Consider the following 144,179-nt stretch of genomic DNA (forward strand, 5'->3'; position numbering starts at 1 on the left):
ACACACCTTCTCTGGGGCAGCACCTCAGCAGCTTGCTGCCGCATGGGCGAGCACTGCGTGGTTGATACAAGTGGCTGTGTGATCTTCCGCTGCCCTCGCTGCACTTCCCACTAGCTCCATCTTATTTTTATTCGATGAGAGACAAAGTTGGCTGCCAGCCCAGATTTGCAGCTGGTGTCTCTAGAAGAAAGCTTACAGAGGGGAAAAAACCACAAACCAATAAACAAAATAACCCAAATTTGATGCTGAATCCGCAGACTATGCAGTTGGCATCATTCAGCCATGTAAGACATTGGAGACAGAGAAGGAGGTTAAGGCTATAACTGCTTTCTCCTGTGGTGGGGAGAGTAGTCACTCTCTCTCCTCTAGTGGTGCCCAGTAAACTGAGAATCCCAAGTGGGAGCAATGCTTTTAGTTACATGGCTCTGCTGTGCAGTCCAGGAGTTACAGCCTGAAAAAGGAGGAATTAAAAAGGCATTTGCTGATGATGGCTTACAGAGAATACACCATGCCACTGCCAGAAAATAGCCCCACCACCAAAAATAAATAGCACTCTCTTTCAAAAAAAAAAGTCAAAAAAAGCAGCTTGTTTTCCGACCTGGATTGTATACAGAACAGCAGAGCACAGACAGTATGGAAAGGGTGATTCTGCAAGGAGAACAATACACCATTCAGCACTGCACTTAGGTAATATAAGTGGACTTGCAAATGGTAAGCATTGCAACAGTTAAAGGCAGTGAGGGGCCAGCAAATTGTTTCAGGCAAGCGCCCTCCACTGAGGCTGAGCAGCTCTGAGCAGGGTGCCTTTGAGGAACTTCGGGTGGAATGTCCTATGCAGCCAGCGAGCAGAAAAGTGCCCTCCAGCCACCTACCCCAGTACTTCTGCCTGGTGGATGGGGTTACTTGGAGAATTCAGCTGTGTGGCATTACGCTGGAGAGACCCTGCCTTGAGTCTCTGGAAGGGTCTGGGTCTCCATTCTTCCATATAGCTGAGCTTGCAAAACTGTTAAATGTTAATTTTAAAAATTGTTTAACCAGTCTTTCTGAGGAACATGGCGCTTTTCTAGTTATCACTCTTCCATGAGGTAAGATGTCATGGCTGCCAGCTGCATCAGAATATTGCTCTGCACTGCTAGGACTTGAACAGATGGGAAACTTAAGGATGCAATTTTAAGGCATTAATCCTGCAATTGGATACCCATGTGCAAGAACCCCATTCATTCACAGACCTTTGCCCAACGATAGCATCTTGCTTAACCATCAGGCTGCAGGGCTGGGGCCTATGAAAAACCATCCTCATCCATTCAGCAGCTTTCCTGCTTAGTGACACATGACAAAATTTCTCACCTATCACACACCAACCAGACTGTTCAGTATGGGAAGAGGTTGTACGTAAGTGCTTTTTCCTCTATTTTACTGTCGCACGATATGATTTGTAAGTTAGTTCATCACAGAGTTGATGAACAAACAATAGAGCAAAGTAATTTGATAAATCTTAAAAATATGGAAGTGTCAAGGAGGAAGACATGTAATTAGGGAGATTTGGTGCAGAAAAGCGTGGTCTAGACACAACTTGATTTAACTCACAAGATGTTTCATTAATTTACAAATAAAAGAGTATGAAGAGATTGTGATCCTACCCCGCTCTGTAATAAAGTTTAAAAAGAACTATTCTGAGGAATACCAATAGAAATTACAGAGAACAACCAGTCCCTTTGCATTTATGTTACATTCATTTCAATGGTCCCAGTTCCTGTTTTGTCATTTTCAATTGTCTTGGGGTAGAAGATAAGTCTTCATGCTTAACTGTAAGGCACTAACCATGCATCTCATGAAAAATAAATAAAAAATGAATCATGATAGGCATTTCAGGTTATTAAGTAAATCAGCACAGGCCTACTGCATCAATAATCATTCTTACTGAATATCCTTGGGTGACTGAGGCACCAGCAGGGAAGAGGAAAAAGAAATAACACATTTTCAGAACTGGGAGGAAGCATCAACCAGATAATCACATAAGCACGTGTACAGCTTAAAAACCTGGTATCTTACCAGCTGAAAATAATCCCTTAATAGCTGCAGTAAAAACAAGTTATGGTAATTCTGGACACAGGCCCTGCATAATATTGCAGGTTTGCTCAGGTCTTCTGAAGACAAGATCATGATGGGATGCAGCACACATTCAAAACCATAATTCCTGGGAGCAGTATATGGCATTTACACCATTGTTAAGGCATTATCTATGAAATTACATCTGTGTTTTCTAAGGTGTTGAGCTCCTGAGCACCAGCTAGGAACTATTCAATAAGCTGGGAGCCCCAGCCCACAGAATGTCCATCAGCAGATACCCCAGACAACCACATGGGGAGGATGAATTTAAAGCACCTAAAGATCTCACTGCTCTTCGGGTACTTGGAGACTGGAGAAAACCACTCAAATCACTTTCAAAGCCATGGAGAAGCTTTTCTCCTGCTCTTGACATTTTTTCCCCCTCCCTTCCCCTCCATGACAGCTTCACTGTGTGTAGACTTACAGAGGGACACAGAAGCCTTCTGTAGATTTTCAGAAACACTGATGTACAGCTCATTTATTGGAAGCTCATATGTGTAAAAGTTCTTCTCATTTCTGCACCCCACAGAGCAGCACCACTGCTTGCCTCCTACTGAGATGCCTATCACAGGCTGGCTCAGGCAATTGCTGTTTACCACAGTGTGAGAATGAGACAGACTCACAAGGAGTATTAAAACATAGCTCTTGTCAGACAAACTTGATTATTCCTTTCAGTAAGCGCTACAGAATTAGTGGATGAAGGGAATGGGCCAGTATATTAATTTCTGTTTTCAATTTCAAGAAACTTTGCATGTAAAATTAATTCAAATTGACTTGGAGTGGAAGTGGGAAGCTGCAGTTAAAGATGATTGACAGGTTCTATTGAGATGAGCAGAAGGGCATAGGGATCACTGCAGAGATAACATGAGCTTTTCAGAAACAGGAAAAAACAAAGAGTTATGTGCCCAAGTGTGGTGGGTTGACCCTGGCTGGACACCAGGTGCCCACCAAAGCCACTCTCTCACTTCCCTCCTCAGCTGGACAGGGGACAGAAAATAGAATGAAAGGCTCATGGGTCAAGATAAGGACAGGGGGAGATGATTCACCAATTACCTTTGTGGACAAAACCAGACTCAACTTGGGGAAAGCAGTTTAATTTACTACCAATCAAACCGGAGTAGGGTAATGAGAAATAAAATCCAAATCTTATAAAAACACCTTCCCTCCACCCCTCCCTTCTTCCCAGACTTAACTTCCCTCTCAATTTCTCCACCTCCTTCCCTCCAGTGGTGCAGGGGGAGGGGGAATGGGGGCTGTGGCCAATTCATCACGCATTGTTTCTGCCACTCCTTCCTCATCAGGGGGAGGGCTCCTCACACTCTTCCTCTGCTCCATCCAGCATGGGGTCCTTCCCATGGGAGACAGTTCTCCATCAAATTCTCCAACGTGAGTCCTTCTCATGGGTTGCAGTTCTTCAAGAACCGCTCCACCGTGGGTCATTTCCACAGGGTGCAATTCTACAGGAACAGCCTGCTCCAGCGTGGGTCCCCCAGGGGGTCACAAGTGCTGCCAGCAAACCTGCTCCAGCGTGGGCTTCTCTCTCCGTGCGCCCACAGGTCCTGCCAGGAGCCTGCCCCAGCGTGGCCTTCCCATGGGGTCACAGCCTCCTTCAGGCACAGCCACCTGCTCCAGTGTGGGGCCCTCCATGGGCTGCAGGTGGACATCTGCTCCACCGTTAACCTCCACAGGCTGCAGGGGCACAGCCTGCCTCACCATGGTCTTCACCACGGGCTGCAGGGGAATCTCTGCTCCGGCACCTGGAGCACCTCCTGACGCTCCTTCTTCACTGACCTGGGCGTCTGCAGGGCTGTCTCTCTCTCAAATAATCTCACTCCTCTCTCTGGCTGCAGTTGCTATTGCACAGTAACTTTCCCCCTTCTTAAATATGTTATCCCAGAGGCGCTACCACCATCGCTGATGGGCTCGGCCTCGGCCAGCGGTGGGTCCACTTTGGAGACAGCTCTCACTGGCTCTGTCAGACACAGGGGAAGCTTCTAGCAGCTTCTCACAGAAGCCAGCCACTCCTGTAGACCACTGCTACCAACACTTTGCCACACAAACCCATTACACCAATTCTCAAGTGAATGTCACAGGGAACTGGGGATCTCTCACCTGTGGGCCTTTGAAAATCTCTCTCATAGATTTCATTTGCCACCTTCTCTAACTATCTAGGGTAAAGGAAGTGGGATGTTAATTAAATTCAGTTTATTAAAAAAGCAACTCAGAAATATAAAGAAAGGTAAAATGTGACTTAACTTTCGAAGAAAGCAGTCTGGCTAGAAATAATTGAAAATCTGTGCTGTGTATTTCCAGAGGGATGAAGTAACCACGAGAAAGAGATGTTAAAAAAAAAAAAAAACAAGTCAAGAAAAGAGATTTCGACCAGACGTAAGTTTGCAATAGAAGGAGGCAGTAAAAAAAGGTCATACAATAATCAATCGTGTATATGGAAACATCCCATCACAGTGCAGGAAGGCAATAACTTTTTTTTGCTACCTCTGTCACTCCATTACTGACCAAAACTAGAATATGTGCACTTACGGGTATGTCTTGCCCAAAAGAGTATTGAACAGTTGGAAGAAGTTCAAGGACAGTAACAGGACATGTTTGAAAAGACAGACCTGCACCCTGTATCAGTGGAAACATCTGTCAGAGAAATGCCAGGTATTCATTCACATCAATTTAGTGATTGCAGTCACAAAAATAGAAGCCAAGCCTACTTTCTCTTCAGGGACCAAGAGGCGCTGCTTAATTTTTCCATGAGGACATTCTGGACTAGCATCATAAAACCTGTGAAAGAGCAACTGTTTTTTTCCCAAAGACTAGGCTTGGTGAAACCAAGCTTCCCCTTGGGGAAGGGTATGCAAGGGCTTCCCGTCCCTCCCTGTGCGGAGATGGGCGCACCACATGCCATGTTCTGAAGGGGCTGGGGCTTCTAACTCTTTGGGATGCCTCCAAATCCACTGTGGCATAGAGGACTATTTTTAACCCTATCCTCTTTAAGCTCATTTCTCGACTGTATGGCAGGTGTTCAATAACTCAGCAGTCATCTCAACCGCTGATGTCAGAAGCTTACTAATGTAATTTAAATCAAGGGTAGGTATAAATCAGAACAATTCAGGGCCAAAGTGTCAGTGACTGTTTTGTGCTGCATTGAATCTAATGCTATCTTCAACAGAAAAATGACACTCCATGAAACAAACAATTCACCTAAATAGGAAGAGAAACAGAAAAACACCTTTTTAGGGTCATTGATTGATGGTTTCCACACTTCATCCTAGGACAAACTAACAATCTAGTAGGGGTGAGAAATATTCCATCAGGTTTGCCCGCTGTCAAAATTTATATTTACTGTGTACAGTATACCTTTATGAAGAACAATCTTTCAGAAAATTATCATGAGGAATCTAAGCTTCGGGCACATTATGAATTGATCAATATTAAATTAATTAATTGTATGCTTGTTAAGCAGAGAGTAGATAGAGTGCTAGTATTTCAGCATTAAACGTTGCTTTGGAATCTGGAAAGATTATTTATTGCCTGTTTGTGATGTCCCCTCCTTTTATGTTAATTTAATTTACTTCTTGTTAGTGGTACTCATCTGTTCTGGGGTGACTTCTTGCTAAAAATTACATTGCATTGTAATTGAAACACTTAACGTGCTCAACACTAGAACTTAATCTGTGTATGAAAGATTATATGATCTAGGATCTCTGAACTAATCCCATAAAACTATTTCTACGTTCCCTTTTTCTGTATATAAAGAAAGATAAAGTAACACTGTGAAGAAATATAGGAATTTTAAAAGGCAGTGCAACACAAGAGACACAGAAATTCCCACTACTTCCATCTGGTCTATTATTGTTTTTCACAATTCCTTTCCTTTCTTATTATCTGAGAAGAGATGGCCCAGCAAGAAGAGGAGGAGTCCTTAGGGGAGGAGAAAATTCCCAAATATTTATTCTCTTATAGTCATCACTAACTGCTCTGACTCCATTTATGCTTTTCCCCAATGTGTCTTACACAATCAGATGCCTGCAGCTGAGGAGTGCCAGGGTGCCGTGCTCCAAACAGATGGGAGCACAGTCAGTGCTGAGTTTCTCTTCTGGGCACCGCTTGTACTCTGTTCTCTCAGCACCCCATTTCACACTGTCACGAGCCCAGTTTCAAAGAAGGAACATTGTGCTAAAACAGCGGAGATCACCATCTTCTGCTGTGGATCTAGATGTAAGGATATCAGGATTTGGTCCTACAGGACAGCTGTTTTCTGTGCAAACAGTGATGATCCAGCAGAATAAAGCAACGATCCCAGTTCAGATACGCTGGTGCAGGGCGTACCTCTGTGAAGGCACGTTTCCACTACAGCAGCCTGCAGAGAGTAGTGTTTCTCCATGAAAGTACATACTGAGTGAGTAGTAGCTCTTACAGCTCTTACCTGCACCAGCCTCACACAGCCCAGCATCACCATATCTGAACTGGGATGACCAGTTTAGCTGCAGTACCAACACAGAGGAGGTGTGGATGGCAAAGTGGATGCTGACACCATCAGTGGCTCATTTGTCGGTGAATAATGTCTTTGTGGCTTGCTCCGTTGGATGACTGGACAGTGCTAAAGAGACAGTCTGAGGAGAGCACAAGCTGTAGGGCGACAACACTTTGCCTTCCACCTTGTGCTTTATGGTGACTTCTTGCCAGCACTGCTGAAGGTTATTCAAACCAGCAATATTCCCAGTGTGCCCAGCTTCCCCCATCATTTTCCAATGTGAAGACTACAGTAGTCCCTTTGGAATTTGGATATGTGTCTTCAAGCAAGGAACAGATAAGCTCTGAAATAAAAGTGATTTTATGAATGCCCGTAGTAACAATGGAAAAGAGAGGGGTAGAGCAGAAAATATGAAACAGGTTGAAAATTACTTCTAGATAACAGATCCTGGAGAAGAAGAAGCTACATGACGGCCTACCATACATAAGCTGAAGTAATGTGTGAATGCTATTTTTATGGTGAGCTATACCAGTGGTGTGATCCTGCAAAAAGCTAAAGGTTTCCTGAGAATTTCTGAGCATCCCAAAGAGCTTGGTTCAGGGCATGAGTCACTCATAGAGGGATCCCAGTGTTGCCCTCTCGTTACCAAGTACGCTAAATTGGGTTTTCCACCTCCAGTAGGAAGTCTATTTTTGAATATCATTACTTGAACAAAGACAGCTTTAGCAAGTCAAATGATTTTGCATAAGTACTTTTTTTTAAAAAAAAAAAAAGGCCACAAAATTATGCTTTTTATACAATTTAGCATTTTTTAATTTGTTCAAAGTGGATCAAACTAAACTCTAAAATTCTATTTCTGAATTAATTTAAACTATTCTAGACTTGTAAATTTTTGTTAGTGGAAGCAGGGCTCACAAATATTCCTTCAGCAATAGACTAATTAGTCCACCATGTAATTCTGATCTTTGTTCACACATTTTAAAGGTGTAAACATCATTGTATGGCAAAACTGTGTCCCTATTCCCCATCTGTTCAGTTAGAACAATAAAGTATATACAAATCGGTGCACATAACATCCATTATGAAGTCTCAAAATTCACTTTTATAGTGAATAAACATGGGCAATGATAACATGATTTTTTTCAGCAGATTCTGATACATTACTCTTGTGAAATATTAGCTTAACTGGGAGATTACTTGTGAAGGAAGATTTGTTTTATTATTATCAGCTCCACATCTTTAAACATAATCTAGAACTTAGCATTCTGTATTGCTGAATATGTTAAAAATTAAGAATTAAACTCGGCTGAAAAATGTAAAGGGATATGTATTCCATGCCGAATTCCCAGTAGAATCATGATTGAACAGATTGCGTTGATTTAGAAAAAAGTTCTGAAAAAGAAACAATTCAGTTTTTTATAAGAATTACTTTCCTTCCAGAAATATGCTTCACTTACATGTTATATAACTTCTATGTATTTTATCTTAATTTTTAAAATTTTTAACATATTTTGTCAAAGCAATTATCAATTATGATTTGTAATAGCAACTGCTGACTAAAAACTACTTGGTCTTTAATGACACTAAACTATGTCATAATTATAACTGTAAAACATAATCCTATAAAGCTTGAAATAATAGAAAAATTATTTAAATAGTAAAAGAAAAATACAAACTTTATTTACATTCCTTTTTTAATTTAAAATTGACAAATGACAGTATTTTGATCTTTCTTTCCTGTCCAGAGAAGTCTTATGCTTTAAAATCATAAACTTCATATGGAATGGAATTTTAATGTACTGACCTCTTCCACTGAAGTCCAATATAAGCCACAGATTCCCATGGTAGGCTATTCCTGTGTGTAACAAAATAAACAGCTGGAAAAAGGAGAAAAAGAAGACTGAAATGGAAAAAGAAAAAGCAGCTATCATAGAAAAGTAAGAAAAATGGAAGACAAAGGGAAGCAATCAAACCCTACAGGTGCTTCTAATGCACAATTCTCTTGTAACACCTGAGAATTTCCTACCAGCCTGGGCCATCTAACTGCTCACAAGCTCCTCTGTTCCACCAAATGTCTCAGCTTGCTTTCTCCCTAAGTACAGGCAGGAATCTGAAAACTGTCGATTAATAACCTTATAGATAGAGTTGGAGCTGTAAATGGATGAACTGGATGAAAAGTGTGATGGGAATTTGAGAATATGACTGAAGGTTTCTCAGGAGCCATTGTTTTCTCCCACACTCTGACTATAACACTTCCCAGTTTTTCATTCTGGAAGAAGGAGGACGGTGTACACTGTGCAATTCCAAACCCAAAACACGTCATCTTGAGATGCCGGTGTGGTTGCTAAGTAACAGCAATGTAGTTTATCTGCCACATCACTCACAGGCCTCATGAACACATGGAAAGCGGCTAAGGTTATCATAAATCTAATGCTGCCTATCTATTAGGATAATACTTTGTTCTCCTCAAGAATGAATTAAAAATGGTCTGAGAAATTTTAGGTAGTATGTTAAAAGAAAAAAATTTAAAAGCTCATAAAAATATCTATATACGGACTAATAAAAACTGGTGGACAAGTCAAACAAACACCTCAGCTTACTACAGGGAGGTGCTGCCTGGAGTACTGAGAATAACTCAGAAGGCAGAACAAATCTCCAAAGTCAATGGCATTATTTAATGGGAAGGTTCAAGACACTCTCTGAACCTAAAAGGTATCATCCCATATAGAAACTCAGCTTAAACAAAGGTAACAGAAAACAGCGTAAGGAGTGAGAAGTGCAATGAAGATAGATTCAAAAGGCCAGAAGAAAACTCAGCATGAGATTTTTAAAAGCTCTCAAAAATAGTCTAACTTTAGACTGAATAAAACCAGAATTGTATCCACTGGAGGACAGTAAGTCATGGTTAAATAGTTAGAAATGTCATCAGGTAAAGGCTAGGCAGCTAAAGATTAAAAAAGAGAGAGAAAGCAAATGCTAAACATGTCTAAGAAGCAAGAAACCTTCAAAAGGAATGGGTCTTTTGGACCTTAGAGAAAGAAGCAAGCAAGGAACATAAGGGCAGAGCTGAGAAGCCAGATTATTTCACACTGAACTCCATCAGTTCAGTCTAGACTTGTCCCAGATATACTCTTTCAAGTTATAAAAATGTTGTCAAAAGATGAAATGTTGGAGCCAACTGATTAACTGAGTAGGAGAGTAACTAACCCTAGATAGGTTAAAAAGAAGTGAACAAAGTCACTGAGCTGCTATCAAAAGTATGCAATCTTTTTTAAAGTGGCCTGTTAGAAATACAGGCATTAGGAATAACCCTGGAAATTACAACACAAGAAGTCCTCTTTATTTTAGCTGAGCAGTTAAAATTACCATCAGATGTAAAACATCTCTTCTGACACATTTGTACAGTTCCTGCTATAGAATACATATGGGGAGGAACCCTTCTAAATGTGTATGTGTACGTTGGTGTGTGTGCACACAGTAATAATTTCAAGCCTGTAGGAACTCAGCAGCTCTGTTGTAAACACCAGCGGTCCTTACCCATTCCAGCTATGGCCGTCTGAACCACAGTCATCTTCTTGGTGTTTAATGAGAAAGGTGTTGATTCTTCTGTATGTGGGCTGAGTAAATAGGTTTGTCATATAGAGTTGACTATTCATAGAGTACTTCTCCTTTGTAGATCTAGTGCACTCTGCTGTGATATTTTAAATCTTCTATTTCTAAGCTGATTTTTGTGAACTTGTCAAATTGGAACTGCTTTCAGCTCAGTTAGCAAAACCACTCAGTTTTTTAGTTTATTCCCTGATGCTTCTTAGCATAACTCTCTTCCTCTTGGAGAGTCTGTATGATGGCTCCAGTTAGTGGCACCACCCTAAATATTTTCACCCACTCTTGAAACATGTTTTTTGTTTTGGGTTTTTTTTCCAGCAGAGTAGTTACAAAAACATTAAACAAAAAGTAACAATTTGCTTGACTCTATTTTTAAAAAAGAGGAGATAACGATAGCCAAGAAAATCTACCAGATGGTTCTTTTAATAAATACATTAAAGTCTTTTTTATTTTTCTCCAATTTTAGCAACTAACATAACAGAAACTTTCAGACCATCAAACCAGTTTTCACAATCTGCCATAAGTTTGCATTTCACAGAAATAATCCTGACAAGCACTAATAGATGAACTTTGTTGGTGCAATAATAAAACAGTATAAGGCATATTTACACCATCCTTACATACAAACACTGTACACACAAAAAAATCACAGATCCAGAACAAAGTAAATTCAATCCCTTAGACGTTTTACGTTTATAGGCTTGGTATCAGACAAATAATTCTCCAAGCAACAGACAACCTCTTGTTCTTGTGTGATTTATTTGTAACATTGTGCTCATGCAAAATAGGTATTTGCTTTATTGCGTTAACATTGAAAGAATGTTCGGAATTAGTTCTGAAACCAGTTCGATCGAATTTTAAACCCTGTTTCTCTTCTTCCATAGAAAGTCTGAGTCATTTTTATTGGTGACGTAAAACGAGGTGTTAACTGATGAGTGAGATTTTTATTTGGTAAGTTCCAAAGCGATAATGAAGCTCAACTGACTACAGTTCGAAAACCATCTTTCTTGACCATGCATATTTTTCTTTGCTACTATGAGGTGGTTTTGATGAGATGCCTTTTGTATTTTTTAAGTTTCTATCTTTTTATATATATTTTTAAAGAAACCATGTACTATCCAACATCCACTGTTCACAGAAAGAAATAAGCAGCAGGAATAGCTCTGGTGGCAGAGTTGGCCAGAAGGAGGACATCAGTAAGTTAGTGGCAACTTAATAAACATCAAATGGCCCAGAGATATGTAATGAAAGAGTTGATTACTATAACCCATACTTCTGTAAGAGTTCAGACTGCCAGGGACGTTTGCGCTCTGGAAAGTAATCTGGAATGTGGATTTTTTTAAAATCTTGGATACATTTTCTCATTTCTTCCTCAACACTCAGCTTCTCACATACCTTCTTTTTGGAAAGATTTGTTTCTCTGGACTTGCTAATGAGAGTTTGAAATAGTTCACTGTTCCTGCGTTTGTCTGGTGGTGGCATCCACTGCACTGGGGCCTTCTTAGATGGACGATCCAAAGTCAGAGTATTTGGCTGGTGGGCTGTGGATGGCTGAGTGCTGGTGGCATTTTCTTGAGGGGTGCTGGCTTCCGAGTGGCTGTCACAGCTCGAGGTGGACAACTCGTTACAGGAAGTCCCACTTTCACTGCCCTTGTCCAAGACTTTGTCATGCTTCCTTTCTTCGTGGTCTTGTTTGGGGGAAACGGTTCGCTGGGGGGATCCTAACACAAGGCAGGAAAGAAAAAGTATTAAGCAAGCACTGGTTTACACAGAAAACTGATCAGCTACCATTTAGAAAAACATGACTCAGAGCCTTGGCTGGGATAAACTGTGGCGTTTCCTTTCAGTCAGAAGAACTACACCAGACTGGTACGCAGTTTGAAGGTCTGGTTCTACAAGAGTGTTCGGTTGTCAAAATTTGCACTCCTGAAAATGTTTATGGCAAGAATAACTTCACTGCCTGCCTAAAAAGTCAGGTAATGAAACGTGCATAATGCCCACAGATTATCTGCACTAGAAAACCCTGCAGGCATGTTTAAATGAGCTAGTTTGCTATTATACCCCAAGAAGTTTATGATGAGAAATTAGATTTTGTAGTATTATGAAAATACTACCATACAATTTGCAAACCCTTTGCTTAAATAAAAATATTCCAAGGGCTTAGATTTTTTTTTGGAAGCTCTTAACTCACCTTCCCAGAACAGTCTACTGATACTATGCTCTGCAGATGTCAACTCTGCAGAATCCCTGGACAGAAAAAGGAGTATTAATCCTAGAATAACAGAGAGATTGCTCACTACTGACAGTGTCTTTAGCCTTTTATTTTTTTATTCCTATAGTGATTTCACTGTGCTTCTTACTGTCAGTTATTATCCCAGACTTGCCTCAGTGCATTCAGAATTCACTTGTACACCTCTTACTGCACAAGCTGGCAGGGGAAAGGAGGTTATGAAGTTGTTGATAAAGAGGCACTCTGCAACGGCTGGGAGAACCACCTGATGGCCTATCAGCAGGCACGGCTCAGTGCTTCACACGCCTGAAAATCGGATCTAGGCTGTTATTCTTTCCAGATACCACTTTTGCTTTGAAGTCTTAAGCAGAATATGAATGTGAAAATTAGGTGGTAGCTGCTAAATCTGTACAAGTGTTTTCATTTCTGAAGCCTTATTTCAAAACTCCAGCTGTGAAGTGAAATGATGCTATGCTGGCATCATCTAAACGTCATGATCTTAATTTAGGACACTATCTAAAGCTCACAGAAATATCTACAGAGTTCAAGAGGCATTGATTGGATCAAATCAAAGGGAAAAATTTTAAAGATGATTAAATGCCTAAATGACAATGAAGATTGGGTCTTCAGTGGCAGTTGTGTGTCTGCTACCAAACCTGAAAGAGTCAAAACAGTTTAGGTATCTACATGTTGTAGAGAAACTATATTATCCTTATAATTTACTGAAAACACCACCAGCATCAGTTAACCACCTTTGCCAGGGTATGACAGCTCAATCTTGAGTTAGTGGAACAGAGTTGCAAGGAGATTCTTGAATCACTTAGTATTCTGTTTTCCAGAATTACAAATTAGAAATGTAATTACAATTATAAAGAATGCAGGAGCAATATGAACACTCCAGTGTCTTTCTGACAGTGCAGTTCTATGATTCAAAGGAATTTAAGAGACTGCAATATTTTATATGAGACAGGGGAAAACAAAACAAAACAAAAAACAAAAGCAAATAAATAACAGTCTAACAACAGCAGCATTAAACAACCTGCTTTTCTTTCGTTTTAGCCAGCATCCCAGGATGAAGTGTCACATATTGGTAGTCCACCTAGAGAAACCCATGAATAATCAAGATCCAAAGAAGAGAGACAACAATCCATCAGGGCTGGTACTTGCATTATTCAGAGTGAAAAACACAAATGATTTTCTGCTTCATTACATTCATTCCAAATATTTAGCACATGCAGCGATTTCCTTCCTCTTTCTCCTCCAGAAATATGTTCACCTTCTTAAATAGATTTACATGCCTTCCTTCTATTGTTGTATCTGGCATTTCATTTCATACCTCAAACCACTATATGAATATGCTAAATCGAGAATCACCTGGCATTATGGAACTATTTCGGCTTTGCAGCATCTGATTGTAAAACTGGGTAGTTAACCAGATAGTGATTTCAGCATTGTTACTCTGATTTTCAATAACATGATTAACATCAATATCTAACCTAGTTTATAAACTTAGCTTCTTCAAATGTAACAACACTATAACTAAAAAACCAAAGTTTTCTGTCAGCAACACCCTGTAGTCTTCAACTCTGTCTTTCCTGCCCAGTTTTTTGCTGTAACTTCATAAATCAAGATATTTTTTCAGTTGGCCTGTTTATACTTACTTCTTTGCTGGTACTCCTTTGCTTCTCAAGGCCTCAAAGCTGCAATGTACTAAGAATCTATTTCAGAAAAGCACTGAAATACACCCTTGAGAATATAAAATATTCCATTTCCTGCTACAGGATTGTTCAGGAGCCCGACAATAGGCAGGTATTTAAATGCTTTTTTGGATCAGAGCCCTGAGGTTCAGTACCTTACAGCACTGAGCTCTGTATGCTTCACTGAATTGCCTAAATTCATGACAACTTTAATCCAAACACAGGTTTCTCCCACACCTCTCCTTTTAAAAATTAACAAACCCTCCCTCACAAAGAATTCTTTATGTGCTCCTGCACTTCTTTCTCAATAGTGTGTTATTAACAGAAGCAAGAGTTCTGCTAGAGGGGAGGTTTTTCTCACAATATTTTCTACCTGCTGAAACCCAAAAGAAATTATAAATACATATGAAAGGATTCTCAAAAGATATTGGTTTAATTTTCAACATTGGGATTATCAGATAAATTTAACTACATCTCTAATTCAGAAAACATCTCCTTATTGCTCTCTATGCTGGCACACTCATTTGCGGCTAGGATTGTGTGATCAGATGTTGTCTCCACTGCACCTTCTCAGCCCTTCCAGAATAACACCAAAGACCTTCAAATAGCTCAGTCTACCTGAAACTACTTATTTTCCAGGAGTGAAGAATAGTTCTTAAAAACTCAGAGAAAGTATACTTGCTCCAACATGCACATAACACTAAAAACTTCGCTGACTTACAATCTGTCCCTCCGGCTCCTGCCCTTTCTAGGATCTCCCACCTGCTGCTGGTTCTCCAACTTCTCCAGGCAGTTGCAGTAGACACTGAACTTCCCACTTCTTTTTTCCTTTATTGTTCTTATACGGCTTCCTTTCTTTCAAAAAGTGAGATCGCCCTTTTCCTGCACTTACTCACCACCTCTACCACGATGGCTACTAGACTCCCAAGTCTATTAGACTCAACAGAATATCTCAAACAGATTTCTCTGATCAGGAAGGCAGATTTTATTTACTTTGACTGTATTTATTCCTCATCTATGTTGCTCTCTGCACACGTTTTAGCCAACATTTACTGGCAGAACTGACTGATATTTACTTGCAAGCAGTTACTACAAAATATTGATGGAAAATGGACTAGAAACTTATGAACCTAATTCTCTGCAGTGAAAATCTGCTTCTGTCAGTTATGACAGTCAAAACAGGAACCAGAAGAAGTTCTCTCTGGCTTCCCTGTGGAACAATAATGGCAACAGAGCTCCAGTCAGGAGCAGAACATGACAAATACAACAGCCAACCATCCAACTACTGGTTGAAAATTGTAACCAAGTACTTCTGGAAGTCAAATAATGCTTAGATAGGTCTAAATTGCTTGTGGATATCCATAAAGTGCAATCTGAATAACTATTTGAAGATTTCTTTAGCTCTATCTCCTGCAACAGAGAAAAATACCACACTGGAAACATTAAAAGCATAATATAATGATATTCTGCTTATCTATATTTCAGTCTTTGTGTACGCTTATTTTCTTAAATATTAATGCAACAGGCTTAAAATAAAGGAAATCATATTACCTAATCTAATTAACCTGACTGCTCCATTCTTCTCTCTCTCTGTAAGTCAAATGTCCAGTTTATTACATGTGTAGAGGCAGATTCACAAATAAATCTCTTCCTCACTCAGCTACTTTATTCCTACTGTCTCAAGTATAATTTGTTTATAAATCAGCTTATTTTTACTGCAGAATGTAAAAGAAGATGTGAACATACTCATAGAATGCTGAGGTTAGCTATTTTAATAACAACTATACTGATATGAAGAACGGAAAATCTTAGCTCTGGAGTACAACAGCTATAGCTGGATGTAAGACATGTACATCATAGTTGAAGTTGACATAAAAAATAATCATTTGGAAACAACACATAGCCAACATCTTAAATGGCTTCAACTTGCAGTACCTCAATCAGGAAGAATGGAATCTGTTAAAGAGATGCTACTGTTTGTCCAGAAAATATACACGAAAAAAGTGAAATGATTTGAGTTTTATCAATCCCTTTGACAGCACTATAAAATTGAGCCTGTTTGTTGATTTAAAAAAAGAGCTTAAAACAATTTTAAAAACCCAGCCAAACTAACCCAAAATCTTGAGTTTTTCTGTCATGTAATTTTAGTGAAAACGAAGTTCTTGGGGGTATTTTATATTCATAATTTTCTGTTTCTTCAAAAGTACTTTTTTATGAAAAAAACCACAACAGTTCTGCTACACATAGTCTATTGAATTAATCAAATAATCCAATTAAGGGTTCCTTTGAACTGATACAGCTATAAACAGAACTAACTCTTGCATAAGCCAAAAAATTTTTAGCAAATACTTTATATTTATTGAGAACATATCTTAAAATAATTTCATTTAAATTGTTAATAAAATTGTGATGCAAATTAATTCCATGTATTTAACTGATTTCATAAAAAATGAAAACAGGACAGGAACAGGGTTTTAAACTGACTGATTATATTGGAAGGCTCAGAAACCAAACAGCAAAGAGAACAAAAGTTATTCATATTTGTAGCTGTAAAAGAAATGATATCTAATCCAACAATACTATTTGCATTTTGATTCATAATTTTTGCATGCTTCAGGATATTGGCAGTATGTGATTTGCACATGATTTTGCATGAAATGCAATTTTTTTCAGATTGTTTTGCTTAGGGAATAAATCCTTATGCTTTTAGGCTACACAGGACCTTCAGTCTGGTACACAGCTATGTTAAACCCCTGAATAAACTTTTCTTCCACCTACTATCTCAAAATTACATTATATTCAGAGCGAATGTAAGATGAATCCTATTGTGTTTTATGATTTAATCTTAAGAATCTAAGTAAAATTAATTAATATACAATCATCAAAAAATACTCATCAAATCTGACGTTACGATGAACTTATCCATCTTACATGTGTAGGTTTTTTATTACCTTTCACCAACATTCAAAGTACTGCACTACACTGAATGCTTAGAGAGAAGTCACCTGTGAAATCTGATGTCAGGTTATGGCTACTGTGGGAACATTTTTGTCACCAGATTTTTGAGTACTTAATATCACACTTCAATGGTAAATGATTATCTTTTATGTCTAATTTCACTTTGATTTTATTTTTTTAAAAGATTATTTTTAAGAGCTATAAAAGGATAGCTCTAAACCCCTGACATTTTCTGTGGTATATTAATGATATTTCCAGTTTTAGAAAAAAATCCCATTCTTAGAGCCCAGCTCAACAGATGAATTAATTCCCTGAGACCTGCAAGGGATTCAGCTTGCCTCTTACCACTAGAGCTGTAGGTTAAAACTAGATTTATAGCAGGCAAATTTACAAGGAACTTTGTGACCACTGCACACTGTCCTCTTTAATGCACTACAGAATCAAGCTAAATCCACTGCTTGGATTTAGCAGTGAGAGTTTATGTCGTTTTTTTAACTCCATACAGCTTGTCAAGGAAACTTTTCCACTTATTTTGGGTATTGCAATTTACATCTAAGTTAGTCCTGTTGGGAAGGGGGAGAGAGGGGAGGCCATGCCCCACTTAATTTCTATTTTAAGGCTAATATGCAGGCCTGCACTGGATTTAAGTGGCATGCAGACCTTAGCTGCCCCTCTGCTGTGGATGAATTTTATCCATTATGAACATCCCAAGCAAACAATACTAATAACTAAGTATATAATGTGAGAAATATCTAAGTGCTCTTGACAAGCTCCGCTCTTTACAGCTTGCACTTACGGGAAAAATCTAAGAGTTCAGTGTACAGATTTTAGTGAAACAAAACTTTGTGTGGGAGTCTTTATGCTATGTGGTTTCAAATTACTTCAAGTTAAAAAAAAAATAAAATATATATATAGTCAGTTTCCAGTTTGGGTCTCATCTAGTAAAATATTTCAAACCACTTTTTGGATCAAAGGCTTAATCCAAAGAATGCTTGGTATATAATAGTGAAGTATTTTTCCAAAAGGAGGATTGAAACTCAGCATTTCCTATTTTTTTAAATCCTTTCAGAAGAGTGATGAATTGCTATGGATACCCAAATGCTCACACTTTCCTGTTTTTTGACCCAGCTGAGGTTTGGATTTAGTCAATGCAAAGTAGAATAGCTTCAATAAAATGAAGAGAACATTCTCTTCACCTCTGATTACTTCAGGGTAACATACCCATTTGGAAGAAGTGAGTTAACTTCCCTCAGGCACAAGAGAGAATTAGTATCTGGGAGGGTCTGATTTATGAATGTGCTGAGCGCTGAACTCTTCGGTAAAAGGCCAGCACTGTTGACGTACCAACTTAAGTACTTTGAGCAGAACCTAAATTTTATGTGATTTAAGAAAGCCAAGCAAGTCAGCCACAGAGCAGTCTGGTGAATCTCAGCCAGGCTTCCCTGACATGAAGAACACCACTTAGGTTACTCACATTTTATCAAAACAGTTTTGTAAATACCAGCAGCACAGAGTAGATACCGCAAAAAGAAGAGATGAGTGCTCGTAGTGGGTGACTCTGTTAAAAGGCACTGAGGCGCCCATCTGCCGACCTGACAGGGAGTCATGAGAGGTTTGCTGTCTTCTGGGAGCTAAGATCCAAGACATCACTGAGAGGGTGCCACAACTTGTCAAAAGCACCGATTACTATCCTCTGCTACTCTTCCATGTGGGCACAAAGGACGCTGCAAGCCAGAGTCTGGGCAGAACCAAGCAAGACTATAAAGCTCTGGGAAAGCATGTGAAAAATATTGGTGCTCAGGTTATCTTCTCCTCCATATTACCTGTTGGAGAAAAATGGGCAACTAGAAATAAGTGAATAATGCAAATCAACTCCTGGTTACGTGGCTGGTGTCAACATGAGGGTTTTGGCTTTTATGACAATGGGACATCCTTCAACAACCATAGGCTGCTAGGGAGGGATGGACTCCATCTGTCTGGAAGGGGCAAGGGAATCTTTGGCAGCAGGCTGGCAAACGTGGTGAGGAGGGCTTTAAACTGAGGAACTTGGGGGTACAAACTGGCAATGCTAATGCCATCATACACAATGGGGGAGTAAGACAGGACAACCTGAGCAGTGATAAAGGTGCCGTGGCGGCCTCATGCGATGGCAACCAGGAGACCAACCACCTCAAGGGTTTGCATGGCTGTAGTGGGTCCTCGTACACCCCCCTGGGGAAACCTGTGTGCTCAAGCACCTTTCTGAAATGCCTGTACACCAATGCAAGGAGCGTGGGGAATAAACAGGAGGAACTAGAGGTCTGTGTGCGGTCACAGGACCATGATCTCATTGCAATCACAGAGACATGGTGGGATAGCTCGCATGACTGGAATGTGGTCATGGATGCCTACAGGCTTTTCAGGAAAGACAGACGAGCAAGGCGAGGTGGGGGAGCTGATTTTATGTGAGGGAGCAACTGGAATGCATCGAGCTCTGCCTTGGACTGGAAGGAGAACAAGTTGAGAGCTTGTGGGTAAAAATTAAGGGGCAGCCAAATATGGGTGACACTGTTGTGGGTGTTTGCTACAGGCCACCTGATCAAGAATAGGAAGTTGATGAAGCCTTCTACAGACAGCTGGAAGTAGCCTCACAGTTGCAGGCCCTGGTCCTCATGGGGGACCTCAGACACCCTGATGTTTGCTGGAAAAGCAACACAGTGAGCCATGCATGATCCAGAAGGTTCCTGCAGAGCACTGAGGACAACTTTTTGATGCAAGTGGTGGAGGAGTCAATGAGGTGAGATGTGCTGCTCGACCTTACCCTAACAAACAGGGAAGGGCTGGTTGAGGATGTGAGAGTTGGGGGTAGCCTTGGCTGCAGTGAACATGAGATGGTCACAGGATACTGTGAGGTAGAAGCAGGGCAACAAGTAGGATTACAACCTTGCACTTCAAGATGGCCAACTTTGGTCTCTTCAAAGACCTGCTAGGAGGAATCCCATGGGCTAGGGATCTGGAATGCAAGGGGTCCAAGAGAGCTGCACAGTATTCAAGGACCACTTCCTCCGAGCTCAAGATCAGTGCATCCCCAGGAGAATGAAGTCAGGCAGAGGAGCCAGGAGATTGTCATGGATGAGAAAAGAGCTTCTAGAGAAACTCAAATGGAAGAGGGAGGTTCACAGCATGTGGAAAAAGGGACTGGCCAGTTGGGAGGAATATAGGAATGTTTCAGAGCACGCAGAGATGCAACGAGGAAGGCCAAGGCCCACTTGGTGTTAAATCTGGCAAGGGATGTCAAAGGTAACAAGAACGGCTTCTTAAAATACATCAGCAGTAAAAGGAAGACTGGGGATACAGTGGGCCCACTGCTGAACAAGGAAGGGGCCCTGGCAACACAGGATGCAGAGAAGGCAGAGTTACTGAATGCCGCCTTTGCCTCAGTCTTTACTGCTCAGGCTGGCCCTGAGGCATCTCAGCCCCCAGAAGAGAAAGAAGAAACTCTGGAGAAAGGAAGACTTCCCCTGGGTTGAGGAGGATTGGGTCAGAGATCACCTAGGCAAACTGGATCCTCGCAAATTCATGGGCCTCAATGGGATGCACCCACGAGTGCTGAGGGAGCTGGTGGATGTTCTTGCTGAACCACTCTCCATCATCTCTGAAAGCTTGTGGAGGACAGGAGAGGTGCCCGAGGACTGGAGGACAGCAAATGTCACTCCAATCTTCAAAAAGGGCAAGAAGGAGGACCTGGGGAACTATAGGCCAGTCAGACTCACCTCCGTCCCCAGAAAGGTGATGGAGCAGTTCATCCTGGAGGTCATCTCCAGGCATGTAGAGGACAAGAAGGTTATCAGAAACAGTCAACATGGATTCACCAAGGGAAGATCATGCTTGACCACCGTGATAGCCTTCTATGATGGCGTGACTGGCTGGGTCAACAAAGGGAGAGCGGTGGATGTTGTCTATCTTGACTTCAGTAAGGCATTTGACACTGTCTCCCATAGCAACCTCACAGGCAAGCTAAGGAAGTGTGGGTTGGATGAGTGGACAGTGAGGTGGACAGACAACTGGCTCAACAACAGAACTCAGAGGGTTGTGATCAATGGGGCAGAGTCTGGATGGAGGCCTGTCACTAGTGGTGCTCCCCAGGGGTCTGTGCTGCGTCCATCCCTGTTCAACATATTAATCAATGACCTGGATGATGGGACAGAGTGTAACCTCAGCAAGTTCACTGATGATACCAAGCTGGGAGGAGTGGCTGATACACCAGAAGGTGGTGCTGCCATCCAGTGAGACCTGGACAGGCTGGAGAGCTGGGCCGAGGGGAACCTGATGAAATTCAACAAGAGCAAATGCAAGATCCTGCACCTGGGGAGGAACAACCCCATGCACCAGTACAGGCTGGGGGCTGACCTGCTGGAAAGCAGCTCCACTGAGAAGGACCTGAGAGTGCTGGTGGACAACAAGCTGACCCTGAGCCAGCGATGTGCCCTTGTGGCCAAGAAGGCCAACGGTATCCTGGGCTGCATTAAAAGGAGTGTGGCCAGCAGGTTGAGAGAGGTTATCCTCCCCCTCTACTCTGCCCTAGTGAGACCACATTTGGAGTGCTGTGTTCAGTTTTGGGCCCCCCAGTTTAAGAAGGACACAGAACTGCTTGAGCAAGTCCAGCACAGAGCTACCAAGATGATCAGGGGACTGGAGCATCTTCCTTATGAGGAAAGGCTGAGAGACTAGGGTTTGTTCAGCGTGGACAAGAGAAGACTATGGGGGGATCTTATCAATATTTACAAATATCTAAAGGGAGAGTGTCAAGAGGATGGAGCCAGACTCTTTTCAGTGGTGCCCAACGACAGGACAAGGGGCAATGGGCACAAGCTGGAACACAGGAAGTTCCACCTCAATATGCGGAAGAACTTCTTCCCTGTGAGGGTGCCAGAGCAGTGGCATAGGCTGCCCAGGGTGGGTGTGGAGTCTCCTTCCCTGGAGACATTCAAAACCCACCAGGACACGTTCCTGTGCCCCCTGCTCTAGGTGTGCCTGCTCAAGCAGGGGGGTTGGATGAGATGATCTCCAGAGGTCCCTTCCAACCCCTATCATTCCGTGATTCTGTGATTCTGTAATATGCCCTATGGTCTGGCAAAACTTCAAATTCATATCTACAGGCCATGTAGGTTGCTTTGGCTTCACTAACAAGCTGATTCTGAGCTATGAGTCTGGGTCCAAAAGTGCACCCATTTAAAAAAATGTTTTAGTTTTAGGTGTTGCCCCATTCAAGTCAAAGACAACACACTCTGTGACCTTAAGTTATAAAACATTAATGCAAAGATAAAGCCTGTTTATTCTAATGTGAATGCAAAAAAAGATCTTGGAAGGAAAGCAATTTAATGGTGAAAGCAGAAAGGGTGAAAAAATACTGTCTCTTTTCACAGAAAAAAAAAAAAGGAAGTTAGAAAAATTTCTATAACTTTTCAGTACTTTTCTCAGAAAGCATATTGTTATTGGCATCCCTGGAAAATTCATCTGTAGGTGAAACCAAGCAGAACTACTGCAGATGATACTTTAGCCCCCAAATATTTGAGCAAGAACATGTGAAAACACTATGTTCTAAAGAAAACCTCACCACAGACTTAATTATCACATTTGCGAGAATATAGAACCTATAATAATAGGGTGTTCAATGAGTCATTGTAGACAAATTAAAGACATGATGAGAAATTTAAAAAAAAATCATGGCAATTATGAGAGATGAAGGCAAAATATATTCCTTGGTTTTTCTGAAATGTTTTACTACATTCAGAATTTAATAGGAAATGCAAATTTTCCCATAATATTTCCTGTCCTCTACTGCAAAGTACACGAGGCACCTCACATGCTTGGATTCCAACACAAAATTTCAAAGTGGGAACTGTACACTGAAGTCTTCTTGGTAATGTTTAGGAGCATTAACATTCTTAGGAGTGTTTATTTGCTGTTTCATGGATATTTCAATAGGAAGAATATGTCTGTGATTGCATTCTTGATGAAGCCTTTTATTTAAATCTCCTTACCTGCCATGGAAAGATAAAAAGACACTGTGTAGAGATTGCGGCTGTATTGGGCATAGCTCCCACAGGGGAAATTACCCTTTAATAGTGTTAAGCTCGATGGTGTGTGAATGGTTATGTGGTACTTGAAGTGAATGAACCAATTCATCTTTCAGATTAGGACCACATGCCTGTAAGTGATAAGTGCTTTGTCTCAAAAGAAAAAAAAAAAGAACACAATGGCATAAAAATATTTTTCTGTCACATTTACTACCACCTAATGTTAAACTAACTTCTAGAAAGGGTACAGTAGAATGAGTTAAATAAATCAATGAGGGAAATTTATTTGCTTATTTCTAGTCAAGCTGTATTTTAAATGTTAACATTATTCACTATATAAAAAGACTAATTAATATATAAAGAGGGAACTATTTTTGTTATTTTGAATGACAGGATGTATACAGCAAACAGTTCTGTGCTCAACTTGAATTCACTAGATACTTCACCCTAATCTTGTTTTGAACAAATAAGAAAACCATACCCATTCCATTTGTTACTTTTCCAACTTGGTTTCGTGGTAGGCAAAACAGTAGTTAAATAGGAGAGCCAGTGAAATTCTGACATGGACAATTTGTTGCATTCCAGTAAAACTAATGCAGAGTCCACAGCTTTTATTAAATACATTAATCTGAAAACTTTGAAGTAACATCTTTTCTTGGCAGATAAGCTAAAGGTAACAGGAAAGACCACTAATTTTCATATCCAACTACAGAGTCAAATATTAAAGATTACATTTTTATTTTGTGGAGTCAGAGATGGCTACCTCATCAATGCTATGCTGGAGGTACAAGAAGAAAATGAAATGTTTGGAATAGATACGATACAAGCTGAATCAACATCAAAAGACTGAAAGTTGGGAAACCACCGATACTGCCAATATCCACCCACTGTGTATGTTGCGTGACAGATTTTTTCCATTTCAGGACTATAACACTAGGTCAACACTTTGCAGCCAAAGATGTCAACCCTCCTGATTATTCTTGAAGAGACTACTGTCTAGCAAACATATTGCAAGACCTTCTGCAAAATCCCAGAAGCAAAATTTAAAAAGTCTATCCCAGCTAAAGGAATATTGTAAAGTTATCTAGCAAGTTCCTAGCAGACAACACAAGCTTCCAGTCAACCAAATGCTTCTCATTTCATATATAAGTTATTTGGAGAAACAGGGCAGCCAGACTGAGATTAATCTTGAGATTGGAGGGCTTTGGTTATTTTACAATGAAAGCAATTTGACACAAATGCATTTTACATGTAGACTGGCTGAATTGTCTCTCCACCTGTATATATGTAGTATATATAAACATATAAAATAAATATAAATATAAAATATAAAAAAGTATATTATTTGGTACATATGCTACATACTATATAAAAGTATAGGTCACCAAATCTGAAAAAGTAGGTACTTAAAATAATTTTGGTGCTTGAAGGAAATCTCAGAAATGAATGCATTGGTTGGTACACATGACAAATGGGAACAACTTTCACAGAAAGCGTACCTCTTCCATAACTTCACTTGCTGCAGTGAATAGCCCCAATTGCTTGTATTTCAGTAACATCTCAGCAACATCTGGTAGATGAGCTTGTCATTCATTTCCAAACTGCAAAGTAGGTTCATGCTCAGCTCTGTATGCTAATAATTGTTTTTTGACTGGTTATTTTTCAGTGGCTAAAATCTTTTGTTCTGCTGATGAAAAATACATATTAGTTGCTTATTAGATGCAATATTTTCCCTTATAGAAAGAGTTAATTGATATTAAAGTCCACCAAATTATATTCAAATTATAATTTGGCATCTGAAAGTTAATAAGACTTATCTAGAGTGTTATTCTCAATTTACCACAAAAAGAGTCAGGAAAATGGTATCAAAAGCAGGACATTTTATCACGTTGCTCTTATAAACTCCCTTAAGACTTCGGTGCTTCTTTCGCCTAACCGGCGCTGGCAGAAAGTTTACTTTCTTCATGCTGATCGCTGCAAGAGTGACCCAGATCGCAGTCTTCCAGCACCCACTCTAGACCGTGCAGCTAAAAGGACAAGTACATTCTTATTCCTTCAACACCAGGATACTGAGCACTACTAGAGAATCTCAGTGTCAAGGATGCAAATGGCTTTATGTTGTTCTTTTTTAATAACTTCCTTGAAATCACCTCTAACACAAGCTTAAAATTACAAGAAAACAAAAACCTAACAACACACTTGCAATCACTTTATAAGGTAAGAAGTGACAAAAAAGAAAGACAACCACTCCATCTTTGCATTGCAGAAGCACTTCCCAGATGCGCCTCCCTCACAGCATTCATAGGACAAGCTTAACCTGTGGGTTTAGAAACTTGGTGCTCTTTGGTGCCCTCAGACTGCATTCAGAGAAAACAGCTGTTGGGCTGGGGAAGGACGCTGACTTTTATATCCCTGTTTTTTCCTGATATAGCCCCCCGATTCTTGGGGGTCCCTCTGAGGTTGCTAGATGTTACCATTCCTCTTCCTCGCTCCCTTCCCCTTTCTTCTAAGGACATATTTATTTATAAGTCAATCAGGAATTTCAGTCTGTTGTCAACCACATTGCTGGCAGCTGCCTTCTGCTTTGTAAATATTAATATTAGCTGGGCATCTGCTCAACTGTGAAATAGTCTTTTAGCCACCAGGTCTGTGTTTGGCAAAGCCCTAATCAGAGTTTTAGGCAACACGAGGCTGAATCTCTTTCCACCCAGATAAGCAATGCTCTTTTCTGAACCACTCACATTTCATTTTTCCTAAATTAGTTTTAACTTCTCAGCCGTTGGATGTGTCTCTCTATGTGGGCACATAAATGCTTGTGCCAGAACAAAAGGCACCAGAGGGAAAAAGTATTCAAGGGGAGGGATTGCACTTCCCAGTGATGGTTTATGGCAATTTGAAATATACATGAAACAATTACTTGCCTTCTTGTGGCACACACATACGTTAAATATACTGACTTAATAATGTCCTCATCAAAATACAGTTTGCTTTCAACAAAAGTATACGTGGAATGTAAAAAATGCCATCTCAGATACTGTCTACCAGTCAGAAATGTAATTCAGTGAGACTTCAGGGATTCAGTCACTCCCAAAATCATCGCTTCTTTCTTAGAAGCTCCAAGATGAGGTAAAGCAGAGGGAGAGTGATTAACACAGCAATTTCAGGAATCTTTGTTTTGATATTTTCTTTTAAGAAAATTTCATTCAGGACTCATTGGTAAGAACTCTCCTCTTTGGGGACCATCGGTGGCCTCAGTCTAGGTTACTTTGTTCTAACAGTATGAACATCAGCAAAAAAAAAAAAAGAAATAAAATAGGGACAGAATCAGCTGTTACTTCTGTGGCTTGCTTCCTCATTCGATTTCAGATACTAAACCAAAAGTTTTCCTTGATAATTTTTGTTAGTCTAGTATCATCTCACATTGCTTTGCTTTGTCAATTACTTTGTCAATTGCTTTAGATAAAATGTGTAATCTTCATTTCTTTCTTCCAGCTCTTTCAGTTTTACAGGTTTCTTTCCTACTGGCGTGGAAAATAAATTAATGTTAATGTGAATTTACAGAATGTGTATAAAACATGCTAGCAGAAAGTTGTCAAAATACCATGCACTGGTTCTGGCGTTAGAAAAAGTCTCACATTAAAGAAATATTTCAGACGCCAGCAATCTTGGCAGGCTTACATGATACTTATGATAGTACTCAAGGCAATAAGCAAGTGCAAAACAATGGGAAATGCACACTTGAATCAAGTCTGCATTTTACTTCCGATTACTGAGAACCAGCAGTGAATTATATGAACTGGGTAAGAGTCCACAGTGAATTATTGTAAGGGTCCAAGCTCTAAGAAGGAAGCAATTCAGAATATATTCCGAATATATTTGTAGAGTTTTATGCCTTTCCTTTCTGGTCCCTGGGATAATAGAAATGTCTAAATCTGCAAGAATTCTGTGAAAATTCCAGAAATGTTTGCTGAAAGCTTCCACTAAGTAACAGTGATGGTCATCAGTGAGGTCTTTCTCACTTCTGTGTACACAGCATGAAGTACATTTCAGACAAACATTTCAACTATAGCAGCGCCATTCATCTATTTTATCATTAAGGTCTGGTACACGAAAAATAAAGTAGAACAATATGAAATTAATGGGGCATTGCATCCTAAACTATGTAAACACATGCTGATAATAACACACTATCTTTAGATCCAAATTCCTAGATCAGCCTTATGGAACATTCAAAGCATTCACTCCACGTAAATAGCAACAGAAAATATGTAAACATCTGCAGAAAACCAATCTTATTTATATGGTATATATTTAAGTAAAATAAAAACTATTGAATATGTAAAGGAGGATGAATTCACTCTGCACACAACATCTTGTCCTCTGCAAAAAGCAAAACAGTTTGCAAAAAAATTTGCATGTAAAATATTAGATATTCATACAAACAAAACATTATGACTATACAACATAAACACACAAACAGAAAAAAACCCCGAAGGTAGGATTCATTAAATGAATTCTCCTTGGGAAACAGTGAAACCACACAGATTACAACTGCAGTATAGTAAAGACAATGTGAGGTTCTTAACAGAAATCCTGAGTATCTGCAGAACACACTACACTTATGACAGGACAGAACCAACAGCATTATCTACACTGGTCACATTTAGAAATTCAAAATATACAGGGATTCCTAACAGCAACATTTGAAATATTGCAAAATCTATTCAGACACTTCTTAGATAATACTTGAAGATAAAAGTGATGTTATGTATCTCAAACTAACTTAAATGTTTCCTCATCACCTAATCCTATAAAAATAATAAAAAGGGAAGTCTAAAAAGGATTTACTGCTATTACTGGGGAGGTTGTTTTTATTAATATTCATTTTATTTCCCTTGCAGACTATATGTTCTAGCAATAAGCTACATTGTGCATAAAGTAGTTGGGCTGCATCATCATTAATTAATAGACGACCTTTGCTCTGAACAGATTAAAATCTAAAAACAAGACAGGAAACAGCAGATGGGAAGAGACAGGCAGATAGGAAAGTACCAAAAAATGCACTATTGGCCAGCACGATAGGCAGGTTGTCTCCAACTTCCAGCTTTCTAAACTTTTGTAAAAACTTATATGGGCAGCACAAAACCAGAGAGTTTTAAGGAGGATTTTGAAAGATAGTAACACAACAGCTTTGCAGGTGTTCATGGTGTCTTCTCCCTCAAGTAGAAGCGGCATCAGAGGTGACATGAATGTGAGCAAGAGAAAGTCAGGGTGGTCTGGCTGGGGCAAAGGGTTATCATCGCAACAGCAAATGATAGGGGTTAGGTGAGGATAGACAACCAATGGCCTTAAGTGGGAGGATGAGCAACCCACATCTGACATAAAAATGAGAGATTTAATGTAGTGACTGAGAATCGAGGGTCAAAGGAATAAACTACAAAAATTATTTTTTTTAGCCACACAAAGCAGTTGCTCGGGAAGCAGATAAAGTAGTATTTTCCACAGCTAGATACTTAAAGTCGGATGGAAAAGGTGGAAAATGAAGACCCTTTCTTAGAAATGTAATTTAATTCTTCATATTTCTAAGCAAGCCCATTTAAGGCTTAAAATCCATGTTGCTTTTAATATAAACAATTTCCATCCAAACACAAGACCCTGCTGCTCATCCATTTAATTTGGATGTAACTGAAAATATAATTTGCCAGAAGACTTTCCTCAGTCCTTGGTTAGGCAGCTACATAGGCCTATGGAGCAGCCAGGTCCTGGTTGGCTTTCATGCTTTCCTCAAGACTTCATGCAACACTTTCTTGCCTCACCCTCGCTCTTCCCAATGAGCTCCTCCCATCTTGCAGCAGAACTCAAGGGATAAACAGCAGCAGATCTGTTTTGAGCAACTTTAGGCTTGTAAAATTGGTCCTACTGAAATTATCTACCCTCTGATTCAAATTTGCTTATGTGTTCAACATGTTGTGTAATTTGTTAGCGGAGAGGTCTTGCCCTCAATATTTATTTATCCCTTAAATCTCTCATCCCTTACAGAAATATTTTCTGTGAAGTGACTACTAGTTGTATCCAGTAATTGCATTTACATGTGACATTTCCATCCCTGGCCAGTACCAAAGACTCATTACCAGCCTAGGTGAAATCAGCATTAGAAAGAGCAGGAAGACTTCATCCTCCTCTTATTCCAAATGTTTCAGATATTTATCAGGAAACACAATCAATATACATAACTGAGATATTTAATCACTTACTACAATTTGCAATGAATAAATTATGCTCAGCTCAGACTGAAAGGTGTTTGTCTTAACTCCCGCTTTCTTCAAATATTAACTACATCTGCAAACTTTTTAAATAATAAAAATGTTAAATAATAAAACATGGACCGATTTTATACTATTCTGCAAATTGAATGCCAAATGAGTACAGAAGGCCATCTAAAGAGGGTGACAGTGTTCTTTACTAAAAATTTCATTTCTTACATTATTCTAAGATTTTTTTAAAATAAAATATACCAAATCCTGAGAGATTCACAAAGCAGGTCTTAGCAGTACTGAAATATAGATGCTATTAGTCGATAGCTAAATTAGCCCTAATGGAGGCAAAGAAAACAACAAAAAAAGTCCTACAAGAAAAAGTATGAGAATTTCAGTGGAGAAATACACATGTATTTACACAGTTCACCACAACCCTGCATTCCACTAAATTATCTGAAAAATGTTTCAATTAGGAGCCGAGTGGCTTTTGTAGCTTTGCATAGCAACAAAAAGAATGAGAGCAAGAAGCAAAAATACATTAAAAACAATCTTGGGAGAGTGAACAGACAGTACTATTGAAAATTTTTACATCAAGTTTCATTTGCCAAACAAACCTGAGCAATTTTCATTTTATCATATTAACCTATTTTATAGTAAAAACATTACACAAAAAGTAATAACCTCATTCTGATTATCACTAATAGTTCTACTTCAGTTTGACCAAAGGCACTGTCAATAATTGTCTTACTAGAGGTCCATTAAGGCTAAACTAATTTACTTTGTCTTATTTTCTTTTTCTGCCTTTGACTGGCTCAGCAGAGGATTGACCAGCAGATGGAATAATTACTCTGGAATATTACCACAAAAAAAAGTCACTTTGAGTTAGAAAAGCAGCATTTGATGCATTTTAGTAAGTGATCACTTATAATGAATATTATTTTATTTTTTATTATTGACATTTTCATTGCATTCATGGAAGAGCTATCATATCTTAGTCGTACAAAAAACTAAAATGCACAAAATGTGAAAATTCAGAAAAAGATAAATGACACTTGATATGAAAACACATATTCCTTCTAATAGCCATAAGGCCTTATAGATGTCGACGTGAGTCTACAGTAACAGTTTTAGTTCTACATGTGGAAGTTTCCAACAGCAACCCAAGCTGAAACCTGCTTCTGATGACAGCTGAGCCGGTGCTTCTTTTCTGTCACTGGCCAGAGCTGACAAAAAAGACCAGACTATAGGCATAAGGACTGTCGGGGGCCAATGATGTAACTTCAGTGACTCAGATTTCCAAGTGCAAACTGTACAGTTATTAATCAGGGAAACAACTATGAGTGTCCTTTCTTCTCACTTTTTGTACTCCCCAAAAAGGAACCCAGGATCAAAATACTCTGTTGTTACATTCATTGGCCTTGGGCTTCTTCTAGAGAAATATTTTGCTTCCTACATACTTGTTTCTTCTACTATTACTATTTTGATTCCCCGATATGCTAGCTTAATTTAAACAAGCTTTACCAATGATAGTGTATCTTCCCTATTCAGCTGTACATCGAGCTTTCAAACACAACAAGGCAGTTACCCTGAAGAAATTGTTTTTGTGTCTGCAAATGTAATTTTCTTCTGCTTTTCAATGTCAATATGAAAGTCAGGGTGCTTCTGTCTCGGTGCCTGAGTTTTTCCACCTGTAAAATGTGAATCGTCGCTCCTGTAAAATGCTTCAAGTTCTACTGCTGAAAATATTATATGACAACTGGATACTGATACTATACTAGAAAAAATCCCACTGATTTCTTACAGAATAAATTCCAAATCTATTCTGGGGTTACAAAATAAATATAGCTGGAAAAGAGAAAGTAAAATCACGATCATAAACTAGGTAATAGGTTTATCTCATGAGACTGTAGAAGAGGTCCCTTTCATACATTCTTATTAGCATTTCTGGTCTGCTAATGCATGGTATGCCACAGTATTACTGTGGCTTGACAAATTTAGGAAAGCAAAGAAAGTCAAAGTCCTTAGTGGAAAAGATAAATAAAAATCCAGTGACCACAATGTTGGCTCTTCTGGCTGCTTCTGGTTGACTTTGATTTGCAGTCAAAAGTTTATGAAATTATCCCTTCCTATTTGCTTCTTATTTGCCTTAAAGAGTGTAAACAAATGTGGAAAAGAGGAACAAAAATGTGCTGATAGTAGAGTCCTACATTCTTCACACAAGATACTGTAACTTACACACTTAAGATCTAACTTTCGTGTTATCCTTAGCACGTGAGAACGGCAGAGCTTTCAGAGCTGCCTGTATTCCAGGCAAGGTGGGAGATGAACACTGGCAGTGACTTTTAGCGACAAAACAAAAACTTTAAGATTTCCTTTGAAAGAGACTGCATTTAAAATAAAACAAAAAAAAAAAAAAAAAAAAAAAGGAAATGTGTAGAGAGAAACTGCCTTTCCTGATACATCCTTCCATTTCCCCACAACCAAGCTTAGAGGCTTCACAACCTGGGAACAGTGTCTGCAAATATGGTGCTATTTCATTATTCTAGCTGGGTGTGTTCTTCATTATTATACTAAAACGAAGCAAGAGGCATAATCCTGGCTATATGTTCTATTTCTTTTGAGAAAGGCCTTAAACCAGATTCTTTAAACCAGTCATGAAATGTTTTCTGACACAAATACCACCAGCTATACGAACTAAAATAAAATACCTTTCTTCACAGTAAACTTAATAGCTTTCTTGACTTTACTTTTCAACCTTCTGTCATCAATATTGTTTGTTTATAATTTATCCTCCTCAGCAGATGTTCATAATAAGAAAACTGAAAGCACAGATATTTGTAAGATCTAATCACAGTGGAGGTATTGCATTTTTTAAAATATATAAGGGTCTAGAAGAGAATTGCTTCTTCTTTTGCTCAGTGTTTTTTGACTTCTGCCTCTTGTTTTAAGACCAAGTTTTTCCATTTCAGCAAGTAGGATGCTTGTTGTATTTTTATACAATAATGTAAAGAAAGTGGGGAAATCCACATATGTAAAAAAAAAAAATAATTCCAAGTTACTAAATTAACTTCCAATGCTTTTGGAAGTCACGTGTTTTTCTCTTAAAATTACTTTTTCTAAGAAAATATATTAAATCCATGTGCTTAAAATATTTTAGCTTTAGATGAAATCCATTTTTTCACTGAAAAAATATTTCAGCAGATTTTTCTTGACACAACCAGCACTATAAGTATATCCTCCACATCTTACAACACCCTGTGTGTGTGGCACAACTGAACCAATAGCTCCACAGATCACTTTTATGATATTTGTCTGAAGCTATTTAATATCTCTATACAAAAGAATAAAAGTGAGAAAGGGACAAAGAATAGGAAAGATTTTAACATGTATGGTAAAGTAATTAGAATAAGAGTATCTCTGGATTATGCAGTATCTATGGATAATGCAGATACAGTACTAAAAATGTAGACACAGAAATACATTTCTACTAATGGCAAGACATTATATAATATATCAGTATAACATAAAAAAATGCCACTTTTTTCCTCAGGAGGTGGAGGCAGGCAATTATTTTACAGTCATCATCTCCTTTGCTTCCTACTGCTATTATTGCGCTCTATAATGAGAATTTCAATTCTGGCACATTCATATGGATACGTTTCTGATAGCATGGCTCAGGTGCTGAACAGAATGACACCACTGTGCGTCTGGCTTCATGTTAGCAGTGCTGGTGAAGATGCTCTGGTCTTTCACCATGCTCACAACAGAACACAGGTTAGGTTCAGTGAACCTAAGTGAAAGCAGCTCATCTCTTTTATTCTTATACATTAACCTGAATATCTACACGAGAGACTTGTTCCTACATTCAGTAATGTTAGAGTTGGACCTGCAGCTCCTCTTCTTTTTAGCACCTTCTGAAACCTCTTGGTTTCCAGAAACTTAGAAGTGTTTTCACGGTCATCATCAAACAGCACTGTTAGGATTATATTCTGTATTGGAACCATTGTGTTGCTCTTGCAGTTCATTTTTTATAGTGTCTGTATTTAGATATGTTTTTTTAAAACATAGCTGCTAGGAAAGGATTCAGCATTTTTAGATGATGAATTATTTTCTGCCTTGTGGAACGACCTCCGTAGGTGGTCCAGGCACATGCACATGGAGAGCTAAAAGCCTGGAAAGTGGGAAACTCTGCTAGAGATTGCAGGTGTTTCCAGAGTAAAGCAATAGCTGAGTCAGGTTTCTCAGGATGATATTTTGGACTTAGCTATCTAAGTTCCACCATATATGCATAAATCTTTTTTTGATGTGGCTTTCAGTTTTCCCCTAACTGGAATACAGCTTAGAGATATTTGCTACTCTCCTGTCATGTAAGCAATGAAAAATTCCAAGGTTTCCCCTCCTCGTGTTTTTTTGATAAAGACTTTGCCAAGAACATTGGGCATGTCAGTTTAATGAAAATACAAACAAAAGCTTATGGCTGGGGAGCAAATGAGTGAAAGAGGTTTGGAAATGGTAGTATATGCAGTAGCTGATCAAAGACAAAGCTAACAAAAGTAACATGAGATGAAATCCACTGCAAATTCCTGCTTTAACCAGGTCATAAGTATCCACAAGAATGTGCCGAATGTGCCCTGCTCCTTTCCCACCCTGCCTCCCACTGCAGGTCCTAATGTTGCTTGGTGGCACCTATCCATCCCTGCTTTGAGGCACCCATGTAGGAAAACAGGTGCCTGCCTCCCACAAAGAGGTTCGCAGCAGCACTGACCGTGAGGGTGGCAGGGCCAGGTGTCCTGCTTGCCGTGTTTGACACGTGGCTGGATGCGCTAATGCTTGCTCAGCCTGGGTGTTGGGACAGGCTCACCCAAGGCGAGATCCTGCTCAGGGAAGAGCTGGGAGGTAACACTCTCTAAGGAGGAGCATCAGTGCTGACCTTCAAGACATGCTGCAAACCTGCTTCTCACTCATTTCTGCTCAGGGACACAAGCTAGGCAACCGCTTCAGTTAATTCTATTGTTTTTGCTTGACCTTTGTTTCCAGAACTAAATGAAACTCTTGCTTGCATCAAGGGACACCCTGAGAATGGGCTCAATTTATAGAGAAGCAAATATTGCCTGATGGGCACGATTTCAGACGTAAGACACAGTGATAGTCACTGAATGGCAGTCCACAGCATTAAACTAACCCCCTCTGTGAGCAGCATGTCTTTTCATGATTAACAATTTATGAAGTTAATGCACATCTAAGTATGCAGCTGTCCTCTTCTATTTTTAATAACCAAAAAGAAAGTGTCACCAAGTAAAGGGGAAAAAAGCTGCTTCTCAGTTGGGACTGTACACAAAATAGTAGCAGCATTACCCTCTGTGCTGTAAAATGGTACTAACCAGTTTTGCCATGGAGCTTAAAAATATAACATAGACCTAAAAATTTAAATTCTCTTCATTTTCCCTTAATGTTATTATTAAAGTGTTCTTCAAATGAACTTAATTTAACTGTTATCATAAAATGAATATGACCTCACATGTGTGGCTTGGTATAAACAAGCATTAAGCACAGCTACTTGAGATATTCTGGGTTTTAACTGAATTTTCTTACTGTTTTACACAAGAATTAATATAAATAATCTCTTACTTTCTTTCAGCATTTAAGTATGAAGAATCCTTAAGTGCTTTGCAAAATTATATACGTGAAGGAAAAACTTTCAGTGTTTAAATGCAACAGTCCTCTGAGTGGGCTTTGTGTAAATATGTTTTTTTTTTTCTGCCTGCCATGGGTTTCTTGGGCTTTGGTGATGGATGTGCTATAAATACTTCGATAGGAATAGAATCTGCAGCTGCATGGAAAGATGAATTCTGAGCAATAAATATTTTGCTAAGACATCATCAGTACAAATTCTCACTCATTTGAGGGGTATTGTGAAACTTGTGCAGCAATGATCTGCAAGAAGTCAGACAAGAAGAGGACTGATACAGGAATACAAAGGTGGCTACAGACTTGAATAAATGGCGGGTGAAGATGCACTGAAAATTGAATTGTTGAGCTAGAGAAAAGTGACAAGTGTTTTTTGTTAGGATTCATTCTTGAGATAAGTCTCATTTAGTGTTTGTAGTAATGACCTCTCCACAGAAGCATGCTGCTAAAATGTGGTGTTGACACGAAACTGTATGATATTACTGTTAAGAGGGAAGATCAGGATATCACACCAGAGAAATGAAGTGATGCTGCAGACCTAAATGACAGAAACAGGATGAAATGTAATGATACAAAAATACATCTTGGACATTATTAACAAGAATTTCTTCTTCAAGCATCTGAGGCGATACAAAAGGAGAGGAAAGAATTGCTTGTGCTAACTGACTACAGTTCCTCTGAACAAAGTAATACAGTCATTAAAGCGAAAGTTGTATGCAATTCCAGAACATGACAAGTGAGGCATACCCAGAAGGAAATACTGTACTGCTCTATAAGGTAAAGGTAAGACCTGACCCAGAATACTGTGTTTAATTATGGCTTCCCACACTTATCAAAGACAATTTCAAATGAAAGAAAGTGCTTCTAGCTTTTTTTTTTTTTTTTAATTTGAAAGCCCAAAAGAAGAAAAAGCAATGCAAACAGAAATGACAGTGTCGGTACAAAAATAAGTTGATTTTATCCAATTATGAATTCAGAAGCTTTTTAACAAGCAAAACAACAAGGCTTTGCAGTTTGATAAGTTTATAAACAGGATTATGTGTAGTTACTTGTGACAGTACAAATTCAGTAAACTGGGAATTGTCTTCCAGCCACATCTATGATGAGACCCCCAAATCAGCTACAGCTTTGGGGTGGATCTGCCTACATAATTTCCTTATAGGTACTTCTCAAAGGCTTTTGATAAATGACAGGAGAAAAAAAAAGAACAAAACTAAAGCCAGGTTTTCCTTAAATTGCTTGTGCTGTGGGCTACTAAATTTTCTTCTGGGAATTGCACTCCCAGCAGTTTTGCAGACATTTTCCACCCTCAGCACACCCAGTGAGGGCACCAGGCAGAAGCGATCTTTCCACCATTCTCCCAGCCTAGGTAAAAGAGCACATCATACCAGCTTAAGGACACATAAATGCACATGCATTCTGTCACACCTCATGGTGAAGCTGGTCAGTTATACACAAAATAATTTTTGTAAATCCTGCATTCTGCTCAGAAAAACAAACAAACAAGCAAACCCCTACCAAACAAGTCTTCCTGAGAATTTGCTCTGCAGTTGGCAGTAGCACACGTATTACGTATTGTGTGGTCCTATTAACACGGTGATATCAGCCAAGCTCTTGGTACAGCATGGGGGACCAAGACAATGTGCCATCCCTGACAAGAAGGGACTACAAAATATTTTGAAGCCAGATGAGAATAATAATCCAAACCCAGAATGGAAAATAATATTTCACCATTCAAACTTCATACTGATAGGAGACATGATGAGACTGTGTTAGAAGAGCTGCTGGATTCAACCAACTTTTATTATCTATTGAAAACTATATATGCTACTTTTGATCTTTTGGAAACAGTCTTAACAGCTCTGTTCGGGTGTAACGGTAGTGGGTTCACCTTGTAGTGAAACCCTGCCATCATAATTGGTGAGTATGTACCCTACATGCTGTTGATTTCATAAGACTTCTTCACTTCCATGGCTGTCAGTCTCAGCACTCACAATGTTATGTTTCGTCCTCCCACACCCCTATTTCTTCAGCACAAGGCAGGCAGTGGAGCATGTTTATGCTGCTGTCTCTGCTGCTGTTGCTACTTCATCTAATGCATCTGCGATACAAGTTGTTGAATCATCAAGAGAATAATAATACATTATGAAGCAGGCTACCCTATTATATAAGAACTATCCAGTAATGGTATTTTAATGTACAGTTAATTTCCCATCATCACTACAGTCTGCACAGAGCCGCCTATAAGTCTAGAACAAAAACAGTCATATTCCAGTGTCATTGGTGCCATAGGTTATGAGGTAAATTCATAAACGTCTTTGAAAAACTTTCTTGAATTCAGTAAAGTAACTCTTTTGGTGTTATGTTAATAACCTGTACATTTCCCTAGCTTATCTGCATTAGGTATCAGTTACTCGGTTTAGAAAAAATAGTACACTGTGTCTGCTTTGGGGACAAAATGTAACATACTTTGCTTTTTTGAAGGTCTCAGCAGAAACTGAGTAGAATACAATATTCACTGCCACTGGACCCTAAATATCTGTTCATGGGAGATGAACCTTAAAGGTTTCTTCCATATTCATCCTGAAAATCCTAAATTTATCCACCAGTGCTATGATTCCAGGGGCGGGGAACTTAGACTTACTGATCCCTCTGGAAGCCAAAGCAATTTATCTCTTCATTGTTGTACATTTGTAGGGCAGATACCAGCATACATCAACACAAATGGTCATCAACAGGGGCAGAATTCAAGGGGCATATAAAAATAGCAAGGACAGATATCCTCTGGTAGATCTTGCTGAAGGACAGAAGATCTAAAGCTTAAACTCTCTCTTGTTCTCTGTGCACCTCTGGAAGAGATTATTGCCCCCTGAAAGAGTAAAGAAAATAACGTGCTGGCACCTCTGCTGCCTCCGGTCACAGCCCAATAACCAAATCTATTAATAAAAAACAATTTCAGTTTTGGTTTAAAGTAATAATCACTAATAAATACCATTCTTGTTTGGTTCCATCATTGTACAGAGATGTTCCTTGTGTCACTGAGACACCATCTATTTCCAATGTAAACAACAGTGCAGCCTGTTAATTTGTATCATCTACTTTTAGAGGCTGCTTTGCTAAATAATCCTGTAGTCCATAGATAATACTCTTGGTGAGCAAGTGTCCTGACTTTTCTGTTATTTGCCTGTAACAGAATATATTTCATACACTGCCTTCATACTCTCTATAATGTCATCATTAATGCTTACTGAAAATTAAGAGAAAACATAGATAGGTACAGCATCTCATTAACTAGCATCACAGTGTGTGCAAAAAAAACCCCATATAAATGCAAAATATTGTACACTATGGAAAGATATTGCGAAGATTATCTATGATGACTTGTATTGGGATGCTAAATATTGGATAGTGACTATATAAAATATTCAGTTTTACTGATATCAGTACTGTTATAAGTGTTTGTTGCAGAAATCCATTTGGCCTTATTTTTCTTTTTCAAATTTTTACATAGCCCAGTCCCTCTTTTACTACTCTGCACAGATATTTCAGTGTTGATTTTCTTCACCCTATAACCTAAATTAATGAAATACAATGAAATCTTTGGATTGTAGCATAAGGCTGAATTGTGCAAAAACCACCCTTACAGATAAATACATACTAGTAAAGATAAGAAAACTCAGCTACTGATCAAGGATTGGCTGGAGTGTATAACTGCTAGCAGTTTTCTTTGAACAGTTATATCCAATGCCAACAAGCTCTTTTCCAGACAACGTTTGGATATGGCTTTGGAAAGAGCGCCAGTCAGGGTCTGATCCCACTAGGTCAGTTGCACATGGCCACAGTGTTTTGGGCAGAGACTTTTGGTGTATAAATGCGAACTTTTGGTCTCAGGCACAGCTCTTATTTTTTTTAGGTTGGTACGATGAACATGGACCAGATGTTTTCCAAAATTGACTCAGCACTCATTTTTGCTTAGCTTTCTTCCATTACTTTGCTGAGGAGCCTAAGCCATACTTCATGAGGGATCAAAAGCATACAATCTAAATGGTGTGGTACAAGCACATCTGCCTATATCTGCTTTGTTGCTGTTTTTCTCTAAAGACCAGCTGCAGAGACAGATAGTTAGGAGGCATTAAGTAACCCTACAGCAGCTCTGACGCTCACAACCTTTGCTTTGGGTTAAGCTTCCCTCAACTGCCCTCATGCCTTTAATGCTACAGCATGCCACACAGTCACTCTTCTGAAGTCTAAAGATACCTACTGGTACAAGACACTCGGGATGAGACGTGAGGGGATAGTCTTTTCTGCAGCACTATCTCCAAACTAAACAAGTGTGCATTACAGTTTAGCAACGTATTACAGTTAAAGTCATTAGAAATTTCTTGTTGCAAAATGGTTTGGAAAAAAGAAGGCAATTCTAGCTTGAAAGCAGATTTGCATACAGGAGCTTAATTTATCAAACTGTGGGATGTGTTTTGGAAAGAGTGAGAATACAGGTGGAAAAAAAGAAGGGTATTTAAGATGACTATGCCTTCCAGTTACATATATCTTCACGCCCTGTGTACTTATCTTCTGACACATAAAGCTTCTATTCTCCAAATAAAACACCTCACCACCTTAATTGAAAACAAATATGTTGAAAAACAGAGGAAGAAGGGTTTCCTAATCCTATAAGGTAAAGTGATATAAAGCCAGCTAACAGCATAATAAGATAAGGAATACAGTCTAATTAGTGGTAAAACGTCAATATACCAATAGATCTATACCAGCAGTCCATTGGATTTAATTTGGCTCTCTCAGCGAGCAATAAATCATGTAAAAGACAACTGAAAAGGAAATCAGCTGACTTCTGTGAAACACTCATGGGTTGGTTTACCAAAGCTAATCTTTGGGTAAATTAAGAACCAGCACAGACATGTTAAACAGATGATTTGAAAAAAAGACCAATTTCTTATATTAGTACAGGATTAAGAGATTACCCATGAGAATCTGAAGGCACTGTTGATCTGCTCAGGTTTTAATTATGATCTCATTTATTGATATAATAAAAACTATTACTACAGATTCAAATGAAGGGGAGCACTAGACTGGAAAACTGGGCTGCTTACGCCCAGCTCCATTCTGTGGAAACTGATAATAATTAGTGTGCAGCATGCAGACGCTGAAACTTCACCCTGTGTTCAGCAGGGCTCCATGTAGCTGCCTCTGCACACACTACCAACTGGATTAAAACCGATAGTTCACAGGGCGTGAGTGGAAAATGAAATGCAAATGAATCAGCAGCTGCATTTGCAGAATCAGGGCAGAAGAGTAGCGAGTGCAACACATGTTGGCTGAACCCACAAAACCAAGCAGGCAGAGGGGTTATGACTATGAGAGAATAAAAGCAGTATTTCTTGGATTACTGCAACACTAGAGAGTGAAAAACCAAGAGAACTTAATACATCCATCTGAATTAAAATTACACTTTTAGGTTGAGATCAATGATGAGATTTTATATTTCCATGGCTTTTCTCAGCTCGTCATTATAAGACGTCTGAAAAGGAGGACGCGACATTTTAAAAAGCTTTAAAAGCAAATGAAACACAGAGCACATGGAAGCAAAAGAAGAGGAGGTTTTGTGTTACTATTCGGTGGAGGCCAAGGCATGATAGGAATAAGAGGATACAAGAAAACACACTTTCTGATCAAATCTGAAAATAAAAACTGATTTTTTAATTTTTTATTTTGTGAACCAGTCACAATAGTTGCCATTTCTACTCTATTTATTATAGATCTGATGAAACTGGGATAGGAGAGAAACAACACAGAGCACCACTTCCCACAAGCTAGACCTGCTCTAGTCACGTGCAAAGCGCAATAAATAGTCTTCATTTATTCAAGTGATGCTATGACAGTTTGCATTAAGCACTGAGACAGGCATTTAGTCTGGGACAGGTGAGTGGGAGAGGTTGAAGAGAAGTTTCTGAGCTTTTTGGCTTTCAGGAAAAACTTTATATTCTTTTAAACTTCTGGTTCTAATCTGCCCTCTGTGAAATTACAGGGAGGAGGGGAAGTGAGAGGCACAGTTCTACAAGTGTTTGTGAATTTAACTATTACTTTGTGTTTGCCTTTTTTTTTAACTACATATGGATATTCTATGAAATTAGCTCAGTGGTAAAAATGCTAACTGGAACAGTGATTAGCAGTGAATGATGGAGAAGGGCAGCAGCAAATAAGCTTTTCACTTGTAATCTTGTAAACTCCCAATTTGTGTCTCTCTGTGTGAGGCTGCCTTCATGTCATATCAAAAACATTTAAAACTGAAGGTTAATAGCCCGTCTCTACTAACTATCTTTAGTTGCTGTAAAATTAAGTTGAAAATTTGCCTTTTCAATAGTTGTGCTTGAGGTCTGCACAAAATCGATTAAGGGAGAGAAATTTTGTACTCTGTTTTTAAAATAATTAACAGATCTTCATCTGTGTCCTGCAAACATACGTCTCTCTGTCGGACACCAGTGTGATTTCCCCTGCGAAACTCTGACCTCTCAAGAGAAGCTGTATTGACTGAGGAAAAAGTGGTGCTGGAGAGTTCAGTATAGATGTGGATTAGGTATCCCATACATGGAGCAGAGCTCTGGGCTGTTAACTTTATGCTTTACAAAGCATATGCTCTGTCCACTTAGAACAGGCTCCTGTGGGCGTTCACATAGTGAGTGCCATACCTCAAACCCAGAAGACAAAACTACATGGATCACTAAGCCTACAACACTACTTTAAGAACAAAAGTAGTGCTTAATGCAACATGGTCCAGCCAGGAGCACGGATTTATTTTCTTAGCTTATGTACAAAACTCTTTCACCATTATAACCACCACTGGCTCCAAGCTACACTTCAGGTTGAGACTATCCAAGTTACTGACAGCTAACACATTACACCAAGAATTATCTATGACATATTTTCAGTGTTACACCTGGGCACCAGGGCAGTGCTAACATGCATCAAGTGTATCACTTCTGGCATTGGACAAGCTTCATCAGCACTTGCCTGGAGATGTGCTCCACTGCACTGCACAGACCTGTCCTGTGGGAGGGAAAGTGTCCAAGCTCCACTACGCCTTAAGCAGCTCATTCGTCTTCATTTTATTTTTATTAATTTGGAGATATCCTTTATATTTTCAGTTTATAGAAATAGAAGTGTGCCCACGCAACCTCTGTATAGTTACTATGTTTTGTATGCATTACTATTATGTCTGAAACCAGTGAGTCCGTGCAGAGGGGGAAAATTTGCTCAATGATTACTTCAGTATTGTGCAGTTTTTGGAAGACTGGAGCTTGTCACCTGGCACTTTCTGATAAATAAGGTCTGCCAAACTTCTATTTTTCAATAAGTTACCTGGTAAAGTTGGGGTTTTTTCCTATTAGATAAATATATGGGAAAGGTTTAAATCTCCACTTAATTTCATTTGTTGGATTTTTTTATTATTACCTTTAAGAATGTAATTTAGATGTGAAAGCATAGCCTTCTGGCAGTATTAAAGCACTTACCTATTAAATTATTCAGTGAAACAACTTGGAAAAGTCTTTAGTTCAGATCTGCAACCCACACATGCAGCCACTTCCTTACACTCAGTTAGAAGACATACAAAGATAGGCTATTTCTCGTATTAACTTGAGGATTTAATTAGTTTGATTATCTAATTCCAGTTCAATAGAGAATAATTTGCTGATTTGACCTTGCTGTAGCCTAGGTTTGGTGATGTGTTTGCATAAGTGTTTTATTAAATCCTGCTAATACTGCCACATTTTGTGAAATAAATAATTTGGTTTGTAACTTCTCAGGGATAAAAGGATATTAAGCTCTCACCTAAATCTGTCCTTGTTTCTCACAAAAACCTTGCACTAAACTTTTCTGGACAAAGTTACAGGGCAAGAATTAAGTATAATTTGATGCTTGCAAACCATCCTGTACATGAATTAAATAAATTAATCATTACAAATTATTTGTCTAGTGGGAATTGACTATTTAAGGGAGAATGTGGCATTTAAATTCTGTTTCAACCTGTTTATGTAGAAGGAAAAAATGAAAACAAACAGCACCATTAGACCTGATCAATAGTAACCCAGCTGAGGCCACACTTTGGTGATTGTTACTGAAAATTGGTCATACATTTATGTTGATGCATATATCGAGTCTTTTAATAACCATAGAAACCACCCCAGAAGAAAGCTTATTTGGACTTTTATGAAACTGAGTCTGTATTCAGACAACGAATAGCATACAACACCCAAATCACCTCTGGTGGTACCTCTGAAGCATTTGCTGGTAATGGAAGAAAAGCTATGTAGGTGACAATAACTAGAGACTGAATGTAAAGTGTGCCTGTACAATGCAGAGCTGTTTAGCTAACCCTTACAGGTTACCTTCCTAATCCTCAGCAAGACTGAAGTAAATTTACAGGATTGCTGAGGTTGGAAAGGACCTCTGGGGATCATCTAGCCCAAACAACCACTCAAAGCAAGGTCAGCTAAAGCAGGTTGCCCAGGGCCATTTCCAGTCAGGTTTTGAATATCTCCAAGGACAGAGACTCCACAAACTCTCTGGGCAACTTGTACCAGCATTCAAACATTCCCGCAATAAAATATGGTTTTTTCATATGTTTAAAGGGCATTCCCTGTATTCCCAATTATGTTCATTGCCCTTATCCCATCCCTGGGCACCACTTGGAAGGGTCTGGCTCCATCTTCTTTAAACTCTCCCACCAGTTATTTATACACATTGACAAGATCCCCCCTGAGTCTTTTCTTTCCCATGCTGAATAGTCCCAGCTCTCTCTGCCTCTTCCTATGTGACAGATGCCCTAAGCCTTTAACCATCTTTGTGGCTGGACTCTCTCCAGTATGTCCATGTCTTCCTTGTACTGGGGAGCCCACCACAGAAGACAGCACTCCAGATGTGTCTGACCAGGGCTGAGCAGCTGGGCAGTGTTCAGTATGTATCCTAGGTATTTGCTACCTGGGGATATTCTTGAATCTCTTGAAATTAGAGGTGACAATAGGTGGTTCATGGGAGACAGCAACACTATGTTTATCATGGAAGTATGATGATGCAATCATTAATAGCTGTTACTATTAATTTCTGCTCTTTCATTGGTTTTATGCAGTTTGATTTAATTAATTTCAAACCAAATGGTTTAAAAGCATATGATAGTGCTTTTACCCATGTTACCAGAATTCTGTATCCCACTGCCAGGAAACTTCAAATTCTCTGAACTAAGCAGCAAACACACAAGGGGGCATTACTTTTCTTAATCAGAATGGGAATCATCTAAAAGTATCATGCAAACAACTTCTCAAAATAAATAAATAACTTCTAATTACATTTTCTCTATCAAGAGTTTTGCATGGGATCCTTACAGAGAGAACCATATAGAAAACCAAAAGGGACTCAAGGAAGAGCTGTCAAAGCCACCTAGGTACCATGTGGAATACACAAACCAAGTTAATACTTCCCCATCACCTCCTGGATCAGAATGTGACTTACTGAAATTCTTAAAAAAAGAGAGCTCCTTTGCTGTGAGAGGAGGGTGCACACTCCCCCATACCCATCTGTTGAATCGGGTAGTGAGGATTATTGCCTCACAGAATCACAGAGTGGTAGGGGTTGGAAGGGACCTCTGGAGATCATCTCATCCAACCCCCCTGCTTGAGCAGGCACACCCAGAGCAGGGGGCACAGGAACGTGTCCAGGCGGGTTTTGAATGTCTCCAGGGAAGGAGACTCCACACCCTCCCTGGGCAGCCTGTGCCACTGCTCTGGCACCCTCACAGGAAAGAAGTCTTTTCTCATATTGAGGTGGAACTTCCTGTGTTCCAGCTTGTGCCCATTGCCCCTTGTCCTGTCGTTGGGCACCACTGAAAAGAGTCTGGCTCCATCCTCTTGACACTCACCCTTTAGATATTTATAAGCATTGATAAGGTCCCCCCTCAGTCTTCTCTTGTCCAGGCTGAACAAACCCTAGTCTCTCAGCCTTTCCTCATAAGGAAGATGGTCCAGTCCCCTGATCATTTTGGTAGCTCTGCGCTGGACTTGCTCAGGCAGTTCTGGTCCTTCTTAAACTGGGGGGCCCAAAACTGAACACAGCACTCCAAATGTGGTCTCACTAGGGCAGAGTAGAGGGGGAGGATAACCTCTCTTCAGCCTGCTGGCCACACTCCTTTTAATGCAGCCCAGGATACCGTTGGCCGCCTTGGCCACAAGGGCACAGTGCTGGCTCAGGGTCAGCTTGTCCACCAGCACTCCCAGGTCCTTCTCAGTGGAGCTGCTTTGCAGTAGTTCAGCCCCCAGCGTGTACTGGTGCATGGGGTTGTTCCTCCCCAGGTGCAGGACCTTGCACTTGCTCTTGTTGAATTTCATCAGGTTGCTGCTTTTCTCTGCTGCTTTTGCGTAGGCTACATCAACAACAGCACTAGGCTGAATGCCTATTACACTCAGAGACAATCCTCCAGAATAGGTCTAATCATCCCATTCTCCACAGCCTGCTCTCCTGCCTCAGGAGAAGTTGAGCAAGCAGATGTGCCAACAACCAAATGCACTCAGTCAAGGCTTACTGGCTTGTAGTGGTTTCTACAGGCTTGTAGGGAAAACCAGTGGATACACTGGTTTCCAGTCAGCATCAGGGCCTCCCTTAGCAGACAGCATGCACACAGATACAGAGCCTTTGTATTTCCAGTTCAGAAGCTGCATCCAAAGCTGGCATTAATGTAAGAGCTGGGACGGGGGAGAGAAGCAAGAGCTTCCTTGACAACTTTCTCACAGAGATTCATGACAGAGGTGGCCACCAAAGCAGCTGCTTCTTACCATTTGTTGGGCTGCTGGCAATTCATCAAAATTTACAAACCATGTATGTTAGCTTTGGGGAGAGCAGGGAGGAGCAGATTATTCTAGTCTCCATTTCTAGTACAGAACATGGGAAATGGCAGGAGATACAGGAGTGTCCTAATAGGTTATTACATGATTTATCTCAAAAAACTTTACACCTTAATATATTGTCACAGTTACTGTGTTCGCTTCAAAGCTTTCTAGTCTTTTATTAGTGTACTCCCTATCACTTATGTTTTCCTTTCTGTTTCTTTCAGATAAAGAAGTAAAATGCTTTGATATTTCTAAAAACTAATAGTTCTAAGGAAGGAAAAATTCTGTCAAACTGTAATTTCTGTCAAAATATTAAATAATTTTTAACAGCCATACGTGATAATTACTAAGATGAGGAACAGTGTGCGCATGTGGACAGCATTATTTCTTTCAAAATTTGGTGTATTTCTCTAGCCCTACACGTGTTCATCAGAAATGTGAGCTTCAGAAAAGAGTTCAAATTATCCCTGGTTTAGGTAGCTTTTATTGCTATCCATGTGTCACTGTATCACTGTTATATGGCATCACTACTGTACTGTTAAGAGAAGCGTTTAATTTACTAATAGAGGAACATGGGCAATAAACATCTATTTAGAAAATGGAAAATAAGTGACTCCGAATTCAGTGCCTGTTGGAAGTATTTTGAATGTTACACATAACAGTTCGTTTCTTTTATTCACCGACTGCTCATCCAAATAATATGAATGAGTATGTTCTAATAAAACTAAATTTAACAGCTATAAATATTCAGAAGGAAAATGCTTTTCCTTTGGGGCGCACGTTCATTCATTTGTTCTACCTAACTAGTGTCAGCATCCAGACAGATTCCACGATGAGAAATTGATATTATCCATGCATAGTGATAAGTTTGTAATTTGTGACTGAATACTGCTTTTTGTAGATATGAGACATCAATTTCCAAGCAGTGATTCTTCTATAAGAAGCTTTCTGAAGTTGTGAAGGTTTTAAAGCCTTAACAAATTTTTAATAAAACATTGCAGGGTACAGGAAGCCTGAAAGAGGTTTTTTTTCAGCGGGATGACATGAAGTAGGCTGCAGACCAAGACTTCAAAGTTATATGGACAACGTACAGAGTAATATTTTGAAATCTTTGAGATTTGCTTTTTATACTTTCAATTTTTTAAACATTTTGAGTCACACAACCATATATGAGTAAAAAAGGTTGATACCTATACCCTTTGGTGATAAATCATTATGGTTTGGGGATATTTTCATTTAATATGTTCATCTAAGACTTTATAAGAGTCTTGATTCCTCATGTCTTTTAAATAAATGAGAAAACATTAAGAAAAAGCATATAATCAAGTGCACAAACTTAATATATAGATATATTTTCCTAGATGTAATAGACTGAATTCTATAGAGAAGGTTACAAGTAAAAAAGGCAACAAGGTTAATGAGAAAATAGTTCTATAGAATCATAGAATCATTTAGGTTGGAAAAGACATTTAAGATCGTCAAGTCCAACTGTTCACCTAGCACTGCCAAGTCCACCACGAAACCATATCCCTAAGCAACATATCTATATGTCTTTTAAATATCTCCAGGGATGGTTAGTCCACCGCTTCCCTGGGCAGCCTGTTCCAATGCCTGACAACCCTTTTGGTGAAGAAATTTCTCTAATATCCAATCTAAACCTCCCCTGGCACAACCTGAGGCCATTTCCTCTTGTCCTCTCTTGTTACTAGGGAGAAGAGTCCAATCCCAACCTTGCAATAACCTCCTTTCAGGTAGCTGTAGAGAGCGATAAGGTCTCCCCTCAGCCTCCTCTTCTCCAGGCTAAACAGCCCCAGCTCCCTCAGCCGTCCCTCATAAGACTTGTTCTCTAGACCCTTCACCAGCTTTGTTGTTCTTCTTTGGACATGCAAAATATATGAATTTCTAAATATTTAGAAATATTTAGAAGGCCTCTTCTTGAAGGAAGAAGGTTATTTACATAACAATTTCCAGTTTACAGAACTCACCCCAGTGACTATAGACTGAAGGAGAAATAGGACTAGGGTATCAACACTCTGAGTTTTAGGACCTTGACCCAAATTTTATCAATAACTAGTGCAGAATAAACACCACAAAACAAGCACTGGTTTGGTGAAATGGATGTTTATTTCCTCCTTACAAATTATATGTATTTGTAAGCCAGACTGACTGGCTCATTATTAACTCAGTTGCATGAAAAAGTATGAGCTGGAATTTCTTTGCTGTGGATAAACTCCTTTGACTACTCAAAGTTAAACAGCGTGTAGCTTTACTATATCAGCAAAATTGTACAGGCTGTGTTCTGCCTAAACATCCTAACCTTTGAAAGGTGAAAATCTAATACACAAAGAATGCTTACAGATTTTTTTTTAAAAAAATATATATATAATTGTTTATTGAGCCAGATGCCACCCTTCCCATTTGTGATGGCTAGGGCCACACTGCATGTGTAGTCCTTAGATCTCTGCTGCAGTCTGTATGCTTAAAAAAACTGCTGAACTGAAGAAATAAGAAATCTCCATCCCCACAGTGGAGACCAAGAGAAACTGGTGCTCCAAAAAGATGTGTTAAACTTATTTTTCTTCTCACTTCAACAAGACCAGTAACTGTCAGTCTAAGGGTTTGACAAACTGTCTGATAATAGAAATTACAGAAAGAATCTTAGTTAACTTAAATTACTGAATTTTAGGGCGAATAATAACTATGAAAAAATCTAGTGTCTAGTAATAATAACTGGTATTGTCCTCAGGAATTTTACAGTTGATGTGGTTATATTCGGGGTGCTGAAAATAGCAAAAGAACATGATACTAAAAGGCAAGAATGCTAAGTCCTTTATTATAACACCTGAACTCAGTAGCATGAGAAGCATCGACATATCCTAAAGGCATAATTTGGAAAGAATTATTTCACTTTTATATAAAACAGAGAAATTAAAAAATCAGGTTCAAATGACCTCACTTATACACACTTATCTACTTCATGTCTGCCACTATATTGTGCCAGTAATCATCATCAGCATCATGTTTTTCTGTTTCTGTTTAGATGCAGAAGCATCAGTCTGTATGATGAGACTGTTTGAAATACAACCCTCTTCTCACCTGACAACTATTTCCTCCAAACAGAGGTGAAGCTTTTCTGCCCTCTCAAGAAAAAGCAGCATTGTTTGTCCTTGAAAGCACATGGACACAAAAGGCTTTATTAATGAAGAATCAAAGAATACCAGTCACCTGCTAGACCAGAGCAGTGATGGGAAACTGGAGCACAATAACCCTATGCTTTTCACAGTCATCGAAATGCTTAATCCTAGATAGCCCATTTCCCCCTACTATCCCACCAGTTGGCACAGTTCATCCGCCTGCAGTAGGTAAGCTAAGGTGTCAGGAGACAAGAACACAAACGGATAAAACCAGCTGAAATGGATTATTTGAGGACTGAATCTCTTCTTGAACAGGGGCTACAAGAGAGACCAAAAGGTACTTCTTCAAAAGCGGGTTATAAAAGCAGTCCCTGAGAGATAGTTTGAATTTTCTGCACGTAGCTTCAAATTCTCAATTCCCATGAAATCCAGTCAGGGAACATTCTGTCCAGAATAGGAGGAAACATGCTTCCTTAACTATATTTGTAACTATACGTCCATCAGATCAAAAGAATAAATAGTTTTCTACCTGATGTAACCTAATAACAAACGTGTGACCCAGACTGAGCTATCAGGCTGACCCAAGCAACTCTGCGTAATGTACAACTGATGCTGAACATTGCAAGGGTATGGAAAAGCCACCATTAGAGATCAATATGAAAGGCAACAGTGACTGCACTGTAGTGCTGTAGCATCAGTTAGCTTTAAGCTACCGAGATCATATTCCATTAGACATCTAATTACATTAGCACAAAGCTCAGCCCAGCCTCACGCCAAAGAATTTATTCTGTTCCTTGAGCGATGCTGTGAACCTCACAGCTGCAAACCCTGCATCGCAGTCAGGGCAAAGAACAGCAAAGGTTGCAAAAGAAATAAACCCTATTCCTGGAAGAAGGCACTCAAGGTGCTAAGTTTACTAGAGCGATGAAGAGGTATATAAATCTTGCAGCATCATCTCAACATCTTCAGTTGGAGAGGCAGGAAAAAAATATTAATTCACCCTGAAATACCTCCTATTCTTCTTTCTGGTGTATAGGAGACAACTATTGACTTAATAGTGCTGATAAATGAATGAGTAGTTCAGTTGAGGTCTATGAAATGGCTCTTTCCAAAGTAAATTCCAACTTGCATTGCAGTCAGAAGCAAAATAGATGTCAGAGAGATTTAACTCTCAAGGAGCAGCGTTTGGTAGGAGGATATGTTAAGTTTTATATTCTTATCAAAACACAGTAATTCAAAACAGATTTACACTTTAGGAATGAAAACTGATAGATCGAGAATGTTTAAATTATCATAAGTAAATAAAAACCATAAAAGAGGAGTAATTCACTTTCATTAGTGCTTCAGGCTGTCCTCCTCTTCAGAACTGATTCAGGAGGAATAGTTTTTTGTCCACTCCATCCCAGTACTACTGAAATTGGCTCTAGCTATTCAAGCAATAAGGAAGCATCCTCTCAGATGTGGCGGCATAATCAAATATCTTATGAAAGAAATGTATTTGATTAGATTTAATTTTGACTGACAGGTCTTGAAGAGCAGATGATAGATTGATTTTTTCTTTTCTATATAATATGCTAAGTAAAGGAATTACAAACTATAATTCATAATCCAAAATTATCGAGTACTTGGTATACAGCTCCAAAACAGTGTTTCCAGGGTTTCTCTCTATATTTCTCTTTCATGTCCCCCACTGTACCTCAGCCCCAAACACAGGACAGTCTTCCAGCAGCAGGTTGCTGACATGTTTCTCTCCTAAACCAGAGGCTTCATGAATGCTTACTGATGTCAGTTCCACTTGAAGAAAACAATCAATACATATTCAAATTATAAAAAAATCTGAATTCCAAGCTAATATTGACATAACCAAGCAAATATGTCATACTACCAGCACAAGAAATGTATCTTAACTTATATCTTTCTATAACCCATTTTATTATTACCAAATTTTATTATTATCCAGTTGTATTATTACCCCATGCATGGATACACGCTGGGGGTTGACCTGCTGGAAAGCGGCTCTGTTGAGAAGGACCTGGGAGTGCTGGTGGACAAGCTGACCCTGAGCCAGCGATGTGCCCTTGTGGCCAAGAAGGCCAACGGTGTCCTGGGGTGCATTAAAAGGAGTGTGGCCAGCAGGCTGAGAGAGGTTATCCTCCCCCTCTACTCTGCCCTAGTGAGACCACATCTGGAGTACTGTGTCCAGTTTTGGGCCCCAGTTCAAGAAGGACAGGGAACTGCTTGAGCAAGTCCAGCGCAGAGCTACCAAAATGATCAGGGGACTGGAGCATCTTCCTTATGAGGAAAGGCTGAGAGACTAGGGTTTGTTCAGCCTGGAGAAGAGAAGACTATGGGGGGATCTTATCAATGCCTATAAATATCTAAAGGGTGAGTGTCAAGAGGATGGAGCCAGACTCTTTTCAGTGGTGCCCAACGACAGGACAAGGGGCAATGGGCACAAGCTGGAACACAGGAAGTTCCACCTCAATATGAGAAAAGACTTCTCTCCTGTGAGGGTGCCAGAGCAGTGGCACAGGCTGCCCAGGGAGGGTGTGGAGTCTCCTTCCCTGGAGACATTCAAAACCCGCCTGGATGCATTCCTGTGCCCCCTGCTCTGGGTGTGCCTGCTCAAGCAGGGGGGTTGGATGAGAGGATCTCCAGAGGTCCCTTCCAACCCCTGCCATTCTGTGATTCTGTGATTATTATTATTATGTTTCTTTAAAGAAATTATAGAAACAGAAAGAAACTACATTGTGAACTTCGGGAATGGGTTTCCACTTTTTTATTTATACAGTTAAAAACCACCATGGTTACAGGTACTGTAATATAAAGCTTAATAATAACCCTTTTGGATCTGTCACCAAATAATATTTTGATAGTTTTCTGGCCACTTTGTGGTAAGAACGAAGATTAACATAGTATGATGTTGTTAAAACTGGTAAGTCTATGGAGTCTGTCTGATAATAATCTGTACTTCAGATGGAATGAGAAATATTTCACATCCTGTAGCATGAGATACAAAAGCATTTTAAAGGAACAATATATACACACAAGGAAAGAATTTCCTGGAGAGAACAACCAAAAACTGAAACAGAAAAAACCCAGACCAAACCAACAACATAAAACAGGTATCAAAGTGGAACTTGGGACAGAATTATATTCTTTACTCTTAAATGCATGATTTAGGTGTTTTTTGGCTGTGAAGGAGGCAAAAATCCATTGGTGTCTTAATGTTCAAGTGTTGGCTAAACTCAAATGATATATAGTAAGCAGGCCTCCAGCAAAGTCAAAGCAGTATAAACTGATAGATATAGAAACATAGTATTAGATATTGAATTCCAATGCACTGTACGACTTTGCCAGTTTTCTCATGTGAAGCATCCCTGCAAGAGATTCAGAACCACTAATGGTAGACTGGCAGATACCCTGCAAATACACACAGGCACACACACACACTGCACTCATCACCTGTGTTTTGATCCAAAACCAGAGAGGAAACTTTAGCGTGAGACAAACACATGTCCAAGATAATGACGTTTGCTGAGAGAGTGTGTATTTCCATTAAACCAGGCTCAGCACATGTTGCAATGCCAAATGCTGAACAATATTTGGATTGGCGCTTGCCCAGAACTTAGGCGGGTTTCATCTGCATCAGCTGGAAATCTACCACCTCTGGTCTAAGAGGGAAAATTACCCTGGTACAGAGATCACCTGCAATAGGGATGCACAGACCAGGGCCTCTTTAATGCATCTCCCAGGGGCCTCAAGCCTACTCATCTCAAAGTACCCCAGAGTCACCACTGCCTGCCTTTAAACCACTTCTGAAAATCTCTACCTGTGCACTCTACCTGTGCAATGTTCAGTACCAAAATACACACTGGTAAAGATTCTTCTGTCAGAACAGTTATGCAAGTACTTCTTCATAGAAGGTTAAGAAAAAGTCCAACTGAAGAGCAGCAAAAGCTACAGAAGGAGCCCAAGAGGCTAACCCTAAAGTCTTTATACGTTTTATTTCACTGAAGTCTTAAGACGTTTCATTTTATTTTATCAGAAGATTTATGAGCATCCTTGAAGAAACAATATCATTTTCAGATACATTCTATCTTTATCTACTGGAACCAGAAGTCAAATCAATTTTAGAATCCCAATTACAAGAGAAAAGATACAAGTCCAGACACTCAATCAGAACCAAAAAAGCAATAGGGGCAGATGGCCTGAAATAAGAATTCTTTCACGCAGTGCAAAATCTCTTAATCCTCAAGATGGAAGGAAAAAAAAGAAATCAGACAGTTTCTAAAAGTATTTGGTCTAAAGAGTCATATTTTTAATGTGACAACTACTTCTGATGTTTTTCTTTACACGGTGTTCAGTGTAGGCTGCAATGCATTTTCAAGTATTTCCATGTTTAAGTGGGAGAATATTTTACTTCAAACACTTCCACACTATGAAAATTAACAGTACTTTATTGTATTAAAAAAATCCCACCTCTGATAGCCTTTGTTAGAACTGCATTTCCTTTTTGGTAAGATTCCCTATACAATTTCTTTTCAACCTCTTCCATTTGGTGATGTCATATTAAAATGACAAAATGTTTCATGAAGGCAAGGCAAGATGCATCCCTGAAAATTCAGAATTTTCCCTGGGAAATCTATACATTACCCAATGGAGGCAAAAGATAAAACCGGGCAGCAGTTTTCTGTGTCCAGCTCTAAGTTTGAGAGAGGTAACTGAACCTTAACATAATGGAATACAACTGTGTAATAATTTTTTTTAAAAAAAAGCTATACGCTGCTTGAAAATCATAGTCTAAAGATTTTCAAGCTTTTCAATACCTACCCTTTGGTTCTGGATTTCCATAAACTTCCAAGGAAGTTTTTAGGTGAATTCAAGTTCTTATCAGGGCCTGAAGTTAATGATAGCAAAATTCTCATAAATAAAGACCAATTTTCAAGTCCTGTTATACTAGCCAAATAAAGAGACCAGTAATTAACAATTGCTTCCTCAGCCAGGGACTGCTCTATAAAGTCCATACAATCTCTTAAAACAAATGGCCATGTTGTGCTAATTACAATTTAAATTAGTAGATGACCATTTCAGATGATCAGAGGGTTTAAGCACCTAAAAAACTGAATTGAAACTATGACCTTAGTTATATGTTTTTGCAGGACTGAATTTAGCATATTTAGAAAAGACTGATTCAACGCCTACCACCATCGACTGGTAGGAATAGGTGGAAATGAATGCCTGGCAGAGATGTTTAGTTTCTTTGATGTTATTTCCTTAAACATGTATATATATATATATGTATATGAAATAAACAATTCCTTCTAATTGCTGTGATAACCTCAGCTCTTTAGCAGATAGGAGATTTCATTATTGGGCTCACAAGTTGACTTCTTTGACCTTATTTTGTAGGGAACAATCCAGATGGTCTAACCTTGCTGTTGGCAGAATTAGAGATGAAGCTGATCTTAATTCCAGTTAGAGCCTTGCTTGTTCTTTGATCACACCAAACAAGGTTGAATTTATTTTACCTGAAGGTGTACCCTATAAAACTCAAAGAGAAAGTGCTACAAAGAAGCAACAGAAGCATTCATAATTTAAATGACAGTGTATTTTATACAAAGGACTGTCAAGGAATATGACAAGGCTATGAAGTAAATTGAATAGAATTTAAGGAATCTAATGCAATTGGTAAACCTAATAAGAAGGATTAAAATCCTAGGTAAAAGAAACGGGTAATGGAAACGAAAGCAGTTAGAGATAGATGTAAAATCACTTTAGTGATCGCCTAGCACATTTCTAGTATTTTACAAACAAAAAATAATTGCCAATAAGGAGAAAATAGTTATTAACAGCATAATAAAAAAGAGAATTGAAAGACAGAAACTTGAAGAACCAGAAGACTTGGAAATGAAGATGGGGCAGCCTGGACACAATATTTCAATTATAAGTTGAGGTTCTTCTATTGGTTGAAGTTCTCTTACTGATGAAAACATGCAAGGGGTCTTACCCCTTACCAGCTCACGTGGTCTTGGGTGAGTGTCAGCACAGAGATGCTGTATGAAGATATCATGCAATTGAAAACGGAGTAGCTTAAATTCTGATTTTTCCCCTAGTTTCTCCAGGGTTTTTACGCAATATTATAAAACATTGTCTCAGGTGTTTGATTTGTTAATGGTAAATCAAGTCATATTTCCCCTCTCCAATGCATGCACATGCACCCAGCAGTCTTTTAAAACACTGGAACAGCAGAAGAAATATCAAAATGCTGCAAAATTGTTTATCTAAATATAAAGCTCTATGCTCTAATTACCAGCAAACTCACAAGAGATGAAACTAGAGTAGGGAAAATGAGAAGAGCCACTGAAATGAATGAAGCCAGGAGACATCCCAGGGATGGTTCCTATCTGTACCCATGTCCCTGAGATGTTCTCATTTGCCTGGCAGTATCTCATTAAGATGAATGGGGCACTTCACAAGTCTTTGGAGAGTTTCTGAAAGGGCACAGAGACACGAAAGAGAGAAATGATAGCATTTACCTTCTGCACCATTTAATGGATATTTACTGGCATGAGCATCAGGTGCTTTACATTTTAAAAAATGACAGAGAGAACCACCCAAGTTATTTTTCTTGCCCAAACTTTCACAAGCCACTGTTGAGGGTTTTGTTTTGTTTTTTTTTATGTTTTGTTCTGTTTCTTCTAATTAACTAGTTTAATGTTTCAAATTCTAGGCAGTAACAGCAGGAGAAGTATATAAAGTTTCTATTAGTATTGGTAACTCTCAAATATAGCTTCACATGAGGTAAGTGCTAACCTAAATACCTTCAGTATGTATAGGTTTCTTTGAAAGCCCATTAAAGCAGCCTGCTTCCTTTTTAGACAGATGTACCTAATGTACCTCCTCTAGGTGATCTGAAAGTTGTTAGTTTGTCTTCAGAGTTCATGCTGACTGAAATGCAAGCAATCTTTAAAGCAGCAGGATAAACCTGCTATTAGACTAGCTCAATGGAAATTTCAGCCTGCTTATTAAAAAAGAAATGGGGCTAGGTAGAAGGAAATGGTGTAGGTGAAGTTCTGGTACAGCTCTAATTAGGCCAATGTAATTTCTTAAGGAGCTGTAAAGGCTTAGAAAATTTCAAGTCAATCTCCTGTTCAAAATAAGCACAGATGGTACACTCCATTCACCACATGGTGGGATCTAACCATGCTCTTTCCCCTCTGAACAAAACTGTCTCTGGATGAAAGTGAAGATTTCCTTGCTGCCTGAGACAACTGATTTTTTTCCTTATGGAAAAAAAGCACATCCCACAAAACCGGAGTCACTACTGCATCTTCTCCTAATTGTGTACAGATTCCTCCTCTGGCTTCCTACGAGGAATTATAAAAGTAAGTCATGGTGCTGTGCCTTCACTGCTAGTTTGAGGAGAGAAAGGATTTTAGCACTATCTGCCATCTCCTCCAACACCTGTAAAGGAGAAGAGATTGACTGGCCCCACAGCTATGTGATGGTTAGGTATACACGTGGTAGATAAAAAGTCCTCCTAGCTAAAAGCTAGCTAAAAGACAGCTAACATAATGAGATCATGTAACCTTGCAGCAACGTGCTACAGTTTAGGAGGTTCATGTTGCATGTTTGGAGAAACTTCTGCACCAGGAGGTCAGTGCAACACTGGCACACGTTGCTCGGAAACGCTGTGAAACCCCTTCCTTTGCAGTTTTCAAACTCAGCTAGACAAAGTTAGGCTGATCTTATATGAGGCTGGCAACAGTCCTGCGTCAGGCAGCAGGTCGATCTAGATGAGCTTGGCAGCTTGCTTCCAACCAATACTTCTAACATTCTGTGAGCATTATACACTTGGAGAGGCCAAGTTAGATACCTTAAGGCAACAAGTGGAAACACATTCGTAGAACTGCCATAGAATCATAGAATGGTTTGGTTGGAAGGGACCTTAAAGATCAGCTAGTTCCAACCCACCCTGACACAGGCAGGGCCACCTTCCACTAAACCAGGTTGCTCAAAGTTCCATCCCACCTGGCCTTGAACACTTCTAGGGATGGGGCATCCACAATTCCACTGGGCAACTTGTTCCAGTGCTTCACCACCCTCATAGTGAAGAGGTCAGATGGTACAGAGGCATTTGAATCTGCTCCTTATCTGTGGGACCTTTGGGATTATGGATTTATTTCTAACTAGGTCCCTTAAGTATGGCCTGATATTAATCAAAAAGTCAAAATGGATTATTAAATTTGTTAGCATTATAAAGCTTTAGCTTTAAGGAATCTGTAGCTCCCTTAGTGAGTTTGAGAACATGAGATCTGCATTCCTTTCTCATGTTTTTAAGCCCATTGTCAATGCCAGAGTGTGTTACAATGCAATAAGGTAACAGACAATTCTTTTTCCTGAATTGAAATTTCTCATACCCATATTTTAACAATTAGTAGATATAATACGGCAGTCAAAGCCTCTGCTGATGATGTAATGCCCTCACCTTATGGAACATTTAAGATTTATCACTATTTTAAATTTGCATAAATACAATTATTTATACAGCTATGTAAACAATATCTTCATTGAATCGCCTAGCCGAAATCTATCTATACTGCTGAACATATATGATTTTCAGCATTTTCGGTCTCTTGCTCTGGAGGATCAAGCCTTTAGCACCACAAGATTTTTTGGCACACACTGCAAACATAAGAATAAGGAAAATGCAGAAGACATACATATTATATTTTACAATTATTTTAGCTAGTATTTAAAAAATTCAGACTTTCTTCTTGAAGCTTTTTCAGTTAAGTAGTAGCAATTTTTAAATATCCTGAAGGGTGTCGAATATGTTGTGAAGTTACAATCTTCATAGAATTCCATTCCAAAAAGAACAATAATCCAGAAGACCACTTCTCTTATGCTACTATTTTTCTTCTTAATTTACATTTTAGTTTGGAAATCTAGAATTATATTATTTTTGAAAATAAGTGATGTTTAAAAAATAGTTTGAGGTTGATTCATCCTAGTAAACAAATTTTAAACTGATTTTTAGTGAAAGATTGTTTATGCAAGCAATTTTCCAACTAAATTTATTCAAATATCACTTGCTTTTGCATGCTTTTCGGCGCTGTTATGAAAAAAATGCTATCCCCAAATATGACAAGCCTATGTTTTATAAATGCAGATTCAACCTAAGTGGACATAAATTCAAAAAAATATTTTAAGAAATACTTTCAAAGCAGGTTTTACATATAACTTTTTCAAGAGGTGGGATTTTTTTTTCACCTCCCCCCCCAATCTGATAATATATTTGTAATACCCAAGTATCAATTTTCTATTAAAAATACATATTACGCGAAGATTGCTCAATAGATGTGTTCATTTTTTAATCAGTGCTTCTAATGTTTCCATCCTTTCTGTTTAAGAACTGAAATGAAAAAATAAATATCTGCACTTTAAGGCAGTTGGGTTTAAGTCAACTTTGCATGATTAACTGCTAGAATCGAGAAATTAGCACACTTGTAAGCAACTGAATAAACATTCAGTCTTCATGAAACAGAGCCATGTATCTATGGGCATTAATTCTGTAATTAACATAAGTGACAATAACAATGTGGAGTAGTCGAAGGACACTATTTGCTAAAAGAGCGATTTTAATAACTCACAAATAAAGGAAGCAAAGTTGGGATTATCTCTTCTTCCTGTCTTTTAAAAATTCTAGTGAAAAGAACAGCTCATGTGGAGCCATTTAACTTTTCTTCTCCTATGTTGATGTCAGCTTTGCCGTTATACTTGGCATAACAGCTTTGATTAAACATTTTATATAATTGTAAGCTTCCTGAGGGGACTCAGAATGGAACTATCAGGTGCTTGGGTTACATTCCAGATGGCAAGAGATTTGCTCAGCTTCACACTCCTCTTCCCACTGATGATACTAAACCACAGTGGAATTCATTTGCAAGTAATTCCGGGAACCATCAGGTTGAATTTCAAAGAATTTAAAAAATCAGCAACTCTGCTTTTAAAACAAAGCATATAATTTGTAGTTGTTTTTTAAACAATTCTCAGGCTTCCCCTTGAGTAATTTTTAAACCCATGTCTGCCAGAATTATACTCTAAAAGCACTGCTGTTGCATTAAGGTTACAAGTGAACAGAAAAGTTAATCTTTTCCCACTCCCAGTCTAACATGTAGCTAAATGGATACTAGAGTCAAAAACATCTAGAAACAGGTAAGTATGGTAAGCGAATGTGGAAAGGTAGCTACCGTTACAGCTGGCCACTATCTAGATAAACTTTCTTTACCACAGCAAGTTGCTTCTGCAAGAGAAGGGAAGCTAGGAGGGATCTTATCTCACCTGCAGAAATAGCAATGCCAAGGTACACCTTAAGGATATTTGGGAACAAACCTGGCCACGCTGCGGCTCTATATTCCAGAGAGCTTCAGATGTGAAGGACTCAGAGGACAACCGCAATAACCCTTCCCAGAAATCCCTAATAAGCCTGTTCTGCTGTTTGCCATTTCCCTGGTTCTCGTGCATTGTTCATTGGTCATACTTGTTTCTGACTTGCAGGTAGAACATTTTAATGTGTGCTTATGCATGCATAATAATAGACCTGGACTGGCTTCTGCAGTTTTTCTGTCCCACGAAAATGGACATCTAGAATGGGACTTGAGCACAGCGGAGGTATTTCCACCCAAGGCTTCATCCCAATAATTCTGTTTGGCGACTGAGATTCCTAAGCTCACTGTTCTGAGTTCAGATCCACGGATCCTCATCATGCACAAAACTGAACCTGGCTGAGTCAAGCACCTGTTCAGCCTGAATTGGACATTCTTTTATTTTAGCACCCTAGAAGACTTCATCTGCTGGATTTCAGGCTCAACTCACAGCAACAGACTGGCTTTCCCCTTACCACACTCAGTAACGCATGGCTGTGACAGCTTGAGGATTCCTGAGGAAGAGCAAGCAGCTGTGGAGGACTGAGTACTGGTTTTGCATTTTATCAAAAGACCAATAATCCTAATGTGATTGTCCTGCAAGAACTCTTTGAAAGAGTGGCTATGGATACCCGGTCAGAGGAAAGGAGTTTGAAAATAACTTTTTTTCCTGAGCCGGAACCAAAATTTTGTTCTGCATGTTGAACAAAACTGTAATGCCAAATGAGAACTGAACTAATGCTAACAACTGCAAAGAGGTTACTGGCTAAAAATAAAGGCTTATCAGAGCCACTGCTATGTGTGGATTCAGCCAAAGTTATTGCAACAGGTAACAGTAGAAGTGGTGACTAGAGTGACATTAATGCCTGATAACCAGGACCGAGAACAACAAACGCAAAAGGAATTTTTCACTCCAATTCCTTTTGTTCACTCTGTAATATCCACTTTTTTACTGACAACAAGGGAGAGTGGAAGAGCAAATACTTATACAAAATTTAGACTGACTTGATTCTCACGTCAAAAGCTACAGAGGGAATGGCACACCTCTGAATGGACTTCACTCTTATGCCAGTAGACTGTAGTTTCAACTGAAGATTCATCAAAATACTGTCTGACAGAATTCATTATCCTCTGTAAAACAACCAAGGAATTTAACTGTGGGTAGTAATTTGAAAAATTAACATCAGTAATCTAATGTCAGACTGTTTTACCAAAGTAAGATAAGACCGAGCAACTCTTGGATGTCAGGTTATTTCAGGACACAGCTATTTCAAACCCCATTTAACTCTGCATAAGCTGATGCACTGGAGCATCTTAACATAATAACAGTATGAACATGAACACATTAATTCTGTGAAAGACCTCTACTTTCTTATCAATATAATTTGCAGACATTATGTTTGACTAACAGGAGAAGAAAAAGTTAAAGCAGTATTTCAGAATATGGGATTCTTTGACTCAAAGAATTAAAGTAAAGTTAAACACAGAGTAAAGGTCAGGTGAATCTGATCTTGGAAGATCAGGATGATGAACTGCAACTCTTTAAAGCTTCTGAAATCTCAAAAAAAAAAAAAAAGAAAGGTCAATAAAGGATTTATTCAATTTGCTGATGAGTAACACTTTAATGAAAAATAAATCTTATGTTCTATCAGATGATTAAAATGTCATGCCTAAACTATATTACAAATCTAGCAACATTCTTTCATCTCAATTATATATAATATTATGGGACAAGTATTAGAAGTTTTAAACAGTAATGTATAGGTTTAAAGAGTATTTCATAAAATTAATGCCTAGAAAATAACATTATAATAACATGAAAAGTCACATAAAGTTAAGTTAAAAATTAATATATACCGAAAACGATATATCTTCAATTAAATTCTAAGTTTGAACTCTGTTCTGAAATTACCATGACAGGCATTTAAGGTATTTGTATCCACTACTGATATTTTTTGTCTACTTAGAGCAAAACCTTAGCTCTAAGATTTTGATCCACCATGTTTCATGTTTTTTTAAACATGAAAATACCAGTCCTGAATTTTAATAAAGTCTTCAAGACATAAGCACCTGTTCTGATTGTCCTATTAATAAAAAAAGAAATAAAAACCACAAAAAAACCCCAAAACCATTCAAGTAATAATTTAGTCTTACAGGGCAGGAAGGAATCCAATGCACAGAGCTACAAAAATGACTATTTTATGCCACTTTCACGACATGTAGAGATTGAGAATCCATTCAAGGAACAAATACTTGGATTTAAGTAAAAAAGGATTACCTCTCCTGTAGTTCTTACAGAAATCTTTGTTGAAGAGAAGAGTCAAAAATGGACAGAGCTCCTTTGGCCTGGAAGGAAATCTTCAGGAACACTAACAGGCAAGTGATGATTTTGCTTGCAGTTCAGCTGATTTCAATTTCTGAATTTCCTTTTCTTCTATCTACTTAGAAAATTCTTTACAAGAGACATATTTTCAAAGGAATCTCTGAAATTATTCTCTTTCCATAAATAAAACTTCCAATAAATATCTCATCCCTTCTAGAAACTGCTGTGTAATTAGGTAACATCCAAAAGTTTGGAGAGTTAGATTTCAGTGTAATAATTACTGAGACTTCATTGCATGTCCATGGACTTTTAATCTGTCAATGATATTTAGAAAAAGTAACTATGATTACTCTGTTTATGCAAAACATTATACCTACTAGAAGTATATAGAGACAATAAACATACCATTTTAAGCTACAATAATTCTTCATATAGAGCTATTTTGGAACCTATGCATCATGCTTTGTCCCTGCCAAGGCTTGTCAGAAACACCTAGGAGAGATCATACTCTTAGCTCACCTCAGAGCAATCTTCATATTTTTATGAATTTGTGTTTTATCAGTCCTTCTAAAATGCTGTAATGGAACATAGTAAATGTTTGCCCGTTGTTCTTGAGCGGGTAAACCAACAGGTATTTGAAGAGGTTTGGGGGCATGTGAAATGTCAGGACGCTATGAAGACAGGATAAAATTATTTGCAGATCTAGTGAATCTACCACACTGATGACTACTCAAGAGACAGCTCTGGCATGCTACCCTATTAACAGTACTTATTCAAATAATAAATACCTAAAACTCAAATAATTTTTAAAGACTCTGGCACCCAGTAGGTATCTTCTGTATTTTGAATCTGGCAAGGTCTTCTCTGTTCAGTTTTACAAGCTTTTCCCTACCTCTGAAGCAGAAAAGGTTATTAATACCTACAGTGAGATAAAATAGGAAGTCCCATGAAGAAATTGTTAATCACATGAATAATTTTATAGATAGGTAGGAAAGATTCTTCTTTTTGTTAAGAACTCTGATCAATCTGAGGCCAAGGCTGCCTGACTGACTTGATAGTCATTACAAGTAATCAGATAATTTGTGGGGAAAGATGTATTGATAATGAAACCATCTTAATACTTAGAGTTTTTTCTTTTCATGCAGACTTGTATTGTCTGTTGCTTATAGATGTTTCAGGAGACACACATGAACATTTCAAATAAATATGTGGCAGCTTCTTAGGAATTTACATTACACACATACTTCAAAGAGCCATTATGGATCAGATGGTGCCTGGCTTCTATGAAGCTGCATAGAGCTGCAGAAAGGAATAAACCCTCTGTGTCTTTTCTTGTGCACCCATCTGAGAAGAACAGCAGCTCCAATACTGAACACAGCTGTTCTTTCTGCATTTTTGCCCCAAGAGAAGTCTCTGGACTGCTTGGACGATCCTTGGGAAGGCAGAAGAAAGTGAATTTCCTGGTCTCTTTTAACAGATGTTACTTGAGGTGCTCAACGTCTGCACACTGTGCCTTTGGGAGGTCATTGAAAGGACATGGATTCTTCTGAAGGATTCAAAAGAAGAAGGGGAAGGAAGCTGGCACACTGGGTTTGCTACAGAACTGTTTCTTGTAACTGTCAAGTGTAAATATACCTGACCTTCCCGCTTTTGGATGTTCCTGTTTAAAGGAATCTGGGAAAAAAGTAAATCTCCAGCTACAGTAAAAAGGAGAAAGGAAATTGAGAAGATAAGGAAAGAGGCAATTGTTTATTCCATGACTAAGTGAAAGAAAGGGCAGCTCATCACTTCTAAGTAAGTTACAAATATTAGCACAGTCTTTACCGTCAAGGCAAATGAGACAGCTCAGATTGACAATGAAAACCTCCCATGGCAACCAGTAAATACAGGTTCAGCATTTTTAGGACAGAGGCTCGGGCCCAGCCTACCCAAAAGATCCATCAAAAATTTACTGAAGCTGGCAGTAAGGCAGCTTTTTTCCTCAAATACGACTACAATGAAAACCTACAAATGCTCAAACCTTTCTAAGAAAAGCAACAGCGTACATTCATTTTTTTTTCTGAATGCACCCTTGCATCTGTATCATCTTCTCATCCCCAAAAAAATTTTGCTTTAAGGACTTTTACAATGAAGAGGAAGACTTTAAAGACAATGAAAAAATACAGCAAAGTATGTAATACAGGAAGCAAAGGGAGGGCAAGTCACTTTTGGATGCTATTTTAGGGCAATGTTTTTATTAATTAAGCTCACAGTCACAGTGCATCTGTCAGCTATGGCAAAGCATTAAGGAAGAATGAATGAAAGATTGTTCCGTAGAGAAAAAAATAGTTCATAATGAGCTGAGTACAAAATTATCTCCTGTAGACCCTCAGAAGAACAGTAGATTGTATCATATGAGGAATGAACTAAATGTGTTCATTTTCCATGTGTTCGAAATGAACACAGCCACATCTGGCTGAGTCAAGGGAAAAAAGCTACCTTGTGCTTTTATTCTCATGGGCAGTGCGGGTTGATGCTTTTCGGTGGTTAAAACCACAAAACTAAATATTCATTAGAGAATATATGCATTACAAATGTAAGTCAGCCCTTTCTGAGACAGTGAAGCATTTGTAGATGTACATTTACCAAACATGTTAATTTTTTTCGTAATTCAGACAATTTAGCTGAACATATTTTTGCTGGAAAAAAAAAATAACAGCCTATCTGGACTGCTTTTGTTCCTTATTTTTGGCATAATTCTTGGAATTATTTGTCAATAATCAAACCAAGGAGCATAAAATGCAGAATGAGACCATCTAACTGTTTTTCAAGAAATACCTACCAAAAAGCACACATCCTGAAATTAAGGTTTAAGATGTGCATTTTCCCCTGTACAGACCTTGTATAGTGAAAAACAGATTTGAGTAATGTGATTTTGATATGAATTTTAAGCAACTGATAATCTAAAAAATACTCTGAGTCCCATGAATTTTCACATGCAACTGGAAAGTTTCCATGTAATCATAGATAACGAATAGTTTGACATAGAAATCACAATGGTACAGCTTTAACTTTTACTCATGGAGGTGTTTTAAATTTTACTTATATCTCTAACCATGGAACTATTCCCTGTGCATCCCAGAGCTCCCTATGTAGCACTCTAATCATTTCTCATTCGTTATGAACTACAGGGAAGGTTAATGCTGCCCTTTCATACCCTGTGCACTTCATTTGCCAGAATAGCCAGATAGCAATTTCCCTCAGCTGAGTCCCTAGCCATATTCTTTTGGTATGTGTGTATTCATAGTACAGTGTCAGACAGATTTTCACTGTCAGTTATATCACAGGTTGACGCTATACCACCAAAAATATACAACACTGCTTATTGAAGAAGACAAGAAACTGAAAAGCTCCGATGAATTCTTAAAAAAGAGTTGCAGTAAAGCTGCTCTAAATCTGAGTAACTGCTCTGTGGCTGCTGCTATAACCAGGAAAAGCCTTACTTCCATGGACTAAGCATGCGGCGATATAGTGGTGAATTGGGACTGCAGAGCTCACTCATCTTTTCATTTCTCCTCGTTAAGAACAGCTACTTTATTTTCATGTTTCTACTCAATATCTTTATCCTCTCATACAATTATACATTGGAGATCAAAACATGGGGGAAAATGTCTCCTTAATAATATCAAATCAATTATTAAAACTGAAGTTGTTTTTATTGTCTTGGCCTCAAATACTCACAAAGCTTATGAATTTCCCCTAATTGTGTCCGACGAATTAAAAATGTGATGCTAATGTGCAATTCTGCTATTAACGTACTTTATCTAATGACATTTAAATTAAATATTATGTGTGCATTTTATCCCTAAAAGTCAGGTTTATTTTTCACTTTCCAGGATAAAGCAAAACTAGTTTTACATTCCAATTAAAAGCAATCATTGTATCGGACAGTTTCCAGTTGAATACTTCCCTCTCTGCCGAGGTGTTTTTATGTCCCTTGGCATATGTCGCCTTTCTTGTAGCAGCTCAACATTTCTCCAGTTAAAAGTATAATTCAAAGCAGGTTATCAAGTGCTGTGACTGAAGCGATGAAGGCAAGGAAGGCAAGTAAGCAAAAGATGAGGACGTTCTTATATGTCTTTAAATTTCTTCTTATTACTTCCTTTCCATATTTCCTCTTTCCCATCTTCCAAAATCATTATAAACTCATCATTCATCTGGGGCCCACAGATGCTAGGAAGCCGATACTAGCACATCGCTGTGTCTCAGGAGAGGCTGTGCTCAGAAACACCATCAGCGTGTTTGCCCAACAGGCCAACACTGCTCAGTACAAAATGCTCCTTAGCTGCATCTGCCATAGGATAAAGTTATAATTAAAATGCCTCCCATGAGCTCCCATATAGTATTCACTGAGATGCAGGACAAAATAAAAAGGAGTCTAACTTTAAAATTCCTCATGCAAGCAACTTGTAACTATGTACAATGCTCTTCCGCCCAAACAAGCTTTCTCTCCAGATCTTTCTTCCTAATGGATGAAATATCTTGCAGGCCCAGCATGATTCATTTTGTTGAATAACGTATATGATTAAAAGTTTAATGATGTTTTGATACAAAACAGCATTTGCATAATTACAACAGAAAGACATGAAGCTAACATTAAATAAAAATTTTTGTCATTCATTCTATATACTAAATCCAGTTAAGCTTTCACAGAGCACCTCTAAAGGTTTCCTTGAACTCTCCCAGTGTTTGCTTTGGTGTGAATTGGGTTCATCCCTCTAAATTATGACAGCTGTCGGCAACTTTCAGTTATTCACAGTTAGTGAGGTATAGGAAAGCCCTCAGCACTCCTGAGATCAGAAGCACAGACATGGTGTTAGACTGCTATTCTGTCACCTGTGGAGGAATGATGCCTGTTTGGCCACTAAGACAGCCTTAAATTGATAATATGTCAGTACACCACTGCATAGTAATGGCTCTGAACCCCAGAGTTCAGACCATACTGTTCTGGGTATCCTGTAAACAGAGAAGTGGATACAGTTCCTGCTACAGAGATAACAATCTAACACACTAATAAACTGATACATTATTAAATGCAATATTGTAAAGAATCTTACGACCACTTTATGACCTCACTTATACTGGTACCAAACTACTGTAACTTCCCTGTAACTCTTTAATCAGTAATTTTTTTTTCTACAAGGATCCAGAGTAGGTGTGAAATATATCCTTTATAGTGCACAATATAAAAAGCAAATATTGTTCCCATTAATTTCTAATACAACTATTTACTTTCACAGTATCGCAGAATCACAGAATGGTAGGGGTCGGAAGGGACCTCTGGAGATCATCTTGTCCAACCCCCCTGCTTGAGCAGGCACACCTAGAGCAGGAACGCGTCCAGGTGGGTTTTGAATGTCTCCAGGGAAGGAGACTCCACAACCTCCCTGGGCAGCCTGTGCCACTGCTCTGGCACCCTCATATTTAAATGGAACTTCCGGTGTTCCAACCTGTGCCCATTGCCCCTTGTCCTGTTGGGCACCACTGAAAAGACCCTAGTCCCATCATCCTGACACCCACCCTTCAGATATTTATAAGTATTGACAAGATCCCAGCTTTCCTACCAAAACAGGTTTAAACACAACATAATCATTCATATATTTTGACAAAAAACTGACATACCCACTTTTACATCAATCAGTTCAGTCTTTTGGATTCCAGCATGCTAACAAGACATCTAGACATCCACAATAGGAAAACAAGTGCTAATCTGTAGACATTGCTGCTCAGGTAACTGATGGAAGCATCACATCTTCTCTATCCCATGACCTACTGGAGATACTGATTATCCATAGCTCTGGGCTGCATACTTAGCTATTCCAATTCACGTAAAAACTTTGCATTGTAATGCAAGACTATGAAGACACTATGATAATTATCTGCTCCCTGTGTGTTGTCTTCACTGAACACTGTCTCAGTCACCTGCTGTCTCCTGGCATTCAAGCACTACTGTAGGTCTTTTCTCACATTTCCCCTTCTTCCCTTTCCCAAGCACAGTGATTTTTTATAATAGCCCTGTTCCACTGAATGGTGAAACTGTTCACTAAGATAAGTCTTCTGAATAAAAGACTACACATTCACTGGAACTAGAAAAGGACAAATCAACTCACTATCTGAAGAAACAGAAAATGATTGTGGGTCATAGTGACAAGAATGTGCAAAATCAGCTCTTTTCCTTGGTTTATCCTCTGTCTCCATATGCATGCAGAAACGCCTGATGAAATACATATACATGAAAGTACAAACACACAGGATTGTTTTCATTCTCTTCTAAATGAATAAAAATATTTGCAATGCATTCTAAAAATATAAGAAAAAAGAAGATAAAGTACATACTATTTTATAGTTAATTCCTTCGTTAGAACACTCGAGATTTAATTCTTAGCTGTACCACTGTCATCTCTCTGTCAGACTGGGAATATCTGTTAAGGAGAATCCTTAGTTTCCCACTTAGGATACCTTGACTATCTGAAATGGACACAAACTTCACCTTTTTCAGTTAGGGCTGTTACAAGTTCTTTGCAGTATTTCTATAGATCATTAAATTACAAGCATGCATTTGAAAAAGTTTGTAAGGAAGAATATACTTTTTCCCATACATGGATTATTCCATTGAAACAGACTTTTGAGCAGTTTAGTAAGGTGGAGAGCAAGGTTTATCAACAACTAGCAGGTCTCCTCCAAAGGTGGAAAACATAAAATTAAGAAGAAATTGGAAAAATATATGTAACAGTACCAGCCAGTAATGCCTATCAAACCATACCCCACTTACAGCAACCTGACTGCAGCATTCCCCCATGCAAGCCAAAGATTTTGTTGATAGTTACAAATGACAAATCTCATATCTCTGTTAATCTTATTACACTTACTGTTAACATTGTTTTCTGCTAATAAAGCCATTTCCTTTTGCTATAATTTTTCTAAAGAAGTGAATGATGCTTCTTTATGATACATTAGATACATGCATTGTATTTCTGTTGTCCATTAGGCTAATGCTTCATTCTGAAACAAATCCCAAAGGCCTGCTATCAGTGGAGAGCAGATGGAACTGATGAACACATACATACCTAAGCATGGCTGTCTTCATTCGTTTTAGTAGCTGGAAAACGTCCCAAAGTAATATACGCCCTGTTCATGTATTCATGACTCGCTTCTGATGTACTTAACTCTGAGCAGCTCTCAAGTTAGAAACAAACGTACACAGAAACGGAACTGAATGTATATCCCTTTTTCAGGGAAGATTTATTCTTCTGAGAGGCTCAACGGAAGCCTTGGGACCATTCATTCAGCACTGCTGAACGCTGCCTGTGAGGAAGTGAACTTCTTTGACTTTGTGGAAAGTCAGTGACTATGGAGGTACTCAGGACTTTGATTCTAAAACTGACCTCTGATAATTAGTTAGAAGAAGGAAAAAAACCAACCTATTACACTCATGAATAACCTTATCTTAATTGCCAGCAAATGAAACCAGCCTTTTTTTTAACGCCTCAGACTTCCACATATTTGCCATAAAATGTTGTATCTGTGGTACTTGCAGGCAACTGAAGCTCCGGAGAGCCAATTAAGATGAGATGTGCCAAATGGACACAATTTTCACACAGGCAAGGACAGACTGTGAAAGAGTAAATGCTTTGATCTGAGCCCCAGCCCAAGTAAGAGGGCACATGTAATGAAACCTCATTACGAAGCACTGAATCTAGCATGAAATAGTCGCCCAGTAAAGGAGACTGGGTTCCACCTCGGTAAAAATGTGAATATCAGCATTGTGCTAGTTCAAGACTTTGGTTTATTTTCACATCTGTTTCTAGAATGAAATGAGCTGATATTGTGTCATTAATGGAATATTCAAATAAATTTTATAAAATTTGGAAAAGCCCTCCTTTGACTTGAGAACCTGCTATTTGTATTGCGAATTTCACTCATCATGGGAGTTTGTGACAACTTGATTTCCTCTGTGCTTTTTCATAGGATTATGTGTAATGGCCTTGATTTTGAGTAGGGTTTCTGGGATGCCATTTTTCAGTTTTAGATGTCCTTTTCAAGAACTTTTTTTTAATACCATTTTTCTCTCTCAGTGATATGTATCCACTACTTCTTCCATGCGCATGCAGGTCTTCCTGAAACCCCAGAGTTTCAGAAGTCATATGAATATGGCTGCTTTTCAGATAAGTTTCAGTTCAGTAATAATTACAAAATTTCACAGCAGGGTTTGCTGTTTCAGCATGGGGGAGGCTGCTTCAAGCTTCCAATATTGGCCTCCTAGACAAACACTACACCACAATTAGGGTACCCCACCCCCTCAGTGAATGAAAACCAGAAGCAAAAAGAGAAGGAAAAGAAATCAAGGAAAACCAGATGTCTGTAGCTAAATTTTGCCTCTCGTTGCATTCAAGCAAACACACATTCAAGCAACTCAGCACAATTTCACCAAGGTTTTCACTGGGCAGCAGGTAGCCGATACCACTCACAGCTCACCACATTGCCAAAAAAATGGAGGTGAGGCTGAAGGGCACAGAACTGTAGCACCCAGAAAGGTTAATTACCCGACACTTTTTTTTGAATGAAAACCCAGCTGTGAGTTGTTATGACTTTTTTTACAATTTAATGCAGAATTAGTCAATTCTGCAGAAAGACACATGACTGAACGCATAACGTAATATGAAACATATACCTCCTTATTAGTCCTAGTAGTCTGAAAGTATCTTTCTCCCTAAAAGTTTATTTACTCCCTAATAGTTACTGTTCTTCCATCTTGGTGTGACCATTTTGATTTATGAAAATATTATGGAATATTTCAATTCTTAGTACAGTGTCCATACACAATGGAGCTATTCTGTTATATTTTAACAGACAGACTTACTCAATAGGTGAACTTTTAGGTTCTGTCTCATCTATGAGACAGTAAGGGGACACAAGTTCACACAGTAAACCGTACCTGGGAATCAGGTACTTAATGACTAGTCTGGGTAGACAAAGGACTTTTTGAAACAAAAAATACTGATTCATAGAAGCATAGATTCACAGAATATCTCAAATTGGAAGGGACCCATAAGGATCGTCGAGTCCAACTCCCTGCTCCTTGCAGGACTACCTAAAACTAAACCATATGACTAAGAGCATCGTCCAGATGCTCCTTGAACTCTGACAGGCTTGGTGCTGTGACCACTTCCCCGGGGAGCCTGTGCGGGTGAGCAACCACCCTCTCAGTGAAGAATTAGAATTCCAGTCATTCAAATTCAAAACGTAAGTCTACAGTCATTACATTGGCTTTAAAGTCTTGACAGGAAAAAAGGAATAGGATCTGACCTCTTTTTTTCATTTGACTTAGGTGCACTTGTCAGTCTTTTCTTTGTAACTACAAAAGCCAGTACTCATTTTAAAATATAACAAACAAGGCTTAAATCCTGAGTAATCAGATTAATCCAGGAGCTTGGTTTTGATTTTTGGAGGAACAGGACCGAGGTGGGGCAGGGGGAGTGTGTGTTGGTAAATCAATCGTGGCACATGCCATGAAACCTGGGGTGGGTAAAATGTTACATTATTTCTTCTTTTTACAAAAAAGACATCTGTTCGTGAATGTTATATTAATAGAGTACTAATTGTATGTGGCTCAACAACATTGACTTATATGGAAAAACTGGGACACAAAGGACTGAAATCACTATGCAAAGGGAGCATCCAGCAACACTCTCATATTGACCTTATATCTCAAAAATCCCACAAAAGTATTTCTGACCCAATACTGTCACAAAAGAGGCATCTCTACACTTACGGATTTTACTCATCAACTATCCAAGTTAAATAAAAGGCAGCTTGTTAATATGTGCAGTATCTTGCAATTTGCTTATACATTTTTTCTAAAAATGTTGTTTCAATGTTTAGCATAACCACCTGAGAAGAACCATTTTCTGAAAGCTTCAGATCTGACACAAATAGAAATACCTGTTCATATTGTCCTTCTGATTAGGTAAAACTTTCAGGACTTAAATTACAGTGAAAACATACCAAACAAATTCTAATTGCTTTGACTTTGTGTCTTTGGCACCCAGCAAATTAAGTAAGGGCAAAGTACAAAAACAGAAGGGAAAAGTAGACATGATAATTTCAAGGTAATGATTAGATTCATTATTTATTTGTCACCAAGAAAGAGTAAAACTTTAAATCATCAGAAGATCCAGGCATGGCACATTTGTTGCTATTTTAGCAACGTAATACATCAAGATTTCCCTTTCAGTAACATTTCATTGTCTTTGCCCTAACCAATGGAAAGAATCAAGAGGTGGCATAGCATTAAAGCAAGTTTATCAAGTAGAAAAATTTTTTGGTATTTAGTGTGAATATTTGGCAGTAAGCAACTATATTTTATGATCTAATCCTGGGAAGACTTATGTGCAAGCTTCAATTTACACAATGTTTAAAGTTTACAGTATGCATAAATCTTTGGGATCATGTCTGAGTCATCCATTTAATCCTTCTGGTACAAAACAATGTGTCACTAAATAAAGTAATGTATCACTGTCATTATTTTTGGAAAGGAACTTCGTCTTGGAAGCTCCCTCTGACCACATGGGCTGACAAGGCAACATTTTTAAAACCACAGAAGAACACTTCACACAGGAAAAGCTGGACATGAGAATAATTAGAATTTTCAGTATTACAGCTCAAGGTTTACAAATACCAGTGATTTGGGAATATAAAATCATTTGGCTGACTATTTACAGGTTTCAACACTTGCCTAGCTATGACCATCACATATGATAAGAGGTTAAGTTCTGAAAGTGAAAAAACACTTGAACGGAAGCATGGCTCTAAAAAACCCAAAGCATAAAAATCAGCTTAAACTTGTAAAGACTCGTCTGTACTTTAAAAAGACAGTATTCGCAGAGAGCTTCCGTTCATTATGGAGCATGTTTCTAATTTCCTATTCCTGACTCACAGCAATTAAGCCAGGAAACATAGTCAGGATAGAAGGACTGTGGCAGACAATTCACCATTGGCGAATAAGCTTATTCACAATGGTGAATTTGGCTCTAGGGGCAAGAAAGGAGGGTCATGAAATCCTATGAAAGGAAAGTTTCACATGCTTTAATTTGTAAATTATAGAAAATGGGAAGAGGTATATGGAACAATTATGCTGACAATACTATCCTTTTAGTTATAGCAGGCAAAGCCATAACAAAAACAAGCAGCTGAAAACAGAAGCAAGGTATATAAAGCGTTGGGTTTCTTTCCATCCTGAACATTTCTTTAATGATGGAATAACCTCTGTCACCTACAGCGAAGAAAAGGTTTGGGTAAGTAAGTGCATTGTTCTGCCAATATTAAAGCAGAATATGCAAATAAACACAGTGTAAAGTTGAAATGGTGCAAAGCACCACAGAATTCAAGTCATAAGCACGGCTTCTGCATATGATCTCATGAGATAAATACTCAGAGACATCAAGTTTTCAATAGTTAGGCAAATATACACCCACAGAAGCTTGGGTAATATTCTGTTATAGTAATTGTAGACACATTTCCAAACTCATAACCTTTAATAGCATAAGTTTTTTATTGTTTTATTTATTAAAATAAACTGTGAAAGTAAGTAGGCTCAGTACAGAATGAGAGGACAGAGAAGTCTCCAACAGCTGATTATAGTCCCCCATACCTATGTTCGCATGGTACCAGCTCAGACCTAGCTGTAGGACATTACAGAAATGCATGGTCCCAAAGGAACTGCCCCTAACAGCAAGCTGGGATGAAACATTGGTACCATCTTCATCACACTCTCATAAACATGACCATGACAAAAATTAATAGAACAAGATGGTTCAGCTTTTTCAGCTATCTACTCTGAAGTATCTTGTTAGCATCTTTACCTGTATCTGCAAAGAAAATAATTGCACTTCTATAGTTTAGACTGCTTCATTCTTTTTTTCATGTCCAATTTATCTCAGAAATGCTCTTTCAACAAGGAGTTTTAGCTAAAAGAAAATTTGCCACCCAGTATTAAATCCCAGATTTTTTTTATCCTTTCTAATGGTACTCAATTTTTAATCAGGTAAAGAATTTATACAGCTTTCAGAAACAGGTTCTCTCAAACACTGCAACAGTAGATGTTACTTGGAGTTTATACTGCTCCTCATTTAATACCCTGTCAGTCGAATCCAGCTGCCAAGGCATGCATTCTGCCTGGGCAATTTTCTTCTAAACTGTGAGAGGGGAAACTATGCATAATTTGCTTCATACAGCTAATTCTTTACAAGACACTTTGTCCATTATGCATCTTCTATTTCAAAAGCTGTTTTTTCAAAATAGGTTTAGTTTTTAAGTAAGTGCACTTCAATGAAGGAACAAGTACCATGTCTGTTACTCATACTTCAGATCACCAGTAATACAGGGTATTTCATGTTGTAAGATCACGCACGTTCAAGAACACTAGGGTTAGTTTATGTTAGAAATGGTCCTCTTGCAGAGGTGATGATGTAATCATCATTAAGGCATAAAATACAAACTATTGGTCTGGGCAAGCCAGACTGCCCCTGAAGTCAGAGGTTTTCAATTAGCTGAAGCAAGAAACAATTATTTCCCACTTTGCTGCTGAGAATTTAGAACAAAACAAATAAATGCAATAGATCTCTGATTGGTAGAGAAGTGAAGAAATAAATACTCAATGCTAGTGGAAACACTGCACAGGAACAAACACTATGTGCCTAGTTTTCTAAGTAAAAGTAGGTGTCTGAAAAGATACATTCAATTTAAATAACTATATTCGTAAGGCTAGAGAGCTTACAAATATTTTTATAATCAACTGCAAAAAGGGATGTCGTTTCTTTCTTATGCAGATTATGTTAATATCCTTCACCACCTTATTGCCATTTAAAACTTTCAAGCACATAACAATATTATTTAGAACTAGGAGACTATCATTCTTAAGGTCAGATACTTACCTACAACCAACTAGATTTCAATCAGCACCACTGATCTGTGAGAATAACGTCTCGGACTGTGTATTCTCTTTCATACTATGAAGAGAACATGAGGGTGGGAAATTCCATCTTTCGTGAATTCTGTAAAAGCACTTGTAGTTCCCTGTTTCTGGTCTCTATCGTTTGATTACAAATTTTTCTCATCCACTTTTCATGTTCTCATTGATCCTGTAACAAACTTGTTCTAAGTTTATAAACATCTACACTTAACACTCCTTTTCACTGTCACAAACATTATAGCATTTACTCATTTTTAGGGGAAAAGATATTATATTCTATTTTTAATGAACATTCTCCAATGAAAGAATTTCAATATCATTGGTCATGGACCTTGGAACTCCAGACAGGAAATCACAGAGACTTCTGAAGCCTGATATGCTAACGTCTACAAAAAACATTAATTATTTATTCTCATTTTTACTCGAGTGTACAGAGTTACAGCTAAGGGCCAAAAATATCCTATCAGTCCAAACATGTCAAGCGTTTGTAAATTCAATGACTGTTGACAAAAAAACCCTATTGAATTATGAACTTAACTGAATTATGAACTTATTGAATTATGAACTTAACTTAAAACTAACCCAGTTCTCAACACCTAAAAATCTGATACTGGGAAACTGTTCTATGTGAAGTATTCATGAAGGAGAGAAAAAAAAATCCTGCAAATAAATTATGAATTATTTTCTCAGCTCTTTTCAGGACACCAAGTGATGTACTTTGGTGTCTCAAAGTTTTCTCTGCTTTAAACATAAAACATTATCATATTTTAAAATTTAATGAACAAGTCATAAAGATTACAAAGGATCTGTGAATAATAGCTACTTCAAAAAGTATTTTAGGTAGGTAAGGTTTAATGTTGGCTTTCAAATAAGTAGTTTGTCATTTGCCAACAAAATTGTCTATGTTTTGTTGGCAAGATATTTTCTGTTGGGCAACATGTACTAAATTCTAGGGAAATTGCATTGTTTGCAAAATTATTTCCCAAAGTGTATCCAAATATCTATTTCCAGGCCTCATGCTTTGGTGCACCAGCATCTACATTTCAAATATTAATAGCAAAATATTTTTATATCTTTACACATAAGTAGAGGAAGTATCACTATAGGATAGCCAGTATTCATACACTTTTCTGGGCATTTGCTATTTGACATTGACCTTACCTGTTCTTCATGTCTCTAACCAAATACCCATGCCATCCACATGCACCTCTGACTAAATGTGCCCTCCATGCACAAAAAAGGAGCTAATGACTGCTGTTCTGGATGGAGATATTGGCTGACAGACATTTGGTTTGAAGCAGCACAGCCACTATGCTCTTTTGTACCACAAGCTTTAAGGCAAGGTGTACTTCATTTTCCTGCATGACACTTTCTGCCAGCAGATCTCTCTTTTCATACTTCCAAACTCTATTTCTTCTAAATGGCTAAACAGCTAATTTTATATTACAACATTATGATTAGTTTCATATGATCTCTTAAAAATATTTAAGGCCTATTTAAAAAACTACAGTTTTATTCACACGAAGTCTTACACTTGAGAGCGTGAACATACCCCCAGTTGAAATCAAGTTAACACTGAAGGAGGTAATCTCATGACCTTAAAATAGGCGTGCAGCTTCAATCCTTCCAGGTTACTCTGGAGATATCTATCTCCATCAACTACACAAAACTAAACACATGCTTTAAACCTTACCTAGATTAGATACATAAAGGTAAAGTTTGCAGCGTGAAGCTTTACCATGTACACATTCAAGCCATAAGCAAGTCTTTGAACATTACTCCAGATATAGTTGTTGGTATTTAGCAAAAACAGAGGAATGGACAAGCTCATATACAACAAAAAGGTTTTTAAACCCAAACTAAAATAGGATAGCCAACTTTCAATTGATTGAATTTACTAGTGAAGGCGGCCTTATTTGAACTGTAACCTAAATGCAACAATATCATAGCATCAAAGCCATCGGTTCTCACTAGCAAGCCTTTAATTCAGATCATTAAAATTATATCCATGTACCTAAAAAACATAATACTGGAACATGGTTCAAAAATTGCCTCTAGATAAATATTTTAGATGTTAATAATATATTGTGACTGTTGTTTAAATGTTGTACATTACACTACCCATTATTATTTCTTAATTATGTTTTAGCACCAGCAAGTAATTAATTTTCATCATACTTTTTTATTTGAAAGACTTCAAGAACCTAAAGGCATTCTGTGAAAGCTTTGAACTTTTGATTTCCTTTGTACCTTCCATTTCTCTCCCTGTTCTGCTGGTTCACTCTTACATATTGAAAGATATAGCAAAAAGGTCACAAGTTAAAAGACAGGTCTAGCAGCACTAAAAACAATACTGTATTGGAGTGAACAGAAGGAAAAATAAATCTTCATAAACATAGTTCATGAAGGCAACAGAGATTGTTGTTGAAACAATTCAGAAAATTGCTCTTCAGTGACATTGTTGTCACTAAAGCTTACATCTAATCTCTGCAGCTAGAAACTGAATGTCCTTGGCGTTCCTGTTTTCTAAACCATGAGTTAAATTAATTCTCAAGAGGACTTAAATTACTAAGCCCTGATGTTTTGCAAATTTCCCCAAGAATCTTGTATTTTTCACATGAGAACCTTTCTTTTTATTCATTATAAACCTCTTGGCAACAGAAAACATTAACTATTCCCAGCTAGGACTGGTATTTTTATATAAAGAAGTAAAATCACCCAGGTAACTTAAATTTCAGTCTTCTAAAAGGAAAAAGCCACAGAGCTTTTTTTCGGAGCAATTCCAAAGAGCCATGACTACATGATATCCAGGTGGAATAATCAGCTTTCTGTAGCAACAATTCAACAAAGCACATGTAATATCTTCAAGAAATATTGTTACTTAGGAACAGGGTGTACTTTTCAAACACCAAAGGCAAGACTTGACATCTACATACTTCACTATGGATCATTGTTGGTGATACACTTATGGTGACGTAGTGTTCTATCTTAGCTATATTTTGTATGTTGTTTAATTTAATAGTGTTACTTTTAATGTAGAGCATGTGCCCAGCCATAGTAATGATCTACTGGTGGTGTTAGCTAAGCATTTAAAAAAAGCAGCAGCAGTAACATCAACAGCACTATTATAATTTTTTTTCATTAATTTATAAAAAAAACCAGTCAAGTTTCAAAGAATTACAAAAGACAGTTAGTAAGCAACAAATATATCTGTTGCCAACAGTTTGCTTTTTCAGTGCCAGTCAAGAAATGACATATGGACAAAACCAGACAGGCTGCTAGCTGGCAACTGGGTAAATCAACAATAAAGAGGACAATGTTATAACAAAGTTAGCATTTGCTGTGTCAGGCTGTTGATAGGTTCCTGAAGGGATGCAAGGACTAAAGAACAAAAGGTGAAGAGAAATCTTGGTACTGATAAATGCAAAGAAAGAGGCAATAGTGGTAATGCCGGACTTGCTCATTTTTCTCTCTGAAAAAGCCAGCAGACTCCTAAACAGCCAGGGAAATGAAAGCAGGAGGCAGAAAATGTGATGTATGCATAAAAAGCCACTTTAAATTATTTGAGGTCTGAATATCCAGATGAGATGCCGCTGCTGTATATGCAGAACATTGCTTCTGGCCTATGAGGAAATAACGTCACGTGCAGCTCCTCCCTGTGAAGGTGCAGCTGGCGTGGGTTTGTTCATACTGCTAACCACAAAAAGTCACACTTGTCTGCTGCTGGCTCCTTCTGTAAGACGTGTCCCACTCCACAAACACCGCTCCGGGGCTCTGACAGGAAGGGTGTAATCCTGCAGAAGAACGAGCAGAACCAGCAGGAGTGTGGCACTGCTCCTCAGAGAAGGAAGCTGTGCTCCTTGAGGACAAGCGGCAAGCACTCACAGTGTAAAGGGCTGCCGCAGTCACTGAAATAGCGTGCTTGCCTGGAAATTAGATCAGCACAGCTGGGATGCATTGAGCAACTCAATATAAGTGCTTCTGCATCATGGGATGTAGTTTCAGAATTCTCTGAATTCAAGAATAATTTTGAAACAAGAGAGATTATTCCCAAACCAAAACATGCTGTTCTTTCAGCTGCCCCTGTTTGCCATTACAGGCGCTCATTGCGCCTGCTGTGCTGAAGAACAAGGCATAAGATGATAACATAGCCAGTTACATTGCTGCCTATATCATCTGTCATTGACTAGATATTTCAGTTCCACAAATTCAGCAAACTGATGAGGGTACTGCTGTCCCCACCACTGAGCTCTGGTGAATCACTGAATGCTACAACGTTGGCCACTCCTTCAACTACATGTAAAGTCTACGCTTCATCTGTGCAGTACTTCATCGCCATCCTCGTGATGCACCACCGCAACACACTGCCAGATCATGCCATTCTACCTGTAGTAAGTCAGGATATTCACTTCCCTTGTTGGCCAAGGGAAGAAATTCTAGCAGTCTAGAAACGATCGCTGCATATCTACCATCAGAACACATTCTCCCTGAACATTAAGAGGAAAAACTCTTTGAAAAAATTATTCAGAAGGGAAAAATCATATTGCTATTCTTGAAGAAGACTGATGAGCAATCTTAGCCATGTTGCAGCATATCCAAAAATTTCTGAGTTTGAAAGCATATCCAGGAGGAAGTGATAAATGACCGTATCACTAGACAGAATATTCTGTGTGACATGTGAGATGCCATCCAAGAAGCTGTTGTCTCAAATCTGCGTTGATGCCCTTGTGTTTTTCAAAAAAGAACCCCCAGACTGTGGCAGACTCTTACTTGAAATGAGTCAAGATCACAAACGCCTACTGTAGCAGTTTCTCCTCTTTGTCATGTGTGACTAATGAGTTACCAGGTCCTGTCATACCCAGCAACAGACCTGCATTTCTAATGCATTTGAGGACTTTGCCAAAAACCTCACTCATTTAAGCTATCACCATCAAACGACCAGGCTGAATAAATGCAGACAGTTGGAAGTGCCTTACAAAGAACTCCCGAGGGAGACTGTCCAACAAGGCTTGTTAGATCCCTCACCCACAGCAGGTCATGTCCGCAGCTGGGCAAGTACAATCTCTGAGTAGCAGTGCTATAATGCGGACTCTACCTGCATCTCTGTTGAACATACAGGGCTTTATTCCACCACTGAGCGGCCCCAGTTCACAGCCTGACTCTCCTTATTCTTGTTACTCAAGAGAGACACATTGCTGCTGTGCTTGGGGTGCACGGGGAGTTGCAGTCTCCCCATCTGCAGGAGTATTGCAGATATGTGCTGCATGTCCACGTTGTAGAGATGAGTATTTCACATAAGGAGAAGGAATATTTATGTACAAGGGAGACTTCAATTTTGTCTGACAGAATGAAAGTTTACACAGCATGTAGAGATAATAAAAATGCAGGTGGAAGAGGTAAAACTGGATTTAAAGATTGTCCCAGAAGCCTCCTACATAGGCCAGGCAGTAGAGGCAGGAATTAGGAAGTTATACATACCTAGTACGTATACTTTTGCACTCTGTAGAGCAATTGTACAACTGCCGATCATCTCGGTGGTTGTGTAGAGTTGGCTATGCATGGAATTACCCTGTGCAGTTTGGGCTTCATTGCATGTGGGTTAATCACCAAGTGGCTCTAGTAGAGCAGCTCTGCAGATCTGCGGCAGAGCCACTCCTGTCATGAATGGCCAAGGTCCTGACTAAGATGAGAGACTGGAGGTGGAGAGGTTTTATTCACACTATTGCAGGAAACCTGTCAGCGTTTGTGCTACAGGTTTCAAGGAACCTGGGACCACAGTACAAAAATTTTAGAACACAGAGGTTGTGGTTATTTCACATGATCTGGCCTAGAGGAACCAAAGACTGTCCAGACGATTTATATTCTTCTTCTGTGCTTATGATGTTGAGCATGGGAATACTTGGGGTAAGTGAGGAAAGAATGCCATCTCTTCCAATCCTCACCCACTTTTTCTCTCAATAAGGGGGCTCTGTCAAACATGCGGTGACGAGAGATACCAATATTTCAGCCCCATGTAGTTTCAGAGCCAGGAGGGATGAGTGGAGTTTAATGCATGCCTCTTTACCAGCTGTTGGCAGGCAGGAGATCACTGCAGGAATAAGTAGACAGAAACAACTGACTTAATAGCAAATCAACATACCTGCGCAGAACCCTGTAGCAGGCTTGAGGAGTTGCAGCTAAAGGTGAAGATAAAAGTATTGAGAGTGAGTGAAAGAAAGAGGAATAAAAGTAATTGTTTGTAAGGGTTGTTATTGATGGAAACTTTCAATAAGATTTATCTCTGTAAGAATTTTATTTGGTCTGCTTTTAAAGACTGGAAAAAAAAGTAAGGATTGTGGTACAGGGTCCTTCTGAGCTCTGCCTCCACCTCTGTCTTCTCCACCCTGCTTTTACTATTCCTGTCAGCTTGGCCATGCCTTGTACACTTCTGGTGACACCTTCATGGTGTGGAGCTCACCAATCCACTGGTGCAGCATCCATAAGGTGAAGCTGATCAGTAAGAACACAGTGGAACCCTCACCATGTAACTGCTGAGTCAGAGCCACATCTCTGCTTTCTGTGTGTTTTGTGCACACTCGACGGACATGTAGCTGCTTACGCATTTTGGTGAGCCTGAAGGAAGCGGTGTTGCTTGAGGTGGATGTTAGGTCTCTCAAGTACATCTTGTGTACACTGAAATTAGCCCATTTCATCTGAAGCAGCTGCAAAATGATCAAATGTAGGCACTTAGCTTGCATGAGGTGTTTAATTGCGTCTTAGACAGCTAATTTCCCATCTTTCTGTCTTCAGATTGAAGCAACTTAAACCTTCTTAAAATCAACATAGAGGAAGTCTTACAATACCCAGTCAACAAGAAGTTGCAAATACACATGCTGGATGGGTACTGTTGAGGACAGTAATAGTTGATTGACCTCAGCGGGGGGGAATGGCACAGGAAGGCATAAAATGCAGTAAAACAATTATTTTTACCAACAGTGCATGGGGATGGGAAAGCTGAGGTTGGAAGGGTAGTCACTAATGCTGACAGGCTGTAGACAGGGATGGAAGAGAAAAGGCAGATTAAACAAATGGCCATAGATGAAAGGCAGCTGGTTATGCTTGGGAAGGATGATTCAATGACTGAGAGCTACTCAGCAAGAGACAATCTTTGCAAACACACAGCTCAAATGAACTTATTATTTGTACAAGAGCTGCTTGAAGCAAGTGTGAAAATAGATCACAACTGCAAGAGCCCAAAGTAGCATGGGAAAGATGAGTGGAGCATGTTCTGCTGTGAGGCAAAGAGCTAGAAGTCTAAAGTCGGAGCAGATGTATGGATGTGAATTACCACATTCGTAACTAATGTGGTAAGTGCTCTCGTACCAGAAATAAGTATATACATCCTCCCCCATTCTTCTTTTATGTATAATAATTTGCTAAAGATTACAATGAAAGTACCTAGGAAATTGAAGAAAAATAGTTTATTTTCAGAGTGGAAACTTTACTGACTTTACTGGTAGTTGTGTGCTGGTAATGAGGAATTATGAAAACTGTAGATTTAAATATGAAACACCTTATCTTTATTGCCATATGTTCCAAAAACAAATGCTACCTATGGTCTTACTAGCAACATCAAAGCTTTTGAAATTTTTGTGGAAGTCTTACATTTTCCATTTGGCTCAAAGACACAGAGGGAGGCTCTTCAAAGCCTTTGGGAATATATCACAAGCACAGTTACATATATTAATAAGAATATGCCCTGGCTTTGTAACAAAAAGATAAGCTTGCACATTATAGCCAAGTCCATAGGGACATGTGCAGGTGGGTTGAATTACAGGTGGACTAATAGGCAAAAATACTGATACCAGCTTATTTCCATTTCAACAGGAGCCTGATATTACGTACTAGATGAAAAAGTTGGAAATCTTTCAAAGAAAAATTTGCTTGGTATTTTAAAAGCAGCTATCATTTTAGCATATTATGTGGAACTAAAGGCTAGAGGAGAAGATTACTATCCAAAATGCTCTTTTCTTTTCTTACCCAAATACTCCCTGGCAGAAATGGCAAAAATGTAGATTTTAACCTTTCAGATATCTACTTCACATGATTTCACAGAGTGTAATATTACATTGTCATATTTCTCTGTCAGGCAGTTGATGATGTTGATGAAACAAATGGCATTTTATGATTACAGAGGTAATGCCATTGTTTGACCAAGAATTCAATTACAGACATTTCACAGAAAGAATCTGAAAGATTTCAAAGGTTTAACCTGGTAGGTAAAGCCATCCTGGGCAGAGTGTTTTGACACATTATTATTTCCATCATGGAAGTAACCAAAAATTTAAGGCTTTTTACATGAAGTGGAAGCTTGATTAGATCTTACATCCTGGAATATGACTCAAGCATAAATGACCATGCTAAATATTTAAAATATTGTATATTAGAAAAAAAAAGTAGTTCAAAACCTACATATTAGCAGTACAGTTTACAATTTAATTTAATTCAGAAGCAACATGAGTATGCCTTATAAGTGGATTTCCATTGTACTATTCCCAAATGACTGTATCTAATATAGTCTATAAATAGAAAGCCAACTCAGAAGTCACAGATTGGGCTTTGTGGTTGAGAATCAATGGGCCTGACAGTGCCAACAATGCCTTCTGTTAGAATAAAATATAGTTTCATGGCCAAAAATCATATATGTTAATATATGTATATATGAATATCTGTGTATAATTGCCACTCCAAAACTCATGGCATGTTGCAGTATAGCATTGAAAATAACCAATGAAAAATTTAAAATTCTGAATGTAGATGTGAAAATATCATAAAGTGGAACTTAATTAATACATGTTGTAAAAAGGATCTGAAATAAAACTATGTAAAATTTAAATCTCACAAAGAATTCTGGAGTGGACAGTCTTATCAGTTTTGTTCAGAAGTTTTACATTGCAGGAGTGGTTTAAATTCACTTTCCACCAAAAGCCCAAGGCGATCAAAATGCCTAAGTTAGTAGTAGGAATATCTTTTTGCCACTAGAAGAGATAATGAATCCTATTACTAAAACGCAGCAGTAAGCCTAATTTTGAAGTCACATATAAGTTACAACTTTAAAATTAGCATTTTTAATTTTATCCCTACTTTTAATATAGTTTCCTAGCAAATTGGTACATAAAAAACGTAAAGAGGAAACAGCAGGCAACAATCAACCCTTGATTACATGCTCTCAGATGCTGAAGGGCTTGCATAACCTGGGTAACCCAACACCACGTGTGATACAAGATACGCATGAAATTCGGCCATAAGAACACACAGCAAGGGTGCAGCAGGAAAAGAGCTGATGAGTGTGGAGCAGGGAGATCCCCCAGCTGGCACCCAGCAAGCAGTCAAGAACATATTGTGTGCTCAGCCTGGGCATGCCTGCGCTCCTCCTGAAACGAAACCAGCTCATGCAGAGCCAGCTCTGGTGTCTCCGCATCAGCGGCACACTTAACCCTGAGTGAATAATTCATCCTCGGATAATCAAGAGTTGACTGTATCTGGATGAGCTGAGTCCATTTATGAAACATGTCACCTGTAACTGTGGCTACAAGTGAAGGGAAGTTTTCCCTTGCCATATGCTGTCTATTGAATGGGGTTCAGACCTTCAGTGCATTAGATGCTTATTCAGTTTAAAGACTAAGTTAACATTTCTCATAACAAACTTTCACCCAGTACAATAGATGCTGCTTTAGCCTGCCATTTCACTACGGTTAATTATGAATTTTTTACATAAGCTGAGCATGGAGATGTAGTTTGCACTGAATTGACTAAAAGAATTTTCTTTCTACTCTCCTTTCCTCCCTATTTCAAACACTTAAATTTATTCAGGTAGTTCCTCACCTTAGTTTTAATTCTGCAGAGCACTACGATTTCCAGTTACTCATATGTTTAGCGTGGCCCTTATAAATGCCTTCCAGACCTGTATTTTCTTCTCTGATTGAATTACACTATATTTAAAAGAAATGCTAATCCCACATGTCCTAGAGATGATGTGACCACTAAATCATATATTTAAAGTGCACCAAAATCTTCAGGTGTGAGGTACTATAGAAATGTAAAATATTATTACTGATACTCACCAAGAGAAATAAGACTAATTGCTGATATATCTCCTCATAATAGTATACTGCCATTGTCTCTGGTGGGGAACAAACTGTGCTGGCAACCTATTTGTTTAGCTTTAGTTAAAAGATCTAGAAACATTTTTACTATAAACTTTGTGAACAGCTATCAAACATTCAATATGACTGAAGAGTGCTGCTGAATTTACTGCCTAGTAGACTAAATATTGGTTTAATGTTACTTTCTGCAAAATGTAGAATTCTGGCAGACTACGACCTAGCATGCTCTTTTCACTGCAACACATGCTAAATTTGTAACTTCCCCTTAAAATTACTAATATTTAATAAATCATATAATTAGTACTATTCTTTAACACAAAAAATATACCTTGCTTTTAAAACATTCAAATGTTTAAGAATTCTAGGCAGCTAATTTTCTTGAAACACTATATTAAAGTTCACTAAAAATAAAATTCAAAACAAGGCAACAAGCTACTGTGTAAAAATTTTAAAATATATTTTTAGAACAGGGTAAGTTAGGGCCAAATGTACAATGTAAAGTCATTTTAACCCTAATTTATGTAGCTGTATGGCTACCACAGTTAGTAGCACAGTTAAAAACATAATTAGACCAATACTTTTGTACAAAGAAATATGCTGCTATTATCTCAGTGGGAGATAACCCTGGCCTTTAACTTGAAATAACTCAGCAAGTTACCTTCCTGATAAACAATGCAATATTAATATCACAGTTGGGTGCTGTTCTCTGAACACTCACAGCAGGTATCAAATTTGTTGCTCAAATTTTGTTGGAAATGTAGCATTCCTTTCTAATGGGTATCTTTAGCTTCAAGTAAGAGGAACAAGTAGAGTTCAAGATATAATTAAAGTAATTTTATATTAAGCTAAAGTACAAAACAGAGCAGCAAATGTTAGATCATGAAAAGCATAAATGTTAGAAATTATTCAAGCCACATGTAATAGTATGATGCAAGATTCTTAGTTATCAGTAGTAAACAAGCATATAAAAATTGAAAAAATAAACCACAAAGGCTTGGGGAAATGCTTGCGTATGAGTTCAATTTATGCTGATTCTAAGTCAACTGCATGATGTATTATAGTCTCATAGATAAACCATTAAAAAAAGAACAGTCCTCTAGAAAAAAATATATTAGTGACAATCTTAAGAACTTTCTAGATTTTTAAAATACAAGAAACACTGTTTTGAACAGGAAAGGGTGAAAGTCTGACGCAGCTATTTCTTCCACTTTTGAACATCACTGGTCCTAACATAGCCACTCTGCACCTTTCAGTACACAACAAGATGAGAGGTTTTTCTTTGTGGCAAAGCATGTTATTCAGTAACAGACTGAAAATCAAAGGTAACACAGATGCATAGTAGGCCACTCTGCGCAATTACTAGACTATCGCAAATTGTATAACCAAGAAATTGCCTTGGAAAAACAATAAACTGTACTTATCATAAGATTTCCATATCCAACATAATTTTCAATTAGCAAGTTGTCAGAAATGCCACTAAGTGTTCTGCTGTTCTTTTATTCTCAACCTAATTTTACCCATAGCTCATTCTGGCATTCATCATGGCTCCTCTTCCTCTTCTGTTAATACTGAGATACAAGATCAGGGGTTTAGTGTACTGAAAAACTCAAAAACGGAAACTTATGTTCCCTGAGGAAAAACAAAATTGCATCAAAATTTGAAAAACTCTGATTTTGTCTCTGATGTTTATGATGATCACGTTGTAAGGAATTTTGTTTCACGGTATTTAGATTATTTTTTTCAAAGCACCTTTTACATTGTTTCTAAAGTAGCTTTGGCAATTTCAAAGAGCAAGGAGATTTATAGCTAGGGAGTGCTCAGCAGTTTATGTTCCAGAACAGTCAAAAAGAAACTTCTGAAATCCCACAGTCAGCTGCTCTTATCTACAGTTGCTTTTAATTCTACATAAAATAAAGTGAGATTAATCAGAACGTCAGCTGTCCTACCTGTCAGTATTATCTGCTGATGGAATAAATACACCACATAAAGCCTGTGTGTTGTAACATATTGACGTTTTGCTGCACAACAAAAAAAACCCACAGTCAGTGATTTTGTGTTGCCTATTAGAGTCCTTCCTCCCAAAATTCCTTTTGTAATCTTAGCAGGTGTTGAAATCAGATATATATATGTCTAAAAGTTGTTGTTAAAGGCCTCTATTCCCAGATATATTCCCTATATTTTTTAAAAAGATATATGTTTGTGTTTTATATTCTTATAAAAATAATGCCAAGAAACAGGATCAGATGCAGAAAATAAAGCTACTAGGAAGATCACAGGAATGGCAACACTATCAAATAATAGTCCAAGACAAAATTATATCTTGTTCATCCTAGCAAACCAAGACACAGAAAAAAATACGATTGCTCTTTATAATGGAAGAAGAAGACCTACTTAAACTGAAGCAGTATCAGCACATAACAAAAAGAATAAATTGACTGTGACTAAAGATAAGGCTGGACATTTTAAAATGGTTTCTAACCAACAAAAGTAGTGACAATGAAAAAAGTGATAGGTTTTAAATTGATACATTAAATTGATATTAACAGGATGACGTACTTTTACTTATTAAGGGAAAGGATTTGATCATTAGCATCATGAATGTCACTCCCACGCTTATGTCCTACTTTCCTACAAGCCAACCAGTATGGCTGAAATTTGCACAGAGAGAGCAATAGAACAGAAAGCTAAAGATGTCTCAATGGATTACTAGAGGAAATCTGTTCTTTTATCTTTACCCTTGGTCTTAAGACAGACAATGTATTCCTGAATGAGGACTGAGAGAGCAAATAATCCACCTCATCCAATTCTTTGTGGTATTTGATTACTAATTATATTTTTTCTTTAATGAAATGTTTGGATAATATTTGGATTACCTTACCTCTCCCACAAAAGTGGATGCAGCATTATATTAAAAAATGAAGGTTCACTACTAACCTGCAGGAAGGAAGACTGATCCTGCGGCAAGGAGAAACAAAGGCACTGTCACTCCACTCTGACACAGCTGCACTAGAAAGAACTGAGAGTCTCTAATCTCTGCAGACCACATCTTAATGTCATTGATTGTATTTTAGATCACAGAAACAAAATTATTATTGTATCCCATTAATTACATATGATTTGAAGCATGTAAAAAATACTTCAGACTGAAACTGATTCCTCGTCAGACCTTAGCTGGATCCAGTCCTTCACGCTCCTCCTCAGCAAAACTACTTAAGCAATTACAACTGTGCATGTTTGGGGCCCACTGCTGTATTTCCAGGAATTACACCAGCCCCACAGGCATTACTTTTCAGAGATTTCACCCCCAGAGAACAGAACAGCAATAAGGTGTATCCTTATGTCACCAAACAGGCAACACATACTGGCAGTTTTGAAGCATAAAGATATGCAGCACTAATAGTTAAGGAAAAGAAATGTGATTTCAAACCTTACATATTATGCTATGTTTTTCATAAGGGGTTTGTAACAAAATGAAGCTAAGGGTTGCAGCTCTCTTCACTAAGCACTTCAATAAATACAGTAGATGAATAAAACTTTTATGACAATAAGAAGTTAAATTGTCTATACAGACTACCACTGAACACTATTGCCTTCATCTGCACGTCACGCTGATTGCTGTTTATATTGCTATGATGAGTCAGAATGCAGTAGAACGTGAAGCATAACTCATTATGCCACACTGATCTATTCATACCAGACAACAGAACCATGTAATAAAATCAAACTTTTGCAAATATTCTATACACGTTGCTATGGAAACCTAATAAGCAGTTCTTTTTTTCTTTTTCTTTTCAGGCAGTCCATATCATTTGCTAGAAAATCATATTTTAAAGACCTTCAGGAAGATCCAAGCTCCTTTGTAAGCTGGAAGGAGGAGTGAAGTAAAATTCCTGATTTCCTTTTCCAAAAACCATCATACTTGGAAACTACTTCCAGCTTCCAAGCAGGGAAAGGAAAATGAAAAACTCAGAATGCTGACCAGATCAGAGATTCATCAACCTCTGTCTAAAGATTTCTGGCAAATATCTCCCATAAAAATTAACATATCCCCCCCCCGCCATGATTTTAAAAATGTAAACAGAAAGGAGGAAAAATTATATGATACATGGTTCGCAAATGGAGGGAAAACTATGATGAGTTTTGGAAATAATATGGGGAAGTAAGGATTTTGTCTTTTCATTGTATCATAAAAAATCCGTAGCTGTTTTGAGGGATTTTCAATCAGTCTCTCCAATATAGTAAATAAATAGCAATTAGTACGAAAAGGCATGGATGGAAACTAATGGAACCGAATGTTTTAAGGCAGATGTTCCATTTTACAAGATTTAATTCAACCAATACTTTAAATGTCAAATAGTAAAGTGAGTACATGAAGAACAGAAATGATAAAATATTAGGCATGTCCACCAAGTCCAACAGGAATGTATGTGTGAATACATTGTGTTCTGGGGTTTGTACTACCAGTTGATCAATTAAATCATCCTTGTCCATTTATAAAATGGAAAAGCTTTCTCTCACCTCATCTTGGTCTTGTTTTCAACCTCCTCTGTCTGCTCTGACTTTTTATCTCCAAAAAGCATCTCAGCTCCCTTCCTGCAGACACCAGCTCGCTTTGCCCATGCCAGCCCCAGGAGAAACAGATCTGCTGCCATCTACTCACTGTATCTGAATGTCAGAAATGGAGGAGTGGGGATGAGGTGCAGCCGACGACAACACTCAGCATCCCAAACTGAAGACTGCCAGTAACAAGCTTCCAAAGTAAGAAAAAGAATAAATTTAATAGTGGTAATGGGGTTCCTCAGGACCGGAAATTTTGGATACTTAAATTAAAAAGCCAGTTCTGGTTTTGCCTCCCGTCTGTATACAGTGCTGTCATCATTCCAGATAAATATCCTGTGTCTTTTGTTGTTGACTTTTTAAGACATGGCATGATTGAATATGATGTTCCCTTCCCTCTCAAACAATTCCTCTTGAATTTTAGTGCTTCATGATTCTCTTGCTATCTTTGTAGAGAACAGTATTTTCCATAAACACTCACTTTAATACTAAATGTCGCAAAGTTAAAATGACAGTGAGGCAATGCTAAAATTACACACCTAAAACTGGAAAACCAAGTCAACAGAATACAGGATGGAAAATAAAAATAGCTGATATACAATAATTTTTAGGATAGCCTTTTTTGTGACTTTGTTAAGAAAATAATTGTCAAGTTGGGTAAAATCTGCCATTTTCCCTTTAATTTCTTAGCAACTTCTTTAAAGAGAAGAAAATTCATTACATAATTATGTAGTAATATTAGCAGAGAAATTACTGCATTTCAGATTCATAAGTTATTGCCTCTAGCAGTGGGAAGGACATAAATCTAGCTCAGTACCTTTGCTGCTATTATTATATAGTACATATACCTAAATTGTGGTGAATCTCTGAAATGAGGCAGAAAGTTTAAAAACTGCAAAAAACAACAAAATGAACAAAAATATAGACTATAAAAACTTATTAGCTGCTATTTCATCTTTTTGCTTTTTTTCTGTATGCGTGTGTCTGTCTTATGAAATAAAAATGCATAAAGCTTTATTACTTGTGTGCTGTAAGGGCAGCCACAGTTTACCACATGTACCAGCCTTTGAGCAGTATGTCTTGTCAATGCTCAAGTCTTCATATAGAAAGGTAACAGAACTGAATCTCAGAATCATAGAATGGTTTGGGTTGGAAGGGACCTTTAGAGGTCATCTAGTCCAACCCCCCTGCAGTGACCAGGGACACCTTCAACTAGATCAGGTTGCTCAGAGCCCCGTCCAACCTGGCCTTGAATGTTTCTAGGGATGGGGCCTCCACAACCTCTCTGGGCAACCTGCTCCAGTGTTTCACCACCCTCATTGTAAAAAATTTCTTCCTTATATCCAGTCTAAATCTACCTGCTTTTAGTTTGAAACCATTACCCCTTGTCCTGTCACAACAGGCCTTGCTAAAGAGGTTGCCCCATCCTTCCTATTCTCCCTTTAAGTACTGGAAGGCCGCAATAAGGTCTCCCCGCAGCCTTCTCTTCTCCAGGCTGAACAACCCCAACTCTCTCAGCCTGTCCTCATAGGAGAGGTGCTCCAGCCCTTGGATCATTTTTGTGGCACTGCTCTGGACTCGCTCCAACAGGCCCATGTCTTTGCCATGTTGGGGCTCCAGAGCTGGACTCAGCACTCCAGGTTGGGTCTCACCGGAGCTGAGTAGAGGGGCAGAATCACCTCCCTCGACCTGCTGGCCACACTTCTTTTGATGCAGCCCACGATACGGTTGGCTTTCTGGGCTGCAAGAGCACATTGTTGGCTCATGTCCAGCTTTTCGTCCACCAGAACCCCCAAGTCCTTCTCCGCAGGGCTGCTCTCAATCTCTTCATCCCCCAGCCTGTATTGATATCGGGGCTTGCCTCAACCCAGGTGCAGGACCTTGCACTTGGCCTTGTTGAACCTCATGAGGTTCTCATAGGCCCACCTCTTCAGCTTGCCCAGGTCTCTCTGGATGACATCCCATCCTTCTGGTGTGTCAACCGCACCACTCAGCTTGGTGTCATCTGCAGACTTCCTGAGGGTGCAAACAATCTCGCTGTCTCTGTCATTGATGAAAATATTGAACCACACTGGTCCCAGTACTGCTTTCCATCTGACGGAAATAGGCATTTCCTAAATAAAAAAAAGGATGCCTAAATGTGGACTTCCAAATGACAGGAGTAGCCACAGCAACCATGGAAAATCAGAGGGCCACACGTTTGCCTTGCTAGACCTGCTGCCAGCATCTGCCTGTAGAGTGGGAAAACATTCACTGGAGAGCTGAGTTGGCGGGAACTCAGACATCTTCAGTGGTTTGCTGCCCATCAGCTCCTTTCTTCAATTTTTTAGAAAAGAGGCTGCATCCCATGAGAAATTGTCGTCATGTACACAGTGAGGGATTTGCATATGTCGCCACCTAAGCATACTGTCTCTGTGATTAATCCAGGGCAGTTAAAACACTGGAGTGAAAAACGCTAATTTGGCTATTGTTTTAGTTCCCAATGCAGAACACATTCACAGAAGACGAAAGCAGAAGTTTCTCACTTCTCCGCTTGCATCTGAACCTTCTCTCTAGCAACCAACTTGGTTTCAGCTAGACCGAGGATTTGAATCTATGGCAGCAACCAAAAGCAGTAAATGGAAGTGAAGGATTTTGAGTATGTTGCAGAATTTTACTCATGGATGCAATAAAATAAGAAAGCACCTAACAATGAAATTATGTATTTCAGCCCCTATTTTAAAACACATGAATTGAAAGAAAAAGAAAAAAAAAGGAAGCATGGCATTCTATAAAGAAAATAGCAATCTCTTAGCACTATCATGCCACCCAAAGAACTTGCATTGATTCGGAACTGCATGTGACCGTAGGCAGTAATAACTAAGGAATGGAAACAAGGGAACCAGCTGTTTTCCATATGTCTGCCAGGATGGAGATGAAAATACAAAGACAATTATGCAATAACCAAAGCTACTGTCTTTTAAAGGTTTTAACTTCGCTAGAAATAAAATAAAATGTGATAGAGTGGACTACATGTTAAAAAAACCCATGAGTATACTGTCTTCAACTGCTGGTAGAACAATGTATTCCATTTAGAAACAACTGTATAGGGAAACAAGGATTTTTAAATTAAAAAAAAAAAACCCAACCTTACAGGTAATTAAAGAAACAGAAAAAAAAGAGCAAGGACAAAACACTGGTGGACATTAATAGTAACAGCAAAAAAAAAAAAATCAAAAGGCACACAAAAATCAAAACTGAAAAAACAAAGGTAAAAGAAAAATGGTATCACAGTGGAAATTATAATGAATTTATTTATAAGCCCCTGAAGAGCAAGATGATGGCAGAATGAGAAAAAAGCTGTATAGGTCCAAGTAAGGAAGAAAAAGGCAGCATTCAGGAGGACAACAAGAGTGCTTAATGAATATTTTTCAAGACTATCAATGACAAGAAAAGCCATTCAAAATTCAATTTATGATAGGATGCTTTTCCCCAGTCCAACGAGTCAGAAGGATATCTTCCAGGTGATGGCTGGAGTAATTCAAGTGCAATCCGCAAAACTTGACTAACCCGTGGCTGGATGGCATAAAAGGTGCGACAAGGAATGCTAACATTAATTTAGCAAGAGTAGCAACTCTGTTGCTCCTGTTGTGGAGACGACATTTCAGAATCAGAAGGAGGCAAGCAAAATATTGGGGAGGGGAAGCAGTTGTACAAACATACATTCTGTGGTTCTATGAAACCCATAAGCAACACTTTGTCTAAAGAGAACATCTTGGATGTTTTCTTCATGAATGCAAGATTATCCAAACTGGACAGACTTGACATTTTGTTTGGTTTTGGCTTTCAAAAACACAGCCACAGTAAACCCAAGAAAATAGTCTGGAAGAGCACACTGCCTTTTTGAGGAAATAAAGTTTGAATTACAGGTGTTAACATTTAACAAAGCCCAATTCTTGAAGACAAACCTACAGGTTACAATTAAATCAGGGATATGAGTAAAGACAAGTCATTTGTGCGGTTTGAAGCACCCTGTCATTCATTTGTTCTTCAGATCTAATCAGAACTGCCATGTGAGCAAGACAGAAATCTCTTATTAGAGTGAATTGCTCTTGGCTTGCATGAACAAAAAGAAGAGGGCTCCTGTTGCTTCCCAAAGTGCTGGGCATGGCTGTTAAAAAAAGTGAAAACAGCTACAGAACTACTGATGAGATAATCAGATTTTAATAGGACTCTCCAATTATTTTTAAAATATAGATGTCATGTTCCTTTGGTACCTACATTAAAAGTTTACAAATTACCTTTCTTCTTTTTAACTGGAATTTGATCTGCACACTGCACAGACTGGTTAGAGGAGTCTCTGAAAATGCTATTATGTTAATGCTAAAGAAAACGCTAGCACTGGGGTACCCAGTGGGCCCCTATATTTCCAAACACTGTATATCATCCAGTCTGTGAAACTGTGTGCTCAGGAAGACTGAAACTCTGGAAAGAATTCACTTACTCTCCATATGACTTCCTTTTCTCAGACTTCCCAGAGATCTGTACAAAGGGAAAATCTCAGTTTATGATCTGACCACAAGACGAAAGAGAACCAAACCAAGCAGAACATAAAAACAACCACGCCAAACCCAACAACAAACCTCCCCAAGTTCAAATTTCTGCATACTATTATTCATGTAAATACTCTTTTTTCTCAAGACACCTCATACTTTTTCCTCAAACAGCTGTGTCACGCTCCCTACTGATGTGAAGAAGCCTAATTGGAAAACAAGTTTCTGTTTCATGAAAACCGTCAAGGCAAGATATTTATATTCAAATTCAGAACGAGAAAAAAAAAATCATTGTTTCAAAGTGAATAGGTATTTCCCTTGACAACCTAACCTGGTGATCAGAAAATTCATCTGGGAGGTGGGAGGTGTACATTCAATCATTTGTTCCCTCTGATTTAAGAAGCTGGGAGCTTCTACCTCCCACACAACTGCCCCAAGCATGAGGCTCACTCTCTAGCACTAAATTCCTGAAAAATTCCAACTTAGCACCATTTATTGCTTCCCCCAACTAATAAGGAATCATCTAAGTGGCACTATCAAATATAATTTACATTGCATTTTTATAGCAAGCCATCTGCATCTTCTGCTCTGGCAGAATTATGTAATAAATTATAGGCAGGACTATCACTTTCTGTGACATGCAAAAGATGACAGCAAACAACAGCAGCGTGTTTTGCAAAAAGATTCAGTTTCTGTGAATGTTGTGGTAGAAGATAGGTAAATATTCCTTTGGCCTGCCTTTCTTCCAGCAGTATTAATGAAGTTTCAGCTACTATGGCAGATCCAGTAAAAACCAGGGGGAGAAAAATTAGTTTTCCTGTATTTCAATTTGTTTGTATCCAGCTCATTCAATAGGGATGTAGCAAAAAATAAAATAAAACTGAATAAATAAGGCAGAAGCTGCATGCAGCGAGGTCCCAGGAGACACCAAGTTTAGTTACATTTTCTTTAAGAAAATGTATTCATGGCAGTAATCTTCCCAGCCTCAGGCAAGAACTTTCCTGATTTTAAAATGTTTAACTCCAGTGAGCAAGATAAAGGTATTGTATCAAATTTACCTCCTGTTTAGTATAAATTGGACTGAAATTTGAAACAATGATCTTATTTTTTTTAGCAAACCCCACCATGAAGAGACCCTTCAGGATTTTTACATAAAGAAAGTTATTTCTTTGGCAGCTCTTGACTGCTTGACATCTTTTTTTTTTTTTCCCCAGGCTCTTTTATACCTTTTTTCTTTCAGCTGTTTCTCATACAATCAGTCATTCTTATGTCAGGTCTTTTTTTCCTTATTTTTCTACTGCTACTTGTCTCTTAAGGTATTTAATTTCTCCTCATAATGTTATGTGACCTTTTTCTTTTTATTTTAACTGCAGAGTCTATTGATATTTGCTGTTTTTCAAACTCTTGTCTCCTCCTTTCACAGGATTAGGTGGAGGTTTTCTTTCAAGGTTATGACACAAGATTGAAAGAATGAACATTGGAGATTCAAAAAACTAATGACAAAGGGGTTTCATTTTGTTTAATCACCCTGTATTTTTAAGGACCTCATCCATAAATTTCAAACGTTGTATCACAATTTCAAGTTGAACTTCCACTCCAAGCCTCCAGCTTTTAGCTTTCACCTGTTACTGACACATTTACACTTCCAGAGCCCATTTGTTAATCATGATCTCCCCTCAGTCCTCATCATCAGCATTTCACGGACTTTTCAGTTAGTTAGAATACTTCAGGTTATAAATTTCCAGTCTTTCACTTAACACCCAATCCAGGAGTGCATCGCAGTTCAAAGGAGTACATCTGTGCCCTGGCTGTCTTCTAGCTCTAACACAGCAACACCTAGGTGCACCCCATCATCTCTCAGCTCTCCATCCCCACCTCTCCAGCACCTGGTTTTCTTGGAAAGAGAAGGAAGCTGTGTTCTTCTCTCACTGACTTCTCAGTATAGACAACATATGGCTCAAAACTGTGAGGCAATCTGCTCAGAGTCTGGATGCACTCTCAGCTCTAACTCAATACAGCGTTTCATGTGAAGTTTCTATGAACGCAGTTCTCTGGGGACAGCAGAGAGACACAGCCCCACACCACCTCACCCTACAGCCAATGCAAGTCTGCTTCGATCAGCTTGAATAGATTTTCATTTGTACAAAGGAAGAGAGGAAATAATTTGCATCTTCCTTTCCCCATCCATATGTGGTTAATCATAATCCAGTCTCCTATCTGCAATCCTCTGAGCTAAGGAAACATGAAACAGAAGGTTTTCTTCCCCCCCGGACAAACTAAATCAATTCCCCTATCATGCACTAGTGCTAAGGCACTGCCATCTAGTGTGGAAAATCCATATAACAAAGAAAGGGGAAAAAAACCACAGATAAAGATTATTTGCAACATGACAGACAAAATTCTATCAGCTTCCATCAAGGGTTTTGAACACCTACACATCATATTCATAACATCAGTCATTCTACTTTATGAAAGCACATATAAGCCCTCCCTTTTATAGGAAACTCCCTGACTTGATAGACTGCAATGACTTCCATTAGATTGTACCGTTTCACGTCGGACATGCTCAGCAGAGCCCTTAGTCACGGTAGCCTTATTTGGAGTAACTCTTTGAAACTAAAAATAAAATTCTACAGTATTTAATGGCAGGAATCTCTTGGTAGAGAAGAGCTTTTTCTTAATTATTACATATTTTATTGCAAACTTCCAATTTCAAGACTTTATCTCTAATTCACATTATATGGAAAGCATTGCCACATAACAGTCTGCAGGACCAGAAAATCAGGAACTTTTGAGTTTGCCTGCATCTATACTAGCTGAAGGCTTTCTCTTGTCTTCCAAGAACATTCCTGTCCTTACAGCCCCAAGTTTCCATTGTTTAGTGTCCTGTGCAATTACCTACAATTGTTCAATGAACATGCAAAGTATCTGACCTGTTTCACTTGGACCAACTTTGTACAGATGAAGTTAAGTACACATGACATGAGTCAAGGGAGCATAGGTATGATAATTTTACAAAACTTGCACAGCTTTCATAAAGATCAATGATTACAAACACCGTTATATTATTTATTATTTCTACAACTTGTTGTAAACTCTGTATTACCACTGTGCTAATAACGGCTTTCAAATACTCAGGGAACACTATAGCCCTTCTTTCCAGAACTGTAGCCTGTAGAATGACAGTGTCAGGTAATATTTGGCTGGTGCAGATATTCCATATCAACCTCATCACAACAAAACCCTGTTTAGAATACAAGCTGTATCAATGACTCTGAAAGTCCATATAGCAAGATTCTGCATCCTAATACAAATATGGCCATTTTTGTCTCCAGTAATGCTGGAGAAACACTGCTAACCTGGAGAACAAGACAGTAAAGAGAAAATAGTTTTATGTGGCAGTGAGACTACTCTCCTATCCAATAAGGATTGGAACATCACAGTCTTAAAAGAGAAATATGTGGCGGGAAAATCCTATTTGAAAAGTAGAACTGAGAAAGAAGAATATACAAAAAGCAGAGTTACTTTAGTATAATCTTCTATACTTGATAACATAATTCCTACATATTTGATGTAGGATTTAGCATTACATAAAATGATTACCAAAATTGATATTTATAGTTTGGTAACTGTATATACCCTGGATCTTTACATATACATATTAAATCACTGAATTGAACTCAAAGGCTTCAAGGAGCTTTAAACCAAGGTGGAACAAACAGTTCTTCATGTAAAATAATTCAGGAATTCTTTTGTATTGCAAGACATACTGTAAAACAATCATTTTCAACATTCTAAACATTCTAATAATCGCCACAGGTCAATGAGGTATTTAACTTTTTTAAAATGTACAAAACAATGGCAATTATATATGATATGCCAACACCATTCTGAATTATACTGGTACAACTATCTCTTTCATGGATGTTATAAAAAAGAAAGAAAGAATCTCGCTACATATTCAAAGCCTGTTAATAATGTTATAAGGAAAAATACTTTTCATAAAGAACTTTATTTATGTGCCTCCCAAGCCACCATAATATGACTCAGTTACAACACTGAGCCAGTATATCACAATCTAACTAATAACTTTTGTTTAAATATTTAGATTGATAAATATAGAGAAATATATATACATTATATATGATACATAGATTTAAGATTATGCTATATTACATTTAAGAAATATTTGGGAATAGTGTGTTGCTAAATTACTAATGTAGTTCCAATGGTACTCTGCAAATAAGGGCGAAAAGAGGGCACTGAAAAGATAGTGAAAACACTGCACAGTAGATACTAGGCTCCTGATTCACATGATCATACATGAATTTCAGGCTTTAACTTTAAAAATATAAAGCAATTATCTGGCCCTCAAGGTTGTGAAGAAAAGCTTGTAGCTCATGACATAGACATAAGCAGAGTTATGAGACCAATTAAAGTTTCAGAAGAGCCTGAAAGAAGTCCTGAAATGATGAGGCTACCCATGCAAATCACCGAGGAGCTAAGGTCCATGATCCACAGCTTCTAGGTCACCACACCAGCTTAGGAGACGGAAAAGGGATGTGCTGAAACCCTGTGGCTGCTGTTCCTCACGATCCCTTCCTCCACTTTCCCAGAAGCATAATACAGACAAGCCACAGGGTTTTGAATAGTGTCACGTAAGTATTATATTATATTTAATGTGGGCATAAAGGGACAGACCAGTTAACACCATCAAGACATCCAAACCTTCTCTAAGTGATGTAGGTGAGCTCATAAGGATATCAGTACTGATCTGCCTGATCCCTCCACGAATGCCGGTGGAAATGTACTGTACCTTAACAACACATGCCCTGCCCCAGAGAATAACTTCAGAGAAGAAAACATATTACCAGGCGTAACTGACATAACGTCATTGACACCGAAAGTGTTTTGACAACCTGCAACTGATATAAGACCTGTCTCAAGATCTTTTTATTATGCTTCTTCTCTATGACTTTAAATGTGTATTTATCTATTAGGTGTCAATCAATGCAAGCAATACTTCTGTTTTAGTTTGTTGTCATAGGAGAATTTTTAACAGCAAAGAGAGTCTCCAGACACATCACTTCAGCAATGTTTTCAGTCGTGTGGGAAAAGCAAGAGAAGCGTCCAACATTTTTTGTATAATCCTAGTTACTACTGCCTCATATTCCATTCTTACATTAAAATTTCAAGAAGAAAAATCCCAAATTGTTTAAATGTCCTAATAATTAACTACCTTGCTATTATGTTATGCATTTGTTCAGCAATGAATTACTGAAAAGTAATTCAGCCTTGTTCATGTTTGCTTTATGATTTTTTTTTAAAGTTGTCCAGGCTACAGAAAAAAAAATCCTGTTCAGCATTTTTGCAGTTGCTACATAAATTGATTCAAGCTATGCTAAGGGAAAAATACAGAGCCTGAAAAGCTCAAGCAAACAAATATGTCACATTAAAGAAACTCAACACTGATGAAAAGTATCAAAATGGAGAAAAACCCAAAGAAATTCAAGGCAGTCTGACACCTTTGTGACAGACAGTACCTACAAAATCTATCTAAAGAAAGACAATAAAAATGGTTAGAGGTTCAAATAATAGTGATTTGCTAAATTTTTGAGATTTCTTTCTTCAGGCAAAATGTAATTAACAACCACAGTGCTATCCAAAATTAGTTTTGAACATTTTTTCAGATACTTTCTTATCTGTGGCCTATTTAACATTCTATGTTTTTTAATTTGGACCAGAAAGACCTGTAAGAAACTTCCTCCTGAAGCTTTTTTTTTTCAAGTCTTACTACAAGTAGGACACACAGAATTAAGTAAAAAGAGAATGCAAAGTTAGGGCTTTCAGCTTGTGATTTTCAGAACAATCAGAATTTACAGCGCTCTAGCATCTACTTAATTTACCTGCAGCAGTTTACTCTTCCTGAGAAGTGATTTCAAATAGCCAATGGCAAGTTAAATCACATCAGAGAAGCGAATCACAGGATAATTTAGGAGGTCTCTAGTCCAACCCCCTGCTCAAAAGCATGATCAGCTATGAGGTCAGATCAGGTTATTGGTGCTTGATCCAGCTCAGTCTTGAAAACCTCCAAGGATGCACAACACGGACAGCATCACTGCACAGCCTGTGCCAATGTCTGACTGCCTTAATGGGGGAAATGTTTTCCCTTTTATCAAGGAACTTGTAAATCTATTAAGAAGCTTGAAAGCTGAGAGTGTTATACGGCTACCACATGTAACATTTAATTGTCTTAATTTACTGATCCACAGTCTAACACCACATACCTCCTTGAATAGAAATTATGGCAGCCCACACCGAAGCAGCAGTAATTATCCAGTAACTTGCAATACTCTTGCCATATGACTGCTTGATAACACAGTAAATAGCTTCTACCACTATTGCTTTCACCATTGTAAACGGATTTAATTGAGGAAATTAATGCCTGAGAGCTAACCACTGCTAGAAATCAAGATGAACTTTGGTAAAATGTCAATTTCTGTATTGCTAAACCTCTAACCACAGGGTAAGGAAGAAGCGAAACAAATGCAGTTTTATTGCCAGTGACAGAGATGATAAGAAGAATTAAATTTTCCAAACCAGCAGCCTAAACTTAAATTCATCTATCCCTACTGCTTGTCCAGTACTCAAAGTGCAGATGGAAATTCTTACTGAACCTGACTGGGTTTTCTGAAAATACATTCAAGACCATAAGCAATGATTTGGAGGTCAGTTTTATACTCATTCTTAAATGTGATTTGTCATATGATTCATTGAAAAGGATAACTATTTTTGCTAGTAGCCTCACTATTGATGATAGAGGACAGCCCTGATTGCAAAAACATGTATTAATAATTAAAAAATAAAACAGTGCACCTTCTCAAACTTCAGAATATTTTTGCTGTTTTCAGAAAGTGTAGCTAAGCAACCCCCCAAGCTTCTTCACACCTTTTATGCATTATAAATGTGACAATATAGAAAGGCTTGCATACAGTCACATCATTATTATTAATTATAAATAAAACATTTTTATGTAGTATAAAAAGCAAATTATTTTTTTCCTGTGCGTTTCTTTCCAGGTTACCAATTGCCTAGAACAGGCATGCTTTTCCCTCTATGCTTTGCAGCCAAATGTAACAAATATTTAGATCAACTTTACTAAATTGAAGATTACTATTAAAATTATGCAATTTCAGCCACATAGAATCATAGAATCACAAATAGTGTGCTATGGCATGGAATAAATATTTGTTAGATGAAACTCTTGCCTTACTGGTGTCTTTCACCAAGAACACCTTGCTTTTCCTGTATAAAAATAACTCGAGTAATTTATGTTATAAAAAGTTCACGAAATTGCAAAAGAACCGAAGCGGAATTATTGCCCTGGTATTTTGAGGCCCTGACACAGCCCACGTTGTACCCCTCAAATCAGAAAAGCAAAACCATCTCCTGAAGACCTGGACTCACACAGGCCGTGCAGCTTTTATTCATCGCATGCACAGCAATGGGATTTAGGAAGAAAGCACTTCCAGAAGTCAGTCACTGGGGATCTGATTAGACAGACAGTGTTTAACCTAATCTCCTCTACTGCAAGCACATTCTTCTTCCTGTAATTAAATGTGATCATAGATGCAATTATTTAGGGGCATAATTCCACCAATTTCGACACCAAACTACTTCAGCTGCAGGTGAAAAAAAGTAAATACTGAAAAGACAGGAATAAAAAAATGAGTGTTACAACTGTAGGCTGGACTGCTAGGCAGCTAAAAGTCATACGAAGATATAAACTTCACAGGTTATGAGGTAAAACTTCAAAAACATCAATAGTCCTCAAAATATCACAGAATGAATAACTGAAACATTTCTGAAAAGTTTGTCCCTTCTACACTAAAGAATTACAAGATTACTTTGAAGCCAAAGGATATCGCTATCTGTTACTCCAGATGTTTTCTGGGGAGCAAACACACACAGACCTTGTCTATCTCTGCCTGTAACATTTAGAAATGTTATATTCATTTGTTACAACCCCAGAGACAAACCGACAGCGTGAAGATCACAGATTTATGTTTGCGAGCTGTAACAACACTAAAACAGGTAAATATGCACAGCTTGCTGAGGGATTGCTAACAGAGAAAATTAAAGTCTATGGGTGCTAGGAAAGTAAAAATTCCAAGCAGAATTGAAAATTACAGTGGTCTTAGTTATATTACTTATGCAATTTAATATGATAAGGCTTATCTACACCTACAGATGCTGCCCGCTCCTGCTCCGAAGAAGAGGTGCTTTGAATGGGTAAGTCACTCAGAAAGGCAGGTGTGGAATTTGACACCAAAATTTGGGAAGTAAGAGAGGGCATACACAACCCTACCCACACAACGGTCCCATTCTACCTTACATCATAAATAGCTGAACTATTTCCCACCCCCCCACACCCTTCGAAGTCCATGTAGCTTCAGCAATATTGATCGCACTTTTATAAGACTGTATATTGGTATTTTCAGAAGGGTGGAATGAGTGATATTTATGTTCCCAAACACGGGAAAGAGACAAAAATAGAGGGAAAGGCAAGAGTAGCCATGCCTCTGCTTTGCTTCAGATCAGCTCAAAAGCCACAGTAGACATTAACAACAGAAATAGTAACAGCTGTCTGAGGAGAACAATACTGAGAAGTGACTGGCTATAAATGGGTGGCTGTGAGAAGAAAGGGAAAGAAAATGTGTTCATTAAGAAAAACTAGCAAAAAGGGTTGTTTAGTTTTAGTCTTTCTCCACTGTATTATCTACACATTACACTGATTAAATTGTTGGCACTCTATTTTACTGACTTATTTTGTCTGCCTTCTAACCCTTTTGTAGTTGATTTTCATATTATTTTTGTATTCATGAGTTTCAATGAGAATGAAAGAACCTTGGACTAAGAACCAGAAGAGTTAGAGAATACTTCTGTATACACAAAACAGACATTTGTCATTACTCTCAAAGTTTTGCAAGCATGGTGGTTTTAATGCAGATTTGAGTAACAGAAAAAAAAAATCTGGTTTACTGAACTGTTAGTAGGAGGTTATGAAAGTAACTGTTTTACACACAATTTATTCATATAATCATATATATATATGCAATTCTGGGCCTTTTTCCTCCTATTATTAAACAAATATAAACATCTTCACAGATTCCTGAGACATACATAACATATTCACTGATAAGAAGCCTTTGGAATGATAGTACACTTTTAATAACTTCCACGGAATACACTGACATAGTTGTAATCCTTACAAGAACCCCTAAACATCTACATTCAATAAAATATAAAACAATTTCACTGTTAAGTTGCAGGAGACTGTTTACAACAAAATGTGACAAGAATCCCTGAGCACCAAATCATCTCTCTTCGGGACTATTTGTTAATAGTAGTAGAGGGAAAAGCCCAGTAAGGATGAATGAGAAAAGATAAAAATGAGTCTGAAGGGTATTGTTGTTTGCTTATATAAAAAATAAAATATAATGTCTGATTTCATTTCTGAATCACATCTTTATGCTAAGGCAAAGATAGTATCTTTGTATGCATTAAGAACAACTGAATGTATGCTAAATGAAGACTTGGAATATTTAATTTCATTAATAAAAGTTAATGATGGTGTTGACTTCCCTCCTCAGTTTCTCAGCCCACTCCTTCTCCCCCTAAAGAGATGTCCAGCACATCTATTTCAGTGCAGTAGTTATTGTTGCCGTGTGTACTTGCACTTCTGATTGAGTCGTTGTCTCTGGATTGAGTTAGTCACAGTATTTTTTTTAAAAGTGTTGTAGTATTCCCTTCAAAAAGAAGTACTATTATTTTTTTATTCTATAAGCCACTCTAGTTTTCTGTAGTCACAAAGTGCACGTCATTGGAACAGAAAACGGGCCAGGCACAGGGTACACGACTCGAGCAGTACAAAGCAAACCTGACACGCACGCAGCCCAGAGGTGGTGGCAGCCACCCAGAGTCAGCGGCCCCTGTCTCTGCACCTCCTTTCCTCAGAGCCCCTGCCATAGGGTTTAGGCATCTGGGAGGCAATGAGACAGGGAACAACTAAATTTTGGCCCAGCTACTCTCAGCTGCAAAATGTTGATGAAGGAATCATTGCACCAGCTATAACTGAGAGCAGTCCTGATGCTGCTTACGGCCAAGCAGGCCCCCTGGGGAAAAGAATGGGTAAATAAACTGCTCCCTATCCTTAAATCCTGTTTTGAGCAACTTTAGGAAAGACAGTATCAATATAGAAGTCTTTCCATAAAAAAGAAATAATATTTGCGTGAATGTTTTTAAAGCATTGTACTCATCTTCTTGCTAGAAACATGAAACTCTCATTAACACCGCTGTGACTTTTACATATGGGTGGTGAAGTCCTGAAAATATTTAGAAATGCGATGATATAAATGGAGTGACACCTTGCAGCAAGATGCACTCTTTAATTTAAACATGTCTTCTAAAGCTGAACTGTCAAAATGTAACAAACTTGACAAGTTTTGTTACCACAATCTGATAAAATGCAACCAAAATGGAACACCATTAGTTTCTACAAGTTCCATGAAAATTACAAAACATCACTGCTTACCTCCTGCCAGGACTGTGTACTAGAAACAGCTATGACACCAAATAATCACTCATGTAGTTTGAATTCCACTTTCATGTGAAAGATTAGCCCAAGACTATTTGCTGCTTCAGTCCCAGTGAAGGTCTATCTTGGAGCTGTGAATGGGACCTGAGTGTGAGTTTCACACACTGCTAGTCCCTATTTATATGATCAATCACATTTAGGTCAAAGAAAAAAAAAAGAAAAACAATAAATTCACCGAATAATCCTGAATTTATATGAGGCAAAAGCTAAATGTGCAACGGCCATTACTGATTTAAAAATAAAAATCGTACGATACATTTAAAGTATTTAAACTCTACTGAGAATGATAATTTCATTTTAGACATAGCACTTTTTTCTCCTAACATTTAGTCAATATATGAATTTTAAGTAGAGTACAAATTACCTCTTCTCAAGAAGAACATGCAGTTTTATCAAGCTGGAGTGAACAACCTCCCCAGGAAATCCATCATGAAGCATTTGATTTGCTAAAGCAAAATGAAATTTGCCTGGTAATTCTTTTTAAGGATTTTCCACTGGACTTCCAGTGGTTCAGTTTATAAAAGAGCCATGATCTGAGAGTGTCATCAGTACTCCACCTCCTTTTAAAAATAAAGATCTTGTGAGCAGAAATGAAATAAAGTCATCCTTGGATATAAAAATAACATGTGCTTGCCGGGTTAGGACGTTAGCTGGTATAGTGACTCCAGCTATTTTCAACAGTTACACCAAGTCAAATAACTACCAACCAAACAATCAGTCCGTGGCAAGGAAAAGCCCAGCAGACATGACCTTGGACAACTTAACTCTGTAACAGACTACTTGTGTGACTCTGGCAGTAAAGTAATCCAAAACCAGAGACAGAAAATCAGAGGGGAAGTCCAAAGCATGGCCGTGCCATTCACTTCGCCTGCAGTGACACCCAGGGTCTCCCTAGTCGCTGAGACAACGTAGGGCAATGTTAAGCTGACTGCGAGCTACACTGGGCACCACACAGGTCTCGGGCCACCCAGGACCCCAGAGGTATGAGAATGGTGCACGCCACCTTAGACACTTCCCTTCTCTGCCCATCCAGGTATCTGGCTCACCAAAGATCTTGCCCTTAAACTGGTAACATACCAAAATGTGACCGATTATTTCTGGTCGCTTTGTTCAGGCCATACTGATGTTCAGCTGGACTAAGAAAAGGGCCTTTCTTTCTGCCACTTCTCACTCCCACAGCATATTACGTTTGATATTTATGAGAGCTGCCTGAGCAGTTTTTCATTTCTGAAGACCTACATTTAAAGATGGAACTGTGGCAGAAAGAAGATAATGCGAGAGCTGATGAACTCCCTCTTGGTGCAATGCTTAGTGAATTTTTGTTCACCTCTCAAATTCTCATCACAGTGTAACAAATTTGGTATTTGCTGCAAAGGAGAAAACCAGCAGTGAAATACCAGCCATATCATCCTGAGAAAGCAAATATATTGCAAAACGTATTTTATTAGCAGTAACATTTTAATTTTAAACCATGTGCCTGGAACAATATTATATGGAAAACTTTTGTACACATAAATTCTGTGTTTGAACAGTAGATAACTGGAAGTTCACATTGACAATAAAGAAAAAATAAAATATTATTTGCTCATCCTGCTGTGGAAAATAAACATTTCCCTGCAACTACTTTCATAAATCCTTGATAACGTATGAAGTGATCTGACACCAAAAAGCAGTTTTCCTGCAAAATATTACAGATCCAGCAAAGTCAGCTTCTCCAACAGCGTTACTTTGTTCCCAAGTAATCCACAAGAAGTACAGGTCTGGGATAATATCAAAACCAGTGTGTTTCCATTTCCTGACATCAGAAATAACAGCTGCTTGTATCAAGGTGCTTATTGCTTATCTAGTATTGAACCTGGTATATAATACCCGGGATAGCTGATTCTCTCAGTTAATCTCTAATTTTACTTTCAAAATACTGCAAAACGGTTCCAATCCTCAGCTCCAAATATTAAAGTGGCTCTACAGTACTTCAAAATATAATTTTATTGTAATAAGAGCAGGAACTGGATATAACTATTAAAATCTGATCACAAATCATTGTATTGAGTCTTGCGTATTTCTACTGAAGCATAAGGAAAATGAAAAGGTTCCTGGCAAAGGTTTTCACTGCAGCACTGTCTTTAAACCAGCTGTAGAGGAGCGCAGGTTGTTTTCATTAACTATTTATTAAAAAGCAGAATTTGTTCAAACTTCTTTTAAATCTTATGTTTTGAAGTCATTCTCAAATAGTTTCTGGGTTGAAATGATGACAAAAATCAGAATAGCAGTTTCAGTAGACTAGATTATCACACGTTATGTCAAGTGGTGGCATAAGAAAGATATTCTTATATCAGTAATTTATGACTGTTCACTTTTGATTCATCCCTTTACATTCAGGGACATATATTTTGGAAGAATGACAAGATAAAGAATAGTCTGTTATTTATTTATTTTCAAATTCTGTTAGAGTTGAGCTGGAATCATAAGGCTGAAATTTTATGTCAGTTTTCCAAAATCGCAGAACTACCTACAGAATCTCTCTTTAAAGGGCTTTGCTCAGTAGCCGTGCCAGAAACAACATTCCTCGATCCTGACACTGTCAGAAATCTGAAGCTTTTCTACATTGTGCTTGTCATACTGATTTAATCCTTCATGTCTTCCTGTATCACCAAAAATTTGTACTCTATTAAAGGATCACGTTCAGGCTAAAGTAAATTGTCCATCTTCACCTTAATGTTCCACAAAGAAGCAATACCTTTGTTTTACTTTTGTCTTGGTCTCCTTTCTCCTCTCAACCTACCATGTTTCAGATATACTTGTTCCATATAAAACAGCATAGATACAATCCACATAGCAAAAACTCTACCAAATAAGCACTGGTGGATGGACTGCAGCTTGGCATGGTCACAGAAACCACCTGCAGGATGGCTCTCATAGCACTTACATCCTGGGTAATGAGTAAATCACAGAATCACAGAGTGGTAGGGGTTGGAAGGGACCTCTGGAGATCAGCTCGTCCAACCCCCCTGCTTGAGCAGGCACACTCAGAGCAGGGGGCACAGGAACGCATCCCGGTGGGTTCTGAATGTCTCCAGGGAAGGAGACTCCACAACCTCCCTGGGCAGCCTGTGCCACTGCTCTGGCACCCTCACAGGAAAGAAGATTTCCTCATGTTGAGGTGGAACTTCCTGTGTTCCAATTTGTGCCCATTGCCCCTTGGCCTGTCGTTGGGCACCACTGAAAAGAGTCCAGTCCCATCCTCTTGACACCCACCCTGTAGATATTTATAGGTATCGATGAGATCCCCCCTCAGTCTTCTCCAGGCTGAACAAACCCAGGTCTCTCAGCCTTTCCTCATAAGGGAGATGCTCCAGTCCCCTACTCGTCTTGGTAGCTCCCCGCTGGACTTGCTCAAGCAGTTCTGTGTCTTCTTAAACTGGGGAGCCCAGAACTGGACGCAGTACTGCAGATGTGGTCTCACTAAGGCAGAGTAGAGGGGGAGGATAACCTCTCTCAACCTGCTGGCCACACTCCTTTTAATGCAGCCCAGGATACCCTTGGCCTTCTTGGACACAAGGGCACGTTGCTGGCTCAGGGTCAGCTTGTTGTCCACCAGCACTCCCAGGTCCTTCTCAACAGAGCCGCTTTGCAGTAGTTCAGCCCCCAGCCTGTACTGGTGCATGGGGTTGTTCCTCCCCAGGTGCAGGACCTTGCACTTGCTCTTGTTGAATTTCATCAGGTTCCCCTCAGCCCAGCTCTCCAGCCTGTCCAGGTCTCGCTGGATGGTAGCACGGCCTTCTGGTGTATCAGCCGCTCCTCCCAGCTCGGTATCATCAGCAAACTTGCTGAGGTTACACTCTGTCCCTTGTCCAGGTCATTGATGAATATGTTGAACAGGACTGGACCCAGCACAGACCCCTGGGGAACACACTAGTGACAGGCCTCCAAACAGACTCTGCCCCATTGATCACAACCCTCTGAGTTCTGTTGTTGAGCCAGTTCTCTGTCCACCTCACTGGCCACTCATCCAACCCGCACTTCCTAGGCTTACCTATGAGGATACCCTCAGAAGAGCAGTTTAGGGTTATCTGCCAACCCACCATCCCCTCGCTATCCCAGTGGTATGTTGAACTGGATTTGATATTCACAGAGCATTTAACATCTCAAAGTATTTTATGTATATGTTTGTTCCCCATGTTTCAAGTGTTACCTTCTATTTTCTCCTTTTTATTGCAAAAACATAAACAACGTTGATTGGGTTTTTTTGTTGTGGTTGCGGGGCTGGGTTTCGTTTTGTTGTTGGTTGTGTTTTTTTTTTTTTCAAAATACCATATTGTTTCCTAAAAGTTCATTGCTTCTAACTGCTTATTCCCCACTGATTATGAAATTATTATCACTTGTTTATGACAGGTTCCACAGCAACCAATGTAATCTCGGAGTGCTATGACTTCTAGTGGAAAATAAACACCATAAATTCATGCAAATGTCACCTGTTGCAAACAAAAACAGGACATAAGGAAACAGAAAATGTCACATGTGAAACAGGAGTGTCAAAACCAAATACATATCAAAGTTTTTTCATAAAGTATTACTGCATTCTTCTTACAATAAAACATGTTGGTTCAGCACAGAAAGCTTCCAGCTGAGCATGATGCTTTCAACACACATAAGTCAGATTGCATAGCAGATGTTAAATGTAAAATCCATTAAGACCAATTAGTTTCTACAGAAGAAAAAAAATAGTAATAGCATGCACAGGCAAACCTGCATTACACAACAGCACTGAGAGGTACAGTGAACCACAAAAATAAAAAAAAGACGGAAGCTTAAAAATGTAAATTGCACCCCTTCCTCACAGAGAGGCCAGCTCACAGAAGGTCCGTTGTGTTACCTGCAGCCACGGGACACAAGGTCTCCTTACATCTGGTATCCTGTCTCCAACTAGAAGCAAATTTTGTGAAGGTGATCACCTACTGCACACCAACAGGTAATTAATCAGTGGTCCTCTATGGCAGCAAAAGAGTTTGAGCCTCTTTCCCAAACATGCGTTTCATGTCACGTTAACTCACACATGCTAAGGTGAGAGTTTCTATAGCTTAGAGATCCCTGTTAGCCTTCAGGCATGGAGCCAAGCTATCAGGAGAAGAAAAGGGAAAAGTTTGTGGTACACTCTGGTAGAGCCTTTTCAATACGATAGAAAAAGCTACTCCTTTTATTGACCAGTAAGAGACAGGTTTGGTAACAGGCGCAAGGAACAGGTCTGTGAGCATTTTTCAGAACTAAGCCACCAACGCAAGGTGCAAGTTAAATTCTGGCCATGTTGTAATTGCGTAGGCAAATGAAGCTGTCATAGCATACATGGTAGCTTGTGCACCACCGGAAAAGAGCCTCATGTTTTAATAGGAATTACGCATACTAAGAAGGCAAGTCTGTCTCTGTACTTGTCAGGACATGTTGCCAAAGGCTGAAGCATTATTTCATGGTAAAGCAGTTTCAAACGACCTCTGGTTCTTCAATCAGAATTAGTCTGCAACAACTAATCTATCCATAGGTATGAAGAATCCATGAATTAAGTAAATATATGTGTAGCATCCAAGGTGAATTTCATCTGCAGTAGTGTTTAAGAAAACACCATTTCCATTTTTTTAAAAAGTTATTGGTGCTCATTTCAACTCAAAATACCCACCAAGGTTTGAGAGATACTAGAAACAGACCTGAAATCTGTTCCACAAACCATAGATTAAAGGCCACCTTTGGCCTTCAAACGTTACTTAGTAGCTCTCAGTGAGAAACTCGTTCAGATACTCACGACCTAAGGAAATGGGCGGAATGTATATATCCTTATATATTTTTCCAATCGCTTTGCTATCATTACTAGAAAACAGGTTTGTCCACAAGTCCTCAGGACAAAGGTGAAAGAGAAGTTTGTGTGGCTGATATAGAATTACAGACCAACAACTAATACAATTGCTGGTTGTAGATGCTCATGCTGTGAATAACAAGTGCAAATGCAGCTAGGGCTCTTTCCAGTGGAACATAAAAATAGGTTTCTTCTCTGCTAGCACCAAGTTAAGTCTCAGACACTGGCCAAAACCAGAATAGGCTCCCCAAAGTTTTTTGCCTTTGTATTTCTGTCTGTAAGGCACAGCCCAGGGTTGGACATTGTCCAAGACAGCTTTTGAAATCAGCAACCTCCCAACCAAAAGTGCCTCCTTTCCGGGGTTGATGGGGACATGTGGCACAGAATAAATTGAAGAATGACTGCTCTTCTCTTTTTGTATTAGGCTCTGGTTGTGAGTGATGAAGGAATACGGTCCTGGCAAATGCTGTCGGAGAGCCTACAGCCAACAACCCTGACCACTCTTCACACCCCTAGCGCAGAGCACTCAGGCTTCCAAGGTTTCCTCTCCCTTCGATGGACTCTTGTTCAGCAGTCTGACAAAGCAACAGCAACCACCCATCTATCCATGGCATTTAATAATAAGAAGAAAAGTATTGTTTTATTACCAGTCTCCATCGATTAGACATTTAGTCAGGTAAAAAAAAAAAAAACAAAACAAAAAAAAAAAACCCCAAAGCTTAAAGCATTACTTCAGGCATTGTGTCACTGTGTTGTGTTGTTTCACTTCCCATTTTGGAGATTTTTTAGATTTTGTCTCCATGCTGCTATATTTCAGAAAAATCTATGTAATCATACAAAAATTTATAAAATTGTTAAACTACAAGGTTGCTGAATGCATAGCAAGCAACCAAAATTAAAATATGGTCCCCATCTTTTCAGTGTACTTTTATCTCAGTCATTTTTTGCACTCAGATGCTAAAAAAAAAAACAACCCAAAAACCAAACACACCCAAAAACGTTAGGCAAAACCATAAATTTTCAGTTAACCGTATCAATTTAAGTAATTGACTATCTGTTTTACTTTACACAACATCGTAAGTTGGAAGACTAAAAATCAAAACAAAAATCATGTTGTACAATACAACATCCAATTCATCCTGGCATTATTCCACGTAAATCAGTGGTATTACACCAGGGATTAATTTGGAACACTGATCTGAATTAGAGCACTGTTCTATACAGCAACCTCATCATAACACGCACTCACACACAAAAATAACCCAAAATACTGTAAGCATCACAAACGCACACAAATAATTATGCACCTAAAAACCTGTTTCTGAGCCGAACAGGCTATTTCATAGTCTTGGTAATAACAATAATGAATTTCTACTATTTCAAAATCAGTACACCCATTTTTCTCTGAAAGGAGATTTAATAATCATGTAAAATACTTGATAAAAGTCCACTCAGAAGCATGTAAAGCTCCTCTATATCTCAGTTCTTACATATCCTAATGAAATATGCCCGGCAATAGGTTATGCAATGAATCTTAAAAAAATGGTTTAATACAGTTTTGAAGATTGATTTGAAGTACTTCAGTCTGCTCAGCACAGGGTGGTCACCACCTATGTAATATCCAGCAGTGTAAACTATTTAATGAATTTCTCTGAGTGGAAATCCATTCACACTTCCCTCCTCCATTAAAGACCATGCCTAGGTCCAGTTTTGCACACAAAACAGGTTGCTTCTGTTTAGCTGCCCTACTGGTGAAGTTAGTTAGAGGCTGCATCTCCCACCTCACCACAGAGGCAGGCAGATGCTCCACCAAAACATCCCTCGTGAGACCACGCAGAGGCAGGAGAAGACAAAAGTGAACGGAGAACACCTCTCTCCCACAGCCTTACCCGCCTCTCACACCCATCAGGAAGGCTTAAGGTTGCTTCTGCCTTTCAAAGACAAATCTCTGCCAGGAGCTGGTGTTCTCCGTCCAGCTGTGGTTTCGTTCCCCGAAACCTCTGCCCAGCCAGTGCCCTACATATCACTACACACTTCGCCAGTCTGAAACTCATTCGTCATCGCTCGATTTTCCTATTCGCAAGTGACCTGAAACCTTTGAGGCTACCCACAGCCAACGAGCGGACTTGCTTAGGAGCTGCGTACTGGCTCCGAGTGGTTTATTTTCTTTTTTCCAGCTTTTTTCCCCCCTGCCTTGGAGCCAGACTCTCTCTTGCTCCTCGGGAAGTTGGCTGTGCCTTCGCTGCCCTTTCCCACAGGGAGACCGTGCCCAGGCGCAGTGCGCTCGCTTGGGAAGGAAACGCAGCGATAAAATATTAAAACCCTTCCTTGCTCGGGGCTCCGCCGTTGCAATCTCTGCACCGCCTCGCTGGGGGGGAGCGCCGCAACCCTCCGCGGCGGGGCCAGCGCTGCGCCCGCACCCTGCCCGCACCCCCCGGCCGGCCGGCGGGGCTGGCAGCCCCCCGCCGCCCCAGCCCCCCGCCCCGGCACCGGCACCGGCGCGACGCCCCCCGGAGACCCCGGCACGGGGCAGGCGGGGCGGGGGGGGCTGCTTCTCCCCGCCGCGCGCTCGGCACCAAAAAGGGGGCAGCAGCCCCGAGTGCTCCAAGGAGTGGGGGGAGCAGCCCCCTCGCCGCGCTCCGGACGGGGCATTAGGCAGCCCTGCCTCCCCCCCCCCCCCCTCCGCCCCGCCAAAATGCACAAAATTTGAACTGTGGCGGTGACGGCGCCGAAGGAGAGGGGGGAGCGGGCAGCCCCGATTTCTCTCGAGCTACATGTTGCTTTGGGACAGCAAGGGGTGGAGTGTGGGGGTGCAGACGTACTTCGAACCGCACACCGCCATGCCCCCCCCGGGGGGGCGGCGGCGGGGGCGCGGGCAGCACTTACTGAAGAAGATGTACTCGGTGTAGCTGCTCCAGATCTTGTCGTCCCTGTACTGGTTGATGAAGGCGGCGGTGCCGGTGGAGTTGCAAGCCACCATGTGGAAGCCCGCCTCGGAGAGCCGGTCGAAGGCTTGCTCCAGGTAGGTGAATTTGAGGTAGAAGCGGGAGGTGTACTTCTCGGGGGGGCGGTCGGGGTCGCGGCTCTCGTTGAGGGTCTCTCCGAAGACCTCCTTGGCCAGGGCGATCCTGCCGCACACCATGATGCGGGCGACGCGGCGGAACTTGGCGTCCGCCTGGTTGTCCCGCACCGTGGTGTAGGAGCCGCGGTAGCCCACGGTGAGGAAGCCCGAGCGCTTGTCCAGCGCCGCCCGCTGCAGCCGGTCGCTGCTGCCCTGCGAGTTGCTGTCCTCCAGGTCGCTCTGGCAGCCCTCGTCGTTGAGCGAGCTCTGCTTGGTGACCTTGGGCGACAGCAGCTTCACCAGGTCGCCCAGCTGGAAGTACTCGGCCTCCCGCAGGAGCCGCTCCTTCTCGGGGAAGTGCTCGGGCAGCGCCAGCTGCTTGTCCCGCAGGTAATCCAGCACGTACCTGAAGAGGAAGCCGTCGCGGTCGATGAAGAAGCGCGCCCGGCTGTCCCTGGGCAGCTGGCGGGCCGCCGCCGGGCCGCCCCGGCACGGGGAGAACATGGTGGCCAGCGTGCTGTCCGGGACGCTGAGCAGCGTGGAGTGCCTCGTCACGTACACCTGGCCCCCCACGTTCAGCTCCACCACCTCGGGGAACGGCGAGCCCGACGGCCCCGACACCATGTCGCTGATGGGCAGGATGCTGCCGCCCGCCTCCTTCAAAGCCATGGCTGCGAGCGGGCGGCCGCGAAGGAGGGTCTCCCTCCTAAAAAAGGCGGCCTCCCTCCCTCCCTCCCCTCCACCCACCCTACCCCTCCTTCTCCTCCTCCTCCTCCTCCTCCTCCTCCCCCCGCCGCCCGGCGCGCCCGGAAGCGCCTGGACGGAGCCGCCGCTCCCGCCGCCCTCCGGCACGGCGGCGGGCGGCGCGGCCCCGGGGCGCGGCGCCGGCCCTCACCTGCCCCGCCGCGCCCCCTTGCTGCCCCGGCGGCGGGACGGGCCGGCCTGGGCTGGGCGCTGGGCTGCCCGGCCCCCCCGGCCGCTGCCCCTGCCCCTGCCCCTGCCCCGCCTCGGCGCGGTGCTCGGGGGCCCGCGGCCGCGCTGGCCTCAGGGCCGAGCGGCCGCCAGAGCCGGCTGCCACTTGGCAAAGCGCTGCCGCGCTGCCAGGCTCGGCCCCGGGAAGAGCCAAGCCCCTACCCGGGCTCCTCCCCTCGGCTGGGTGGCTTTTTTGGTTCGCTTTGGATTTTTTATTTCCCCCCCTCCCCCCCTTAAAAACCTCCCAGCCTCCCCCAAATCCCTCTGCCTCCCTTTTACTGTTGCTCCGGTCGGCACTTGCAGAGGGCCGGAGTGATGGTCGTCCTTCCAAAAGTAGCATCCACCAGGATGCATGTGATAGCATTTTTTACCATCTTCCCTGTATCAGCATGCCTTTACTATGAGGGAAGGGGAAAATTTAATTGAGGGCACAGAAGAAACCAGTGTTCAGCTCTGCTGATGGTACAAATCTAACAGACCCTGGTGGGACACAAATGCTGTATTAGATGTCCTCCTGCTTCAGTGGGGCACAGCGCACTGAGATCTTGGTTTTCAGAGAAGTTTAATGTGCTCTCTAGCTTGACAATGGAATTGGGGTGATTCAGAGCAGAAAAGAAAGTCAGCTGCCATTACCATCCAGATGCCAGACACAGATTTTGATTTGGAACACGTTAGCGCCTGGATTCTTGGCTGTGAAGCAACTAAATTTGTACTCTATTTAAGCAGCAGATTTTTAAAATTTTTCTTTATTTGCTTTCAGCCGGAGCCACAACTCACCTGCATCCAGATTTCTGATGCATGTACTTTCAGGCTGTGCTGCTGGAATGTATTAGAGCACAGACCTGTGCCCATGTGTTGGATGAGAGATGTACAACTGCTCTTGCCAGTAAAAACGGAGGCCTAAACCTGACTGTGTTTCTCTGACTACCAGTGCTGGATCTAAGTGTGGCTCTGTGATGCTGGGTGGTTCATGCATAGGAACGCTTCAGCTTTGTTTTTTATAATCCTTTAAATGTTAAGGTTTCAGCCCTTAATTGTGCCACATAGAGGCAGGAGCCCAACTTGTTCTTCATTTAAACAAGGGTCACTTCAGGCCCGGGGGCAGAAGTCATCAGTCTGCAGGCAGATACAGTTGCCGTCTGTGACCTCCTCACTGGTCACCTGGTCACCTCACTGGTGTGCGGTGATCAAGACGACCAGTCACCTAAACCTTAATCACGTTCTTTAAACTGCTCATGTAGACTTTTCACTTTCAAAGCAGTAACATAGAGATCCCTACAGCACTCCATCCCACCTACCTTAGATACCTCTTTCCAGGTGGGATGAATAACTCTATGGTGCTACATTCCTCCCTCCATTTGCTATAAAGAATCCCTAAATCTATATTTAGAGAGAACACCTAGATTTTGCATGGCTAATGTTAGGGGAGGTACATCCACCCATTGGGTGGGAAGTATTGGAAAGACTGAGCAAAGACTCCTAGAAAACTATGTATGTTGGGTTTCAAACCTAAGAATTATGGGGGAGTGAAAGGGCTTGTAACAGAAAACAAATATGCAGGAAAGATTTCTGCAGTGACCCTTCTTGAAAATGGGGATGAGTAAGAAACTAAGTAAATTTCTCTTTCTTTCCTTGGTTATTTTGTCTGAAATGCTCTTAAAGGTCAGAAAAATCATTCAAACTGATGGGCACCAAGAAAACAGGGCATTGTCGTTTATTGACCATTTTGTCATACGTTTCTTTAGGCTCAAATCCTTAAGGCACGAGAGGATACTGCATTCATTGTCTTGTTCTTGCCTGCAGGGGATATTATTTCTCCCGAGGATTCACTTGAAATATGTCTGCTGATTTCTAAGAGGTCAGATTTCACATCCACCCTCTTCTGTGTAATACGGAGTAATAGTTGGCCCATGTCTAAGACAACTCATGCCAGAGCACTGCATGGCTGCGACACTGCAGCATCGCACCGATGAGCAGCACTGAGCTACTGCCATAGCCAGTGCAGTGCCATTAGCAAGGGGACAACTGCATTTCCTTCTCATCTCCAGAAGCCCACGGCTGCAGCAGAACTGTATCTTAAACCTTCTCTCTAGTGACTGGTGTTTGTAAGGGTATGCAATCTAAGATTGTGTAGCTTGACAAATGTTGGAGTGAGATCATTTACCACATAGGATTGCCCAAGTTTGGCAGGTTGCATAGAAGTCATGCATAAAATAAATGTTAACATATTACGCAGGGAAAGAAGACATTTCTTCTCAGGATTATCAGGGAAAGAAGGGAGAATCAGGGCGTCATTCTTTCTAGGCTCAACAGCCACTGCCTGAAGCACTTAAATCTTCATACCAAATGCTTGCAGTCGCTTCTGTATGAAGGTCCTGTATGCTGCCTATTAGTTGGTCAGCTCATGGTTTCCTCTGTGACTAAGTATATGCTAGGCCCAACAATGTCTTTGTCTGAGTTGATGAAAAAAGCTCATATAAACTCCAAAGGTAGTTTTTCATGAGAACAGGCAGAGTACATATTTGTGCTCTGTGGGGTAAGAAGCATCTTCTTACACACTTACATTATATGTAGCACAACAGTGTCCTGCAGTGCCATTTGAGTGAAGTCTAAGGCCAGAAAAATGGAAACAAATAAATCTGCAAGTACATAAGTAAATCTCCTTAAACTGCAGGTACATGAGGGTTTCTGATGCCTAAAGCAGAGAAAAACAATGCAGGTGAAAATCTGCCATGATCTGTTTCCCTGCCTGTGGGAATAGGATAGGACTGAAGACTTCATGTGAGGGAGGATTTCTTTTGGAGATTCCCTTACGTAGGGACACTGGTGGAAGCAGCAGGCAACACCACCACCCCCTTGGAAAGCAGCCTCGGGGGGCACAGGCAGGGCATGTTCCTCAGCAAAAAAACTTCTTTTCACTGTAGCCCTTCCTGGCCTGGAGTCATTCAATGTGCTGCTCTGACCAGGCTACATGATAAATCTCGATTTACCTGAGAAGATCATGCTGAGAGAGGGGGAAATGGCAGAAAGGAGGGTCAGGAAGATCATCCAGACCACATCACGTAGATCAACCAGGTCATCCTTATGAAAAATTCATGTAGATAAAAGTAAGCATTTACTGCTGCTCAGAGTGTCCAGTTCTGAAATGGAAATGAGGATATCAAGAATTAATACTTTTACTTGACTTATTGCTTCGTCAGGTTTGGAACTGATATACCTGACAAAAAGTAACTTTTTTACATTTTAAAAATGTTTCAGTAATCTCCTGAGAAATTGTACTTTGTAAAAACTGTTAAATAAAACATTTAGGGTTTCTGAGAAGGAAAGAGGTGGAAGTGAGAGTTTCCTTCGACAAGAGACTTGGTTTAAAGACATCCTTCAGCATTACTTAAAAAAAAAAAAAGTGTTCACTAATACAATCCAAGGTGATTCCTGCCATTAAAGTCTTATTTTTTTAATGTTATTGGATAACATGAAATGAAGGATACATAACCACTTTTCAAATTAAATTGTAAAATACATCTTCTCTACTGAAAATGAACAATGAAATAGAGGATAATGTGCAGGAAAAGAACAAACACTGAAATTGGACACTTAATTGGAGGTTCTTGGAGAGAGAATGATGAAAATTCTGTAATCCGGGCAAGTGAATAAATTAGGTGAACTTTTTTAGTAAGGAGAAGAATCTTCCGGCAGCCTCCCAGTGAAGTCAGAAGGAATTGTTCCTTTGTCCTGAACTGCAGGATCAGGCAGGAGGAGTAGTTTGTCATGCAGAAGTTGTTCCAGATGATTACTATGAGCGGGTCTGCAATAATTACAGAAATCACCTAATAAGCATTTAAGATGATTATGTTGTCTTTCAGAAAGTCATCGGCCCAAAAAATGACATTAAAATTGTAGACAACAGTGTGACAAACTGCCAGCAGAATCATATTTCTAACACTGCTGTACTCTGGCTTAGTAAGCTCTAAAAGTCTTGGTCACTTTCATTATTCTCTCCTCCTTTTGGTTGTCATTTCTGTCACTTTCCCAGTTTTTAATGTTTTCCATTAAGAATTCTTAGATCTTTCTCATTCCTTTACATATTAATCTCTGTTGGCAACAAAGTATCCTTCCAAAGAAATGGCTTTTCTAAAGACTCTGAGCTTGTCAGCTTTCCATCCACCTAGCAGTGGTCATTTCAATATATAGATGTTACATTTGTTCCTTATGAGCTCTTCTCCATACCACATTTTCCATCTAGTCTCAAAATTTGTCTTTTTTCAACCTTAAAGGTATTTATATGTAACATTGCATTATTCCAAAGTGATCGGAACTTTGTCCTACAAGAATTTAGAAATGTTTTTATTTATGTAATTAATTCTTAAATGGAAGCACTGGTACGTGTAATGTTAGTGCTGTGGGAATTTGTACATTCAGGACCTTAGCAACATTGCATACATTTAGATTAGCATTATAGATTATTTAGTTGCACTGCTGGGACGGAAATCAGAAGAAATTAGCCTGCACACTTGATTCTGAGAATGTGGGAACTTTCTTTTTTGCAGTCCATAGTAATTCATAGCTCCAATTTAAGTTGCATTTGAAACATAGCAAGTAGTTATTAAGGTTTCAGAGATGATACATTCTCAGGAAAAAAAATCTCTGTGAGAAGTTTTGTCAGTCAGGTTAATCAAGAAAGAATTTAGCAAGTTTTGCTTCCCAAGGACTGGAAGCTTCAGTCACTAATAGCTAATGTGTCTGTTTTCTGAGAGTATTTACAGAGGTTACCACTGTGAAGCCAGCTCTGTCATACTGTGGCTGAAGAGATTTGTTTGAATTATTCACAGCAACAGCTGCATTAGCTTTACCTGATGAGTTTTTTGGGTTCAGAGTCATTTATGAAAGTTAAAATAAAGCCTGTTCTTCCATACTGCAGCTCTTTGGGGTATTCCCTACACTATGCTACAATACCAAAGCAAAAACAAAAGAAAGAACCCAGGAATAATTATAAGCCAGTCTAGCTTCATTAAAATATTTCAATTATATTATTTTATCCAAACATACATGAGAAAAATTTGATGTTTTATGTTATTGGATTTGTTCCGTGGAGAATGCACAATTTCTTTTTCATCATTAATATTAGCACTCCGAATTAGCATTCCTAAAATACTTAGGCTCATAGTTCCTTTTCAGAGCAGAAATGTGTCTTCTATGTAAATTTACGCTAACCTAAATCTAACTAAATTCTAACTTCAGTGTATCAAGCTCTACATTTAGCATATTCTGCATATAAACTCCCCCACAGCAAGAATCTGTTAGCTTGCTGTTAATTAGGCCTAATAGCCTGAACAGTTAACGCAAGTTTATCCCGTGTATGACAATGACATTTTTCTCACTTTTCTCAGTGTGGGCTGTATTTAGCATTTGAATGTACTATTTTTTCCTTCTTCATTCATTTATCTTTTTAAAAGACATCTTTTAAATGTTGATCAATGTGAAGTGATCTCCATAGAAGTACTGCGTATTGATGTTCCGCTCAGCTGCTCATTTCTTTTTCTCAAGCAGCAATTTCCAGAGCCTGCTAGAATCAGCAGCCTGATGGAACAAACATATGTATTTGGTACCATATTGTTTCATTATAGTAAAGTTAGGTTATAATTCATTAACACCTGGCTCCTGAATGTTAAACATATAATATGGTCACTTGCTATAGCAACAGATTTTATGCAAGTATGCTCCTTTTTGCTGCGTTCGGAACAGGGAATCCCGTATTCTATGGACGCCACTTCTTTATGAACCTAAGTTGAATCAAATCCAGAAACATCAGGTACTGCTAGCACATCCGTGTAGCGGTACACACTTGTGCTGGAGCAATTACAGTCTGACTGTATATAAGTCTGACTGTATATAAGTCTGTCGATACAAGATTTAGATTTTCCTGTGTTTTGATAGGGTCTAAATAGTCACAGCTCCCTTTGGCTTCAGCTTGGGTTTGTGGTATTCAGGGGTTCTGATAAGTAGGCACTTAGTGTCTGAGTGGGTATATATCTGTAGTCTAGCACACAGAAATTAATGCAGCGGTGTTTATTTCAGGAACTCCCTACAGTAGTACGAATTATGCCTCCACTAAGCTCAGTATAGATTTTTCCTGTTTGCTGTAGGTTATCTAATATGAGAATGGACAATCATAATGATCTTTTCCTTCATCATTAAGGGAGAAAATATCAAAGAAAATATAATGCACAGTATTTTTTTCAGTATAAGATTATGCTTGAGTCTTTAAATGTACAAAACCAAGAAATGTCAAGTTTTTTGTAATATTCTGCCTTGCTATATTGTACGTCAGCATTTCTGTTAGCTAAGTTAAAAAGGAAGAGGAAATGTCGGGCATGGCTCTGATTCTGCAGAACACTTAAGGGCAGATCTATAATAGGATATACAAGAACCTATCCTGATTCACTGAAATTAATATGAGTGAAGTGCCTAAACAGGAGGTAAGTGCTTCAGTACCATTTTGGCACTGGACACATAAACACTTTTGCAATCCATGAAGAGCCCCATTGGCTATGATGAGAGCACTGATCAATGTAAAAATATTCACATGCAATGCAGGCTCAGAGATTATACTAAGTCTTTGCTTCTGTGTCATACTGCTGTTTCATTAGTATGAAACAATATTTATATAGAGCATAAAATAATAATTCATAATGCTTTAGAGCTTAGTGTCTACCCATTTCATTCTGCAAGAGACAAAATAGCATAGTGAAATATGAATATTTGTTTGTAACTTCCATATATTTTTTATTCTTTCTTTGTGTACTTGATATTTTCTTCCTGATGTTCCGCTGACGAACCAAATCACCTTGTAAAGATAGAATTTATTTGACGTGCAGGGGGCTGCATTCACAAAAGAAAGCTGCGGAAGGTATTATAATGATCAATTAATGATAGCTTTAAAAGAAAAATTATGAAAGTGACAAGGCTCCAAAGAATAGCACAGTAAATTAACACATGTGAATGCAAAAGTCAGTATTAAGTACTAATTAAGTACTAATAACAATTTGCAGCCAACCAAATTGTTGTCACTATCAAAAGAGTATTAATAAAAGCCATAAAGGAAAAATAATAAAGTAAAAATTGTAGTGGTGGACTGCCCAAAAGGATTTAGAAATGGCTGGCTCCCATGTCTGAGAAGACAATTAAAAAACAGTCAGGATTTTCACAGCTGTTAGGGAAAACAGACAAAACCAGACGCACGAACACACACGTATAAGGGGGCAACCACAGGGCGACAACACTGTAAATAGCATATTTCAGTTGAAAAGGTGTACCATGGTTTTTTCCTTGCTGTCATGTTGATTGTTCTATGTTGTGATTGACAGACCTTTTTGGTTGTGTAAGGAACAAACATATTAACAGACATATATATAAATATATATTCTTTATAGTAAAGTATGTGACTTAAAAGACTGTTATTGACCTGTAAATAACTACTTTGCTGTTTCAAGGTTTTTATATCAAAACAGGCAATTATATTTTATATATATTTAAGAGGTTAAAAGTCACCCAACTGCCCTGTCTACTGTGAATTGCTCCTTCGATTCTTGATGACCCTTTGTGATTAATATATTGAATGGGGGAGGAAAGCCTTCTAGAAATTATCTGAGTGCACCAGTAACTCAGGGTTTTTTTGTACTCTACTGTTAGAGGAACATCTTATGAACAATAAGGTAGTATCTTATAGCCAGCTGAACCTATTCAAGCAAACCCAAATCTTTCCTGAATGTGGCCTCTCTAACAAATGTGTACATAGAGAAGCTGAAAACAGAAAGATAGAGTAAATACTAACCGGGAAATGTATTTTTTGTGGTGGAAATGTGCTATATAAGAGATTAATGGGGAATTTATAGACACTAATATACAGCTCAATAATAAAAGGCTGTTATAATGTCTATATAAAAATGGAAAGAAGTCTAACAAAGTAAGTAGAAGAATGAGAGAGCTAGTCATATGAAGAAAAGTAGGGTATTAGGAGCCTAACTTAAATATGGCTCAAAGATTACATTAACTAACTGGGCTATTAACAATAAAAGATATAGATTAGATGAAGCCAGCAGAAATGTGAAACAGTAAGTCTGTGAAATGGGAAGCCTGCGCCTTGCTTATAAGCAACAGCCCTTAGGAATGAGATTACTTCATCCTCTCTTACTTTGGAGCAGAGAACCTGGAGAATGGTAAAAAATGTTGTAAATCATCTTAAATCAGCCAGCAAATTCAGTATGTAGAGGAGATGTTTGGGTTTTCCTTCCAGCTGGTCCACCGCATGCTATGAGAAGAGGGACAAGGGAATCAAAGGGTTCCCTTCCACATGTTTCCCACGGCAGGTGTTCATACAGGCATCAATCTGCTTATTCCTTGAGTGAAGAACAGCGGTGACCTGGTCATTCCTAAAGCTGCAGTGTCATTCAGGGTTGAATTTGAATTGGTCTAAGAGAATAAACTTGTTACAGGAATATGCTCTACTCTGCCTTCTCCAGAAACAGCAGCTCGAGTGTGAAATGACTGAGTAAATGAAAAGGTATATGGAAAGGTCAAGAGAGCTGTAGGAGTAATGGGAGATTTCCTTAACCTAGTCATACATTTGAGAGAATCAAGGGGAAGAAATGAAGCTGGTAGTATATACGCGGAGATAAAACAGAGCCACTATTTTCTACATAATAAGTTTCAAAATACCTTTAGCACAGATACTGCTGAGAATGACAAAAGCCACAAATATGGAGAAGTATAGAGGATGTCAAGCATAAACCTGAGATTAAAATAAAAAAATAGAGGTGAAAGAGAGGTACGTCCCATTAAACATCAAACCAACGTGTTTCAGAAACTAATAATTAAAATCCAGTGGATTGAAGTACTAGGGAATACGAAGATATTTCAATTCAATTATTTGAACATACTAAAGGTACTTTGTGCTTCAAGCAGGTAATATATGTAATATAAATACCTATATATATATAGTACCAATGAAGTATTAACACAGAATTAAGAACATGGCCAACTAATTTTGGATTTGACTAATAAACCTTGTCTTAACATTGTTTTCAGTTTTTTGAAGTGCACTTCATATTATAAATCACGACACATTACAGGTGTTGCTCATTCTTCTCTCTGCTGAAAACTGGGAATTGAAGGATCATATTCCAAAAACCCACTAAACACTAAAATCTTCAAACTGACTTTTTATATACTTTATTTATTTATTCTTTGTGTATGTTGCAAATGTGTCTTAGACTTGTAGTTGGCAGCCTGTGCTCTGTCAGCTCTTGGGGTCACCAAAAAAAGGTGACTAAGGTAAGGAAAATTAATGCTATGAGGTTGAAGGTTACTACACAGTATGTCATGCTCCCTTGCAGGGGATGCTAATCAAAAAATGTTGAAACCACCACCTTAGCTAAATATAAGATCTACCTTCCTCATAACAGGTGTAAGTGGCCTAGTTCTATCATCGCAGAGCTTTATGTAATGTAAAATTATCAAGTAAGGTCCTCAGTCCTATTGGGGGATGTTTGCACCCCTTGGGTAACGAAAGGTACTGTAGCAACAACTGTGGCAACTTTACGCGGAAGAATCTATTGGACAATTTGTCACTGCTCCCATCTATTCTCGCAAGGATATGGTGTGCAGTTCTTCAAGGGTAGCACACTTCAGCAGAGTCCAGAGGCTGTTTAAAATCCTGCAGTTACCTACATTAACCTAAACCTAACTTTAGTTCTGATGTGTTTTAGCGTTGTGCAACAAATTACTGCAAGCACCTTTTGTAACTGAATAGGAGAACAAAGCATGAAAAACCTTCAGTATAATTTTGTGGACTGGTTTTTCAGCCTGTGACCTACATGAATACTTACATGCTTTTTCTTGGTTTAATTCCTATCTGCCAAGCTGGTGACAGGTTTTGCTGGCATACACAAGAGCAACTTCACCTTTCCAAAGTGAAATACATCTTATTTCTAAAATGCGCGATAGGAAGAGAGAATTGTGCTAAGGCACATATGATAAAGGAGCATATTCTAATTATTTAACCCAGAGAGACTGCATTGCATATAAATCAGAGGAGAGTTTGGCCTATGGGATCATGTTTATCTCTGGGAGAAGAAGCACACCTTTTTCATTAATGTTAAACAAGGAGTAAGTGTGGCCAAACTTTGCACGTGTGGAAGGAATATGGTCTCAACTGGTTTATTCATCCTCTACACATTATGCTGTAACATATAATTAGATTTCTACTACATAGCTAATCATAGAGGCTGGTTTCAGATGAAGTAGAGAGGCTGGCTGCCATCCACGCATTTTTACTATATTAAAAGAAAATTTGTTGATAGTGTCAAATTCATATTCATAATACCTGTGATTGAGCGTATCCTACCTAGGAGCACATAACACTACATTTTAACAGTGTCAGGACCAAAGGATCAACGCCTTTAAACTCTCTCATTTGGAAAGAGGTAGACAAAATGCCTTTGGTCTTCCTGAAAGCTTCCCAGTTTACTTTTGTTGTGCTTATGCTTAGTGTTACCTCTTAGTTCAGTGATAATGGGCTCAGGACATAGATCAGAACAGACTCTGGCCAGAGGAGCCTACTATTGAGGAGAGGTTATGTGGTGGACCAGATGTATTCCTAACAGATCAGGGCATCAAATACATTTTCATACTGTTGGGTAATAATACTTCCTAAACAGTTGGTTCAGACTACCTGGTCATTGGGGAAGCATATTTCTAGGGAAGAAAATGATGGCTTTCGATAGCATGGAAGTCACCTTGGAGGAAGGGACCTCTGTGTTCCACTGATCTATAAGAATAACCACGTGGAGACAGAAAAGGATAATCCAGCAGAATAGGACAGCAGAACAGAGATTTATCTCTTAGAGACTTAAAAAGCAAAGAAATTGAGTGAAAACCTGGTCTCATTGAAACTGGCTGCAAAACTCCCTTTTACCCCGATAGGATTTTGCCTGAGAAATCTAGAGTGTATCTCAAATAGAACTCTGATTTGAAAAAAAAAAATCTAAGTAGACAAATTCATAGTTATTATAATGCAGAACAATAATCTAAAGACTTTAACCCTGATACGAAATAACTTGCTTTCCTATCCTCAGCCTTTTCTAGACCAATGCTGGCTTGAGGGGATTTGTTACACTTGGATGAAATATGTGAGACAAAAAGCTCAATAAATCATGCAAAAAAAGCAGTGAAAGTGCTAGGAGGTGCAGAAGGAAAGATTGCCTGTTAGAGAATTAAATAGAAGGGAGAATTGAAAGGAATAATTTTTTGAACATGTAAAAATATTACCTGAAACAAAAACCTCAAGCTCTACAAAAACATACTCTAGAGACTTCAGAGAAAACTAATTTTAAACGCTGTTTTTCTATGTCTTGCTGTTATAGAGGTTTATATCTGATCTACAGCTATTAATGATGAAATCCTCCCATGTTAAGAACCAGTACTGGCCTATGTCCTCCTTAAATCTCACTTGAACCTACCAAATTGGGTGTGAGGCAATAAAATGCTGTGCACTGTTGTGAATAATGCCATAGAGCACATTTTCCATTTTTTACAATGAGATTGAAACACGAGTCATTTTTTCTTCAAATGAGCAGTGAAATACTCTCACCATGGGTCAACAATGCCCCATTCTTTTGTTATCACCTGCATGCTTTAGGCACATATTTCACTTCATATTCAGTTGCTATACTGCATAGGCTCGTTATACAGAGTTGTCTGAGTTAGGTTACATTTATATTCAAATGACAAGTCATGATTCATTTTTTAAAAGATCCTTTGATAGCGCTAAATAGCCTGATTAGAAATATATCATTATGGTACATTATGTCAACCAAATCTTTATGAGGCAGTATTCAGACAGCCTTTAATGTTTATCTTCAGTGACGTCCAGAAATGGAGACTGAAGCCAAGCATGGCCATGCCAAGAATGGAAATTTGAGGAGTCTTTTTCTTTTCTAATAAACACACCCAGCTGGGAGCACAGCTGCTAGCTAAGGAGCCAAAGCTCTAGCTTCCTGCTACCTGGGAGGGTCTAATTACAAAACCCACCTAGACTGGCTCTCAAAACTACAAATGCAGGGTCAGGATTAATTTAGGCATGGTCCGGAATGCTGTCAACCTAAGGCATCTAAACCAACATCATATCACTAAGCAGTGGGGATATTTTATACAGTAATATAAATACAAAAAGCTATTAAATGAAACTAATGTAATGTGCTTCCAGGGCTATTTAACTTCAAAATCCTAAGTGACCAGTTTGCCTGATCTCCTTTCACAAAGCCATTTTGAAAAAAAAGAAAAAAAAAAGGACACCAAGCCAATCCACAGTCTCTTCTTAAAAGTGGGAGTTTAACACTGAAACAGAAAAATAGCCCTTTTCAGTCCAACTTATTTAGCAGATCTCATTAAGTGAACATCTAGAAAATCTGATAGAAAAGTACTACATATGGGTCCATCTTCCTTATTCTTGTTATAAAAACAAATGTTATGATAAACTAGGAAGCAAAATTGTCTTCACTATATTTAGATATGTTTGTAATTGCAGCGCAATTTCCTGCATTTTGAAAGATTTTAAGATAGCACAGGAAAAGGATTTTATAAAAAATAAAAACTGAATTTAATTAGTGTCTAGTGAGATGCCAACAAACATGGATCAGTCATTCCAGTATGAGGGCCCATACTCCAGAATTCTGCAAAAGGTTTCCTTTACTTCATGCTCATCAATAACTTCATTGTTTTATATATCTACCAGAAATGGCCAGACTTTGTCAGCCCCTTTTCTCCACATGAATCCATCAGGTATATTTTATCATAGGTTTTTGCCGTGGGGTTTTCTATCTGGCATTTAAATCTGTATTTTGGATGGAATTTGTCTTCCAGGTTTGCTGATTGAATCGCTCCATTTTATCTTTTATCTTTCCTTCTATTTCTTCCCCTCTTAAATATGTTGTACTGTACGAGAAAATGGGCAAACCAATTAAAGTCCAAATACGGCATTTAAAGGCAATAATACAAACTGAATATGAGCAGACCCTGCACGCATGCTTAGTATATCACTGAAGTAAATAATCAGTTAGCAAATGACGAATGGTGAAAGATGAAGGAAACAGAAGGATGCATGATATAATGTGCAAAAAGATTCTTTCTGCATTTTCTCTGCCTTACCTGTTCTCCCATTCTGCACCTTTGACTCCTGTCAGTTCTCCCTTACTATCTGCCCCTCTTCTTTAAGTTTCAGGGACCTCCCACTTTTCTATGGAAGTGTCAGGAGACCTTCTACAGGAGCAACAGATTTAAATGCTATTTTTCTTGCTTCTTTGCTTCAAGAATTGGCTGAAATATTTGTAAGAAGGATAAATCCTTCCTCTGTCTCCCCACCTCCTTTTGGACCTGCATAGTAGGAGGAACCAAGAAAGGACAGACAATTGTCCCAGAAGAAGACTTTAAGAAATGTCTCTTTTCTTAGCACAGACTGCTGCTTCACGACATATGCACAAGAAGTCTAAGAAGCCAAAAGCCTTCACAGAAACCTTTTAATGCTCTTACTTTGGGATTACTTTGTCTGGCATTTCACCAAACAGTGAGGCATGCAAAATCTCATGGAGGGGTGTGGAGATTTCTACTTTCTTTATCCCCTGAAGCATTTTTGTCGCTCCTGAGTTCTTTGGCTTCAACAGTCTGAAGATTCACAGGTATGTGACAGAAGTCATGTAGGACTTCACAAAGCTCCGTTGTCCACACTGTCAAACCTCCACATGACATGATACAATGTGCTTTTCATGCACTCTGCTCTTGTGCAGCTGCAGAAGGACATCGCGTTCAGACAAACTAAGGCAATGTTTGCATGCCAGAGCTCTGTTTAAATGAGATTCAGGTACCCCCAATAACTACAAATCACATCCAAAGGATAGGTTGATCCACACTGATTTTTGGTATGGGGATTTATAGTCACCATGCTTTTAAAAAATGGACAGCACTAAGATAATATGTCTGAAGTGTTTATGGTCTTTTTCTTTGTGTTCCACCATAAGGTCATAGCAAACAACAGCAACAGTCCAGGCATCTGTCTTTCAGATTTTGGGAAAATATTTTTCCCAAACACTGTATTAACTGCAGTTTTGCACGGTCTTTCCATTCTTGCAGATCCCCCCAGCATGTTCTGGCGTGCATTCCTGCAGCTGCCTCCACTGCCCGTGGTGGGGACTCTTTGAGGGCTGGTCTGGCCACGACTCTGAGGAACGTAGGGAAGCACTCGCAGACTCGAGCAGCTCTGATGAACAGCCTGGAAGTGAAAGGGAAATAGTTAAACGGAGGAGAACATTATTTATCCTTCTTCCTAGTTTTTTCAACATTACGCTATGTTGCAAGAGGGTTCAGGACTCAGGAATAGATGCTGACTTATGAGAATGCAAGGCACAGACTGTATATGCATTTGCAAGTGTGCTGTGTAGGATCAGAGGATAAAAGCAAGCTTAATAATTTTTATTAATTAATCAGCTGCAAATCTGCTTCTTATAAGTGCATAAGGGTTCTAGGATCTTTTTTCTAGGCATCAGCTTCCTATTGATATTAATGAGAATTATGTGAGCTTAGTTATGCTGATATTTAGTTACAGAAAAACATTTTTCTGTTCTAAGCAATTTAACTAATTTTCTAGGACATCCATGTACCCTTTTTCCATCAATAGATATGCCTCTGGTTTGCACTGTAACTTGCTAAATACAATACGGTATTTATTTCAACATACAATATGGACTATCCTTATTTCCTTATTATCCTTACCACTTGGAACAACTTCATTCTGAACACACGTTATACCTGTACCTCACTGGAATGATCTCATATTGAAAATTTCCTCTCGTGGAAAACAGAACTCCAGATACAAAGTGTTTTTTTCAGTGACTCATCTATTTCTACTGATTTTTAAAACTCTGTATCAAATTGTTGTTACCTGGAGTTATAATTCCCTAACCACACCTTATACCTGGGTTGCCCTAAAATGCTGCTAATTTAGGAGCTTGTTTTCTGCTGTAGATGGATGGCAGGGATAAGAGTTAATTGTTCAACGGACTCAGATAAATTTCTAGCAGTTGTTACCAGTATGGTAATGGTATACGCAAAAAGAGGAGCGGAGTCCAACAAACCCTAACCTTCCAAGTGTTTCTTGCTTATTGAATATGGGAAATAACACCCCCATGAAATCTGTTTTGTACTCGCAGCCAGGTATCTTCCTGGTGTGATTGGTCCCTCCTTTATGCAGACAGTTTTCCATCTTGATCTAAATCACAGGAAAACTCAGACCAAAAATGCAAGACAAAAAGAGATTAAATGGTGGAGATATAGTTAACGGTACTTTGTTAGTTTTGAGGGAGGTTGTTACAGCAGCCAAAAGACACACACCTATATATCATACAGCAGTGCAACATCTAGAAAAAAATGCTTGATGCTGCCAGCTTCCTGGTAAAAATCCCTCTTAAATCACAATAAAAGACTCAATCCCTAGCATAATGCTTTCTGAAAAGAAAAATATGGCCTGCCAGTATCCTGTCTTAGCTGGGAGGTAGAGAAGATTTCATTCACTGTTTATCAGTGTTTATGTCCATGCCCTTTCTGTACAGATGGAAATGTAGTGAAGCAGAAGCTATTTGGGGAATATAAGCAGGCTGGCAAAGACTTACAGCAAGATATGAAAATAAAAGGCTCAGTCCTATGTGTTAGAGATGGTAATGCAAACTAGCTCCAAATCTGGGATGAATCCTTCACTTTTTCAAGTGCTGTTAGTTTTATTTTTGCACAGTTTCCAGTCTTGAATTTCTATTAATAAGAGTTCTAATCAAATGGTTGTTTTATACTTCAATTACATGTAGATGGATAGCTGACCAAGGAGGAAGAAAAATAAGATGTCAAATTACTGCATCGGAAGGTTTGTTGAACTTTATAAGGCCGTTTAATGTGCCAGTGTCAGTGGTGGCTTCTATCATGTATTTATCTGGCTCCTGAACAAATAAATGAACTTGATGTCTCCCAAGGGAGTGACACAGTATGTCCTTGGATGAAAGAGGATATTTTGTTTTCTGTTAAATATGGCATATCCCTGCAGTTTTTCAGAAGTGTGTCTTTCAAAATATTGGAAAGAAGAACTGAAATCATTAAATACATGTACCCAAACATACATAGGTACTTTTTCTTGAAGGCTAGACAGATCATGGATCCACAAAACAAAGGCAAGAAGAAACCCCTCAGACCCCTTTACACAGGCCTACAGTCTTGAAGCTAGTGCTTGGCACATGCAGCTAAGCTTGACAAGAGGCAAGCAAGGAAGGAAAGAAAATATATGGGTATGCTACAGCCCCCAAGGTATTAGCTTCTCTGGGCTCTGCCTTAGCCTTTGACTCTGCTCTTCCTCCACCTTAGGTGTACTGCCAGAGGGCTTACCCTTGTGCACTGCGCTACAGTGCTGATCCAGGACTTACGCTGCTCTTTTCCAGAGGAAAGCCTACATCAGAGTGACTGCCTCTGCCCCTGGCACAGAAACTCTTCTCATCTGCTTAGCAAAAGTAAAGGGTTGAGCTGAATTACTTAAAGTAGGCATCTTACTGTTATTTAACTTAAAACAAGACAAAAGGCAAATTAAACACTGAGTGTGAAATATGTGTTTTAGGACAGAATATCTCCAGAGTCCCTTAAGCCCTTCACAATTAAAACATCATGACAGATTTTAGTGTTTTGGAATCTGTCCTTTTCCCTTACTACTTCCACAAAAACCTTGAAGTTCAATATAAGGAAAAGTTTTTAGGTTGTCTAGTCTGTCCAATGCCAGGGTTGGACTATGTTCACTGGTATTATGCCAGCTTTCTAGCCACCTCCAGAGCAGCAGCTTATTTTTTCTCTTTGTCAAGGATAGTGTTTTACTGGCAAGAATAGTATGAAAAAAAAATACTGCAGTATTTTCTATGGAGGCCAGCCAAAAAAAGAAACGATCGGAGTAAGGAAGAGAGACTGAGAAGAGAGACAGAGGAGGAGATAATGAAATAGAAAAGAAGGAAAGAAATAGGGCAATAGTACAGGAGAATAAAGAAGACACTAAGAAACAAATAGAAAATTAGCAAGGAAAATAGCAAAAATCTAAAACAAAAAAATCTTAAAAAGGAAATTATTGCTAAAAAAAGGGGATTTTATTTTTAAGCCTAAAATAGTCTTACGTTGGCACAGAAATGTCAGAAAGACAAGAAGATAAGAACGGCTTGTCATCCTTTGATTTTCATTTTTTTTCCCATTTTTGGTATTTTCCTGCCCTGTACCAAATAAATTCTTTACTGCACTTTTTCTTCTGAGTAACTTCTTTTCTCCTTTTTAGCCAGGTATCTTAAGCAGTATTTTTCTAGATTATTGGGGCATCCTCTCACTACTACTTTCTTGCTGTGGTGCATCAACTTCATTATGCACCAGTGCAGTGATTTACTCGTAACACAATAGCCACAGTCTTTGGCCATCTAGTATCATCATCAGTTTTAATATCTCTCTTTTAAGTGATTTTTTTCCTGTTCAAAGAGATGGAAAATAATTACAGGATCCCAAAGAGTGCACAAGGGCAAAATGAGTAACGACCTGTATTTCAAATGAAATGAGACTTATTAGTAACTTGCTTACTTTTGGATATCTGAAATGATAACAAAGTTTTCATTATTAATCTGGGAATAAAAGTACAGGACAGTCAAGGATGGGCAATAAGTTCTGAATCAGACCTCTTTCATATAAGTATTCATTGTTACAGGGGAGTATAGCTGTAATCCAAGCTTGTCAATAGATACAAATACATTATTAGGCACGGTAAAAATGCAGACCTTTGCCAAGATATTCAAGAGTAATTTTCCAAGCCTTCTTTCCGTTAACTATCCTTAAGTTCTATCTGCTTTTCTGAAATATGTTTTTTGTACTCCCACACACAAGGGTGACATTGTGGCATGTAAGTTTTGGTCATTTGTAAACAACTTCCTTTTCCTCTCAGAAAATTTTGCAAAAAACTCTGTTATAAACATGCAGTTCAGAAGTGTGTATGTTCATCTGTACTGCTGTGTCACCACAAAACTACAAAATACTTCTCAGAATATGTAGAAACTAAGAACCTGTATCATAAGGGCTAAAACAGAGAGTCCAAAGAATCACCGATATCCCAGAGGTGGGTACTGATTGGGAATTTGTCGGGTGAAAATTCCCAGGACATCAGTTCTAGTTGCTCATTATTACAGGCAAACACATCAAACAAAATCTTTTAGATTCCTCTCGTAGATAAATACTCCATTTCTTTTTCATGGCAATATTATATTGGCATCCTATCTTTATCTGGTGGCATGCAGTGAGTTATTTAATAATAAAACAAGCATTTCTACTACTCTGTCATTTCCAACATAAAGGCCCACTGTTTATAGAAGGAATTATTGCTTTAAGCCCCTAAGTTCATGCCCTCACTTTCAATATTGTTAAACTTCAGCTTTGCTTTAGCCCAAGGCCAGTTTTTTTATATGATGTTCCGGTCCTTCTCTAAACTGGAAATATATTTCACATCTGATGTCCCCACATTTTGCAGCAAAAACTGTGGAAACACTACCAAAGTTGCAATACAACCAGTATGAATTTTCTAGTACAGATGAGATCTACATATAGGGAATCGTTTCGCTGCTTGCCTGATTGAGACTGCAGGTTTTTTCTTCTCTTCAGAAACAGTGGCAGCTGAATCAAGTAACGGAAAACTCAGTCTCTCACATTGTTGTTAGTAGTTCTTTTCATTACATCTTTCAAAAACTTTTCCCTATATGTTTTATCACAATTGGTAAAAATTCAAATAACTTTCTCATGATATATGACCAACCAAAAGAGCTCATGTTTCATGCCTAACCATTCTAGGTGAGAGAACCAAATCCTCCATCATCCTGAGGACCACACTGTCTCTGGTGCTGGTGGGGAAGGGGCATGAATTAACAAGAATTCTTAGCAAAGCCTTCCAAGAAACACACTGGCCTACAGGTAAGAAAATACAGCAGGTCCTTGAAATATATAGATAAATAAAATAAAATTCAAATAACATCATAAGCTCTTAAAACTTATTAGCCTGCTTTGAATATCTGAAAAGTTAAACCTGCCAAATCCCACATATGCCTGCAACCAGATGCAGAGACTATAATGGAGCATAGCATTGATTTTTTTTTTTTCTTGTGTGATTTTGCTTCTTGTATCGTCTTTCTCCTAACATTTCTCTAGGTGAGCACCTCTGAGGTAGTTTCATTAGTGGTAACAACAGTGAGAGTGCTGTTTCAAGCAGGAAGCAGTAACCATTTAAATAACACACTGCTTACAGCTGCTTAGTACAAACCCAGGTAAGATAATATAGTGGCTAAACTCCCTGTAGCCGTTACAACTTGCCTACATTTATGCTCCATTATAAATGCTGAATAGAGTCCTCAGGACAAAGCTGAAATGTTCAGGCTGTTGCTTAGATACTACTTTAAAGGCTTTGTATGAAAAATCTATGTATACAGGCAAATAAATAGATAAGAGTTAATAGGCTGAGCCCACAATGGACAAACACAAATAACTTTTACACTATATTTGGGAATGGAAGAAACAGATGTAGAATACACAGAACGCTCGCGCTATGCAAAATGAAAATATCTATGCTTTGCTGGGATGTCTGCTCCATGCACAGGTGTTTAGGACCAGTCTATCCTAATGAAAACAGTCATATGAATTTGCATGAATTTGCATGAATTTGGGTCATTCAAATGGGTTATGTGTATTCTTGCTGTATAGGATATATACCTGAATATCATTTTTTTTTTTGCTTATAAATGAATCTCTTATAATTTGTGACCTTGCAACAACAGTTCAAAACCAAGATCATATCCTAAAGTTAGAAAATCACCTTAGTCGCATACAGTATAGGCTTTATTTCCTAACCCAGAGGAGTTAAATTTGGAATGGTTAACATATTCTATTCAGAATGCCCAAATTATATCTAGTGAAAACTGCTTTACTAAAAATAGGTGCTGTTCTGCATAAGTATTAGATTGGTTCCTGCTATGTCATTTCTTCAGTAGAAAAAAAAAAAAGGAAAAAAAGAAAAAAGAAAAGAAAAAGCAATTTTGGTATGTGTTCTGCTTTGCTAATGCCCAAAAATTAATTTGTTAATTTGTTAATTTTTTTAGCACTAATAATTCAGGACTTGGAGCAACACACTGAACAACCCGGGGTTTATGTAAAAGCTGGCAGTTACAACATCACAATACCAGAGCATTACCTATTATGTAGTTATGGTGACACATACTATTCTTGTGATACACACCACAAATTATATAGGGTTTTTGAGTAACTCCATTTTGCTCTATTGAGCAAAGTGAAATGACTACACAAATTACTGCTTTCTGCCTTTTGTTATATTTTTTGTTAATCTGCTGGAAGATAAGTGTGTGCCTTCATGGGCTTTGCATTAAAAAACAATTGTGAAAGCAACAGAAGCAGAGCAAAATTCAATACCCAGATTATATTGGAGGAAAGAATAGATAGCAAAATAATACTGAATTTAAAAACCAGTTATGTTTTGTAAATAAATTTTTCTCCTTGAACTAGTTTTAATTTTTTATTTGGTCCTGCCTTAAACATTATTTTTTATATCAACTTGTCATTTATTTAATATAGTTGCTGCAAATATTTAAAAAATCAGTCAAGATATTTAAAATGGCAAATCAATCTATTTATCCACATCAAATGTACTTTCCATCAATTTCCTCTCCAGAAGAGTACAAACTAGCTGCTATGTACCACTTCTGTTGCAAATTCAGGTGAATAATTACATATATATGCCATTTTTTAACATTTCTGAACCTGACTCTTTTACGTGGTAGTGAAAGGGGACAGAGTAACTACTGACAGAAGTAACTGTCTTTAAAATACTTCTGTAAAGAGTGTTTGGAACAAGAATGACATTCCTTACAATACATACTGACTGCAAAATTATCCTGCAGTAGGTTATAATTTTCCAGACATGGGTTTTGCTGAGAGAGCCTGAGTTTTAATGACTGATTCCAATGTTTGCTTTTATGAAATGAGCCATGTTCAAATATTATCAGTATAAATATACTTATAAAAAGTGAACTTCATCTTCTCACCAAGAATCACATCTCAGCAGAGGCAATCAGTATTGTTTAGCTTTGTTTTTCTCTAAAAGAACAACATTAAATATTACATTTTTATTAAATACCATGCTTGATTTTTTCTCAACTTTTCCCTAAAATAATGAAGTGTTGGTAAGTTTTTTGTCTACAGAAATAGGTGATTATTTAACATGTATTATCCTCTAAAAAGCAAGCAAACAAATTGTTTAAATCAAGAGAACAAAGAGACCCAAGCTATTTAATCAAATCTTTTTACAATTTATAATCAAACAAATCAAAATCATGTAATAAACTTTCCTCTATGAACCAGATGACATTCCTTAGTTCCTCTGCCCTGCATGGGACCATATCTGCCTTCCCTTTGAGAGGATGCTACGTTGTCCCAGCTGACAAAAGGATGGGGGATGCTTATACAGAAAACCAGTTCAGCAGTCTCCAGCTTTTCAGAATGAGGAGGAATGCATTCATAGATGTAAAAACCTTGCTGGAAGGGAGCACACAAACAGGAGGGAAGAACTTTTCAGCCTTCAGGACAGACGACCCTGATGTGCCATTGAGATCCCCGATGGTTCGGGTCAGGTACCCAGCAGGGCACTTGGCAGCTCCCTCCTGGCCAGCCCCCGCAGAAAGCAAGGTGTGCATATGCAGGGGATATATGCTCAAGTCTCATCCTGGCTTGGAGTTGGAAAGCCCGGAGCTCGTCCCTTACCGTGCAAGGGCTGGGCAGGGCTCCCATATCCCACGGTGCAGACACAGCTTGATACGCCCACTTGATTCTTCCTTCTTCTGAACTTCTCTTTGCTAAGCAAGGCCTAGATCTTGTTGGATTAACTTTCCAAAAATACTGTAAGTGTACATACCCCTTGATAAAAAGTTATGAGAAGTAAAATCATCCCCATGGAAATTAATCTGATCATTAGAGTACCATAGTGAGATTGAGCAAGCTCATTATCCCATGCCCTCCCATTGCAGGACGTGGCAGCATGAAGAGGTCTTTGCAGAGGACTGTGTCATGACTTATGTCTCTCAGTATCTTGTTTTACTGATGGTACAGTGCTACAGTTGGATGGAGCTTTTGAGTGCCTGAAAGAATTAAATCATATATAACTGTAGTTTTATTTACTTTTAATTAACATAGTTCGATATCTCAGAGTTACATGGTTCCTTTCGATTTTTACTGTAAGTGATGCAATATACAATATTGGAATAATCATAAATGCAGGTACTTCATAAGTTATAATCAGTAAAACTCTACTTTTATGCGTACACCTTTTACTGAACTCTATTTATACAGTTAATTAATGTTAAAATGCACTGCATGACAATTTCAGGTAAGCTCTTAGAACAGTATATCCTCCCTCCCTCTAGTCCCTCCCATCCATCCTCTCTCTAGTCAGCCAAGTGGAATCCCTTCCCTTCCCCGTTAAACATTATGGTTCAGCAGCTAAAGTAATGTCCAGACAGGTTCAGCTGATGTCCATAGTCAATGCTATGACAATGCTATGACAATGGTAACAATTGCTGGTTCAAATGACTATTTCAATTCTAAACTTTCTAACTGATGTTTTTACTAATAAATACTGAATACAAAGCTTGAAAATTCAAGATTAAAAATTACTGGGTTTTTTTACTATTTTTACTATTTTTTTACTATTGTTTTTTGATAGCTTGTCAGGTCTCAGACAATTTGGCTGGTTTCAGTGGCCCCAGTTCCTCCAGATGATGCAGATCCTGAGGAGTAAATGTAAATCTGCTAGACTTACCACAGAACAAGCAGACCTAGTTCATCAGAGCATTCAGGCTCCTCTTCTGCTGTTGAAGATCTTTGGTCATAGGTTCTTCTTCAGAGGAAAGTTCATCATATGTTTGTTTAAGTCAAGAGATCTATCGTGTCATCTATAAAATATCACCAGATTTTTCTATGGGAGCCAATCAAATACAATGAAAGAGCATTCGCAGTCCTGCCCCCCCTCCCCTGCCCCCCCTGCAACTGCTTTATTCAGTTTGGCTAAGTCTGTGCTTAAATTTTTATCCATAAAAGTAGCTATCCTTCCTTCAAGAGGGCATGTAGACATAATGAGAGGCACTGCATATTTTCAATTTACTGGAACACCTCCATTCATTCATTTGCTCATTCACTCATTCATTCATTATGTTATTCTTATGATTTTTACTTTCATCATGAATAATGTAGTCACAGAAAACTGCAGTTCAGCAAAAGTATGTCAAAATTTAAGCATATGAGTTGTTGCTTTGAAGTCATCTGTATTAGCGGTCAGAGTGAACAATTTAGAAACTCAACCATGAGGAAAAAAAACCCTAATAAATTTTTCACATAACATATTCGCAGCAGATTCATCAACCAATGTTATTTACTTATTTATTTACAATAGCAACACTTAGCATACTTGATATACTGTACAAAGAATGGATACAGAATTTTTTGTTTTACAAAAAAGTATCCAAATAGCATAACCACATATTTTATGTACCTTCTCCATGACAAAATTATACAAGAGAGTGGACCGTTAAATGACAACACTCAGTTTCCCGCAGTTGTTCAGCTAGTTGAACACATCACTGCTCACTCTGCTAATCAGATGTTAAAACCCTTAAATTATGTTCTATAAAAACACTTCTAAGACATAATTTGCCTAATTATCTACTGCTTTTCTACAGGAGAAGAGAGACAGCTCAAATCACAAGGTAGTACAAGCTATCTCCAGGAGGGCTTTACCTCTGGTAGAGCTTGCTTGAAATGTCTGGGTAGAACTTTCAGTCAACTCATTGTGGCAGGACAGTAAAAAGCTGATGTGACATGTTTGATATATTTTCTTTTGACAAATAATAGAAACTCTTTGAACATGAATTGATTTCCATTGTCATGTACAATCTGTTCAGAAGCTCTCTGTCCTTGAAGAAAAGAGTCTTAAAAATTCACCATCTGGGCTGAATTAGCTGAATTCATATGAATTCAAGCCATTTACATTACTCATCTCCTACAGAAAAATATATGTAAATGTATGAGAGATATATATATATATTCTACTGGTGACCCATATAATTTAGATGGAGTCCTCATCATTTAGATGGAGCTAGGCATCAGGACTGATTTCTGAAGTGCATTCCAGTATTCAAGGGAGATGTTTTAGGGTGATAGAGACCCAAGACTTGAATGAATGCAAGCATACACTCAATTATTAGAAGCCAGAACCAGCAGCAGCAGTTTTCCAAACAGGGACAGTTCAGTGATGACAGAGACAGCTGCTAATCTTTTTCTGTTATTATTAAAACTAAAGAAAAAAAAAAAAGAAACAAGAAACTGACTATTTCCAGCCAAATATAGGTCTTGGTTAATTTTTTTAACTCCTGAGACTAACCTAAGAGCTTTTTTGTCAACCTGGGCAAATCTGGAAGAGGTTTAGAAGCAAAGTTGATGGGCCTTTGAAACAATCTTCCACTGTATATTAATGAATACTCTGCCTCTACATGGAAAATCAGCTTAAATTAACTTTAACTTCAAGAGGTAATAGCTGAGCACTCCCAGAGCACTGCCTGTGTAACAGGAATTAATCTTCCACTGCAGTAAGAAATTTACGTAAGATGTACTAGATTCACAACACAGACAAGCCCAACATTCTTGTTAGGGTAGCCAGTCTTGGCATGCAGCTACACTAACAAAGTAACGTGAGAATTTATAACATGCTACAGAGAGCAAAAAGGGGGTAATATATGTGCAGACCTCTAATCCTGACTTGTGGCTACACTAGCAAGATAGAAACATAAGAAGTAGTAGAAATGGGAAATATTACTGATAATAAAGTGGGGTCACTAACTAAAAGGAATTGCTGATGGAGGCAGAAGTTACCAGTGCAACCATTATCACAGATACTGAAAAGGTATAAAGTACCAAAATTAGGAACAACAGGAAAGAGTAAATAGGGACAGATTGTTTATTTAGGAGTGGATGAAGGTGGTAAAGGGAAGAACTGGGAAGAAAAAAAGGAAGAAAAGGGAAATATAAACAGAAGTGTATAATTTCTCAGGCTCAAAGGGTCATAGTAAATGGGGTTACATCGGGCTGGCGGCCAGTCACTAGTGGAGTTCCCCGGGGATCCATCTTGGGGCCGGTACTCTTTAATCTCTTTGTTAATTACTTGGATGCAGGACTGGAAGGAGTGTTAATTAATTCTGCTGATGACACAAAACTGGGAGGAGCTGTTGACACTCTTGAGGGCAGAGAGGCCCTGCAGAGGGATCTGGACAGACTGGAGAGCTGGGCAATCACCAACCATATGAAGTTTAGCAAGGGCAAGTGCCGGATTTTGCTCCTGGGGCACAGCAACCCTGGATGTACAGACAGGCTGGGGAACGAGAGGCTGGAGAGCAGCCCTGCAGGGAGGGACCTGGGGGTTCTGGTCAATGGCAAGCTGATCATGAGCCAACAGTGTGTCCTGGCAGCCAAGAGGGCCAACAGTGCCCAGGGGTGGACTAATCCTACTAGCTGTGGTATTTAACTTTTAGCAGAATCCATATTCAGATTTAGGCATCTAAGCTCACAATAAATAGGCTTATGAAGGCCAGCAAGCTAAACAAGCCATTCCTAAATCCTGAGAAACATTCAGTCCTTTATGCTGAGCCAAACTCAGTATTCAGTATTGTTGTTGGCTGCCAAAACTGCTTTTCACTTACCAATGCTCAGAGTATTAGCATGGAAGTAGTAATGCCACATATTTACTCAATCCTGTAATGGTTATATGGGAGGGGGAGACTCAGAGGCAGTTCTGTTCCTTACCTGAATTAGACCCACATCTCCCACAGCATAATAAGAACTTATATCACAGGGAAGTCTCTTGATGTCTTCCAATATATTTTATGAAAAATACATATATGCTTACTGGATCAGAATTAATGTTTACCAGTCTTCTGTTTGCAGCTAGAGTTGCTTAGATAGCCTCACCAGGGTTATATGGAAATTTCGACTATCTTCATTGTTAAAACTCAAGCACATGTCTGATTTTTGTATGTGTTCGAGTTCCAGCTGTAATGTGAAAGACCCCAGATGCCTTGTCTGGAGTACAGGCAACTTTTGGGTTGGGTTCATGATTTTTTTTGAATCTGCAGGAATTTTATACCTTGTTGATTACAACTGAACTTCTTACAGCTGTTTTCTGAAACAGAAGACAATACATAACAAGAATTTGTTGTACAATACAGAAGCCTAGCATATGCTGTTTACAGTTTTACATTACCTTCAGTAATAATAAGGCCCCAGCGAGTGATACGTGCTTTAGAAGCACTGAGGTTTTCCACAACTTCATGGTTTTAAGTGCTGTCTGATTGTCCTGCTGTGAAATTACAGAAACAGCATACTTTGCTCTGCTTTAAGTTTTCCCCCTTCTACTTGTAAAGGGAACCAAATAACACTTCATTTATTGTGTGCTAAATTAAACAGTTGTAGAATTGCTGTGTTCCCAGTGGCTTCCACGTTGCTATCTACAAGCTGATAAAACTGAAGTCTTCTCATAATGCCCTCCTAGAACAGAGGCTTGCTTTTTGTGTTGATCTGAACACTTTCTATATCTGCCATAGCTTCTTTCTTGCTTTTTGTTCAACCACAGTCTTTTGTGTTGTATGACCACTTCCCACAAGAAAAGCAGACAATCTAATTTTAAGTGTTCACTAAAATGTGGTAAGGCTAGACTCATTAAATTAGATCTCTGGATATTTCAGTATACTGTACAGGCTCTGATGTTAAACCCTTATGCCTCATCTCAGATGTTTACTTCAGTCAAGTTATTGGCAGTTTTGCCAATAACAGAATGTTCTCAACAACATGTTGAGAATTACCTTGATGTTAGAAGACAGAAAATGTGTTCACAGGCCTACAGCACGCGTCCCAAGAAGAGAGGTGGAGGTAGCATAATCTGACAAAGAAAAGGTTAAGGAGCAACCTAATAGCAGCCTACAGCTTTCTCAAGGACAGGTACAAAAATGCAGAGCCAAACTCTCCTCAGCCGTGGCAGATGGCACAACAAGAGGCAACAGCCATGAACCATCATTGGGAGGTTCAGGTTGGGTGCACTATGCTTCACCAGGAGCATAGTGCAGCACTGGAACAGGTTTCCCATGGATGTTGTGGACACACTTGGAAGTTTTCAAGACCTGGCTAGACAAACCCATGGCTGACATAACCCAGTGCTGGGGATAGTAATGCTTTGAGGGGGAGGCTGGACAATGTGCTCCTCTGATGTCCCTTACAAACAACACTCCTATGACGCTGTGATGTGACTCTGTCAGTCTCCCTTCTTAATTCAGTGGAAATGCATGTGTAAAACAATTTTATTTTTTAAGTGGACTATTACACTCATTGTTAAAATAGTTTAACAGAATTGCATTTTTTTCTACAAAAAATAAGCACATACATGAAGACCAACAAGGACTCTGGTTGTACAATAAAGATTCAAATTCTTCCATTTTGCATGTGAGAAACATGGCGATAATGGAAAGGCACGGACTATGAATTAGCTACATGGAGACTTAGGTCCTAAAGGGAATACAGACTGAAACCCTGAGTCTCAAATGTTTATGAGGGATGTTTTATTCTCTCTCCAAAATCCTCTTTTGCCTCTTACCCTCCCATTATTCAAGAAGCATGACTGACTTATTAGCCATTGATCATCATTCCTTTCTTAACTACAACTGAAATCTTTATGCCCTCTATTAAAGGGTAGGGAGAGACAATACCAGAAAAGGAGCATTCAATGAAATCCTTTCATCCAGTCACACCTAATACAAACTGCTGCAGCAGACAGACAACACTGCAATGAAAATATGTTCCCAGTCTCTCTCTCACATCCACTTCCTCCGACCGTGTAATGTGATATTTTATTGTTCCCATAGAGGAGCTACCTGCAACTACGCAGCCAGGGGTATCCCAGCACGAAATGGCCAGACTCTGAGCCCACAATGCTGGGAGCAGTGTGTGTTTGCTGCCGTATGTGCTGCACAGAGAAGGTGTGCATATGGTGCATTATTTTTAAGATTCATGTGAAGAAGAAAATAAAACCTACAGGAAGAAGTCAAGACTGGCCTTCACCAAGACAGCAAAAATCATCAGGTTAAATAATTAATTTTTCCTTGGCCTAAATATATGTACTTTGTACATTGAACATTGCTTGGGGAAGGGATTTTACAGGCGTGATTTATGGGATCAGTAAGCAGACTTTACCTGCTATGCTTGTAAATCTTTGCATTGCATTGATAGCTTACAAAAATAGCTTTAAAAGTAAATAAGGACATAGTTCACGATTCCCTTAAGGATATATATGGACTTGCTATAGAGTAGACACCTCCAAGAGAGCTTTCAGAGCTTTAGCAAGGAAAAGCTTTTGGATCCAAGTAGAGTTCTTTGGTGGATAAAAATATAGCTGCTGCACTAAATATGCATCTCATGAAGGGAAAGTTGGGTACTTAATAATGAATTCTGCCCAAGCCTCAAGCTCTGTTGGACTTTTCCCTATAAATTTCTGATGAATTGGTAGCACTGCACTAAAGAAACAGATTAGAAACTGACTGATCCCCTTCACAATAGTGACCTCAATTTTGTAGATGCTAAGAATCACAAACCAATCAAAGTCTCCCTCTTTTCATTAGAGACAAGCATTTTATTTTACTTCTGATTTGTATTTATTTCTTCCCAAGGACCTCTCTAGATTCTAACACCGAATAAGACCTTTTTCCCTGAGGTATATTGTGATTTCTCTGCTTGTGAAGAGAAAAAGGTGTAGAGGAGGCTATGGCATCAGTTAATTTATTTACAAGTACCTGCTTATACTGATTAATGTTTGTCTGAACCAGAAGGAATCTGCTTTCAAGTTTCTTCATTAAAACTGTGAAAGCCATTTTTCTAACACAAACTATTCTTTGTCAGGCATGTTGCAGTTTGTTTACACTCCACAGAAAGTTGAAAACTGTCCTTTTTCTGTCCTTAAATCTAAACCCCGCTGTTGACCAGGAACATGATGTTAGCCAGACCTGTCAGGTATTCCTGAGATCCACGCACTGATATTTGTTAATGACCCTACTCCAAATTTACTGCAGTGTAACTCCTCTGTGTCTGCAATTCCCCTTCCTGCAGGAACCTGTGGATGGAATTGTACCTTCTGCACCAGCTTGGAGGTCAGCCTACATGCTCAGCACTCCCTGTTGTTTTACAATGATGAGCTGGATTGAGAGACAGTGTAGATGGTATGGCTTCACCAGAGTTACCGGAATACACTAATTTACATATCATGGGAATGCACCTGTAAGAATGTACAGTGAGTGAGGC

The 144,179-nt window shown here is 38.9% G+C and overlaps 1 protein-coding gene across 5 annotated transcripts; it reads right to left on the reverse strand.

Annotated features, from left to right (window-relative positions):
* Positions 1-10,628: 10,628 nt before the first annotated feature.
* On the reverse strand, positions 10,629-114,382 carry KCTD8 (potassium channel tetramerization domain containing 8). 5 transcript variants are annotated; one of them, XM_064449366.1, is made up of 3 exons: positions 113,495-114,382; positions 12,390-12,445; positions 11,832-11,919 (listed from the first exon to the last, which is right to left on the reverse strand). In XM_064449366.1, exons 1-2 carry the CDS (start codon positions 114,336-114,338, stop codon positions 12,429-12,431), a joined length of 861 nt encoding a protein of 286 aa, XP_064305436.1. In that variant the 5' UTR covers positions 114,339-114,382; the 3' UTR covers positions 11,832-11,919; positions 12,390-12,428. The 5 variants fall into 5 exon arrangements, with proteins under 5 accessions (XP_064305432.1, XP_064305436.1, XP_064305434.1 ...); XM_064449362.1 differs by lacking the exon at positions 12,390-12,445 and having other exon boundaries at positions 10,629-11,919; XM_064449364.1 differs by lacking the exons at positions 11,832-11,919; positions 12,390-12,445 and adding an exon at positions 103,096-109,238.
* Between the last annotated feature and the right edge of the window lie 29,797 nt (positions 114,383-144,179).

This window comes from Phalacrocorax carbo, chromosome 4, assembly GCF_963921805.1.
Source record: "Phalacrocorax carbo chromosome 4, bPhaCar2.1, whole genome shotgun sequence".
Lineage (NCBI taxonomy): Eukaryota > Metazoa > Chordata > Aves > Suliformes > Phalacrocoracidae > Phalacrocorax > Phalacrocorax carbo.

What these genes read in the sequence shown, in the direction of transcription:
- KCTD8 (XM_064449362.1), bottom strand. Translation starts at nt 114,338, where the DNA reads ATGGCTTTGAAGGAGGCGGGCGGCAGCATCCTGCCCATCAGCGACATG. An exon ending in CACCGAGTACATCTTCTTCA is followed by an intron (nt 11,920 to 113,494) that starts GTAAGTGCTGCC and finishes GCCTTGTGTTAG; the next exon opens with GATCCCCCCAGCGAACCGTT.